This window comes from Ciconia boyciana, chromosome 4 (assembly GCF_034638445.1).
Source record: "Ciconia boyciana chromosome 4, ASM3463844v1, whole genome shotgun sequence".
Taxonomy (NCBI): Eukaryota; Metazoa; Chordata; class Aves; order Ciconiiformes; family Ciconiidae; genus Ciconia; species Ciconia boyciana.
The window spans coordinates 63,411,235-63,555,413 of NC_132937.1; the positions used below are offsets into that span (position 1 = coordinate 63,411,235).

The 144,179-nt window shown below is 39.4% G+C and overlaps 1 protein-coding gene across 1 annotated transcript; it reads left to right on the forward strand.

The window, feature by feature from the left end:
* Window positions 1-23,704: 23,704 nt before the first annotated feature.
* Window positions 23,705-91,961, forward strand: LRRC2 (leucine rich repeat containing 2). The gene is made up of 9 exons (XM_072859476.1): window positions 23,705-23,818; window positions 33,737-33,882; window positions 44,043-44,253; window positions 52,027-52,183; window positions 64,172-64,308; window positions 85,137-85,282; window positions 87,460-87,615; window positions 89,450-89,586; window positions 91,057-91,961. Exons 2-9 carry the CDS (start codon window positions 33,758-33,760, stop codon window positions 91,104-91,106), a joined length of 1,119 nt encoding a protein of 372 aa, XP_072715577.1. The 5' UTR covers window positions 23,705-23,818; window positions 33,737-33,757; the 3' UTR covers window positions 91,107-91,961.
* Window positions 91,962-144,179: the final 52,218 nt, after the last annotated feature.

The following is a 144,179-nucleotide window of genomic DNA, read 5'->3' on the forward strand; positions in this document are numbered from 1 at the left end:
CCCTGCAGAAAAGGCAGCGCATCTTGTCTGTGCTCCCCAGGGCTGTTCGCCCTCCTCTTCCACAGGAGCCCTTCTGCAGCCAAGCTGGCCACGCAAGATGAGGGGAGGGACAGAAGGCGGCTGCTGGATTTGGCACCGAGAGCTGCTGCTGGGCCCCAGTGAAAGACCCAGGTCCCAATGCCACAGGTGATCCTGCCTGCCTCAAGCACACAGCAGGAACCCGGGGAGAAGCGGAGCGTGGCGAGGCTCTGTGGGCAGGCAGGCAGGCAGAAAGCAGTGAGAGCGGGCCAGGCTCCACCGCTCTGGGGCTGCACAGAGGGCCAGAGGTCTGCCCTGCGAGGAGAACCCAGCTGAAAGACCCAGGCTCTCTCTGGAGACCACGTGATGCAAGAAGTTCAGACTTGATGTTAGGAAACTTTTCTTTACCAAGAGGGTGGTCAAACACTGTAACAGGCTTCCTAGAGAGGTGGTGGATGCCCCATGCCTGTCAGTGCCTTAAAAAAAGGTATTTGGACAATGCCCTTAATACCATGCTTTAACTTTTGGTCAGCCCTGAAGTGGTCAGGCAGTTGGACTAAGTGATTGTTGTAGGACCCTTGCAACTGGAGCTATTCTAATTCAGTTCTGTTCTGTTCTGCACACGTCCCTCCCTGAGACTGGTTCTGCTCAGAGATTGTCTCATTCATTCAAAACCCAATACTCCCACAGATCTCTTATGAGGCCTTGATCCATAAATGGTTTAATCCTAATGATCACAACTGATGGAAATATAGAATGAACGATTTTTTCAGTCCCTGGGACATACTGACATAAAAGTACTAGTAGAAGTAGATGTTTAAGAGTTGATCTCATTTTTTGGAATGGGGACTTTGGCCCTCAACCTCTCCCTATTCAAACTTTTTAGTCTTGTTATGACCAGAACAAAATAAAATGTGGATGAGCAATAAGACTACTAATAAGGTTTCACACAACATTTTGTCCAGTCTAACAGCAGCTGAGGTAATCCTGGCAAGTTGAAGAGTTCTTTCTGTATTTGTTGTGGTTTAAACCCAGTCAGCAACTAAGCACTACACAGCCGCTTGCTCACCCCCCTGCCCCCACCAGTGGGATGGGGGAAAGAATTGGAAAAAAAGTAAAACTTGTGAGTTGAGATAAAGACAGTTTAATAGGACAGCAGAGGAAGAGATAAGAATAACAACAACAACAATAATAATAAAAAATAATAATAATGATAAAAGAATGTACAAAACAAGTGATGCACAATGCAATTGATCACCACCCACTGATTGATGCCCAGGCAGTCCCTGAGCAGCAATTGCTGCTCCCCAGCCAACTCCCCCCAGTTTCTATACTGAGCATGACATGATATGGTATGGAATAGCCCTTTGGTCAGTTTGGGTCAGCTGTCCTGGCTGTGCCCCCTCCCAGCTTCTTGTGCACCTGACAGGGCATGGGAAGCTGAAAAGTCCTTGACCAGTGTAAGCACTGCTTGGCAACAACTAAAACATCAGTGTGTTATCACATTATTCTCATACTAAATCCAAAACACAGCACTAAACCAGCTACTAGGAAGAAAATTTACTCTTTCCCAGCTGAAACCAGGACAGTATTGAAATCTGGCACCCAGTCTGGGGCAAGTGAAGTAGCATAAAACATAAGTCAATTTGACTTGCTCTTTAATTCTGTGTAAGTTTTTTAGCTGAGGCACAGAATAGGTGCATTTACCTTCCCCTTCCTCTCAAACCTAAGGTGTGTGGAAGATCTTAGGGAAAAGAATAATGCACCTTACATCAACCTCAATGAGAGGGGTATAGCATCTCCACACTTGGGATGCTACTGCATGGGATAATGCCTGGTGAATCCTAATTTCATTATACATAACTTCCCAAGAGAAGCCTGCAGTTCTTGAGGAAATCTTCCGACAGAGAAGAAATATGTGAGATATCTCAGCAAGATAATTTTAACTGGCCTAAACTTTTAAGTGTTTTCTTGTTACAATCACTTTGGTGAGGGGTGTGATTTCCTGATATAAATCCTTATGCGAATGTGCACTTATACTGCAGTAAAGATACTTTACACTATAGAATTGCTCAGGAATAATTATAAACCTTTTTTTACTGCTGTAACTTGATCTGCTTTAAGTCATTGGTACTGCTTAAGCCTACCAGACTAGGTAACACATAAACATTAACTATGTAGTTAATATGGCACCTCTTTCAAAACTGGATGATAAACGATAATGACTCTCATAAGAAGGATTGCTTTTTTGGAACGCCTAAACCAATCCATAATGAGGTATTTAGAGTGATATAACTTACAAAACGTCAGCATATATCCCTTTTTCTCATTCGGGAGCAAAGGGTGAATGGGAGGGGAAGTCTTCTCTCTACTTACAAAATAAATACTTTGCTATGAGCTTAAAAAAATGTAAGACTTTCAGTCTTAAAAAGGTCAAGCAAACAATTTATGTTAAGTCTTTACACCAGCAGCAGCAGTTCAAGATGATCACTCAGTCTCTTCAAAGAGGCAATCAACTCCTAAGATGGATGATATTGTCTGTAGGATGATTTTGGAAAAAGGTGCCACTCATTAACAAAAAAAAAAGTAACTGTTTATTAGGAAGAAAGGAAAATAAACCCACGGAGACAATAAATTATTACATCAGCATGTCATTCAGTTACAATGAAAAATTTAAAATTATGAAGCCAGTTGCCAAGGTTTTGCAGGGAGGGGGTTAAGTTTAAACATATGGGAAAAAACAGACCTTGTCACAAACTATCCTGTGAGCTTGCAGCCTGGCACCAGCTCCCGCTGTGCACAGCAGGCATTTCCCCTCCAAACTAGAGCATATACTCACAAGACTCTAAAGAGGATCAGAATTTCTCCTGATCCCTCCTTGAGGAACACATATTAACTCTGCTTTGTCAAGAGAATATAGATCCATCCTGAAATAGGATTGAAAAAAGCCAACAAAAACAACAAAAATGCAGGCATAGATTCAGTGTTAAAGATTCTGTTCCTGACTTTTGCTAGCAAAAAACCTCACCCCAAAACCCAAGTGAGCACACCAAAACCAATCAAAGCACTGTAAAGTTGTTTTCCTCTCTTTCTGTCTTTCTTTCTCTCTTTCTCTCCATGTAAAAGTTCTACTGGTATAGAGACTTTTCCTAGAAACGTGGAAAAGAGAAAAATCTACTGTAGGTATAATCACACCAGCAAAATACTCCTTTTTTTCCCCTTGAGGGTCAGCAAAATCCATACTTGTATTTTCAGCTACCTCAGTAGAGAGAGAAAGCAATACACGATCCATGGTGTGGTCAGAGTTGCAGTGGAAAAGTTCATAGATACTGCTGAAAGTAATTTTGTACAGGCAGCAAAACACATAAGTCAGAATGAGAAGTGTCCAAAAGAGTTTCTTCCACTAGACCTGTAGTACCAAAATCCCTTTAAGATCAGCATTGTGCTCCTGTTGGATGTCGTTGCAGTCACTTATTCATGCTTATAGTGGCAGTGGTGGTGTTTTTTTCTTGCTGCTTCTAGGTGTTTGTTGATATTATCTGTCTCCATGACACTTTTTGGAGAAGCACAAAGAGAAGAGGTGGGCTTTGGCCCAGATTTTGGCTTTAAGCCATTTTTGTCCTGTTCAAGTTTGGGACTCACAAAGGTTAGAGGTTGGTGTGGTGTTGGGTACCACACCAACACCAAAGGTTGGTGTGAGGTATTAGTTGAGGTTCCTCCAAGTTTTTTGCTAGTTTATCACAACCTAATGAAGACTCTTATGAGGTGCATCATAGCCAGAACTTCCTGCTACAGCTATGTGTCCTGGAAGGAATTGCTGAAGGAAGGCTTAACATTGTCCTGTCCCTGGAAGCTGCTTTGTTTTGGTTTAGACCAGGGATACTCTTAATAATTGGGTCATTTCAGATGAGGCTCTCACATACCTCAGTATTTGGTGCAAGGCTGCCTGGATAATAGTGCTGCTGTTTTCCTCTTCCACCTACTACCATTCAACATCTGGAAGCTGAGTCTGAACCTACAGTGGTATCTGAGTGCCTTTGTGTCAGTGCCTTTGTGTCTGCTCCTTTTTCAGGGGTGTCCACTGCACAAAAGGTCTATCTAGGAATCACAGGGGATGCAAAACACCTTTTTATTTCACATTTTTTGGCCTACTGTATTCTTTGACGTAATTTGTGGGGTCATCCAAAGGCATTCACATGTCCTACTTTTCCTCCTGAACTGAAGGGGGACCAATGCCTCATCACCAAAGAGAATCTGGACCTAATTAACAATGTGATGCACAGACAGGTTGTTAAACTTTTCAGTTCACCTGCTGAAAAGATTATGTCTGGCATTAATTAATTAGCGGTGGTCACTTCTATTTAATATACCTCTGCTTGAATACTTGTTTTTCTGTTAGAAACACTTGAACAGCAAGAAACCCCCATTGTTTGTTGCGTGCAAGGTGAGATAATTGAACAGCTCAGAAAAGGGCCACAAAGCATGACCCTGTATCCAGTCCGTCCCACTGGGTAAAGGTGCTTAGACCTAACATTTTAATTCAGGCCCCATCTTTAATTTAAAGCTTCACTTGACTGCTTTAAACAGAAGACTGATTGCCTAGACAGATTTTCAGTGCTCCACAGCAGCAGTCTATTAACCTATTTAGATGCTATCTACAGTAATAATGAGATTAGAAACTAGAAAGGAAACTGGGAGAGAAAGAGAAGTCAAGAAACTCAAAAGCAGATTAAAATGTTGGTACTTTTTTGATGAAAGCACCAGAAATAAGGGTCATTTTGTCCCACAAGTGAGTATGGCCAGCTGTTACGAGGTAATCCTTTAAAGACAGTCATGTATAGCTAGATTCTGAATGAAGCTAATGTGTAGGTAATACAAAATAATTAGAAGATGTTATGCATTTCTCCTCAGTGAAACCTCCTCACAGACTAACTGTAGCTCTTGGGAGCACTGTGTTTGCAATAAAATTAGTTTTGCTGGATTACAAAGACCTGAAAGCTGTACTTTCCAAACTTTCACTGATGACATTAAGAGGAAGCTTGCTTCAGCCATTAAATTTCCATTAAGCTCCTAATTTGGCAGCCACTGCTCTAGGGCAGAGGTGCTGTTCTGGGCCTCAGAAAATCTAGTGCTGCTTTCTCCAAAAGTACCTTTTGTTCCAGAGCTACTTTGTCTCTGGATCTCAGTTTTACAGCTTTAAAACAATGAAGAATTTTAATTTATCTCTAATTTGTCTGTTTTGCCTGACATAAGTTGTCATCTTCCCAATGGTAGGATCTGTTTCTCCCTCTCTTTATATTGGACCTATCTTCGTGAGATCTTCATGTTGCTTGTAGGCCAAATAAATGTTATTATAAAGCATATATGTAAAATCTGTAGTTGCTAATTTGCAGGGAATCCCTTCAATCAGCAGTTTAGGACCTTATTGGAAGCTGGGGATCAGAGGGCTTCCACAATAGGTCTTTGTAGATATATTTTGCCATTGCTTTGATTGAAACAAAGACTGGCCATCCTACAGTCCTGCACCAGGAGGGAATTTGTTTTTCATGGAAAACCACAGCCTATTAGCAGTTGTGAGCACAAGCTATTGCCCATTACAGCCATTCTTAGAAGACACTGCCTGGGTACACACATGGAAAAGTCTGATTCACCGGGCTATGCAAATAGGGAAATGGCCACACTGAGATTGAAATCAGCTGTATTTAAAAGTCTGCAGCTCAGCAAAAAGTCCAGCAAGTGTTATGCTGTAAAAATGCGTTTATATAGAAGATATTCTTAAAGCATAAGGTAGGTATCAACTACAGGCAAATGTGAAGTTTGAAAATTGTAAACAGTTCAAGGATTAACAGAGGAAACATAAGACTCTAAGGCTGCTAAGCCTTTTTTTTACTAAAACTGTAAGCTTCTGATAAGAGGTAAATTATTTAAGGGAGGCTCTGGGAAAATATAGGCTTTGTTTGTTTTGCCATAGTTGAAGTACAGAAATTGAGGTAGCTAAAATAGCAGGTTATAACACAATTAGATTTGTAATTCTTCCATCGCATTTGCACATGCATGGCAGGAACACTTCTGACCACAGAACGAGACACACAGGAAAGTCTAAAGTAAGGCTAAGTGGTATTCAAATTAAACTTCTTGATGAGATAGGAAAAGGAAAACTTCCAAGGTGTGAGGAATAGTCACCTCAGTTATCTGAAAAACAGTCATAAGAAAAGTCACCTAGTTGCTTAGGAAAAGTTTTAATAAGTAGCTGTGTGAACTATTTAAGTAGGTACTGCATTATTTAAGTTGCCTTTTTAACTTTCATATCAGTCACTGAAACTAATATATTATACCCCTAGAGTCTTTCCTAAAGAAAATATATTATCTTTCTTTTACCTTGCAGTACTTGGGGGAAAAAAACCACTACTTAAAAAATTCCATTCCTCTCAAGCAAGGAAGATAATTTGGGGAATTAGACACATAACTAATAGACTTGTCTAGATGTCCATGAAAGACCTACTGATATTTAAGGGAACAATTATCTTCTCTATACATTTGTAGAAAATTACATCCTGCGTCAAAATCTCTATTTGTGAACCTGCCCCCCACCCCGCCTTTTTTTTCCTTTCACAAACGAGTGTGAAGATCCCTGGATAGTGACTTGAGGTCTACTGACAGTCGGCTTGATTTCTCTGTTACATCTTGCACGGTGGTAGAAGTAGATCCCTGCAGGGACAGAAAGCCACAGCTTTAGAAGAAATATCTCCTTCCATTTCTCAGGACTGTTAAAACAGCCGGGAGAAGCTGATATTGCTAGTTAGGTTCTACAAAAAAATTTGTTAAAAAACAAATCCCAACTCTGAAATCTCACTTGTAAGCCCAAAGACAAGTGGAAATTTTCTGGCCTGCTTCCATACTGTAAGGCAGAGTACAAGCAGTGTGAAAAAAACACAGACGTTTTCTACTGGCAACACTCTGGGAAAGTATTTTGAGAATCTCCTCTTCATCCTCACTTTCCTCTGCAAACGTAAATCAAAAGGAGGAATTTTTTCAGCACTGAACATGCACATTTTCTCCTTCGATTCAAAAAAACTTTTTGAGCCATTGGAATGCATTTCTGGCGGGCACTCAGGAGCACAGGAAATTTGAAAGGAGCTGTGAATAGCTGCTAACAGTCGCATTCAGAAGAGAGAAGATAGTGGAAGCTAGAAAAGCTAGAGCAGCAGTTTGTTCTTTACCTAGCAGGCAAAAGTCAGATTCTTGGACCTCTAGGTAGCTTAGTAAAATAGTCTTTTTATAAACCTAGATTTTCCCTTTTTCGTTGTTTTATTAGCACACACCTTTGGTTTAGCATTTTTCCTCTCAACTACCCAGAGAGTTGTCTTGTGGTATCAGATTTCTCTGAGATGCTTTTTGACATGTTTGATGTCCCAGTTGTAATGTCGCAGCCTTCTGCAACCTAACAGTTTAGGATCCTGCTTAGCGAGAAAATGCATGCTACGTATCTGCTGTCTCAGCCTCTGAAGCTAATTTACTTACTGCAGTCATCTTTAAATATGTGCTATGCTATGCAGAGTCCTACAAACACACTTGTGTAAAGAAGAGTCAGTTCTTTTCTACCATGGATAACGACATCACAGTCTCTGTTAAACACAGAAAAATACAGTGCTTTTAAAATGAGCCTATTGGTAAACCAGTAGAATATAGACTGCTTTTAAAAGTTTCCTTCACTTTTTTTGTTCATCAGTCACAGTATCAGCCACAGAAGTGTTTAGGACATTCACAAAAAACCGCCCAAGATACAAGTTCTTCATTTTTGCAGCAAAGTTCAACAAATTTAACAACTTGCCTGTGAAATTTTGTTAAAAGCAGTGTTACACTCCTAAATCCTACCTTCACATGTGCATGTGTTTTTACACCTGCCAACATCTGAGAGTTATAAATAGTGATGTTCCTTCAACTGTATTGAAATACAATGAACTAGGAAAAAAAAAGATATTTTAAAACAAAGAAATATTGGAAATGTCTGTTGTACAAGGACTATATTGCTTTTGGGTATTCTTCATCCTGTCCTGGACCACAGGGCAGGACAATAAAATGACCTCTTGATGTCTTGCCTCCCCTATTTTTTGTGGCTCTGTAATTGCTTGATATTCTTTCAGCAGAAGCTGAGAAACAAGATTGTCCTTCAGTACTAAATTTTCCTCATGTTATTGCCTAACACAGATTGAAGTCAGGGTGAAAGGAGGAAATGGCTCTGTAAAACCATTTTTAGTAAAAAATCATCCCAGTCTGCAGTGGTCAGGGAGCTGTATTAATTTATTGCCAGCATCACTTTGGCAAGGATACAGAGAAAGCTCGTGAGTCTTTTTTCAAGTAAGAGTGCACCTAAAAAAAATATTTTGAGAGAATAAATTTGGGATATTGCCAAAGTTTTAAAAAATTATCATGAAAAGGCTAAGTTAGTTCCCTCACCCATTACTGGCCTTTCCCTGTCAAGACCAAGTCTCTTCTAATGCAGAAAAAGTTATTTTCAAAGCACAGCATGTATAGTTCATTTTCCACACGACTTCCCCTTTTTAAAAAATATTTGCTTCAAGTGATTGCAAAATAGGTTCTTTGAAACAGCAAGGCTTCCAGCGTGAAAGACTTTTAACAGCTTCAAGTAGAGGTTGGTGACTACATAGCAAGGTTACACATTTGAATTGTCATAACTGGTGGTCTTCCTTTATTTTAAGTTTTCTAAAGTGAGAAAACTTACTAGCAGCAGAAATACTTTCCTACAAGAATGATCCCAGAAATCCTGAGCATTTATGTTAGAATGATTTTAAAGTAAGAGCAAGTCATCTAAACTAAGGACTAGAAACATGCAGAGTAAGTATGGTGGTCAAACAAAACTTTAGAAATTAAATACAGATGGAGAGCTTAGTTGTTTATTAGCTAGTTGAAGAGGAACGAAATCTGCTCACAGACAATTAGCAAAAGAAGAGGGAGAGGCAAAAGACACTAATGTAGTTAGTGTGAATTATTCAGCCATGTTGCCACAATTCCTATGGCAGAAAGGTTGCTCCAGGGCATATTTCTTAATTATAGGATAGCACAGGAACTTACTGTCTGTGAGGCCAAGGACAGGCAGCTGAGGATATAACTTTGAAAATATATTTGTTCCATTAATTGACTCTAGGGAGAATCCAAAATTTCTCAGGTGCAGTTGTGTCCTAAAGCAACTGTCTCTGTCCAGTTCTGTGGTGCTCTTAATTGTAAAAAGTGAAAATATATTATAAGAAAAAAAAAGGGAAATATTTTCAAATCTTCCCTAGCATACTGACAATGAAAAGGCTCTTACCAGTTACCAGTCCCAGCTTCACTGTGTCAGAGAACAGAAGCAGAATCCAAACGAATCTAAGACACAAAAGGGGACTCAGCAGAGGCATGAAGGACAAGTCTAAGTTACAGCATAGGTGGAAAAGGTGGAGGAATCCCTCAAAGTAGGTATATATATGAGCTAAAAAAAATTAGTTAGCAAAAGTTTATGTTAACTAAATTCAACCCACTGGAAAAACAGATAAATCTTTTCCCTTCAGTTAGTAAAAAATCAGTCAAGAACACTGACAGAGCTGTAAAGAGGATCTTGACCTTTCTAGCCTTGTAGGGAGGCTCTTACTCATTATCCTTCCCTAGCCTTTCAAAACCAAGGAAGACATAACAATGTATTCTGTCGAGTCCTTCTAGCCATTGCTTACCATCATCTATTTCAAGAACAAATCACTGTGAGAACTTGAAGCAGAATTGCAAGTTGTGTCCTGTAAGACTTAAAAGCTGCTACCTCTGCTTTCCTGCCTAGCAAGTCAGTCAATAAACAATTGAAAGGCAATTATCACCTGTCTACCCCCCACTCCCAGTATGGATATCTCCGCTACAGCTCACCTGAGTGAACATATGTCACAGCAGATACAGGCTGCCTATGCCTCTTTCTGGCACGTGCTGCCCCAGTACGGCACACATTGTGCAGCAGGTGTCAGAGGCAGATGTGGTTTCACTGATATACGTGGGATGAAGATTTATTTATACCTATGCAAGCATAATTGCCCCAGGAACATTTTGGAAAGCCAGCAGGTAGTGCAGAAAGATTTTTGTGAATTAAAAAAAACCATCTGTAACACATTCAAGGAAATATCTACTTAAAAACTGAAACACTGCAGCAATGCATTGAATGATTTCTCACCTTTAAAAGAAATCCTAATTACATTAAGTCTAGGATGTGTAAATAGGCTTGAGTTATGCAGTAGCATACAATTTTGAAAGTTGATCCAATCCCTTCCTTCCCAAACAGGGGCCCTGGCCATTACTTAGACATGGAACCGAAAGCTGCTACAAACTGGTGAGTCTTTAGTCCTGTCAAAGCCTCATGAAATCACAGTATCTCTAGGTAGGCTTAAGCCAATACAAACCAGAAAGCCTTGTATGCGAATCTTGGCTTGTATGCAGATGGATGCCTGCCTCAAGGTAATTTGCACCTCCAAAGTTTAAATTTGAACAAATCATCAGGTGAATGTCAGGCAGGTGGTCAAGGCTCTTTAAGGCTAACACAAGTCATCAGAGCTTTGTGGGCATTGTAAATTATACACAAATTGCCATATCAAAGGGTCCAGCCCTTTGGGAGAAATAGTATGACAATATGGATTTATGTACTCATTTTGCAACACAAAGGCACAACACAAGGTCAAGGCAATAGAGAATAAAGGGCTAGAAGCCATACCTCCATTAAGGAAATATTAATGTTATTTCATATGGGGGCTAATAATCAGCCAATTCCACTACTGTTGAAATTAGTGGTAGCCCCTTGGGTAACCACTGTTGGTGTTTTGAGTACGCCATCATCTGCAGGTACTTGGGATGGATCTCACAGAATTTGTGCAGTTTCCTGAGTGCACAACAGAATGACTGTACTGCAGTCTTTGGAAAAACAAGCATCTCTTTTTCTCATGTGCAAAGCTACGTGAGCAAAATGAGAAATGACTTGCTAAGTAACTTGGGGAAATGGAACTTTAAAGGCCAACTATAAATAAGTGATTACTAAAATTTTACTCTGGGATACCAACATTCCTTAGATGCTTATGCATTTCCCTGGTTTTCATATAAAGCAAAATGAGAAATCTACAGGAAGGGAGCAGCAATGTCTCTTCCAGGATGTACTGAGAAATATGTTCAAGTCATAGACTCCCTTGTAGCACTTGCATAGTTTTTTCCTTACCTTCTTCTTTTGCTAGCTTCAGCTTCTTAGTGTTAAATTGAGCTGGCAGTGTTACAGGCCATTTTAAATCGATGCTTGCAGAACTGCAAGAAGTGTGAAGCTGCCAATGAAGAGTCAATGAGGAAGAAGTGATAGCAGTTATCAGCTCCTCCAGACAAATGTCCCAAGTTTTCCAGCCATGCGAACCTTTCCAAGTTTGATTAAAAAGGGATTAATGTTCTTTTTTTAATATGGATATGTATATATAGAAGAACCAGTTTGTATCGGTTTGCAAGTTATAACCCTTCAGACAGGTTTACATTTGAATGAACCCAATTTTCCCATGGTGAACTGTGATTTCAAACAGCTAAGTCAGTTTTGGACTGGACATATTCATACTATCTTGCATGTGGTTCACATCATTTCACTGCTGTGCCAGCACTGGAAGAGGCTATGCTTCAACACGATCCTTCATATCATGCTGAAAATACAGAAGGTCCCTGGTGTACGAGTGAGGGCAGAGATTTTTTTCTTCCCTTTGTATTCCTTGCTATTAATGTGATGCAGTTCTTTCTGGATTAGGCAGGGCACATCATGCTGTTTAATAGGGAATATATGAGCTGCTCCTGTCCAGCGAACTGCTTCTAGTCACTGGCTGATCACTTTCTCCCATCCCTTCAGACAGAAAACACATTGAACAACAAGAAAAAGTGTCTTTTTCTTTCTTTGGCCTGTGACTTGAATTGGCTCAACTGATACCAGATTGGATGTTTCTTGGTCAAAAGCAGGATAGGTGGGAAGGGGATTTGGAAAAAGAAGGACTGGGACAACATGGCTTCTGTTGCTGTCAGCAAGCTCTGTCAGCTCACCACCAGCTCAGCAATCCCACTAAAATTCAACTTGGGCATAGAGCTGGCTAAATATGTAAATATGAAATATTGGATCCTAAAAACTGTGTCAGAAACATCACGGCCTTTCTCATCTACAATGCGATGATAATCCACAATTATTAAGACCTCCCAGTGAGTACGCTGGGACAAGGACTGGCCAGCAGGCCAACAACATTTTTTTATATGGTTCATATCTGTAAAGATATATTACCATTTTACATTCAACTGATAAGCATTAAAAAATGGATACGTGCTGAAGTCAGTGGAACTACGTAAGTTAAGTTCCCAGTTATGTAAACTGGAATATAATAAACTATGTTTTTCTCTGCATGTTTTCTGTATTCTTCAGGAAACAGTTTAGACAGGGTGCCATGAATGTATCAAACATGTTTAGTAACTTAGAGATCCTGCAATTCTATGTCTTCTCTTAGCCACAGTTGTATTTTCAATTGCCAGGATATAAATCCAGGCAAAATAATCTGTGTCAGTAAACGTACTGTGAGTTTTTCTCTTGTGTAATTGTAAGTACATTTAAATCCCAGGGGATGATTTGGACATGGAGTGTTAAATAATGCTGAGTTAGATCGTGAAGTAACATGACTCCAGAGGAGAAAGTGAATGCCATCTCTTCCAAAAATGTAACAAGCATTTATGACTTAAGACAAAACCAATAGTGCTATGACATTCTTTTTCACCTCCTACCCTGTTCCCTTTTTTTTAAAACTAGTTTCACATCCTGCTGAACTGAATATAAAAACTTGCTGCCACTGATGGGGGAAATCTCCCTCTGCCTTTCTGCTTTTTTTCTTCCTACTCCCACCTGAGCAGCCCAGTTGTGCTGGTACGTGTTAGATCCAGAAACCGTATACTAAACTCATTTGCCTCTCAGAAAGCTACTGATATATTTTGCTGGAAGAGTTTTCTTCTGAGTGAATAAGAAACTGACAGAGAGGAACTGGTGATTGCCAGAGCTGGACAAGGTAAATGGTGGGAGTATCCAGCTGGGAGCAGGGAAGGAATTAGGACTTAAAAAGAGACTTCAAGACCTCTCCCTTTTAATGAAATTGAGCTTCAGGTCAGTTCACCCTGTCTCATGAAATCATGCCTTAAACCCTACATTCAGAGTTGGACTACATGCTGTTATAGAGAAATAAGGCCTGCAGACACCTGTATATGCTACTCAGACCCTAGGTCTGCAGGCAGCAACTGCTATGGTGTGTGTTGTTCTCTTCCAAAACAGATCATTGAAGACATAGGGAAAACTTTGAATTTGGCTCCCAAATATTATACCATCGAGTTTGTATGGACCACGCACAAACAGGGAAATAATGGTTCCTAAGAAATGCTATGGATACATTGGTCAGAAATCACTTAGAGCAAAGCAAAGGTCTGATGCTTTCATTGCCTGGCATTTAGCTGATGGTCACTGCAGAGGACAAGCACAGCACTGCAGGTGATTCTCACTGGTCTTTACTGGAACTTGTCATCCATGTTTGAGCCTAACCTAACAATATTTATAGTTAACAGTCAATATTGAGAATATAAAATTTCAAATACCTATGCACAATCTTTTGATAGAGGCCAGAAAGGTCTTTGAGGTCCCTGGAGCTTTTCAGAGACCCTTAAGTCTCTTTTAAAATCTGGTCAGTAGTAGTAAGGTCATTAGCTCTCTTGTCAGCAGTCCAAAAGAGTTGTAGTTGTTTGTCTTAGACTGTGCTGAGACTTCAGTTCCCCAAAATCTGAGCTAAGTTGGCTTTGCCATGGTCCTTCTTACATAGAGCTGTGCTTGTGTGGAATACCTCCTTTCTGTTGCTGCTGGTGCTCACCTAAGACTGAGGTTTGCCAGGTGGGAAGTTAACCAGACAGAAACTAACACTGCAAAAAGAGATGCATTTTTTGCCCAGGTGCTTTAGCTCCCCAAACTTGCTGTCTCTGGAATAATGCAAGTACCAGTTCCAGCAGAAGAGAAGGGCGGAGGTACAAGTCCAGGGCAGAGAAAAAGGTAAGAAGACTGAAGCAGGGCTGGTAGGGTTTCTTCTTTTTCTGGCAGGTTTTATCCCACCTTCTTCTTCTTCTGCCTCCTGTCAGGGGACACAGCGCTACAGCCCTCCACCAGTGAAAAACCAGGCTCTCTAAAAACCGGGCTCTCTAAACTTCAATCAGTCACAAAGTGTCTTTTCACCTTTTTAAAAACATTTATCTTATTTTCCATGCTCCTTCATTACTTGCTTGTAATGCAGATCTCAAATCTCTGAAATACAGTCTTCCAGTTAGCCTTATCAGAGCTAATAAAAAACTACTTAAAACACAAACTACTTGAGAATCAATGACAGTCAGAAAACAGCCTACTGTCTCCCTTTCTTTTTAGCACCCATTGCTTGTGGATAGCGAGTAAAGTGCTGCTTAAATCCTTTTTTCTTCTTACGCACAGAGAAGCGTAGGTTTTAATTGCTCTGTTTTCCACACAGTATGTGTTTTTCCTAGTTCTTTTACTCCTGGCATCCGGTCTTGTTTGGTAATTATTGCAGAGTCAAGGAATGTGAGAGAGGTATCTTTATTCAGCTCCTATGCTGTTGTGGGTCAGTGCTGTGCAAGCCTATGCGCAGCCCAGCATTCTGTCCCAGCACCGGCTGGCTTTGAGTAATTACAGGTCGAACAGAAGGAGAGGGCTCCTCACCTCCAATCAAATGAGATGCAGGAAACTCTTTTTCGATAGCACTGGTGGAGTGTGATCAGCTGGTGGAAAACACTGTCTGACTGGTGCCTGCAGTAGTAGGTGTCCAAATTCAAAAGACCCTGGAGTTGAAAGAACCTTCTTAAAAGATGTTTTCACCACAGTGGCTATCTATACAATGCTACTTGAATAATGCCTCTTCTTTTTGGAGTATTTTGTTATTTCCATTGTAGTACCTAAGCACTTCATATGCTTTTTTGAATATCTGTGTTAGAAGCCTGTAGTTTTGTTGCTGCAGATCATAATGTCTTACAGTCCTAGTATAAATGTGCATTTATCTGTTGTTGGAAATAGTTAAAAACATAGCAAAATATTTCCTTTAAAATTATTACCAATCTCTCTGATTTTAAACTTTCTGAGAAATTATTGCCAGCTCTACTTACGAGTTCATTGTATTAGGATCTTTTCCACATGAGACATTCATCTATAAATCTGTAATACAGTTATTAAACCTGGGCTAAAGGTTGGGCTTATTAAAACTTCCCTTCCAAATCAAAATGATGAATTTGGGTCTTAATGGGATAGTTCATTTAAACAAATTAAACACCATTTAAACTGTTTTTAAAAATCATTACATTCTACTAGGTTAATTATTTTAAAGTTATTGTTTAATCTGTATGAAGTGCCCAGACAGAATAAAGGTCCTTCATCCTTTCTTGCAATTCATCATCTGCTGTGATAAACTGTTTTGTCTCCACCTGTAATTACCTTCTGTAATTGCCACTGCCCCCTCTTGTAATGTTTGCTTGACAGACTGAAAGGCAATATATATTTAATGGTTGTAGCACCTTTAATATCTGCTGTTGTTGAGAATACAAAGCTCAGCTGCTTAAAGCTGTACTGGTAATGGATAATGCTGTCATTAGTGTGCTGCTAGCACAGAATTGGCTAGTGTGGAGCTTTTCATCTGCATGGCTGGCAAGATCTTCAAGTGTGTCTTCCATCTGGAGACTATGGCACACAACCGGTGGTGGGTCCGTGTGGGCACAGAAATAATTAATACGTCTGACTGGAGGGGGGGGACCCAGAAAGGGCTGCTAAGACCACTGTCAGTAGTCATTCTCAAACCAAAGCACCTGCCAAACCCAGTCCTGGCTCTTCTGCAGCTGAGTGGTGGGACTCCTGGAACTGGGTGTCACCTCCACCCTGTGTACTATTCCCAGACCTCCCCAGGCCCTCAGCTTTCCATGGCATGGGGATATGTATCTTGTGGCTTTTGGCCATATGAAGATTTATAGGCTGCGGGGTCAGCAAACTTGGTGACTCTGCACTTGCAGAATAGAGTCTCTTTTGCCAGAGACTGTACTCTGTTCCTGCTAAGTATTCGATTCAGTGGCATCCACCTTCTGTTAACTAGGCCCATGAGTCATGTGTAGGGGAGATGCCTGACTGTTTCTGGGTGAATTACCTTATCAATATTAATGTGTGCTAAGAATGTTCATAAAATTAAAACTCCTCCTTATCCACCTCCAGGACTCCATTCTTATTCTTGGTCTTTGTATTTCTCTCCTTTTAAGTTAAAAGCCAGTACTCTATATGAATGGAAACCATTAACAACCCATCAGACTGGCACAATTAAGTTATTTCTCTTCCTTTCAGGGCTCTTCTTGAAGTCTTTACAACCACAGTGTTAAAATGGTGTCTTTTGAGGCTGAACTTTCATTCAGTGTAATTTCTTTCAGCTCTGTCTGCAGTATAGAGCAGGAAATAAAGCATGGAAAGAAGCACTGCAAAATTAACTTAACTCTGATAGCACAAGAGCTACAGTGACCACAAACTTTTCATTAGTACCCTAGATCAAGCTTTATTGCCTTAGTTTGAACTAGCTTCTTATGTGTCACTTTGAAACTAGAAATTATCTTTGTCTGATGGCCCTCTCATCTGGGCTGCAAGCATAGGAAATTCCCCTGAACTGTTGTTGTCATATTTATTAGGTCATGCCAGTGTGATCTAAATTTAATCTATAATCGGTAGCATGACACTGAGTTGAGAAGTCCCTCAGCAATTTTTTTGCTGTGCTTATCTGAAAGTTGCTTCTTTTGAAGAAGATCATGCCCAGATTTCCACTTCCTCTGCTCATAGTTTGTAGGTATGGATTAAAACTCCTTTTCCCCATGGCTCTATCTTACCTTATAAAGTTATAATAAGAATTTGGCAAAAGCTCAAAAATATTGTGCAGGTAGAGGCAGAAGAGGTCGCTGGCTACACATGAGCAAGAAACAAGTTTTAAAAATTCTCATGGCAAATTTTGTATTTAAGCCACCTGTGTTACATCTTTATTGTAATTAACTCTTTCTTCTGGCTCATGTGTAGTCCACGAGGTGGCTCCTGAGTCAGCAAAACATTAAAACTACCTGGCGTTTTTAGATAAATTGAAACTGGTGCCACCGAACCTCAGAATGTTGTCTGCAGACATGCTTCAGAGCCCCTTCAATGGTCTGCTCTTACCTCAGCACAGTTGGGGGGGAGTAGGCAATGGGTGACGTAAGCGTGTTTGCTATCATGGTGGGCGATCCTTGGTCATGAGTCAGAATCCCAAAGTTCACTGTGAACCTTCAGTTCAGTTTCCTTTGATTATCCATGTGTCAGAATGGCAATATGAGGTCAGATTACACCTGTTCCCCTCTAAAGGCACCTAGCACTCCAGGGCAAATTTGTTTTCTGATGTCACAGTTTTTCCTCACTTGCTGACCTGACCCATGTGACAGCCTCATGAGTTCTCATGAGGAAGCTACAAAGATCTTTTGTCTGTTTTTTTTTAATTCTTTGGTGTCTCTATTCCTTTATTTAATCAAATTCAAGTTCATTGCCCTTGGATTTGGGGCTCTGCAAAGGCCGGTTCTATTTCCTTACTTGCTTTTGTGTCTTCTTGTGACAATTAATTCCAAGCATGAGGTATTTAAGGAATGCTTACAAGGCATGCAGGCTACAAAAAAAGGTTAAATATCAAAGGTTGCTTATCGGAGAACTTTTTAGCTTACTAGCAGCAGGTCAGGAATTAAAAATAAAAACATGTTTCTGGATTAGAAGACAGAGACATCTTCTTTCTCTCTTTCTTTTCTGTCTGTAGCTAGTACTCATACATGCTGTTCCTCCAGGAAAATTACTGCCTGTAGCCTAGTAATAGAGACATAGACCCCTGTGTACTGAATATTGTATATGGGACTACAGTAGGGCTAGTGGGACAAGGCTGTCATGCCAGAGCATTACATGTTCTAGTAACATATTCTTTAATGTATTCTGCCAAATAGACTGCCAAAGCAGATTTATCTCTGAGGCTCCATGTGATACACAGAAATAAAGGAAAAAGATGTTTGTATTCATCTCTTTGTAGCAGTATTGTTGAAGGCAGAAAAACCTCAGGGTTCAATGCTATAGGGGAAACGAGCTAGGTGTCCCTGTCATTTGGACAGTAGATGGCACCATTTGTTTCATTCTTAAAAACATCCTGTTCTGCTGTGGTTTTGTAAAGCAGCAGATCTGCAGGAGGGGGGTGACAACAGTGTGTGTGCTGTTTCATAGCTGGCTCAAGGTAGGAACATTTCTTTGATTTTCTTTAGTATACCACAGCGGAGTGCAATGGGGCATGAGCCATAAATCTGTGGGGATCTATGGTGTGATGTGGTTTTCGCAGGGCCAGCGAGTCGCCTTGTCCTTTCAGACATGTTACCTGAATAGGCTGCTACAGCAGGGTGTTGCATTTGATAGCCCAGTGGCCTGTTTGCTCCTGTGCTCCTGGTGGACAAAGGTGACTACAAAGGGAACTGAGTTTTCCTGTGTTCCCCTTCTTCTTCCAGGTTTAATTGTCCTTGGAAAACAATGAGTTTGTATCCCTTGATAGTGCCCTATTACAGCTCAATGAAGATATCGATATGGAAATCGATATGGAAAGAGCTCGTGCTGCTTCACTGACTTGGTCAGGGTGGATGGATAGCTACGGTTCGCTCTCTTTAATGACACTCTAATGAGGCAGTCTACTGAGCCTGGCTCCTACCAAAAAGCCCCCTGTTCTCAGCAATTACTGGTCAATCAAATGTAACATACATCTCATTTCTATTCCTTCACACCAGCGAGCTCCTGTGCCTTTAATTTGTTGCACAATTAAATGTAATAAGAGAGAGATCAATAGATAACATGACCATTATTTTGCTCAGAAAATGCTTCTTAAATGAGGTGATTCAGTTCAAATCAGGTACAAGTGTAAGTAACTCTAAAAGGAGCCTGAGGTTGAGTAAAGCTGTGCTTCCACTTACATCTTTGTGCATCTTCCACATGGAGGGCTGATCATCAGATGCTAATGCTAATATTAGTACTGACATGGTTTCATCCTGGGATCCCTTATAACCTTGTTAACAACCTCCTTGGAAGAACTCAACCAGTCACAGCCTTGTTGTCTACTCAAAGAGACTGGCAAAGTCTGTGCTGTCTTGTACAACTCTTGATTTTAAGTGCTATATTTCTTCCTCACAGTGCCTGCAAAATCCTTCAGGAACTCTTAGACATTCTTTCTGTCATGATTTTAAGGTCCTTGCACATTTACTGGAGGGTGCTTTACCTCTGGACAAACAGCCTCGATGAGCTGAAATTATTTTAAAGACATTTATGAAATACTGGGGACAACTCTATAGGTATCTTGTGGTTCTTTGAGAGTTGCTTATTCCCAGATTACTTGGGAGCTGTGACTCTTGAGGACTTACCTACTATGTCAATAGGGTCCCTGATGAATTCCCTAGACAGCAGCAGAGGAAGGGTTTGTTTTCAGCAGAGCTATGCAACCTCACCAAAAAACCATAAGCTGAGCCATAAGCCAAGCCTGCTGAAGCACCTGTGTGATAGCAGAGGTAAGTCTGCACAAAAGGCTTCATAGCACAGGTAGGATAGCAACATGGTGTGACTCACAGCCTAGAATTACAAACATTGCCTGGGACTTTGCCCATCACACTAATGCTCCAGGCACATTTCAGAACAGCCATCTCTGGGCTGTAGCTCTGTCAGGAGTTATAAATTGGATCTTTCCCTTGGTGCATACTGAGATTGTATCAGAAAGGGCTGACCTCTCAAAACTGAAAGGTCACAGATATAAGAATCTGCCCTGCTGAAGTGATTTGTAATGTGACTTATGGATTCTGCAGTATTATTACAGCTATTCTGCAGCTCTGACAGCTCTAGACTGAAGGCCACATGGATAGTGTGAAAACAAAGCAACAAACAAAAATATTTTGTTTTGCTGAACAGTTCTGTTCAGCACATGATAAATTAGGATAGCAAGTCCTATCCCCTCTTCAGCCTGACTTTGTGTAAGTCTTCTCATAGATTTTGCTTTGTTGTATGTTTATGGGAAATGTGTCCCTAAAAAGCTGTTGTCATGTGTTTACTTCCAGTAGGTGTTCTGATGACAGCTATGTTAGAAGCACTTCTCTTGTCAGTCTTTTTTGTCTGAAGTGTTAGTGTGAAGGTGTGTTGTCTACACTGTGTGTGTGTGTGTAGTCTACACTAAATGCTCTTCCCACTTGTACCCATGCTCAGTCTTGGCTGGAGCCTGTGTTACCCAGCTTGTAACCTGAATGTCCAAAGTCTTCTACTGACCTTAATTTAATCACATATTATTAGAATAGTGGAACGAACAAGGAAGAAAGACCAGAAAAATAAGCATTATCTATTGCAATTTATTATGTCTAGCAATCATTTATATAGTAGACTGTGTTCTTAGTATCTTTGTCACCTTTACTTTGTAAGTTTTCTATAAAGCAGCACATCAGAAGAGATTGTTTAAGTAGAGGAACTGAGCTCCAGCGACAGCAGAAGTGGAAAAAAGAAATATCCCTTGGTTTGTTTGTTAATAGTCAACTCTCAGTTACCCCAGCTGGATTATCTGAGCTGTGGATTTATCAGTGTCATGGGTAGAGGATCTACTATCTTAGGATAGTAACAGGGTTAGATGAGTACAGTGATTCATGACCAAGGCCGTATTGCTTTGAAGGCGAGCTCATCACTGGAAGCCATATAAGCTGCTGTCTCATGGAGCAGCTGGCTTCACACTGCAACAGCTTGGGCATTTTTGCATGTTGTTCCCAAGACTGGGATGCCAGGGGTTTCAGTGCAGGCTCCATCTCCATTGGCGATAGCTCCAGTTCGGTGAGGCTGATGAGCTCCAGCAGCCAAAATGGACCTGCCTCTTTATGAAACGACTGCTTTGGTACCACTTCCCAGGCAGTGCTCCTTGTCCAGGAAGATGATTCAGTAGACTGCAGTGGCACATGAGTACCTAGACCCTGGTTGGTCTACCGGACCAGCTGGATGAGGAGCACTTCACAGGGGAGCACTGTGGCAGGCATGTGGTGCCATGTATGAGACTCTGCTGAGGCCAGTTTGGCTCTGGCAGACTAACACTGCCGCTGCTGCACTGGGGTGCAGTATGCATTATGCAGAGAATACCTTTGCGGGAACCAGCCTCTCTCAACTAAGCATGCCTTAAATTGGTTCAAGCCTGCCAATAGGTTTGGTTAGATGCAAACAAGCCTTCTGCCTGTTCACTGGTCTGTGCTGTCTACTACTCCCTTGTTTGTGGTGTTATCCATATCACCCAAGCTTTTCCTACTATTTGCTCGTATAGCTGCTCCCTTGTTAGCTCCAAGAATGAGCTATGTTTTGGCTGGATTTGTGCAACCTTAGATGCAAGATACTCTTTGAATGTAGCTGTTTTTGGAAACACATGTAGGTACTGACTTAACTTACAGTTTTCCTTTTCCTTAATCTTTTTTTGTAAATTACACTGAGATCCACCACTAAACAATATTATATATTTCTCCCTTTCTCCATCTGTTTGGTCACTTTTTATACCTCCTCTAAATCTTGCATGCCCTTCCTCAGTTGTTCGTCCATCATTAGTGTCTTCTCCTTCATAGGATAGCCTTTTTTTTTTTTTTAATTAGGTGATGTGTATTTCACCAGCTGATCTTTTTTTCTCATTCCCTTCCCAGCACACATCCCTAGTCTCTCCTTCTCATGGATGGGCTATGATTGTAATTTGAAGAATGGCTGATCTATGACTCCTTGGCTAGGGCCAGGGAAGTAACTGCAAGGTCAGCTGTCTGTTGCTGAGACATATGTCAGTATTTCAACATTTGAAGAGCACAAGACCTCTTACCTTCCTTAGCCAAAATCAACACCTCTATAGCAACTGGTGGATCCTGAAAAAGTGAGATGGAGATGATGTTTCTTAATAAAATTGCTAATCAAGAATTATTTCATGTTATTGTGTTCTGAACAAAAATATAGGAACATGTTTTCCTAGGCAGTGTACAAGAAAGCAGAAATATGGAGTGCGCTTTTAATCATAAAAGGGATGCACTTTCTCTGCTCCAAGGTATTGCCTCCCTCACTGATTGCTTCGTCAGCTCTTGCAGCTGAAGTCTGATATGCATCACTGCTACAGGAAACCCAAGCAGCTATTTGGCAAAAATGTGCATGTTGGTGGGCAGATGTATCAGAAGATAAAAATATCTTAGGCAACTCAGGAGTGGTAGCACTGATCAATACTCTTTTTATCACCGACATTTGTGAAGAATCAGATGACTGAACAGTAAGGACTTGTGATGCAGATCCTTCAAGCATCTCACCACACCTCAAAACACACTGCATCGAAAAAGATCAAAGTGAATCTTGATATTATCTCCTTCAGTCTTGAAGACAAAATTGAATGTTTAAATCCTCAGTTCATGGTTTTCCCTGATTTTCCCCTTCCATTGGTACCAATGTGGTGTCATTTCAGCGAGGACACTGAAAACACAGCAATGTAAAACTAGTGTCTGAAGTTTCAGCCAAGCCCAGCTGCTGTAATTAATGCTTATTATTACTGGCAGTGATGAATAATGAACAGAGATGGTTGAAAAATGCCAGTTCTTTTTTTATCAGGGGATTAAATAATATTTTAATTGAAAAGCTGAATATAAAAGGAAATTAAATCAAAAGCAGTTTTTGGAAATGTTTCTGATGAAAAACTTTATTTTTTGAAAACACCAGACCCAAAACCTTGCACTAAAAGTGCTTGCTTTCTTTTTCTGGTTAGGTGTAAATCAGTTATTTTTTGACTAAGAAAGATTTTCTAATTAGGAATGAATAGGCTTATTTCATCAAATGTGCAATCAGAAAATTTCAACCATTCATGCTGAATGGCCCTGACGAGCTCCCCTGTCCCTGCCTGCACCTTCCCCCCTCTTCCCCCTGCCCTGCCCCGACTCCAGGGCCTTCCCCATCTGCCCACCGCCCAGAAACCCACGTCAGCCCCCCTGAGGCCATCAGCCCCTGCCCCAGCGATGCCAATGCCACAGCAGGGATAGTCTCCAGCTCCCCACAGCCCTGCCCTGCCAGGCCATGGGGCAACACTAACAGTAAGCAGGAATACTGCCATCAATACCAAGTGGCAGGCATTAAAAAAGTGAGTCACCATCAGCAAGCAAAAGCCGAATTTCTGTAAATCAATCACTCATGGCAACTGCACGGTGCCTATCTGCGTGCATGTGTGTCTATTTATCTCTCTCACTTGCATGGACGTGGGGTGGAAGAGATACTCTGTACCAGAGGAATGCAGACTATGTTTATCTTTTTTGACTCTTCTTGCCCTTTTCCAAGGAAAATACATAAGCATGAGTAACATTGACTCTGTCACACTTTCCTTGGTGCAAATGAGATACTGCCCTAGTGCTGTTGTTTCTCGTCCTGTGTTGAGTCATGCAGTGTAGATACTTTATCCCGCCCGTGTCTGCTGTAAGACCACATATCATGTTATCACTTTACAAATATAGCATATTAGTCCATCTGGAAGGCTAGTCACGCTGTGGGGTTCAAACAGGTCTGGCTGGCCATGAGCTATGCTGCTGCTATAAACAACTTCAGTGTCCCAAACTGAATAACCGCAGAGCACACTCGGGAGCTCTGGACACTTGTGTTCTCTAGTAGTAGGTAAGTGACAGCTTTACTCATTATTGTGTTTCTTCAGATGTGTGGGGTCAAAGTGGGAAATGGCAGGGAAAGTGAGAAGTTGTTATTGGGTCTTCATTGCTGCTACTATGCCATGGATTTTTAAATGCTAATGTATATGGGAAAAATAGCTGAAACACGGAGCATTAGTCCAAAGTGGTGTGTTTGCTGGATACCTTTAAAGATAGTAAGATTCACCCCATATATAGTTCCTCTAAGTAGATTTACATCTGTGACAAATCCAAACTTTATAATTTAGGAAAGCTTTCAAGACTCACTCCATGAATCAGTTGTAATAAACCCTTACTATTACATCTCAAGGACATATGCTGGTGTGAGAATGATTTTCAATTAAAAAATGGTTGGAGACGTTGGTCATTTATCTTTGTTGTCTGTCAAAATTTAGAGCCGAATTTAAAAAGAGTTATAGAACTTCAGTTTCTGAAGGCCACTTACAGCTAATCTAACTGGTATAGGAAATCTAGCCTCCTAAATCTTTTGTGAACAAAGCCTATCATCTAGAGTCAAATATTGTCATTATTGTTGTTGTTGCTACCATAAGTATTTATGTGCTAACACTGTCATGTTACATTCTGTAGGCTAAAAGGTACTGACTAGCTCTCTTCCTCTCAATAGTAGTTAACTGAACACCATTTCAAGGATCAGTGATGGATGATAATGCCCATTAGCCAAAGAGGTAGATCCTACCAAAGAGTTTAATCCACTTTGCTCTTCTCAGACAGAAGGTGAAGGTGGAGAATTATTCCAAGGAGGATGTCCAGCTGTCCATGCCACCTGTGTCTCCTGTCCACAGGCATGGGAAGGTTTTGTGGGAAAGGCTAAAGACACAGCTGTGGTGAGGGAAGAGAGCTGATAAAATACAGGTGCTACCTCATGACCGTGTGGTGGTGTTTGGACCATTTGAGCTAAAATAACTTGGCTGCTAGAGCAGTTGAAAGCAGCATCTTCTCTTGTTTACCTAAATTGTTTCCTGCATCTTCTTAAATCACAGAATCTGACTGCTTAGGAACTGGCTATGAGCATTTTACTCACGATATCTAATACTGGAAGTATGACTAAGAGGCTTGATACCATAGGTCAGATGTAGATTTTTGCTCTCCTTCTGCAGTAGAGGAAGACACAAGTGATAGGATTGGATTCTTTGATCAATGCATGGAAAATGGAGCCCTGGGAGCAAAAGGAAATGATAACAATTTTGAGGGTCTTTGGCTAGTTTAAATTAGGACTGGGAGCCTAAAATAACATTTATGATGCAGTCATCCACATAGATAACTCCAGAGACTGGACCCTGTACATGAAAGGTAACAGTAGTAGCCTCACTTCCTGCGGACCGTCCAGGTCCATTAACCTTAACACAAATGAGAATACGTCAATGAAAAGTTGTGCTAAAAAATCTGATGGCGTAAAACAGGTCTGAGAAACCTGAGACTATGATTTTATGCTTAATTAAGATAATCTAATTGTATATGAAAGCCTCCATGTTTTGTTCAATGGCACTGAGTGCAATTTTATTTGCCATGGGTCTTTGTATGAGTAATTAAGTGAGGTCTCTCTAATCAATTCTTAGCACATGCTCTACTTTTCCCAGGACTCTGTTGTCTACTACCTAAGACAAAAGTCACCTGCTGACTACAGCTACATTCGTAGATTCAACCACCTTTAAAAATATGTAACACACTTCTGAGCTTACTATTTTTCCTTTGACAAGAAACAGCCTTAAAATACATGCCCATTTCAAATACATCAGCCCTCTCTCAATCTTATGAGAATCAGACCTCTCTTCAGCAATGCCCAGTGAGAAAAAAAAGAATGGATTTATGTCACAGACGTCAGTCCAGTGTTTCATTAGCTTCATTGTCAGTGGAAGAATCACTTTGAATAATTAGTCAGCTCACTGAAGTGCTAGGGGAATACATCTGTAATAAATCCCCTTGCATATGTAACATCTATCATGCTTGATGGCAAACATATTAGTGCTACAAGAGTTGAGGAAGTATAAGGAATATTGTAATTCAGCTACTAATTAATCCATAATTAAAGACCTAATTAATGAATAACCCTGTGAAAAATTGTCTAAAAATCAAGATGTGAAGACTGCAGTGATAAAGAGGAATCTTGTTTGTGAGACTGGTTAATTTACATCTAGAATAGGAACTGATTAATGAAAACTGTCAGTAAGACATTGTGCTGCAGCACTGGACAAAGAGAAACATGCACATAAAAATGTGTGGAAATGCAGCTCAGCCTTTGCATATCTATATTCACATATCTTTTTAATTTTATGATGTTCATAGTTATTTCTACCTGAAGTATAAGGAGCAGATTAAGAAAAGACATATTTGCTCTCTTAGCAATGTAAACAATGTAAAAGTTATTTATTTGTGTGTGAAAGAGGCTAACGTCAGATTCTGTTCTTAAATGCCTCTTTTATGAAATAGCTAAAGCAGAAAACTCAAAAAGAACTTGATTCATCAGAGCATTCAGGATTAAGCCCTGTGATATGCAAAGACACTAATTTCTGAAATTAACTTCAGTGAAAGCTGGACTAATTAATAGCTTGAAAGTGTCACTGTCTGTCTGTGTTTGTTTATCTAGGAGCCGGCTGGCTGAGACTGTGCTCTTGAGAGAGCAGGAGGGAACATTTCAAACTCCCAAAACATCTGGGCTCACATCCAGGTGTCAGGACTGCTTTCTCCAACCCTGGAGCAGCTTGTCCCTTTCCTCTTCTATTTATTCCATGGTGCAGCTGCATTTGCTGGATCTCTGAGGACCCAGGCCTTCGGGGGGCACCTGCTGTGATCCATAGCATTGCCCTGCCCACGTGTTCCCCACGACCCAGCCATCACACGCCTGTATGATCTGAAGCACAATCTAACTTGAATCCCCGACCCGAAACTCTGACTGTCAAATCTGCACATTCGGCAAGTCTAGTGACAGATAAACCAGCCAGACTAGCAGGGAGGATAATTCCCTGCTGGTGTAGAACAACAAGAGATTGTTACTGGCAGCAAGACTAGGTAGGGAAGAGCAGCTTCCCGCTTTGCAGTCCTCTCCCACTCCCCAAGTGGCACCAGGAAGCACTACCCCACTTACAAGCTGTGCACAGTTAGCACAATATAGTTGTATACTATGAACTTTGTCACCATTTCTATTGCTCTTTCAATCACAGCATGTTTCTGTAATTTAATCTTTCCTTGATAACACAAAAAATGTGTTCAGTTGCTATCCAAATGTCAGGTTGCCTTTGAATTATTTAAAGACTTGTGAGATAAATGACTTGATCATTCTGAAGCACAGTGTGAGCGAGCTTATTTCCTAAGGAATTATTTGCAGGATTGGTAGGAAATATGTTCACCCACATTTTCCCCTATGTAATCCTGCCAGTAATATTCATAAGATTGCAGCAGATCTCCCACAGTGATTATCTGAAAGAAAAAGGACACAAGTGAACAAGGCTGTTAAACAAATTGAAGAAACCAAACCATTAATAATTTGGTAACTCATGTAAAGCAGCAAAGTAAAGTATACACAGTGCTGTTATGGAGAGCAACCAGGCCCCATACGAACTCAGGAGGGCTGTAACAGAGACTAATATCGGCTGTATCTGTAGTATCAAAACTATGTTGGACATCTTCCAGACTCAAGAGAAGACACAGGCCTTGTTCTACAGAATACACTGTGCACAGGCAAGTTGGCCAGCATTAACATGGATGCCAGCTATGTTCAGACAAGGCTAGACTGTAGTATAATAAAGCCAATATAATTTTGGCTTATGACTGGTTATATTCAATACACTCCAGACAAGACAAAGATAACACTGGTAAACAGGGAGGAGCCATAGAAGAGTTGGTACAGTTAGTCCTGGAAGGCCACACCGCCATCATATCTACGAACACTTTTCCCCTGTGCTCCACTATCTTCCTTTCCAAAGAAGAGCTTGCCTTGTCCTTAATTTTTTGTAGCATGCTCCTCAGTGCATCTATACATTGACATCTCTCAGATGCTGACATGAGTGCAGAAAGGCTGCAAACTGTTCGTTCAATGAAGCTGCTGATTTGAAGAGCACTTCTCTGTGGAAGGCCTTCTGTCTGGAATTCAGTGTTACTTTAAGCTTATGTATCCTTAAACAGTTTGTGTCTTGAAGATCAGGCAGACCATGGCATCTTGTGATGCAAGCACAGGTAACTGAGATGAATCTCCTTCAGCATTGAACACCAGGAGCTGTCAAAAGGCAGTCCCTTTTTAAAACCCAGTTGCCTGAGTGTCCCTCCATAACCCAGGTTGCTTACACTTCCAGAGGCATTGCAAGTCATCATTTCCCCCCTTTAATAAAAAGTCAAATGCCTGCTCTGGGTTCAGAGGCCAAGTGGGGAACAAATACAAGTGGTCATGAGATCACTGGCTGCTGTCAAAGATGGCTGTGGAAACATCTGGCAGGTCTGTGGCAGAGCTGTAAACAAGGCGTGGAGGTATCAGTAGCTGAAGGGAGCAAGGACATTTAAGGGGTAGCATACTAAATCTCTCCAGTTTTACTGGTGGGTTGACATGGGCTTCATGTGTGCTTCAGCACACATATCTTTGTAGCAACAACATGAATAAAAATAAATAGAAAATAATAAAGATTATAGACATTACAAGGCAGATCTCTTCTTTTTCATTCTGTAGTTTTTCAACACCTTACTGAATAGATTCTGGTCCTGAACACTCTTACTATTTAAAGAAGAAAGTCTGAAGTAGATGCTAGAGAACTGTCTGCGTACCTTTAGGTGAATTTATACAATACAGTAAAATAAATGATAACATAAATGATAAAATAAAAATAATCCCTGCAGTTACTTAAGCAGATGCTTTTACTAGCAATAACATTTGGCATTAATGTTGTATCATTTAAATGAAAACATATGATGAGTATCATCACTAAGATTTTGCTTTTTTGCCACCTAATCCTCCAAATGCTTAAGAGTGTCACTATACTTATACACATAAGAACTGTGTTTGATTTTAATAGGCCTGTTTATGTATACAGTTAAATGAACAAAATTTTTGCAAGGTTGTAAAGGAATGGTCTTGTCTTCTTTTTAAGACCAGAAATCTCACAGAAGTGTCTGTAAAGGCATTTGTTCTGTTCCACGCATGCAGGGATAGCTCATGGCAATCAGAGACCTAAACCCAAATATTGATAGCACAAGAGTGCTCTTACGTGAGCAAGCACTTCGTCTCATCTCAGCTGGCCCAGAGAGGTGGTGGATTATTAAATTCACCTGGAAAGAAGTGAAGATGGGTTTCAGTGTTGAGATGGGGTCTGCAGTAGGGCAAGGCTGAGAGAGTTGCTGAGGTGTTCCAATGAAGGCACAGGGCTCTGGAATGGTGAAACTGAGAAAAGTTTGTAGGTCATGGTATCTGGGACTGCAAGTACAGCCCTGAGAGGAGAAATATGAATTTTTGGTTTAGAATGTAGGGAGGGGATTTTTGTGAGTCCCTTACTGATGAAAATTGGGACAAGGTTGCAGATGACCTAGCCTGCTAGTTGAGGAAGAGAAGATGTTGCAAAGGCCATGATGTTCAAAGGGACTTTTTTCTTCTCCCTCTTCTTAAGAAAGGTATAGAGAGAGGGAAGGAGTGAAGCAAAGGGAAACTCCTTTCCTCTGCCATTAGTACAAGTTTCCCTGGTTAGAAACTTTAGTATCACTTTGCCAAATAATGCAAATGCTTATCATCAAAAAAGCTCTTTTTTTAAATTTTAAAATTAATTACTTAAAATATATGTTACTTAAAAATATTGCCTTAAATGTAATGTGTAGCTTCTTATGAGGGAAAAATCTTGTAATCATTAAAAAAAGAAATGTATCCTGAATGGCCAGCTCTGTTTCTGAGCTAATCATTATGAGAAAGATAAGAAATCAGACTGACTTCCCCGTATGTTGCCTTTTAAGGATATTGATTAAGGCCTTGCAGATTACTTCTTGGGAGGTGTAAATGGCTAGGGATAAGATTATTTGCTTCCATAGACACACACAGATATCTATTTTCTCCACAAATGATTCTCTTGTAAATGACATCTTTGCCTTCTCTTTATGTTCCTGAATCGCTTTTCCCCTGGAAAGCGCTGTGCTTTCATTATCATACATTACTGAAGAGCCTTGCTTTTGTGATCTGTCTCACTAATAAATCATAAGACTGAATGAATGTTATAACCATGCATCATCTAAGAAAGGTGTGCTGATGATCTACAGCATAATTTAGATGTAGGTGTTACCCAAGGAAGATGGCATTAAGCTGCAAACTCAGTGTAGTTATGAAGTAAGGCCTTGCAGATGCAGGTGATGGTTGCTTTTGTGGCCAGGACTTGTCCTTAATGAAAGCAAGGTTGCCTGTTTTTTGGGTGAGAAATAACTTGAGTATGGTTTTTGTTTTTCATTTACTGCCATATTAGTGGGTTGAGTAATCCTCACTAGTATGACCAAAGCTTGTCCCTAAGGAGCATGTGTAAGATTAGGGTGTGAAAGGAGCAATGCTGAATTACAAAAGGATAAGGAAATTGGAAGAGGAAGGGGGCTGAAGAATGTGTAGATTTGGGTGAATAACCATGTGACTGCTTTGAGCAGGGCAGTTGGACTAAGTGACCTCCAGAGGCCCTTTCCAACCTCTCTGGCTCTGTGATTTCTGACAACAGGTAAAATGCTAACAGTGATTACCTGTGAAGAGTCTAAGTATGGAGGGAACACAGGTGTGGAATGCCAGTTGAAGGGAAGAAGTTAGAAAGAAGTCTACAGTGAAGCATTGCTCTACCCATATGTAACTTCCCACCTGTGACTAATAGATTATAGTTTTGGGTTTTCTTCTACAGGCCTAACCTGATGATTGGAAGAAAACACCTACTGTGTGTGAACTTGAAGAGGTACAACCCTAAGTATTTCTAGAAATGGAAATTACTATTGGTAGTTGCTGCTTCTGTTGCAAATTCTTGCCATGCGTGAGTGAGCACCGTGAAGAACCTACACTTAGGATCAGATAAGTGTGGTTTCTGCCAGCTTGCCAGGCTCTCTTTTCTGGGCAACATCTCATCATCAGGAAAATGGTGGCATCTGAACTTTGGGAAACATACATTCTGCCATCACGCTTGATACTTCGTGCCCATTTTTGGGACTAGGATATGGGGTAAAGCAACAGCCCTTGTAGATAGCAACAAAATTTCATGTTTGTCCTGATGAATATTTCTAAAGCCTTAGCCACCCTGTGATCTGATCGGGATTTGTGGCTTTGCTCCTTCTGAAGGCATTAGTCCTGAGGAGTTATGATGGACAACTCTTACCTCCCACCCACATTCTTCCTCTGCTTGGTTTTACTATTGAAGAAAAACCCTGAAGCACTGCAGCCAAATCCAATATGAGGATAAAAGCTGTATGAACTTTTCCGACCTGAGCGTCTAATAAATCAGTGTCTCAATAAAGAACAGATGACTTAACCTGGGAGACAGGAAGGTGGGGAACAAGTCAAGGAAATAGAGTACTTTCACAGTTTATTCAGACTTTGTGTTGATTAAGGCCATCTAGTTCCAACAGAGGTCAAGTGTCCAGCTGCCACTCCACTGTCTCTTGGCAATTCAGCTCCTGCAATACCCCTGCTACCAAAACACACTGATATGAATTGGTCTATTAAAATGAATTAGATCCTACAGAATGACTGCTGGTCTGCAGCTACTGTGAGGGGGAAGTCCTTGTCACTGGGTTTCTTGATTTGGGCAGCAGAGGAGAATGTTTTATTTTATGTGGTAAACAGTTTCCTGTAAATTATTAGTGAGTACATTTTAGAAGGGTGCAGCTGATTATAGATAAAGCTTTCCACTGAGGATAAGGTCACCATTCTCATTACACTGCTATTAATGGGGTTTTGACTTGGCTGTTGTCAGCAGTCAGTTCCAGATAGGTTGGAAGCTATTTTTGCCTCATTGTTAGTGCTCGTAAAGATAAACAAACAATGGGAGCAGCTTTATGAACAGCAAAGATAGCAGTTTATATAAATATCCTAAGATACAGAAGACTCTGTCATTGGTGTCTGACCAGTCTCTGTGCCAGTACTTGGAGGTATTTGTAAGGGTGTTTTTTACTGAGATGACAAATAAGGTGGACAGGTAGGAACCTTTCCTCTTGGTGTACCTATGCATAATCCTTTTTAGTCCATGCTGTGCATTTTCCAGAGGACATGAGGGTGTTTTGCTGGCTCAGAAGAAATTATTCCTTTATGTGTTATGTATTACAGAGAGATATATAGGTGAAAAGGGGTGAAAGAGAAAGGGACAGTTATGAAGTTACAAGGGGAAAAATGCAGAAGGGAAAATAATTTCCCCTTCCTCCTCAGTATTATAACAGAAGGACAGATAATAAATAGCCCCAGATGAAGGATGTAGAGCTTGGAAAAAATGATCACAGTAAGGTCTGAGGAAAATGTAATAGATACAAGCTTGAAAACACCCAGTAAAGGAAGGGGCAGATTGCTTTTTAAATGATCAGTAGATGGTCCAGCAGGGTTTTCTTCTTTCCTTTATTTCTTTTTTTTTTTTTTTTAAGGCTATGAATGGTATAATAAATGTGGTATGTAATGAAACCTCAAACAAAGTTTAAATAACTGATTTTCCTTTTCTCTGCTTTTATCTTGTAAAAGCAATTATTTTTAAAAGGCTTCAAACTTCTTTTATGACTTGTTTGCAGTGGTTCAGCAAACCATTTTATAATGAAGCAATCATGACAGAAGTCCTCTGTAGACAATCTAGCTGCATTTCTTGAAAACCAGTGTATTGTGATGATTGTACCCTTGCCAGTGACTCCAAGCAAGAGAGTACATTTTTACCTATTTTATCTGTGCTTGCATTAGTGATTTAGTAGGTGATTTGTTTCCTTTGTTGATACTGAACCATTACTACAGTTTAGTAGGGAACACCATGTTGCCAGTCACACTATGTTTCACAAGATGTAAATCCGAGGTCTTTGTCTCTTGTGGTTGTTAGAGACACTACAGTGTGTTTTTATCCTCGAGTAAAAAGAAGGTAGCATTCATATTGGGTCAAGCTCAAGCATCATGCCTGCTAAAGGGAATGAGAGCTTTGTCACGGACTTCAGTAGGGGGAAGGTTCCTGCAAGAAGTTACTGTGGTTATAACTGAATATGGAAAGCTTGGCGAGTTAGGGTCTAGTTCATCTCAGTTCTTAACTGCACAGGACCTAATACATTGATACCAAGCCTTCGATTGTTGGACAGTAATTCTACCCATATAAATGGGAACTATGTGTTCACAAACCCTTCACCTTATCTCTGCCTTTAGGTAAGTTTTCTTTGTATGTTACAGGGCTGGTCTTTCAATGGCTTTCACAGATAAGCACCTACTTATGCAAACACTGGAAATTCCCAAATTCCACTGGAACAGGATAGCTTAGGTGCATAAAGATCAATGCATGAGAACCCAAGATGAAGTGCTTTTGCATGATTTACAATGAATAAATTCTTTACGAGCTCTTGTTTTAATATTAGTTACAGAGTTAAAAATACAAAGACTTTAAAGTTATTTTCATCAGTGTTACTTAATCAAATTAGTAGTTCTTTGCAACTGTGTCTTCATCTTTGAAAGGGAGAAGTGCAAGGAATACAAAAAAATTCAACATTTGGCTGTTGCCATAGATTTTATGTAGAAGTCGATTGTATGCTACATTGATTACTGCCAGCGCAAAACCCTAGACAAATTAGGTAAGATGGAAAGCATACTAAGTTAATATTTCTTATGACTTCAGCTTTTTTCCCAGATAATTTTAATGAAGCATGATCAATTAGTTCCTTATTTTTCTCATTATTTCTTTCCTGAAGTGTTCATGATGGCTTGTTCTTGCAGGAGAAACTTAATGTCAACAGTATGGGGCATCAGGTGATAATATTTGACTTTTCTCTCATAAGAGGACTGTGGGAAACTCGAGTTAAGAAGAATAAAGAACGTCAGAGGAAAGAGAAAGAAAGATTAGAAAAAAGCTCACTGGAAAAGTAAGCCAACTTTTCTACTGTTCATTTTAACCAAATCCACTAACATTGCCATATACTAAGCATTATGAGATGATTCAAATCTTATTTTTTGGGGTTTGATTTCAATGATTTCTTGCCTCCTTTCCTCAGATAATTGTAAGAAAAATGCAGCACATACTGTGCTTGTATTTCATTAGTCCCTGCTCTTTCCTATGTGATTTACTAATGGTCTATTTTATTGCCTAATATGTAGATTTAATTTGAAGAGAAAAATAACACATTTTGTACCCTTCTATTGCTTATATGTTATATAAAAGTATGGCTTTTATTACAGAATTCATGAAAATATGCTCATAAAATTCAGTACTAAGAAATACTTTAATTCTTTTTGTTGACTTGACAGGCGAAACAAAAGGAATTAAATAAATGGACACATACAACTGCTTCTGAATAGGAGAAAGAGGATAGAATAAAAGAATTATCAGAGGATTTATTTCTTGTTCAAATATTAAAGAGATATTGATTATAATCCTTACATTCACTAATCATGTTATTGTTTTTATTATATTTAATTTATGGTTTCTTTAAGCAATATTTTGGTTTCTTTATGTTCATTACCATTAGAGACAGTGAAATATTATACCATGCTGGCAATGTTGGAAACATATGACATTATTTTTCCCCTCTGAAAAGAGAACAAAGCAATAAAAATAACTTTCTACTTTAAAAATAAAATGCACAGGCTTAAACAGTGTCCTTGTTTAAAAGCATCATTGCATTGAACCTTCGTGTGGTGTTTCGGCCATCTCAGGAGACGCCCCACTCACAGATTCTCACTGCCAGTGCAGCTACACTGACAACAGAGCAGCTGGGCTAAGAGGAGACCAGGGTAATACAAAGTCTGACTGCCCTTTCTGCAATACCTTTCTCTTCAAAACATACATAGTCGCAGTCTTGGTTCTCCCGTCTCTACCCAAGGCCTACATTAAAAACCATAATCCTAACCAAAAAAAAAAAAAAAAAGAAAAATGAAGCTTGTCCTTCAGATTAAACTCTCTAGCAAGGATAAGCTTTCTTTTTGGTAAGAGCTGAGGGTCAGAAAAAGTTTGCTGTTGTGGGTGTTACCCTTATGGTGGAAAAGAGAAGTGAAACATTTTGGGATCAAACTCGATAAAACCTTATTTCTGTCCTGGGTGCTACATTAAGAAGTGACTTTATGCAATTCTAATGGAGATAAAGCAGATGACTCTACTTTACTGCCATCAATGTCAGCTAGTGGCTCTTGGAATGCCACTGCAGACTTATTCATAAAAAGAATATTATGACTAGGAATCCACACCTGTAGCTTCTAACAGTGCATGCAGTCATCTTCAGAACTGATGAAAGGTCAGTCCCAATGTGGACCTAAATGTCAACATCCCCCTGCCATGTTTTGTATGGTTTTTGGTTTTCTGTGGCGCAGAAGGTAAATTCTGAGTTCACTAGTACAAAAGCAAACCAGAAGTGCCAGGCATGGGGAACTTCTGTATGGAAGAGGGAAAGAGGGTAAACTTATGTGCTCTGAGGTAGCTAATTCCAGCTCCCGTGTTTTTTTGTCAGGAGCATACATGAAGCCTCATTTCTTACTGTGACTTGTGTTTTCCATAAAAACAATACATTCTCCCTGCCATTTCTGCCTGTGGTTATTTGTCTGTAGCCACCCCTCCAGCTGAAAGAGTGGAGCTTGACTGCCTGTTCTGCTCTTTTCCACTAATGAGGTTCAAAGTCATTCTGTTATCTTCCTGCACCAACTGGAGATGGGGAATTAGGGATATGATGCAGAGAAGTAAAAGATTCCAAATGCACTTCCAGCATTCACAAAAGATTTTTGTTTTCTTCCATTAGCTTGCAATTTGCATACAGTACTTTGTCTTGTTGCACATCTTCATGCAATCAGATTGCTTTCCAATTAGTCCTACTTCTTTTAGAGCTCCTAGAAAAAAAGGAAGAATTACATCAGACTTTGTTTCTTGAAAGTGAGTGATCAGTATTTCACCCACTGAAATTAACGACAAAGCTAATGTTCATTCTTATGATGCAGGCCTCATAGAATGGATAAAGCTGGTAGGATAGTGGTCAAAGTCATAAAAATATTGCTAATAAAATGCAAAATTCAGTTAAAAGGAAAATCCTCTTTGTTTTATGAGGTGTGCAGTGGCCACTGGCCTTTAAGTCCTAGAGGTCAGATCCCAAGTTATTTTGTAGATGTTTTTCAGTGCTTCCAAAGGTTGAGACAAAAATAGGACAAGATTTTGCTTGTTCTTAGCTCAAAAGTAGAGGTAAAATTGTAATTATAATTAAATTCTTAATAGCAATAATGTTTCCCTGTAGAAATACGTTTCATTATTTTAGGGAGTTCCTTGCGTGACCAAATTCTGGTATTGTACTCAGAGATTAAAATTTTACCACTGTCAGGTAAGTCCACTGAAATCAATGCTAGTACTTACTGTCAAGTCACAGTAAGAAAGTATTTTGGAATGGATTGTGACCCAAAATAATAATTCCAAAAAGACATTCAAAGAAGGCAGTTTCCTGAATTGAGGACTGCATTCTAGCATTTAAGATTCTAGATATTTACTTTTGCCAGCAGCCAGAGTGAATTCCCAAGTAAGGCTGAAATTAATAGAGTTTCTCTGCAAATATACTCGTGTAACAGATGAGTTTGGAATCTGGCCTGCTGAGGCTGCTTTGCCTTTTTAATTTTTTTTTAAACAAACCCCCGTTTTTCTCAGAGGTTACGATTCACTAATGCCCTTGAGATTGTGCAGTTTCTTATCAGCTGTGTTGCTATGTAAAATGAGCTCACAATATGTAGTGAAATGTAGTATGTATTATTTGAGGAAAAACTCCCAATTAACCTCTAGGGAACTTTGCTTGCCTTGGGGCAAGGTAATTTAGTTCATGCAGGGTCAGCAAGCAGTCACATGTAAGATATTTCTCTTTTTTGACTGAAGATTTTCTAAGAGGAAAACCTCACAAATAAATGCAAAGCTTGAACTGTGTTTGCATTAATGGTGAGGTCTTGTAAAGATTTTGGGAATTTACAGGTCTAGAACAGATGTTTAAGCAGCTGGCCAGTGAAAGCTGATTCCGGAGAACAGTCTACTGAGAATATTGTGAGAGGCTCATATCTGGCTCTCTGAGATACTGGTATCAGATCACTTTGGGTGGAGTTAATTCAGTCCTCTGCTTGCCCTTTGGTTTTGTGGGACTGTGGAAGTATGGCAGTTTAAGGAACCCTACTTCTGGGGAGCACATATAAACCAGCAGCTGAGTATAAAAGAAAATAAAACAGTACAATGTTGTGCAGGAATAATTTCGTTTTACTTCATGTCCTTAATTCCATCAGACAAGCCCATTCTAAATCTCCCATAGGATATGAAACATGAACTGTTACAAAAACTGTGCACTGTTCTGTGGTTATCTACATGTTTATGAAAGTCCGTATTATGGAAAGAAGTTTGTGTTTATGGCACTGTTTTATATTCAATCTTCTCGATTCTGGTAGTAGTGAACAATCTTATATTGCACCTTGAAATCCTGAATGCTGTCAGACTAACTTGATGTGGTATGATGATTTTCCTCATTAATTTTTCCATTTTACTTGTCATTTTTTTGGGAAGGGAATGAGAGTGAAAGTTAGATATTTTTTTGAAGGATTGCAACACATTTGACTTTTGTGTGAAAAGCAGGTAAGGTTAAAATTGAAGGCTGACAAATTAAGCATTCAAGTGAGGAAATGCCAGAGCTGTTTGCCAAGATTAGCTGTTTAAGCCTTTGCTGTGAAATGGCACAGCCTCCCCTGTCCACCAACCAAACATGTGGCAAAGATAACAGTTTGTTCAGCCACCTCTTCCAGTGTGTCTCTTCTCCAAAAATTTCCTCTCAAGGTCTGGCTAGCTAAATATGCACATATTACTTTTCTGAGCTCTGCGCTTCCCGAATCTTAAAAGTCAAAAGCAAACTTTCACTCTATGGGCAGACAGTGACTTTTTTCCCTGAGAGGTTATGTGTTTGTTTAAGAAAATAGATTTGTCTCTGTCTCTCTGCCAAACTTCAGTGTTATAACTCTATTTGTACCTGAACTAAGATTTTATTTGTGATGTTTATCTTTATTCTCCCACTCAATACCCAATTCAGAAATTTTTCTAAGCAAGACTAAAACTCAAGCTGGGAGTCCTTAGCCCCAAACACAAATTATAGGCAACAAGTTGGGAGTAGATCTGCAGCACTAATAACCACCTAAGATATTTGCCTTTGTTCTCAGTCAGTTGTGCAAACAGACCTTGCATCTAATATAATGCATGCAAATGGGTTGAAAGATAAAAGCTGCTGTTCAGCCACAATCCTTTACAACCCATGGAAGAGTCTGGCAGAGGGACTGAAATTAAATCAATCCAATTGAATTTGAAGCAAATGTTACTCGTCCATCAGGAATATTAGTCTGGGCTGAGCTCCAGTTTAACTGTACTGCTCTTATAAAAATTCCATAGGATTATTTAATGATCCTGTGCGGCTAGTGATTTTGATTTAAACATCACCCAGGAGTACTAAACTGGTGTCACCATGTAGTGTCCTGGCTAGTTCTTCCATACTGATTTAGAGGAAACAGTGCCATCTAATGAAACTTCCTTTCTTTACCTAAGAACCATAGATTTTCCTCAAGACCTCCTAATCAGACATTGCGCAGGGGGTAACTGCAGAAGGAAGAACCATTCAAATAAACCCAGCTACTTCTCATTTAATGGGATGGCTCTGAAATACTTCCTAATACAAACTTCTTGTTTTCCAAGCTGGTCGCTTCTTTAAAGAGTCTAATAATTTAATTTATTCTACTCATATGTTCTATTAATTGAATTTATTGAAAGTAATTCTTTGCATCAGGTTGATTAGTTTCATGGTTTTGTTGGAGAATCTAAAATACCAAGCAAGGAACTCCCATATCCTCGGAAGGAAATATTTATAATAAAAAATTTTAATTATATGTATCTTTGCTGCAGATATAATCCAATAGTGAAGTAATGTCTGGGGAATGATTACCTGAAGACAAGTTCAGCACTAACCAAAATGGAAATACTTGAATATTCCATTTCCCTGCTGATCCTGTTTCATACCTATAGTGTATTGTCCTGAAAGCTTACTGAAAAACAGCAATGTATTGGGAAATATCTTGCCAGAATTAACATTTGCTCTATACCAATTACAGCGTGTTTTAGTGACAGGTGTGCTTTTGTGTTACAGACATAAAGGTATGAAAAATAACTTTTTTTTGGACAAACATAAGCAGCCTGTAATCAGTCTTTTTTTAAATTAGTTAGGCTATTTGCATGATTGAAGTGGAAATACTGGAGTAGTTAACTGAGTTGGAACCTTAGATCTCATCTGGGTCCTATGTCCAGAAAAAATATTTTTTGTGTTCATACTCACACCTAAATTAGGCTTGACTTGACTAACACCCACTTTTTGAACACTGAAAATGGTGGTTGTTTCTTTAATCTGTCTGCAACTCTTTGATCAAGCTCTAGAGGAAGATCAAAGTATTTTATTGCTGAATAGTAATAAAAAGACATAAACTTCAGGAGGGCTGTGATTTTGTAACCAACTCATTCATTTGTCCTATGTGAAAATGTGTTCCTGGAATATCAGGAGCCTTTAAAGTGCCAAGACCAGAAATTTGATTTCTCTAAAAGCATATTAGTGTATTTAAAGGCTGATTTTATTTGTGTGGATATTTTTTTTTTTCTGTTTGCCACACTGTTTTAGATGCCTTTCCTATCTTTCCTGAAGATTCATGCAATATCCTCCAGATACAACAAATGTGGTGATAATTCTGTTTTATTTGAGGATTGTCACCAAAGGAAGACTTAAAGTGGTCTGTATTTTCATAAAGACCCTTTAAGAAGTACCATCATCTCAATTTTTTCACAACGACAGAGCTGAGTGACAACCAAGTAGCTGAACAGATCTGTTTGGTCTGATCCAACTGTAACCTGCCAATTACAGCTGTGTAATCTTTGCTTAATGATACATACCATCTTGATGTAAGTCACACCTCCAGGCCAGGAAGCCTCATATTGATTCATTTGGTTAGTGTGTACCCCAAGGGTACAAGCAGGGGTTGTAAATTGTTAGACCCTCTGCCCTTGGGATATATCATGTTTTCATTCTGAGATGTACTGTACAAAATTATGCATGTTGGTTGCTCCATTATTAATTCACTTTCTATCTGTTCAAAATGTGCTTGTACATAGAACTTAGCCTGGTGACCATAAGTGGGCACTTTTTAAAAGCTTAACAGAGCATGTTGCCATCATTTAATGTATGAGTAAAGAAGAAATTTGACAGAGGATTTCCACATCAGTGCATGATATCCATGTTGAATTCCTAACCAAGTTTAATTTTTAATTCCTGTCTTTCTTCTGATGTCAATATTTTGCTGACTGATTTGGTTAACAGTGGTTTTTGTTACGTGCATTTTATTTTATTTGGCTAACAGTGTGTCATGATCTCCTGAGATTCATGTTTTGTACATGTTATCAGTAAAGTGTCAGAGGGCAGTTTATTCTTTCATCTTTAATGTAGCTCCCTTCTTGTCATTTTCTATATTCCTTGTTGTGGGAGAGTAAAATTTTAGATCTGAGCCCTCTGCTCTTGTGTTCCTGGGGTCTACCTGACAGAGCCAGCACTGAAGTGTAGTAGAACAGCTCAGTGCCTTACTTTTTATCGAGAGTTAGACTTTTTAATGTCTTCTTTCTGTTTGTTAAGTTTCTAATGCTCTTAGAATTTATACTGCGAGGAATGAGTCTGTCATTTTTGTGCAGGAGTGAAGAGCAATGAATACAAAAAAAGCATCTTGGGGGCAAGCTTTTTCAGTGCATTGAATTATGCACTGAGATCAAATGTTTACAGCTTTGGTAGAAAATGAAGGAATTCCATGGAAATGAAAGGGCAGTAATGCAGAGTTAAGCTTCACAGAGGGACAGAAAAGCTGTGTGTGGAGGACTGGAGGAGGATGTGAGAAAGAGCAATGGTAAGTAAAGCTAGGATTATTTAGAATATTTTAGAAAAAAAGAATGCCAGAGTTTTGGTCCTTTTCAGTTCCTGCCTTTAAATGGTTCAGATCCTTTTGTTGTCCTCTTCCTTGGGGATTCAATTCACTTCCCCCCCCCCCCCCAACCCGTTTCACCTCCCACCCACCTCCCACAGTAATACAGAGCTTTTATAGCTAATTAGCTATACTTACTAGTAGATGAGTTTTGGAAAAAAGATGAGTAGGTGGTTTGGGTCTGTTTATTTTTCTTATAGTATATGAAAATGTTATTTTCTAGCTTTTCCTAGTGATCTCTTGCTATTGCATTGTCTGTCCTCTGTCGTGCTGGTGGTCTCTGGGGTTCAAATGACAGACTGAATAAGCAAGACCAATACTAAAAATTGAATTGGCTCATGTGCCAAAGCATCTGAAAGAGGTGTTTCAACTTTCATGTCTGCTGGTATGGAAAATTCTGTCATCTGAGCAATTCCAGACTGCAGGTGGAGGGGATAACCTTTGGTAGGGCTGCCTAGTGCAATCAGGTACTTGGGTGTCTCTCCCTCTGTAACCAGAAGTATCAGATGCAGCATGTTGAAGGATGACAAAATGGGCTAAGGAGCTGTGTCTGCTCTCACCTGTTTTCTTGTCTTTGTTATATCAAGTAGTTTCAGAAAAGATTTTGAGATGTTGTGGGTTGGTGGTGGACTCTTCCTTGACTGTACTAGCAGTTTCAGTACTGCTCCAGGATCTCCCTGAGCTGAACGTGTTGCTGGACATGTTTTCTGTCTGTCCAGTCTTTTTATTCCTAACTCATTTACATATCACAGCTCGCTGTGTTATGAAGCAGTCCACAATTAGACACTGAGAGAAACTGGGAGATTTACTTCAAATATATATCTTTTTTATTCTGAAGCCTCCTTTATTGGCTCTTTAAATATCAGAAAGTCCTCCAGATGCCTACTTGTAAAGAGCATACTCATCTCTCTAATGAAAACTGAAGCCAAGGATGAGTAACTTTTCTGCAGCTCTCAGTAACTTCTTTAACTATTCCTTCACGGCTCCTCTCATACCTTGATAAGTTATTGCTGCCACTGTCTCTCTGAGAGGCTTTCTGCTTCTGATATGCTAGAAATCCTTTTTCTGTTAATTTGTATACCTGCAGTAAATGACTTCACTTGCTGTTTTGTGTTTTTACCTTTAATTTTTCAGAGCTTATACTGCCTTCTCATTTCTCAATTTGAACATAAACACCATTTTATATTTTTTTATTTTTTTTATTTTTGGAAATGAGGGGAGAAAGAGATCCTTACAGTGGCTTTGTTAGAATGTACTTGCTCTGAGGTCGTGCTGTCTTCATGCAGTCTGCCAGCACTTTACCCAGTGAGCTGCACTTTTAACTGACTTCACTGTTACATTTGGCTCATCTTCTGAAGTATTCGTAGAAGATGGTTTTCCTTATTTTCTCTTTATAAAGATGTTACATGGGAATACACTGTGGTCATTATTACAGAAAGGGCTTTCTGTAGCTGTCTGATGACCCACGTACAGTGTGCTGCTCCTTGAAACTAAATCAGGTCCTCTTGTGGTGTCTCAGGCTAGCTGCTCTGATAAACAGTCATACATAGTTTCCAAAAATGTATATTGTCTTCACTGTGTCAATGTGCTGTGTGTATGCCGATAGCGGAAGTCTCCTGCTGTTGCTGTGCTCTCTGCTTTCAAGTCTCTCTAATGTCCCCTAAGGTTTCAGTAAAAGCCATATTTTTTTCTGAGCAGTTTACAGCTGTCTCAGTAATACCTTTCCTATTTAGGCATGTGGTTTTGATCCCTAAAGATTTATTTTGATAGCGTTGAGTCAAATATGACTTTTAATCTATGTTATCTTATTCCTATAAATATATTCTGCCCTGCAGTTTCTATGTCATACCTTGCTATGAGTGTCCAAAAATTACTTATTCTCACCAAGTTTGGAAGATGCTTCCTGTACCTAAGTTTGTAACTGATTTCTGGCACGTGACTTAAAACCAGACATTCTGTTTCATGTGCCATTGTTTTAACATCTTAGCATTTTAGAGAAAATCCCATGCTTAGCTGGGAATATGTGTATAGGTTTTGTTACTTCCTACTTGAACTTTACAAACTTGCATCTGATTGTCTTTCTAGGACATGTCATTTTTGACTTTCTCTAGGGGGCACATTATCCTGAACTTTGTGTCCTTCTTCACCTGTCAGTTTTCTTCAAGTCTTTAGCTTAAAATTTCTGCAAAAGGATGGAGATCACATAAATGAATCTCATGTACCACAAGAATCTAACATTCAAAGCATGAGATAAGATTTATGATGCAAAGGGCTCTGCAGAGTCTTATTTTGGTGTAAGGAAGGCTTGCTTCAGTTAATCAACTTGTTCCTTAATAGACTAAGTGGAAATATGTCTCTTTTAAATTAAAGCACATGCTTTTGGCAATGCTTAATTATATCAGATTGAATTTACACCTGAAGTTATGTAGGTAAAACTTTGCCCTGGAGATGAGCCTAAAGTTACCCTGAAATTGAATCTGAAATTAGTTGGCATGTGAAAACTTTGACCTTTATCTCCACCTTCTAAGATGATATTGGAAGATAATGTGTAAAAAATGAAAATAGATCATTATACTTGAACAAGAAAGGGCAGGGAAAAGGGAATATTTCTAACCTCTTACTTTCTAAAATTACTTTTTTCCAACTGAAAAATTTTTCATATATCACTAGGTCCTTGTTTTTGTTTATACATATAACTTGTTCTGTGAGAATGTATTTCCTACCCTATTGAAATAAAGGGCATCATTCGTGCTGTTTTCTGTGACAGTGCACTCAGTCTCCACTTTTCTGTTATTCCCTGGGTGTCACTGTTTTATAGTCGGTAAATGAAATGCTGCTTGTCTGAAATCTATATGTAAGTCTAGAAAATCCAAGCAAGACTCCAGGAATGCCTTTTTTTTTTTTTTTTAAATAGTCAATACATTAGGTGCATGATTATATTTTGTTAAGTACTTGTGCAAACAAAGATCAAGCTTTAAGACTTATTTGTCATATTGTTTCAGCTGATTCACATAAACCCTTTTTGGCACTATTTCAGGATAAAGCAGGAATGGAATTTCATACTAGAGTGCCGGAAGAAAGGCATTCCTCAATCAAAATACCTCAAGAATGGCTTTGTACAAACTGATGAGAAGATCTTGGACACTTATGGAAAGAATCCTCAGCTCCAGAAGAGGCATGCTTTGTCAAATGAAGCAAATAAGGAAAGAAACAAGTTCATTTTTCAGCTTTCTGGAGAACAGTGGACGGTAAATATAATGGAAAATATATTTCTATTGTTAAAGAGTTTGGGTAGCTTAGCACAGTAACTTTTAATCCTCCAAACCTTTTTTTTTTGCCAATGCATGTGAAATTGATGCTTTTTCACAGTGTTAGAAGTGACAAAAGCATTTCTTATCTTACCCTGAACTAGTCGTTTAGTTTTCAAATATGCTTATTTTGAATTCTCTACTGATACATGTAATTTAGCCCTCTCAAAAATTTTGGTATAAGCAATCATATTGCAATAAGGTATCTTTCTCTGAAATTCCCCAATGGATGGAAAGAGGTGAAAATAATATTCAGTTTTGTTGGCTTGTGGATGTCTTCTACTACTCAGAGATCTGTCTTCTTGCTCTAATGGTGTGATAACATTTTTCTCAAGCTCTGTTCAAATCAAAACTAATATTAGCATCAATCCACAATGGTCTTGCTGAAAAAAGCACTTTTTACTTGCAGTTGTGTTTGATGTGAAATAGCAGTTTGGAGGTAAGCTCTGAATTAATGCTGTTTTGAAATTCAGCAAAAGGTGGATTAGAGTTGGTCTGAAGTTTTCTAGAGTTGTTAAAGCTTTGACTGAAATGTATTTTGAATATACACTACTTTATTAATAAGAAAGTGGAACTAGAATTTTTACTTTTGTGTAGTTTATAATTTTGAAATATATTTTTCAGATTTTCATTACAAAAACTGTAAGTTAAAAGTCAATCGATAAAGTGGTCAAATTTTACTAAAAAAATTCTTTTGATTGACCTGAAACGTAACATTGTCCAAGATTTGATCTTGAATATGAAGGTGTGTTCTTTTTAAACTTTCATTTTTTTCTGGCTTTAGTTCTTTTCTGAATAAACATAAAATAGATAAAATTTCTGGAAAATAAAAAACCCTGGTTCCCATCCAGTTCTAGTAAGGAGACTATTTATTCAGCTGATTCCAGTCATTAACGTGGTAGGATTGGTTGCTGGAGAGTTGTCTCATCTCATCTTTCAAGAACCTTGGATATTGAAAATTATGTTAAAGCTGTGTAGTCTTCTACTGCATACTTTCCTGTGTTGTAAACTTTGTAGGTAAGTTAAGAGAAAAAAAAGAGATATTACAGCTCCTTAGACACTGATATAGTAGCAACTGCAAATATTTTCAGTGCATCAGGGAGCAGAGAGCTGCGTAACTAAACTCTTCTGTTACTTATTCTCTTTTACCAAACCATTAACATTTTGCTTTGTCACCATAAACAAGGCTCTACATTAGGAGACCAAATCAAACACACATAATTTGCTCTGTTTTCCAGAGCATTTAATTTCAATTTGACAGGTTGAAAGATCACATTCAAGAGATATTGGTGTATTGTTATGTACATTATGCCACCTTGAGCAGTACACTCCTAACCACCAAGTGCTTTGATTCCTTCTCCTTATCATATGCTCACTGTGGCCATATCACACAACCACTGTGCCTCATTGTCCAGCTCTAGCCTGGTTAAAGTGGGTTTCCTGTTTCAACAAGATACTGTGACATAGTTCAGGGTGTCTGCAGACAAAGATAATATCAAAGCTGCTTTATTTAGAGAAGTCCAATGCTCCCTCAAAATCAAAGAACATTGGCAGTCTCTAACAGTTGAAAACTATTTTAAAAATGTGAAAATACACTTGACAAAGTTCTGAAAGAATTGTATTTCCCCTTATTGCAGAAATTTTGTAAAAACTATGTTGGTTACACAAAGCAAACAACTTAGTTTGCTTTTTAAAATTTCAACTGCTGCTTCTAAACCAAAGACAGAATCAGACATGACACTCTTTTCCTCTATTACTCTCTCACAAAAAAGTGCACTTAGGCAAAATGAATTTGCAGACTATACAACCAATGCTGCACGGGCTGGCAATTTGCATGTGAAAAGATCTGTGGATGTGTGACACTTTTCTGAGAGAAGAAATGTATGTTATGTAGCTGGGAGCTGTGGTATCAATTGTGGTTTAGTTTTTGTAATGTCTTTTGCACACAAATACATCTATAAGTTGAAAATTTGGAAGATTAGGCACTCAGACACTAGGAAAAGTCAGAGGTGGGATTGCCTGTGCAGTTTTACAGGCACATAACCAGCTTGGTTTGCTGTTGGCTGGCCGCTTACCATTGGCAACAGCAAACAGCACAGCCCTGTGAAGTGTCCATTTGGGAACTAGCTGCTGAATCCTCTATCTCACTTGCTTTTAGCTGATAAGTATTTCTATTATGTTTCCCCTTTCCTCTCATCAATGAAGCAGTAATGTATCCTCTAGACAGTTGATAGCTAAAGCTGAGTAGGTTGCTGGTATAACTTACAGATTTAATTTTGAGAAATGGGCTTGCTTCTGGGCTGTACCAGTTCTCTTTCTGGATGCTGTGAAGTTAAGTCTCACAGAGGAGTAATCCCCAGCATAGGGATCTTTCAAGATCAAAGCAAGTGGCTTTACCACATCCTTCCCATAGGTCTCAATGTAAGGGCTCTCAGCAGCAAATGAGCTGAGTCCACAAATCAACTAATGCTGTTATTTGCAATGTTGCAGCCAATTAGAATGGTAGCTTGTATTTGGCACTAATCAGTGCCCAGGCTGTCTAGATGGTAAAAAGGTAGACATGTTACAAAGATGCTATTGTCTCATGCTCCATATCCATACAGCATAACAGTGAATCTGGCCCACTGATTCCGCATTGTTGAGTACAAGGTTAAAAATAGGTTTTGTAAAACACTCCATCATATACTGGGATAGCTTGGACAATTATTTTGAAAATCAGCTGGATAGTGCTCTTTTGAAAATCTTCTCGGATCTCCTTCTGAGAACCTTTGTAAGGGAGAAAATCAGAGCAGATCACACATTTTGAATTCCTAATAGGAATTCCTTCCTTCAGGACTTCTGTGCCACTTTCTTCCCACCTCTCAAATGTAATTGAAATGATAATGTATTTTCTTTAGGTGGAGACCCACTGTTCCTTATACTTGTAAAGTAATTATTTTAACATATCTGAGGAAAGATAAAGCTCATACAACTAATATTAGGTTAGACGAATAGGCATAGAGTATTAACTAAAGAGAGTAGGGCTTGATTTTACAGTATATGAATGCTGAGGGATTGTATTCTGTTTATGCAGATCCATAATTCCTTGTGGGTCATTAATTCTTACTAGTTACCATTCACTTTTAGGGTAATATTTTGAGAGATGCAGTCTGAGCCTCTAGACATCTCAGGTCACAATGGTTTTCTAACAGCATGGTCACACTAACTGAATGGAAATCTTCTGAACTACAGTGCTGTAGTAGGATCAGTATCAAGCCTTTATGCTTGAAGAACACAAACTCAGTGAGTCCCTCTGAATCTGAAAGCCCTCCTGTAACTTGAGTACTTGTTTGGCCATGCCTGTCCAGTGGTTAGCTTCTGGCTGTGGACAGTGATTGGTAACTGCAGTGATGAGATAGTTTTACTTTTGTCTGTCAGAGCTCCACCTGGAAGAGGCTGTGTGACAACATCCTTAAGGTTCAGTGGTCCTTGCCTCCTCTTTTACATAACAACCAAATATTTATGACTCAAGTGTCTGCATCCCTGTGCGGTGCATTTCTGCCAGCTGGGAACAGTAATGAATTAATATTTGTATTTAGGAAAAAAGAGCTCCTATAATAACAAATGGGCTAGTCTCATAATCTGATGTTGTGAATGAAATCAAGACAGGCTTTTCTCTTCTCTTTATAAAAAATGGGCAGAACCCAGTTGTATTGCCTCAGCAGCGAGCCTCCTGAATCCTCCTATGTTTGCCCTTGGGACTTGCAAAGCCCTTGGGACTTGACAGCATGAGAATGGTGTACTGTGCCACAAGTAATTTGAGGTTCCCAAGGTATGTTTCAGAAAAACTTTTTATTTATCTGAGAGTTTTCCAGGCAATCCACCATGAAAAGGAACTGTCTAAGGACTTTGGACTCTTGAATTGTGTGTTTGAATCAGTTGCCTAGGAGACAATGATGGAGAGTTGATGAAACACTTAATTGAGATCCTTTGTATGTGTAAACATATATCTACTGAATTAAATTAGTTCTTCAGAAACATAGCACTGCTATTAGAGCAGAATGAAAACTGTGGCAAAATAATGCCATGAATATTCATATGAATTTTTCAATGAATTCACTTCAACTCTGTTTTTCCCCTCTGAGTATTTACTTTCTGCTCCTAACTAATGAATGTTTATTTGCTGGTGGGTAAGTGAATTTTAAATGATTTTCAGAAAATATTTAGGAAAAACAAATTTTTGAATTTGTGATATCAATATTGGCAAAGGAAAGGTGACGATGTTCACTCAAATACAGAGCAGGACTGTTCTTGGCTGTGCTGCTTTACCTAAGCAGAGGATCTGGATGCATACCTACTTTAAACAACTTTAATGTCAAATGTGTACAACAAGTAAATGAATGAGTGATGGTAAAATTCTTTACTTGTAAATAATGAACTTTTTGCATATCATTTCTTCACAGAAAAAGGCAGCAAATTAATTACTACATTTGTATTTATTCTCCCAGTTTTATTGTCTAACATGCTGTTTATTTTCACAGAGAACAGAGAATTTCCATTTGTTATTCCCAACTGTTAGTGACAGTGAGGTATTTATTTGCCACAAACGGTCAAGTAGAATTGCTGCATTGAATGGACTCTCTCTTGTGCTTATTTCTAAAATAAATTTGTGTTAAAATCTCTCTTGTGCTTATTTAACTTTCAGAGATATTTTTCCCCAAAAAAGTGTAAAATTCCTGACCCAGTCAGGTAATACAGGGGGCCCTGAGACACACTAGTTTTGGAACTAGCTCCAAGCTTTCTCAAAGATGAGGGAGATTTGGATTCAAGGTTTTGGTTTGGCCCATGACAGATAAAACTACAGAGCTGGAGACAAAACAGAATTGAAACTTCTCAGAGCTTTGATCATAGTTTTAGTTCAGGCTTATGTCTAGCAGGTAAATTATCTCCTAATTAGAAATAGTATAATCAGCAATGGTTGTAGGTTTGCTATTTATTTCCTTTTAATACTTTTTTTCCCCTCCCAAAAATCAAGTATTGTTTTGTTGTTAAAGGCAAAAGACTGGCTATCCTCCAAGTGTCAGTCTTCATAGAGCAATTTATCAGCAGGCTGCCAGCTTTAGCGTGGCAGCAGCAGATTACAAAAGAACACAAGGGAATCAGAGAGTAAAGCAAACGTAAAGCTTGTGCAAATTTCAGTTCCCATCCCTATCTAATTTGTAAATGAAGTAAAATATCACATCAATTTATGTTTCAGCAACACAAATAAAAGGTATTGTAAGATGGAGAATGCTAAAAAACCCACATTATAGCAAAGTATTTGTAAACTTATGTTTGCAAATTGTAAATATGATTATAAGATATAAAGAAATAATCTCAAGAAAGAAAAGTAAGTCAGGGCAATTGGTAGAAGAATGGAACCTCCTTCCATTCTTTTGAAGTCATGTCTGAATTTATTTCAGTTGCTGCACAAGAATATCTTGGTGCTTTAAACTACCCTTAATACAGAAGTAAAGATTTTAAAAAATATTTTCTCATTAATAAAAAATAATTTTTAAAATGTTTTGGCTTAATTTTTCTAAAATTATGAAGGAGTTTGATCTTAATCTGAGAGAGTGCTTTGTGTGTTGCACTGTTTGCAATGTATCAAGGAAAAGTTTGTGGGGGACCCCCTTCAGTCTGGGAGAACAGCAAGGCTGTTGGCTTCACAAGCGTTCCCCTTTGCTCCCTGCTGTATCTGTCAGCAAGGAACTGGAGATGGTCTGTTGCGACAACAAGGTGCAAAAAACCAGCAGGTCAGTAGAAAGACAGACAGACCTGAACTGTGGAGAAATAGAGTGGCAAATGGTATCTGTTACCCAGACATCTTTTTCCCTCCAGTATGACTATTCTGCATCGGCTTTCTTTGTGAATCAGGGTTCTTCCCTACTGTGGAATCTGTGACACTCCAGCTAAATACTATCCCCTGTGTGCTGCATTTTGAATTCTATACAGGTGGGAAAGACAATACTAATTGAATTTTCAGTTGGTATTTATTCTTTTATTTTGCTGCAGAAAAATGTGCAGCACTAAAGGTGGAGGAGTGGAAACCCACTCTAGAAAGTTGGAGAGATTTCTCATTACCAGCCCTGAGGCATTTCAGGCATTTTATTTTTTAACTGCCATAAACTGACAAATATAGAAGATGGATCACAATGCAATATACACCTAGTGGGAAAATGAAGCAAGAAATGAAATGATCCATATCAAATATGGAAGGGCAGGTAGCAAGGCAGAAGTACATATATAGGCTAAATGTCTCCATGTGTAAATTTGAAACAGAACTGAAATTAGAGGCAGCAACTACCAAACAAAGAACAGTTTATGATCAACAGTCCAGTATATCTTTAATTACAATTAGATGTTTGAATTTAGCTAAGTGTTAAGTACCACTATTCCTACTTCAGAAGTTCAGAATGAATAAAAAACAATTAAAATGCATCACTCTTGTTAATGTCTTGGGGGAATCTATGAAATCTAGAAGGAAAGAAAAAATGGGCAATGTCCTCTGTATAAAAACAGTAATTCCTACTTTGTTGTATTCTTCACGCACAGGAAACAAATTTGGAAGTTATAAAGGAATTAAAGGCTGAAACACTTACATCTCTTTTTATGGAGCAAAGTTAGTGATAGCACCTCATCCAGATTATTTATGCCAGATGTAACCAATACAGAGTGATATAAAGCCAGGACAGACTGGTAAATTATGTGCTGCTTTAGAAAGTGGAGTTTAAATGATCTGAACTTCAACTTTATGAATTGATTTTTGTCTGTTTCAAGTTCAAGGAATTTGATGACATAATTCAAAGAAAGATGTGTACATCTGAAATGAATACCATTTATCTAAAGCAATGTTGTAAGAATTAAAAGGCTTTAAAACTTTTACTTTCAGTAAGTGTTATACATTGGAGATCTTGAACAAATGGAATAGTCTCAAAATTACTCAGAAGCAAATTTATTTGCTGTGTATTTGGAACAATACTAGAATTCTTAAAGAAAAAGATTCTGCATGACTAAAGCAAGAATTAATTGCAATTGTGGACTGATTTAAAAATTGAGTATTTTTATTCTTCCTAAAGAAATTTAGTAAAAATTTTCAAACATTGCTGAAATAACTTAGAAAGTTAAGTCACTTATTTGAAAAAAAGACTTTCAAAAGGTGATATGCGTGCATCCTATCCGAAATGTTTCTGTTCCTTGGACTGTGTTGCATCTTGACAAACAAATTTTGAAACCTTGGCAGGTATTAAGAATGTAGTCACACTTTTTTTTTATCTGTTGTGGCAAACCCTATTTAGATATTCTCCATACACCCACTTTTCTGTTTTGTGTTGTATTTTACTACATCTTGATATGTGAATTAAAACACTGAAATGTGTTTTTAAAAAATCCTCCAGCTGGAAAAAGGAGATAATAAGGGAGATACCAAACAGGTTGGGTGCTTCAGATGTTTCTGTTTTAGAGCAAAATGATTGCATTAGCAGTTAAAAAATGAATATGTGGTGACAGACAGCTGCAATGCTCTTCAAAAACAAACAGGTCTTATGAGGGTTTGGCAAACTGCTGTTCTACATCAAGATAATTAAGGCAAACTGTTGAGGTTTGGCTGTGGAATTTTCCCCCTGTATTTAGAAACATGGTAGAACAAAGTTCTAACTTGATGTTTTCTATTTACCTGTTCTTATTTCATTACAGGAATTCCCAGATTCTCTGAAAGAACAGATCTATCTGAAAGAATGGCACGTGTACAATACGTTGATACAAACCATTCCAGCTTACATTGCATTATTTCAAGATCTGAGAGTACTGGAGTTGTCAAAAAATCAAATCAACCATCTCCCAGTGGAAATTGGTAAGTTGGTTCAAGATATTCAGCTATTTATACTTATGCCATTTAACTATATTACAGGGAAATGAGCATCTGTGGATATTCTTATTAATTTACTGATAATTGTCTTCTCATGAACAGTCCTCTCTAAATTTTTAGAGCTCCCTGGCTGTATTTGTACTTGCTGAATTGTATGCAATACCATGTGTGTAGTATGTCTCAAACATGGGAAAAAACTGACACTTTTTTTTTTAATCTGCCTATAAGGCAGTTATTGCTTGTATTCAAGTAGATGGAGAGTTCTTCCTGAGAACAGGTGGTGTTTCATGTTCCTTAGAGGTTAAGAAAAACAGAAGTATTACAGAATTGTAAACCTCAAACAAGATGAATTGAAATGTAAGATTGTAGTGAAAAGGAATAAAAAATATAATGTTGCATAAAATCCATCTTTTGAATTTTATAATGAGTTCAGTAATGATCCCTATTTAATAAAGTGGTATATCCAACATGACATCAGGGTTTTTAGAGAAACAAATTCTTAACACTTACTTACTTTGGCCTTTGCTATTTTAAGCTACATAATAACACGGATTTTAATGTTTGGCTCTCCTGTGTTTTCTGATCTTACAATATAAAAAGCTTTTTTGAAAGACTGTAATGCTTTGAGAGGGATTTGCTGCTCTTAGAAGGAAGAGTGTTGGTGTAACCAGTGGTATCTTTGAGAGCTGAAGAAATTGGGTCCCCTGTGAGGCCCCTGTAGTTGAATCCATGCTCCCAGGTGTACTAGTGCTTCTGCCTTTGTTTTTAAATGTAGTAGTCCCAAGCTTTTCCAATGACTGGTATTCCTTATGTACACTAAGAGCTAGCAACTTTCAAAAAAAAGATAAGGACTGAAAACTCCACTTCTGTAGTTATCATAGGCTTGACTGAGAAAAACAGGCAGAGAGAGAGCATCCTGAAACACAGAAATCAGTGTTAGACTTTTCTACTCTTTTCTACTCTATGTCTAGTCTATTAGTAGAGTAAAACTAATGCTTTTGATTTATTTACTAACATTATATTTTACACAGAAAATTTCCCACGGACATCAAGTTATATTTTATAGTTTCAACCTGGCAGCTAAATACATTAACAAATCATAAACAAGACACAAGCAGGAAACAATGGACATAAAATAAACACTAACTGTTTTGTCAGCACTTTGACCATGGAACTCAGATGGGTCAGTGAGTTTAATGGGCAAAGACCTTCTACCAGGTGGTATTGAAGAAAGGGGAAAGGACATAGTTCCCTTCCTGAGGCTACCGTAAACCATTAAACATAAGGTTTTAAAGGGTTGCTGCTTAACAGTCGAGGCAGCTAGAGGCTAAGAAAGTTTTTTCTTTCTTCTTGTAATATTGTGCATTGTTAATGAAAATGATCCCCAAGAAAAAGTGATTATGAATGCTAATGAAGTCTATTTCCAGAATAAAGGTACAAAATCAGACTATTCTAGCATAACCAATTCTCTGTAGAGGGTAATGTAAAGGCCAAATCAGACCTTTCTTGGGAAACAAGGAGAAAGTTTTACATGCTTCTAGTAGCAATCACTGTTCTTCCAATTGTGTTTAAATGATGTGATTTCTGCTCATCAGAAGCTTTCATGTTATTCTCACTTATTCGCCTTCCTTCCAATATGCTCATCCCTCTAGCTTATACCCAAGGTGTTGCTTTCTTCCTTTCAATGTTTTTATTGCTGATTTTTAATGTAAATGTTTGATTGGAAGGGCCAGGGAATATTAGAAAACTGTTTGCTGTAGGTCCTGCTTCAGACACAATGTTCTAGCACTCATCATCCTCCTCTTAACAGTGAACTCTTGTTCAGAAATTTTTTTTTCAAGATTCATTGAATGAGAGAGGGCATGACTGTACTAAACACTCATCTGGAGAAATGTAGATTTGAACCTTTCCTTTTGAGACACTGTATAACCAAATTAACAAATTTGGTTAGCTGTAGATGCTATTTATACAATAATTTTACATCACAGCAGTAATTCTAGCCTATCCAGACAAAGATACAGATTCACGGATGTAGTTTAAAAAGAAATAATACAAAAAAGCCACGCCAGGACTGTGCAACTGAACTGTTCAGCACTTTTTTGCCAAAACTGCCTGATGATTTTCAGTCTTAGTGAATGTCCTGTGTTGATACACCACCTATTAGTAATGCAATGAAGCTGCCTTTGTTGTTATGGCATAAATTACAGAGAAGTTTTTATCTCAATTTGTACAATGCTCTCTTTGTTGACATGTAAAGTGGTATGCTTGCAAATGGCTATGCTTTTATTTCATGTACTATATATGCACACAGACATAGACACTAATATGTACTGGAAATGTTCATTATTTTAATAAGACATTATTATGAAAGGTCTTGGATATTTTGAAGTTTTTGGATGCTGCTTCAAAATGAAACCTTTCATAGTTTAGTCATCTAGCTGCTAAATTATCACAGGGAAAATAATCGATGTAGGTTTGGTTTGGGAGCTCTGTCTAAGCAAGGAATGAGGACTGTGCTAAATCAGAAGGTAAGGTGTCTGGAAAGGTTAAGTGCTAGAGCATTCATCATTTTGTGTTCTGTTTACAAAACAGCAGCAAGTAGGTAAATATCACAGCTAAAACATACTTGAGAGTAATGACAGATGGTTGAAGTTGGCAGTGACGTGCATGCTGTTGAGTCTTTAATCTTCAGACAGAATTGAAGCCAAGCTTAGACCAACAAAACGTCCAGCAGAAGCTAAACTGATGAGCCATGTTAGGACTACTTTTGATTCTCACAAGAGGGCTTTAAAGGTGTGAGAGAACAGAAGATGATAATATTTTCAGTGAAAACAACTATTGCTGCAGTAGCAGTCTCTGGACTAAAGTATCTTCAGGAACTGAAGTTCATATTCCTGTTTTACCTTATTTAGAAGGGAATGCTCTACTCTGAATCAGAGAGAAGAAAGACTTGAATCCATTCTCAGATATTTCAAATCACACTCTTAGCTATAATCATCTATGCACTTGAACAGATAAAATTTGGATCAGAAGACAGATGAGAATACTTTTGATTTTATTCTTTTTGTGGAATAGCAAATATTTTATTGGGAAGCAAGTAAACAAAAATGGAGAAAACTGCAAAATGGAGTTGTTGTCTGTCTCAAAGTTGTCAGGTCTGGTTTTCCCAGGAATAACAGAAAAATACATGAGCAGGGGTGTAGCCAGGGGATTTACTTTGGCAGTGGCTTCTGGGTGAGTTTGCAGTTCTGTCTCTGACTGCATGGCTGCAGTGCAGTCACTGTATATCAGTTAGTGCTAGTACATTGGTAATTGCTATACCTGAAAATATCCAATAGAATACATTCCCATATTCACACAGGAAGTAGTGAACTGCATTTTCATGTGATCCCGAAGCTTTTGTGCTGGGATGGGATAATGAGGTTATATCAGGACTTTTTGTCCCACAAATTATTCATGAAACATCTCAAGGAGCTGTTAATAAAATCTTTGTACCTCATTATGTTATCTCACATTTTTGGTATAACAAATATTTAAGAGACGTGCTTTTGAGACATATTTTAATAAGAAATCACAGAGATTTTTTTGGTCTCCTCCCTACCTCACAGTATAAAATTTCATTTGTGCATACCATTAATCCAAATTCCTAGAACTCAGAGGGGAAAACTATAAGTAATACAGTTTTAGATGACTTCTAGATACCTAAAACAGCTTTTTCTATTAATAAGATTCCCAGTGTGCTGATGTGTGAGATTCCAAGAAGAAAATACATATTCTCAATTTAAATGCAGTTCTGAGGAGTTGCAGATTCATCTCTTACCCCTGCCATTTATTCAGTATTGAATATTATCTGTCCAACAGCTCAGTCTTGTATACAACTGAGGAAAATTTTGTTTATATTCCCCATTTGAAGGGGAAGTATTAAACACCTCTGTTGCAAGTTGACTGTTTTTAGGAGGATGCCAGTTGCTTTAAGGCTAGCTGCTCAAATGATGGTTTGCTTGTACTGGAACAGCTGGTAAGCTCCTCAAAATTTAACCCTTGGTTAGTGCATCACAAAAGTACAAAACTGTACTTTTTATTGGACCAACTAGAGAGGAAATAATTTTTTTCATTTATCTGCTTAAGCTATCAAAAAAGGGAATATTGTACTAAAATTTAATACAAACATACTGCTTTAACAAATTTCAACATCATTGGATCTTGCAAAGGCCAGTACTTTATTAAGCTGAATTTCTTGAAAGGATTTTAAATAGTGCCATTGAGTACTGAGCTCAGACTGTAAACAATGCCATGGAAACTACTCATTACATAAAATATTTTTGTCAAAAGATTCCTATCTATTGACTTTGTCATATTGCTTTATGTAACTCCATTATATATAACAATGTTAGAACACACTCTTTCTACACAGAGCAGATTGGTATGAGCAAACTCGCTAGTTTATTTCTCAGTCTTCACTTGGGTCACAGTGGGAATGTTGGAGGCTGTGCACACCATTCTGGTTATGATGGAAAAGTTTTATCCAAAAAGAAGCTTTTTCTGTTTCCAAGGTAATCAAAATGTATTGCTCTACCCTTCCCAACAGTTTACTCCATGTTTATTTCTGATGCTCAGAAAGTGTTTTCCAGCCTGGAGACTGAGCTCATACTCTACTTTGCCCTTGGGAGATACACCCTTTTTTGGGGATCCCCCGGGAGATCAGAATCCATGTTTCAGCTTATCTGTTGACAAGAAAAAAGGAAGTCACATACTTTTCTACAGAATTTCTAATCTATCAAAATATCTTCAGTTCAGCTTATTGCATTTTTGTTTTCATTAATTTCCTTTTCAGCCCGTTCAGTAGACCCTCACCCTACATGTTTTCCTGCGAAGGTATCTGTCTCTACCATTCAGGCCACAAGAACTTCTTCATGTTTTTCTACCTCTATTTTGCTACAAGGAAACCTTCCCCCCCGCCCTCCCCTTACATTGTACTAATACTCTTCTGTCCACAGACCGAGATCCCAAGCTTTATCCTTTTAATTTTTTGTTTGTAGTAGTCATTTGCAATTTCTCTCAGCATGTTTAAACTTCTTTAATTAAACACATGAAGGTTGATTAAAGAATGAAATTTTACTAGCACAAGGCCAATTTGTTACTGTGCTACAGCTTTTATAAGACCTAGTGGCAAAAAAAGGTTTTGCAACTTTGTTATGCAAAAGGAGTTCAGGAAGTCTTCATCCCTCCTTTGCTTGGATGCTTTAAGTAGAAGTAAAAAATAAATAGATTGATATTTTAACTGTTACCTGTAAGCTTGAACATCAATATCCCCTTTCAGATAAATCAAAGGCAATGTCATTGATTCAGCAGAGAATCAATAGGAGATAGGAGACTATTTGTCTTGGCCCATAGGAAGCTGCTATCAGATTATTGCAGATCAATGCAAAAACTTGCTTTGCGTTCTACTCCAGTTTATACAAGTGGATCTACATTTGCATTGAATGGGATCCTTAGATAATAAAAGGTCTCTATAACCTCATCTGTATTTTGTCTCTGACACCTTGTTAAGAGCACTAATGTAGGCTTGTCTAAACAGTGAAGTTGCATTACTATTATTACTATGCTGCATTGCCCATCAGAAATTATAGAGTTTAATTACTGGTTTAATTTTTTAAAATAATGAATTAAAAATTTAAACTGGGAATAAATGTTATCTTGGGCAACAGCTATGGCATTGCAGCTCCCACTTAAAAATAAAATATTCTTAATTGTGAAACTGCCAGGGAAGCCATGGATTTCATTACTGCTTTTACTGCCTCTCCTCAGAAAACACAGAGATGTTAGCTGTTTAACTCCCTAATTTGCATTTTTTATAGAATTGAAAATTCAGTGCCATTAAGCATAGTTAACAACAGTGGTGTAGCAGCAACGATTTTACTATTACTACTTTTAATTGAGAAGTTGTGCTTGAGTATTATTTGAATGTATAGGTGGCAGGTGTGGTGGTCAAAACCTGCTCTACAGTTGTGCAGCTGTGAAGGGGGTGTCACTTCCTCTGTCCTCTCCTAAGGCTGCTTCAATGGCTGTATTGCATGCTCATTAAGCCTGGTGGTGGCTGGGCACCATACCTAAGAGTGGAGAACTTCTGCAATAAGAAGGTGTAAATAAGCCCCTAAATACAGACTGCAGGGCAGTGAAAGTCATTCATACTGCCTTACCACCCCCTTCACCCCCTCCAATCCCCCAGCGGTTATTGCAATAAACTCCAAAAGTGGGTGAGAATGGCTGGAATCTTGCTGACAATGCCTATAACATTTGAAGGTTATTTAGGGATTCATTGCTCCCCAATTTTGTAGTCCTTCAGCCAAGATACCTGGCTTTGAGAATCCTGAGTTGTCATAAATGTTGTCTTACGGTTGTATGTTTGTGCTCTTTCTCTGACAAAAATAGCCTAGGAGCCTTGTTTAACAGGTCTAGGGGAAAAGGAGAGTGACAGTCTTACTCCTTTTGTCTGAGAAAGGAAAAGATCTCTGCCTGTAACCTGGATTACCAGTCAGGAAACTCATATAACCTAATTCTATCCCTGTGTAGACTGTTGCTTGTAAGAATTTTAAACAGTTTTTTAGAGGAGGGAGTAATTAGAGATGTGGAGCTGAACGGAAAGTAGGTTGAAATTAAAAATTTATAAAGGAAAAGCAAGTTGTGCCCAACTCATTTGGTTTCTGTCTTTCTTTTGAGAAGATGATTGAGCTTCAAGTGTAATCTTGTCTATCTGGCATCCCATAAAGTATTTGATACAGTGGACTATGAAAAATGAATTTTTGAATCTAAGACAAGGGACTTTGATTCAACAATTGTAAAAATGAGTGAAGGACTTGCTAAAGCAAAGGAAGCAAGGCACTCATTTGGAAAAAGAAGCTATCAGTCAGGAGGAAGATCACTTTTGGAGTTTCTCAAGGATCAGCCTTGAGTTTATTTCTTAATTATTTGGAGGAACTGGGCCACTGAAATTTTCTGCTGACACAGTTTGGGTGTTATTGTCACTGCACAAACAGGAGGAAATAAGAAAAGCTGGATGAGCAGGTAGGCTTCCAAAAAAGTAGAGAGATTAAATTCATGATTGCAGAGTTCAAGGTCATGTACTCAGGAGCTAATAATTTGTGCAGCAAGTCATGAGGTCATTGAATGCAAACAACTGAATAAATGAAATTCCTAATCTAACAGTCACAGAAGGACAATCCTATATGATATATACATAAAGTTGTGGTCACTCAGATTCAAGAAAAGTTATTTCAGATGGGAACAGATGCAAAAGAAGTCTAATAGGACCATATGAGGAGGGGAATTTTTATTTTGTGAGAGGAGATTAGAAGAATTGGCTAATTCAGGCTAGTAAAATAAATTCTGATATGTCTGCTACCTATGCAAACATCGGAGAAGTAAACATTAGGGAAGGAAAAGAGCTATTTAAAGATGAAATTGGCAAAAGAATTAATAGTTATAGAACTTCTATGAATAAATTTAGACTGGCAAGCTGAAGACCATTCCAAATCATGAAAAGGATGAAACTCTGTTAACTTTGTTTTTCTATAAAAGCAGTGGATGTAAAAAAACAAACTCTCTTTAAGATGGAATCTGTTAAATCAAAAAATGGGAATACGTGAAGTGGTGGTGTAAGGGTTTTATCCAGGAGGTCCTGAGAAGTCCTATGTATGTCTTATGGTCCTAGAGGGAGCGTTAATGCTTGACTACTGCTCAGTTATCAGGTGGAATAACTTAATCCACTGGAGAGACCAGAGGTGAAAAAACAGCTGTTACACAGAACTGCAAGAGATTGCTCCCCGCACGCAGATCTTGGTGAACTGTATCCCACTCATCTATGTTGTCCTGAGTTTGTTATCACAATTAAATTCAGTTGTAAGACTCATGGCTTTTTCCAGTAATTTTCATAATCTTAGCCACAGCAATTACGGGCAGTTGACTGTAGATTCTGTAGTGCACTTCTGTCAGATTAGAGAGAGATTATATATGACAAGAAAAAATGTGATGCATCTTCTACTTACTTGCTTTCTCATACCTACAAACCATATTGTGAACATTGACATATATATTAGAAACTGTGAAAGGAGAAAAAAGCTTGAAAAGCCATGGTTTCAGAAGGCAGGAAAGTCAGAAAGGGAAGCTGTGCTTGTCTCCATCACTCTGCCCAGAAAGGCTGTTAAATTTTTGTGATTTTCTTTTGGTAAGCAGTTCTGCTCCATGTCTCCTAGTTATGCACTGGAGATGCATCATTTGAGCAGAGTTAGACAAGAGGGTGACTAGGAAGTTGGAGATACTAGATGCCTTGTCTACATTAGTTCTCCAGCTACTAATGGAACTGAGAGGTAGAAATTTCAGTGGCTGAAAAGTTAGCAAATACATCTGTTGTGGGTTAACACTCATAGGCAGCTAAGTCTCACACAGCTTTCTCAGCCTCCCACAGCTGCTTGTTCAGTCTCCCACAGCAGGATGGGGAGAGAATGGGAAGGGTGAAAGTGAGAAAACTCGTATGTCAGGATGAGGACAGTTTAAAAAGTGAAGAAAAATGAACAAACAAGTGATGCAAAAGCAATCACTCACCACTAGCTGACCAATGCCCAAGCCAGTCCCTGAGCAATAGCAACCTTGGAAAACTCCCTGTCAACTCCCCTGCTCCCAGCTTTTACTGCTGAACATGATGTTATATGCTATAGTATATTCCTTTGATCAGCTGGGGTCCAGCGTCTTGGCCCTGTCCCCTCCTAGCCTCCTGCCCACCCCAGCTGACTCACTGGGGCAGCGGAGTGAGAAACAAGAGAAGGCCTTCATGCTGTGTAAGCACTGTTTAGGAATAGCGAAAACATTGGTGTGTTATCACCACTGCTTGGTCACAAGTCTAAAACATAGCATCATACAGGCTGATATGAAGAAAATTAACTTAATTCCAGACAGACCCAGTACAATGTCCCATTGCTAAAAGAAATGACAAAACATTCCAGTGCTAATGAGCAAGTAGTTCCTTTTTCTTTCCAATGGGATTTGCATTTCTTCACTGAGGGATTAATTGGATGAGGAATTAATTTGTGATTCTCTGATTGTCTATTTTATTTTAAGGCATTTCTGCTTCAGTGATTATTTTATTGCAATGAGGTGGTAAGTTGATGTTTATACCACTTAGCATGTGATGTTTAAATCATGATACTAAAGTTGGTGAGGCTTCATCATGGGTAGGCTAAACTTTTATTACTTTTATGTGCTTAAAAATCTGGAAATAAGGTGGTTCACACATTTACACCATTAAATTGCTTCTATTACTCTCTTGCACCAGCCCCAATGACCCTTGTAGGACAGTAATGTACTGCTAAAACAATGCCTGTTGTAATCTTACAGAAAATTTTGCTTCTGGTATTTTAACTAAAACAGCACTTCACAGTGAATAGGAAAGACAAGGTTACCTTCCTAAAAGGACAGATGAATTTTGAAATACCATCTCAGTTTCTATTTCTGGCAGAGCTAAAACTAGGAGGAAGCTGAGTGGAAGCTTCTATATTTTTCTCTGTTGCAGCCTGTAGAGATTAAAATAATGGAGTTCTTACCAGATATGGCTTGTCTGCCACCTGTGAGAAAGATTTGGGTGGTCCAGTCATCATTTGAAGACAATGTTGTGTCCAAGGGAGACTCTGGGATTTATGTAAAATGCTGTGTGATTTGGTGGCTGCTAGGATTGGTCACCAAACTGCATGCCTCTGCCTCTGACAACAGCAATTTCTCAGGGAAAAAATGTGGGGCTTTCAATTCCCTGTGTTTCTTCTCTGTCTTTTTCTGTGGAAACACCATCTGGTCTCTCGTAAGAATTTCCACACATTGCAAAAGGTGGGCAGCTCTAAAACAACGTTTGCTGTGGAGGGAGTTTAACTAAGAGTTAGTGCCTTAAGGATAAGCTCACTGTTATGACGCTGTTTTGAACACTTGAGAAGTACCGTAGAGAAATTCTCTCCAGTGTCATCCAAATCCCTTGAAACAGCAGATTCTTTTTAAAAAATTGATTATAAATAGAAGACTGATATAATATAACATTGTGAGTCTTGTGTATGTCTTGTCTTGGTTTGCAAATATATAGTCTGCTTTGAGAACCTGTTGGCACAAGATGCTGTTCTCTCCCAATTTAGAGCTGCTGAATTGCATTTAAGTTTCTTACTGCTGCTTTTCCTTGTGAATGCTGTACTCTATCAGTGGTTAGAGGGGAATACCACAGGAATATCACTGATTAGAGGGGAATATTGCAGATGATACCAAGCTGAGTGGTACAGTTGATATGCTTGAAGGAAGGGATGCCATCCAGGGGGACCTTGACAAGCTTGAGGAGTAGGCCCATGTGAACCTCATGAAAGTCAACAAGGCCAAGTGCAAGATCCTGCACCTGGATTTGGGCAATTTCCAATATCAATAGAGACTGGGGGATGAATGGATAGAGAGCAGCCTCACAGGGAAGGACTTGGGGATACTGGTGCATGAGAAATTGGATATGAGCTGGCAATGTGCACTTGCAGCCCAGAAAGCCAGTTGGATCCTGGGTTGCATCAAAAGAAGCGTGGCCAGCAGGTCGAAGGAAGTGATTCTTCCCTTATACTCCACGTTTATGAGACCCCACCTGGAGTACTGCATCCAGTTCTAGGGTCCCCAGTACAAGACAGGCATGGACCTGTTAGAGTGGGTCCAGAGGAGGGCCACAAAAATGGTCAGAGGGCTGGAACACCTCTCCTATGAAGAAAGGCTGAGAGAGTCGGGGTTGTTCAGCCTGGAGAAGAGAAGGCTCTGTGGAGACCTTATTGCAGCCTTTCAACATATAAACTGGGCTTACGAGAAAGATGGAGAAAGACTTTTTACCAGAGCGTGTAGTAACAGCACAAGGGACAATGCTTTTAAACTGAAAGGGAGTAGATTTAGATTGGACATAAGGAAAAATTTTTTACTATGAGGGTAGTGAGACACTGGAACAAGTTTTCTAGAGAAGTAGTGGATACCTCATCATGGGAAGTGTTCAAAGTCAGGTTGGACAGGGCTTGGGACTAGATGATCTTTAAAGGTCCCTTCCAGCTGAAACCATTTTGTGACTGTGTGATTCTGTGATTTTATGATTGTCCATGTAATACAACAGCACAGCTGTCCATAAAATGTTTTCATTTAGTTATGCATGTATGTAAGGATTGCTTTGCTAACACAGCAGCTATTTGATACATTCAAATTCCTTACTTCCTTCCCCTTTGACTATATCACAGTATAATTTGCATTTTTTCAGTAGAATACATTTTGCATTTTAATGATGTTTCTAAACCTGTTTTTACTGAAGATTATGTAATGGTATAAATCCAAGAGACAGAAAGTACAATGTGACTAAATGCAGCCTAGAATATTATAAGGGCCTTAAAATTAAGCCGACAAGGATGATAAATTGCAATAAAGAAAATAATGAAAAAAATGCACACATCCATTATCTTTTATAATCAAAAGTATGCAATTCTGGATACCAAAGACAGAATTCTTGATGTAGTAAGTTTAGTAGGAGTGATTGTTCCCAATGAACAAGTTCTATAAAAAATGCTAAGACGTTTTTCAGTTAGCAGGCAAGTATTCTAAAGTGGCCAAATCAAAAGTCAACTTCTCTAGTTTAAACTGAGGTCAATAGGTGTCATCCCTGGTAGAATCAAGATCTTTGCAAGTCTTTGTTGCCTCCTTTCAAACTCTTGCCAAAACCATTGCTGATTAAGGGAAGTCCATAGAAGTGCAACACAGCACTATTGCCCCCTGTCCCCACCCCATGTTAGTGACCACTGCAGAAAATATGTATTAATCTCTTACTCATCATCACATTAAGGAATTTTTTCTTTGCTAAACTGAGTATGCTTCTTATTTTTACTTTCTCCCTTCATGTTTTTTTTTAATGCACTGATTTTAATTACCTTTCCCTCACAGGCTGCTTAAAAAACCTCAAAGTGCTCAATGTGAGTTTCAATAATTTGAAGTCAGTCCCTCCAGAACTGGGTGATTGTGAGAATCTGGAAAAACTGGATTTGTCTGGAAATATGGAAATAACAGAGCTCCCATTTGAAGTAAGATAACAAACTATGTTTCTTCCATCTTTTTTATTTGGCTTATAAGGTATTTTATCACAGTCTTAAAATCTATTCTTAACAGATTAAATCACATTCCTTGCAGTTTTTATTAATAATGTTTTAGTAGTAATATCACTGAAAACACCTTAGCAGCAGTTAAATGGGACCAAGCTTCTTTGTTTTGGTTTTCAAGTGACTAAATTTTGCTGGTATTTATTCTGATATATGAAGAAGGACGTGATCCCAAAGGGGATTTGGCCAGTGGTGATAAGGAGAAGGCTGCAAATAGCTATTTTCTGTGAAAGTGAAGTGCATCTTGACAGTGAAATTCACATATTAACCTTCATTTGTTCCCAGTGTCTGTTTTCCTTTAAAAAGAGTATGGAGAGTTCTATAAACAACACTGCATGTTGCTGTGAGCATAAATATCTGTCTGAAAGGGATATTACGTGGGAGGCATGGTATGAATATATAATAAAGACTGAGAAAAGGACTCCCAGGCATGCACAAACATTGTTTCTTGTGTTGGATGCATAACTGTTCCCTGCCACAGCTGCTCTGAGACTTATTGTTCATGGAGAAATGAAACCATTGGCTGGTACCTAACCACAGTTTCAGATGTCATCTGTATTTCTCAGGTTCTTAATATCCTGATTCCTGCAGGATGAGTGGGGGGACCTTTAGGGAGAAGTGTCTTTTTTTTTTTTTTTTCTTTTTAATTCCTTTACTGATTCCTACTTTTGCTCTAAACATCTGTTACTGGCAATTTACAGGCAATGTTGGAGTGGATTAAACTTATCTGAGATCTGGTTTGGCCATGCTTATGTTCTGTTCTGAGGAAATGCAAACAGTGATTAACTTTCTCCTCTGACTTTTCACTGTGAGGTAGTTTATCTGAAAAGAATTGTTAAAAAATGGTGTGAAGGAAACAGGAACAAAGGGTGAACATCAGCCTCACATCATAAGTGGACACTGCATAGAAATGCTAGCAACAGCACAAACAGTGCAGGTCTCCTTTCTCCTTCCTCTCCTACTCCTTCAGATAGCAAAGGTAGGGGACAAACCAGATAAAAATTAACTGGTAAAAAAGAACCATACTGGAATCAGAAAAATCATATATCCTGAACAGGCAAAGGAATTAAATATAAGCATCTAGGAAAAGTGAGTATATTCAAACCTGTGGACTAGAATGGTGAATTTAGCCCCAATCATTGGTGTGTTAAAATCAATGAGTACTTTCCCAGTTGCTTCTAAAGGCTTTGCAGTGCAAAGGCTTACCCGTGTCTATGCCTTATGGGTAGCCTTGACATGTAAACCCAACTGTGCATGTAAGTCTTTCCCGAGCTGAGTCCTAAGAGACCAGTGTTTCTCTTGGAAAGCTCAAAAATGTTCCCTTCTGGCAGTCTCCTATTCAAAGAGATTGAAAGCCACTAAAACTGAGTGCAGGCTACTGGGTAATGGTTCACTTACAATCTATGGAAAAAATTTGGAGCTGTGCAAATCACTTTATATAACAGCAAAAACTGGAAGCAACATCATGTCAGCATGGTCTAAAAGGTCAAGAAGAAAAATATTGGCGTTGTCTATTGTGTTTCTTTGTTTCTCTGGAGGCCAGTACTTAATTTATACTTGCAGTGACCTGGGAGGTAGGTGACACAAACTCTTCTGATTTAGTTTATAAAATTAGTTTCCCAGAATCAACATTTCAAGGGCAGCTTTGGAAGCCGAACATACAATTAAAGGAACACTTTTGTCAAATGATTTAAAATGCTGCAAAGTGTTGGCCTTTGGTGTACTCAGTATGGCTGATGTTATTCAGAGCAATTGCATCAGTATCCTTGCTAATGTAATAGGTGTCTGATGTTTGATTCTCAGATGGGCAAAAGGTGGTAGTCACTGGCAGGTAAATATTTAATGAATTAAAGTATTAAATTAGTCTGAACACTCTAAAAAGGCAAGCAAAAAGACACTGTGAAGTGTTGTGGTGGGCTAACCTTAGCTAATAGCCAAATGCTCACCTAGCTGCTCACTCCCTCCCCCTCCTCAGCATGATGTTGAGAGAAAATGGATAAGAAAGCTCATGGGTTGAGGTAAAAGACAGGGAGATTGTTTACCATTTACTATTGTGGGCAAAACAGACTGTATTTGGGGAAGATTAATTTGATATTTGCCAATATATATTTGGGTAGTGAGAAACAAAAACATTCAGACAACATCTTTCCTCCCCCCTCTCCCAAGGTCAGCTTCACTCCTTCAATCCAGATCCCTCTCCCAGCCCTGAGCAGTGCAGGGAGGCAGTGGGAGTTATAGCCAGTACACAGTGGTTTCTAGCTGCTTCTCCTTCCTCCTCACACTTTTCCTCTGCTCCAGCATGCGGTCTCCATGAGCTGCACTTTCTTCAGGAATATCCATCTGCAGCAGCGTGGGTCTTCCACAAGCTGTGGTGTGGAGATCTTCTTCACCATGGAGCACCTCTTCCTCCTCTTGCTTGGACCTTGGTGTTCCAACTGCTCTTTCTCAGTCTTTTTATTCTCTCCCCTTTTCTCTGGAGTTTTTCCCCTTTCTTAAATAAGTTTTTAGAGTGGCTCCACATATTTGGCTGAGGGGCTCGGCTGTGTCCTGTGGTGAGTCCATTAAAGCTGGCTGGAACTGTCTGTGTCCAGCGTGGGGAAACCCCTGGTCTCTTCCCACAGATGCCACCCTGCAGCCCCCACGCTGCCAGCACCTTGCCATGGACACCCAATACAAGTATCTATGACCCAAGTTAGACAGATTAGATCAATTATTACCTAATACAATTGTTGCTAACATCTATTAATCCAGTGAAATGCTCATGAGGGTTGGTCATCATTCCCTCCTGTGGTGTGAGTACTGGGAACTGGAGAGTGTAAATGAACAAGTACGTGCAAGTTCTGTTTTGGTAGGTGAATGGGTTCCCTTTACAACATTAAGAAAAAAGAGAAAACTTGGTAACTGATACACAAAATAAGGTAGAGAGTGGCTAAAAATGTTTCCTGTTTATGATCTTTTAGGAAGTTCACATTTTATTTGACTTTCAAATCCTTAAAAGTTTCTTCTGGGAAGGTTAAAGAAATGCATGAGAACAGGAACAGTATTCTTCAGTGTAAAACTTACCTGAAAGAAATAAAGGCAAACTTCAGCCCAGCAGGAATGATCACAGTCTAATTTTACCTTGGTTTTGTACATAGAATAATGGCCAGAGAGACACTGACAACATATACGAAAATGGATTCAAAGAGATTGATAACATGCCTGTAATTCAGTCAAGAATTTTTGACAGACCCATAAAGGTTTATGCGACCATCAGAACTCTGAGTCTGAATTACATCTTCAGTAATCAGTCTCCCTCTTCCCTTTCTATCAATTTTCTTTATGACAGGTGCAAAAAATAGAGAAGTCTTGAAGCTTTTAGTTTATTTGGTTATTTAGTTGTTTGCTTTCTTAGGAAAACAGTTCAGTTTTTTTTTTTTTTTTTAATAGACACAAAATATTACATGATGAGGTAATTTAGGCGGAGAAATCTCAATGAAATGGACCATATAACACGTGACTGTAGTTGCTACCCAGAAGTGGTAGAGGGTGAACGTAGGTTATTACACAAAACTGTAGTGTCACCAAATAACCATTTTGAATTAAAGTTCCTAATTTGTGAAGACAGCTGCCATATATGTGTATACATTTTTGCTGGCATACCTGTTGTTTCTGTACCTGAATTTGTCAGTCAGCCACATAAGAAATTCACAGACTGTTATGATGTCTGTTAAGTCTGTTAATTTATTTTGTAAACAGGGAAACTTCAGGAAAGACAAGATGCTAAGCACCTTTATCTTGTACTACTTTTCAGGTAAATGACAGTTGTTGAGGAGGTTTCCAGCATGTATACTGACTATACTTCTTGCCTTTTTAATCTACGAATTTCGTTTTCCAATGCAGCTGTTTTAAGCTGAGGTATGCTATGATTGACATGCTCTAGCACAACTGAAATCTTGTGGATCTTCATTCTCTGTTAATAGGTTCAATATCTGGTAGTCATACATCCACCTTTTTCAGTATGTGGGGTAAACCCCTCCCCTCCAAATCATAGCATTCTCCTTGGCCTAATGCAACTTGTTTCATAGAGTGGCTGTATCAGCCTACTAGGAACATGTATGTCCAGTACCTGGACTTTTGTCAGTATTTTGATTTTGGTGTGCTTTGGAGCCATGCCTTGAGTGACATGCCTTGTGCCATAGCATCAGGAGGCAAGCACACTGCCCACTTGTCTGTTCAGTTCTCGTAGAAAGCTCTTTCCCTGTTTTCAAAGTCCACTTCCAGCACTCTGTAAGTCATCTCACTGAATCTGAAAATGAGGTAATCTGATGCTCCATTAAAAAAAAATTGAGGGTGTGTGCTCTCATCTTTTACTTTCTCAAGCCTCCGGATTTCATACCATTCCATACTATGCCTAAGGAAGAGCAAACTGATTCAATGTCTACTTTTCAATTTATTTTTCTCTTTTCTACTATTGGATGTCTAACATTTTTAAATTTTAAAAAGTTCCATTTAACTTCAATATTAAATTAGTATTAGTTGCAAAGTGAGTCCTTTGGCAGAAAACGTTTATGGATCTGCAGTTGAATTCAAATCTGTTTTGACCACATTTATAAGTTAAGAATGCTCTTCTCTGCACATGAGATATAGATATATAAAAATATAAATTGAAATCAAATGTTAGAAAAGGCCACCTACATAGCATGACATTTATGCAGCCCGTTTGTAACAGATACTTCCAGACCTTGGTAACCAGGCTCAGCAGGGGAAGGTGCACTATGAAGTTTAGGGCACAATCTTCTCTGAGATGACACATAGCTGATAAGACTCCTCTGTGGAGGTGAATTTGTTCCTCTAGCTAAGCTGCTGAGGAGAGGCATGGCCTGTATGTTATCCAGTCCCTCTCCTAGCATAGTGGGATGATACTGGGTACCATACTCTGTAGCTGCAGGGAGAAGAGGAAGGATGGATGGATTTATTTCTAAATTTCTTGTACCTTTTATGTGTGAATTTAAGAATTAGCATGATGTTAGTATTTGTATTTTAACTGTTGGATAGAGTTCCTATTGCTATTTTCGTACATGTTATGCAACTATTTTTTTTTCTAGGAATAAAAAAACAGTATTATAAATAAAGTGTTTTCTGATATAGGTTTATAGAAAAACTGCTCTGACCTTGTTGTGAGGTGCGCTTCCTTCAGAAAGTATTGCTTTCTACAGTCATTTACTGAATTACCCAATTAATGTTTCCTGTGCATGGCAGAATACCTGCTTTGTGCTGATATTTCAGAGAAACAGCTTTGCTGTGTTGAAGGACCATTTCTTCTTCCATACTACAAAATCCTACTAATAGTCCTACAACAGCCAAGAGTATCTATAGATGTGACCTGAGGGAACTTTAATGAGAAGAGAGGGAAGATGAAGAAATTCTCATTTCCTCCATCTGTACCATCTGGTGTGGCACATGCTATCAGTCACAGCACAGGCAAGTCACTCCACACTACAAGCAGCAAGACAAAAATGCTTACAGATAGATGTTCTGATATTGAAAATAAATTAAAAAGGGGCTTTGCAAAATTATTCTGCTTTGAACAGTGTTCAATACCACATCTGAGCAGTCCCAGCAAGTGATCTGAAAAGTTTTCTGTATCCTTTGTGAGGTCTGGGTAGTGCAAAGTGAAGGAATGAGACAGAGATTGTTACAGCATATGAATACTTTGTCAAAGAAAGAGCATATGTATGTACGCCTGCATTTCCATGTCAATTCTGTATAAACTGATCTTTGAAGTTCAGAGAAATGGCAAAGTTATGCTTTCTGGCTGTTTTAGCACACGGTGTTTTCAACAGATCAAATAAAATCATGTTCTGTATTTCTGATGCATAGAAGGTTTCAGTTAAGTCTTGATATAAGCAAGTAGAGACTTGGGGAACTTTCAAAATCATAGAATCATAGAATAATTTGGGTTGGAAGAGACCTTTAAAGGTCATCTGGTCCAACTGTCCTGCAACGAGCAGGGACATCTTCAACTACATAAGGTTGCTCAGAGGGCCGTCCAACCTGACCTTGAATGTTTCCAGGGATGGGGCATCTACTACCTCTCTGGGCAACCTGTGCCAGTGTTTCACCACGCTCACCGTAAAAAATGTCTTCCTTATATCTGGTCTGAATCTACCCTCTTTTAGTTTAAAACAATTACCCCTTGTCCTATTGCAACAGGACCTACTAAGGACCTACTAAGTCTGTCCTCATCTTTCTTATAAGCCCCCTTTAAGTATCGAAAAGCTGCAATAAGGTCTCCCCAGAGCCTTCTCTTCTCCAGGCTGAACAACCCCAACTCTCTCAGCCTTTCTTCATAGGAGAGGTGTTCCATCCCTTTGATGATTTTTGTGGCCCTCCTCTGGACCCGCTTGAATGTCCATGTCTTTCCTGTGCTGAGGGCTCCAGAAATGGATGCAGTATTCCAGGTAGGGTCTCACCAGAGCAGAGTAGAGGGGCAGAATCACCTCCCTCCACCTGCTGTCCACACTTCTTTTGGTGCAGCCCAGGATATGGTTGGCTTTCTGGGCTGTGAGTGCACATTGCCAGCTCATGTCCAGTTTTTCATCCACCAGTACCCTCAAACATTTCTCCGCAGGGCTGCTCTCAATCCCTTCAAACCCCAGCCTGTATTGACACCAGGGATTGCCCCGATCCAGGTGCAGGACCTTGCAGTTGGCCCTGTTGAACCTCATGAGGTTCACATGGGCCCACTTCTCCAGCTTGTCCAGGTCCCTCTGGATGGCATCCCATCCCTCAGGCATGTCAACCATATCACTCAGCTTGGTGTCATCTGCAAATTTGCTGAGGGTGCACTCGATCCCACTGTCTATATGTCATTGATAAAGATATTTAAAAGTTCTGGTCCCAACATGGTCCCCTGAGGGACACCACTCATCACTGATGTCCATCTGGACATTGAGCCCTTGACCGCTACCATGTGATCATCCAGCCAATTCCTTATCCACCGAACAGTCCATCCATCAAATCCATATCTCTCCAGTTTAGAGAGAAGGATATTGTGGGGGATCATGTCAAAGGCCTTACAGAAATCCAGATGGATGACATCCGTAGCTCTTGCCTTGTCTACTGATGTAGTCACTCCGTCATAGAAGGCCATGAGGTTGGTCAGGCAACATTTGCCCTTGGTGAAGCCATGCTGGCTGTCTTGAATCACCTCCCTGTCCTGCATGTGCCATAGCATAGCTTCTAGGAGGATCTGTTCCATGATCTTCCCAGGCACAGAGGTGAGGCTGACAGGTCAGTAGTTTCCAGGGTCCTCCTGTCTACCCTTTTTAAAAATGGTTCCAATGTTTCCTGTTTTCCACTCACCGAGGACTTCACCTGACTGCCATGACTTTTCAAATATCATGGAGACTGGCTTGGCAGCTACATCAGCCAGTTCCCTCAAGACTCTGGGATGCGTCTCGTGAGGTCTCACAGATTTATGTACATTCATGTTCCTCAGGTAGTCACAAACCTGACCTTCTTTTACAGTGGGAGGGGCTTTGCTCCCCCAGTCCCTGCCTTGAGGTCCATCCACTCGAGAGGTGTGGGAAGAGAGGTTGCCAGTGAAGCCTGAGGCAAAAAGATTGTTGAGTACCTCAGCCTTCTCCTCGTCCATAGTTATCAATTTGCCAGTCGTGTTCATCGGGGGGATATACTTTCTTTGACTTTCCTTTTCTGGCTGACATACCTATAGAAACATTTCTTATTATTCTTTGCATACCTTGCCAAGTTCAGCCTTGGCCTTCCTGACCCCATCCCTACACAACTGGGCAGTGTCCCTATATTCTTCCCAGGATACCTCTCCCTGCTTCCACTGCCTGTGCATTTCCTTCTTGCCCTTTAGTTTGACCAGCAGGTCTCAACTCATCCATACCAGTCTCTTGCCTTCCTTCCCTAATTTCTTACACCTGGGGATTAAGAGCTCTTGTGCTCTATGGAAAGCGTCCTTAAAGATCTGCCAGCTCTGTTCTGCTCCCTTGTCCTTGAGGGCAGTTTCCCAGGGTGTCCTATTGTCTAACTCCTTGAAGAGCTGGAATTTTGCTTTCCTAAGATTCAGGTTCCTGACTTTACTCTTTGGCTGACCCATATCCCTCAGAACTGTGAACTCCACCAGTGCATGATCACTGCAGCCCAGGCTGTTTCCAATCTTGATGTCACCAATTAGCTCACTTGCATTGGTGACCAACAGGTCCAGTAATGCATCCCCTCTGGTAAGTCTGTCTAGAGTTACAGGAGTTATAACTGGTGCCATTTCTCTGCTTTATTTACTTGAAAAATATGATTATAATTAGTTGTCTTTTGCATCTTTCAACAATGCTGACATGTATGACCCTAAAAAAAAAAGCTGGTGTGATTAGATTCATTAAGCACTAACATTAGTCTCCTAAGGTTTTCAAACACAGCAGTATCCGTAACAGACATAAATAACTTTTTATACATCAATACAATTTTGAAAGATATTTTAAAACTGAGGTTTAACAGCTGGAAAGTTTTCAGTCTCTTTTGGTCTGGTTCTGTTTCTCTGACCAGTCCTATTCAGCAAAGGAAAACTTTTAGAAGGAAAAACACCAGCTGTATGCAAGTGTGGGGAAACTTCAAATAAGTCCCCACTGGACATTCCATGTAAGTTCTTGTCTTTGTGATCCGTGACTCACACCTCCCAAAGCCATACCCTGGTTATGCAAGTAGGACACCAGCAGTCTCAAAACAAATGTAAAAATGACAGGTGGTTTTACCAGCACATTATTCTTCAAAGCTGTAAACTTCCAAAACCATTTCTTTCCCTTGCCATTTTTTTAATGGGTGTGACAATTATACAATGAAAAACACAATCAGGGGGATGTATAGGACTTTAATTTCCCAGGGGTTTCACTATCCAGTCAGGCACCGGAGGAACTCGCCCTTAACTCCTTCCTCTCTCATTCAATGGGATTATAAAGGACCTGTAAAATCTTCACATTTGTAGAATTTTTAGAAAGTTACAAAGGAGTCATGTATTGGATTTGTTAAAAACTGAATTTTATTTGTGTGGGTTTTTTAGGACCACAAAGCATAGAGTGGTGTAATAAAGGGCTTAACTTGGTACTGGGAAGCCAACAGCATTAAGCCAACCTTTGGTGATATTCTTCATGTTAAATCACTGGCAAAAGTCCAGTTGACTTTAATTGGACCAGCATTTCTGTGCATACGTGTGGCAGCCTCAGAAATGTTTTTCCAATTGCTTGGCTTGGGTGCATTTCTGTTAGACAGGATTTCATCTTGCACTTCTTTGCTCAGTGCCTGTATTATCTTCAAAATTGCTTAATGCTCATGACGAGTTGCTTTCCGATACAGTTGGCCAAAGTGCTGTCAATCTATGCAAAGCGACAGCTGCTTTATGGAACTGGTATAAGATGTAACATCAAACATTAGCAGGAGGGGTGTGAAACCCAAAAGAGCAGGTGCAAAGGTGTTAGGTGTCAGAGGAGATCCATGGAGGCCTTACTGCCGCAGGAGCACTCATAAATGTTTTTAAAGACAAGGGGCTAAAGAAGGGCATGGGTCTATGTTAGGAAACAAGATTATGCAGTTAGGCACAGAAAGTGTGTCGGTTGATCCTGTTCCTGACACTGTGCTTCCAAAGTCTACTAATTAATATAGCATCACTTCAAAACCACTCCACTATCAGAGCAAGTCAGCAGCTAATAATAACAGCCCACTTCATTGGAGAACCAACCCATGCCTACCTCTATTCTGTGGTGCCAGTGACCTTTCCTTTACCTTTCACATTAGTTCAATAAAAGCAACATCACCTTTCATGGTCTGAAATTTTTTTATAGTAGGGAATGACAGAGAAGTAGTTTTACAGCGTAAGGGAAGACTTAACAATGAGCAAAGGGGCATAATGTGAACACTACAACATGGCTATGTTGTTACAAAAAGCATGAATCTAATTGTAAAATGATTCAGTGGTAGGAAAGAGTATTTAGTACTGTTCCAGCTCTGCTTTCTCTGAAAACAGTTCAAAATCTCAATGAGTCCAATAGCAAAATAGGCTTTCAAAATCCTGATTATGTATCCTCCATTCATCAGTGAGATGATCTGAGGCAGATTTTATATAACTACTGAATAGAAGCAGAGAGGAGAACAAATACATAGCACTATCACATTTGCATATTTTAACTTAAAGAAAAATGTCTCTGGTGTCCATATACATGGATTGGTGAGAGTCAGAAGGGAGTTGTAGGGAGAGAAAAGCATGTTATCTGTTATTCCATAAAGTGCAGCTAATGAGATGTATTATTTATTCTGTAAGAAGAATAAAGTTGGAGAGTCTAACTGAAGCTAATGCATTTAATTTATTACTGAATACATTCCTATGAGTTGTTAACTAATTATAGGTAGTTACATGATTGATCAACTCTTTACAGCTGTAAACAACACTTGGTTAGGCTGACTGTGATTTTTATTCATCATCACTGATCAGTGGGAAAGGGATAAAGACAAGAGCCAGCCCTATCAGTTGAAAGCAAATATCATCCTATTTTTTTGTCTCATATAGAGCTCAGTCAGGTAAGATCTCTGCTCTACTAGTGCTGGGCAAAAGAGTGTAGAATTATACCCAATGTGAAATGGAAGTCATGCTGAAGATGCAAGGGAATTCAATGGAGGACATGGCCCAGTGGTTCCTGCTTTTCTTATTGAAAAGATTCCAGCCCACAAACCTGGGCCTCTGTCATGCTTCTGAACTGCAGTGCAAAGCATGATGAGTTTCAGGTTAAGAAATTAATGGCTGGAAAACTCAGAACAAATGTAAAAAAAGAGGCGTTCCTTCACCTGCTGTTTAGACTATCCATCTAATTCACTATTGTGGCTTGTCATAGAGCTGGTTACTACTGATGGAGTTTAGAAGGAAGTGGGTAATTTCAAGAACAATGAAAACACAAGTTACAAAGGTTATGGTAAGGTTAAAGTAACTTTATGCTTTATGGTGTAAACACAGATTTGCAGGAATAAGTTTTCCCAGACCTCCCTTATCTTTTACTTTGCAAAATTGATCCTGGTAATTTTTTTCTTCCTATCTATTTTTTAATTGACGTGTTTTATTTGCTTCCCCATCACCTGCTTTACTCTAGCCACATCAGCCAATTGCTTTCTGGACTAATCTGAGGTGATACTGTTAATCCCAGTCTGCCAAATTCCTTGACCCAAAATTTGAGACTCCACATATCGGTTTACGTGGGCAGTGTGGATGCTGGGTATTTGTGGCCAATACTTGCTTGTATGTATAGTTTGTGTGAAGAATGTGTATGACTATTTGATAGAACTTCCTCTGACTGTGTCTGGTTATATGATACATGATTATATGGCTGTATGATTGGGGAGAGTATGCACCACTAGACTGCTGCTGAGGGCTATGACTCCTAGCTTCAATTCTGTCAGGTGGCGTACGCTGGCTGCCGAGCTGTCTTGAGGCTGCTGTTTTGTCTCATCTTGAAATACAGAGCCGGTCAGTTAAAAGTTGTGTCAGACCTGTGTGATCATGGTGGCAGAGGGGCTGCAATGAATTAGAAGATACACGTTAGGATCACAAGTGAGCATCACCATTTCATTATTTGCTGTTCTTCTTTTCTGCCTTTGTTGCTAGTGTTTGGGGTGCGTTTTTTTTTGTTGTTTTTGGTTGGTGTTTTTACTTTTTCAGTTAGGGAGATGTTAAGAAGAGGCCAGGCTACCCCAAACTGCTTTTAATATAGTTGAAATATTTTTCATTCTCAGAAGCTGGCTCCAAGTCTTCAGGTTACTAATACAAAATACTCTTTGAAATGCTGGTTAGAGGCAATAAAAAGGTTGACTAGACTCAATGATGCTTCAGAATTGTAGAATACTGGAGTACATTTTTTTTAAAAAAGGGAAGAAATGAGGAGATTATAAAAAATATAGAGCATCTTAAATCTCCACTAATTTCATTACCATAATCAAAGAAAGTCTTGATAGGTGCCTGGGATTTTTCATAATACATACTTGGAGTGGTCCTTAGTATCTCAAGACTAGAAATAGGGAAACCTGTGTTATACTTCCTCTGACCTATTTTTTGGCCTTGGTAAGTGACTTCTTGCCACTGTGTTTCCATTCGCTTTCTCCTATTTACTTGTCATGGCTATTAATGATATTGAAACTGCACAGCAGAGATCTCTCCACATGTGTTTTTACATCATAGTATCACAGAGCTTTATTTGCAATTCTACGTGCTCTGGTAATAATGATGCTAGTCTTATAATACACTGCTGAGTTGCAGATCTGCTTTCCAAAGAAGTCAACTTTCAGCAGTTTTCACCTTTGAAATCTCAATAAGCAAGCTGAATATAGAGTGTTCAGTATTATTCTGTAGAACATCAGTGAGGTGTTTGTGCCATATTCTGAGGTTGAAAAAATCTGAACTGTGCTTGTTTGAACTGTGACATAGAAATAGAGGTTTTCATTATTTGTGTAAATGTCAGCTTCCTCTGAATTCTGCAAAGTTCTTAAACTGAAAAACATGCTGCAAATCCTATAGCCTAATTGTATTTTAATTTTATTGGGAAATGCAATGCTTTTTGGTTATGTTGCTCTTGCACTGTGAAAGAAGAAGGCACCATGAATTTACCATTTCTTGCTCAACTGTTCCAATCTTTACAGTCTTTCCTAATCTTGATTTAGGTCTTTCAGAACTACTGCAAAACAAAAAATCAGCAAAAATAGTAAAGTCTTTCCATTCTGTTAATGACTGTTGCTCATCTCTGAATCCCATCTGTTGTATTTTTCTTTGAGAAAAACTGACAAGAAGTACGGTGTTTTGTATGTAGGTGTACAACGGTTTTATTTAGTGGCAAGTAATTTTGGGGTTAATTATTGTATATCACATTACATATCTATCCAACTATTTATTTGCTTTTTTGACCACTAGTGCATATCGAACACAAGACTTTCACTGAGTTATATACAGGTACCTTTTTCATCTTTCCATCTTTTCCCAGGTTTCAGTCAATTTAAGAAATGTGTGTAGTTCACTGTTCTTGTATTAGCTTGTATTTCTCCATATTAGATTTTATTTGCAGTTGAGAAAATCTTGACAGTTTTAGATGCATGCTGTTAATAATAAATGTTACTCCTTCTAAGTATATGTTCAATAGTCATAGTTTCCTTTGTTATATTCATGTTTTTATATGCTCAAAACATTACATAGGTATTTATAAAATGTCATGTTCACAGAAAATATTATCTGGCATTGCACATGATATACACAAATATGCAGAAGTTTTTTGTTGTTTACTATTAAAAAATTACTGGGGGAATATATATCTCCAGCACCGATATGTAGCTAAGCAAAGATAAGTTGCTTGGACACAATCTGAAGGGGACTGGGTAGTAAAACACTTGTTTGGAAGCTGCTTATTTTGATCTAGGACATAGAAGAAAAAGTGTAAAATGTATCTGAGCTTATACTGTTTCAGTACCATGAAACCTGATTCTACACAATTTATCTTCTGAATAACTATGCTGGGACAGGCCAGATGACTGATTTTATTAGACATCTTTTCCTTGCTGTTTAAGAGACACAGGATAAAATGTAGCAATCCAAGGAGCATTATGGTCCAAGCCTTCAGTTCTATTTGTGCCTACCTCTTCCTGAGGTACTCTGAGTTGATGGAAGAGCTCCTGACATAACTTAGACCAAGAAGCTTGCCTGAAATATAGGAACCTCTTGGCTACACTGGGGACCTGGCCAGATATTTTCTGCGCAGGCATTTTTTGTTTTGTTTTGGTTTTTTAAAAGACAATTTCAACAAGTCCTTCATTAGTTTATAAAGAAAAAAAAAGAAATAAAAGGACATTTAAAGAATTTCCAGTAAAAAATTATGAGGTTTGCAGGCTTGCTATGTTCTCATCCATGAGGCAGTACCAAAAATCATATGGCTGGGTGGTATTACTGGAGGGCTGCAATGTGTCCAGTGCCTGCGCCAGGTTTCTGTAAATTCCATGTCAAGGGAATTCTTCCTGTAAAATGAGTCTTGAAAGCCCAGATTCATTACAAGCTTTCATAATTAAGTATATTAATAAGTATTCAGTTATATTTTTATTAGCAGACACTTAATAATAATAATAATAATTTAATACCTTAAATTACTTGGACACACCCAGGTTACTTGGACACAGCTTGGATGGAATAGTGCCAAATAGCAATGAAGCACTAAAAACCTCAAGAAGTCATAGCCTCATGCTCTTAATTGCACCAACAAGTTCTTAGAAAGTAGCCAAACGTCTATTTGTGCAAAAAACCCCTGCCCACTGTGCATACAACTTATGTGCCATACCTCAGTTTTCTTGTCCAGGTCGGGAAAAGATCTCTCCCATATCTGAGTCTTTTTACTAATATTAGCTATATTTCCAATTTTTACGTGTTTGTGTCAGAGCAAGACATAAAGCCTCCTAGAAATATTGTCATAATATAGAGAGAAAATAAACCTTTGGGAAGAGGTGAACTCAAAATTTTTCCTGTTAGGTTTGTCACTACCTCAAAGAAAGTATATAAAAAATCCCTGCATGTATCCAACAGCACTATGAAAAAAGAAAGAAGAGAAGGGAGAGAAAATTTGCTAGCCTGGCAAGCCACAAAATCCTGGCAAGCCACAAAGCTGTGAACTGTTGTGTTCAGTTGTTGACATTGTTCTCAATTCTAGGTTTGTGTACTACCAGTGTCATGCACATGTAGACTGGCATTCAAAGAAAACTAATTTTGATGATAGACATTTTGCAACAGTTTGCTCAACTAGATAAGGTCTAATTCCAGACCAGATATGTCACAGGGTGCAAAACAGACTTGTCTCCATTGTGACTTTCCTGAATTTGGGGATTTTGTCTATGAAATTTCTGTTTCAAGAACAGATGAATCCAGTTCCAAGTTGCAGGGTTCTCGTGATTGGTAGCCAATTAGTGGTATTTGTCAAACTGCTCTGGTGCCCAGCACCACAGCAGGCAAGAATCTTGTGCATTTTAGTGAAGTTACTCTGTGCCAAGGCAAAAAGAAGTTCTACTATTTCTGTTTGTAAAGCAAAAAAACCATGGGCATGCTTATTCCTGGTATCATAGGAGGCAGCTCACAGATCACAAACCTTCTGACCTCTGCTGCTGAAGTCAGAATATCTTTTTCCCCTTAATATTCTGTCTTCCACTTACATTTATAAGCAAGCTGATTTCTGGCTGACATTCCATGAAAGTCTTGTTTCCAAGTTTATCAGGCTATATCTCTTCAATCTGGTGTTGAAAGCTGTTGTCATTGCCCAGCTCCAATATATATAAGGTGAAATGATTTCATCATCAGTCATCAAAATGGTGCTACCATAATAGGTTAGAGCCATAGGGCCACATTCTTAGTTTCACTCAAATGTTTTTCTCACATCATTTTTCTTATTATTTATTTTACTTCTGTCAATATTATGCGGTTACCTGCTTCTCTTCTACTGACATTTTCTCTTCAAATAACCTTGATATTTTTTCCTTTCAAGTGAGTGTTTACTATTTTATCAATGTAAAACACAACCATCAGCCAGTGTGTTATAATTCTTTATTTTTGCTGTCATCTTTGCTTATAATACCTTTTTTGAGTTGCTACAGAATAAAATTTCCTTTTCTTTTGGGTGTTTTCCCCTTGCCCCACTTTGGCAAATAGTGATTTACTCTGGGTTTCAGAATGAGGTCAAACAAACATACTCAGTTTTTAAAATCAGAAGAGTAACTTCACAGGCTACAGTGTATTGTCATGGCAGAACAGAATCGTTGTATAGGTTTAAATCATAATTAAGATGGCACCATTTGAATAGTAACTCTTCACTTGCTGTTGCTTCTTGGAGCAGAAATGAAAAAAGTTTTTTGCTTTGTCTCTATTCTGTTGTGAAAGTGAGTAATTTTGGTCATCTATTGGTGAAGGAACAGAATGTATCTTAAAAGAGTCTTTTCATATATTCAAAGGACACTTCCTATCCAAACATTCTGGAGAGGTCAGTTAATGTCCGTATGTTACTGACATTGCTGCTTTACCTCTTCTAATGGTTTTAATTGAAACATTTGAAGACTATGCACCCAAAATGAGCTACTGGATCCATTTAAGTTGATGAGAAACCTCTAACTGACTTTTGATGGAGCCTAGTTTTCCCTTCTAACATGTGTCCTTAATTTACAAGTTTTGGAGGTTTGAAGATGAAATGACTTTATGATGGCAAAGTGCAATAATATACGCAGACTGCATGTAGCTGAAGCAGTAATACTATGAAAATTTAATGTAACTAATCAACATAAATTTATTTTTTGAGACAGCAGACTTGTTTTGGCTTCAGCCCAGAAAATCATTAGTCAGGTACTTAATTTCATGCACGTGACTCATCTATTGGCTTGGAACAACTCCTATACTTAAATTTAAGCATGATCCACATTCTTAGGGATTTTAACTGTATGAAGATAGTCCTGCTCTTATTGCTATTTGATTCTTCAGTCACCTGTGAATGATCAATACCTGACATTTTTGTGAATATTGCATATGCAGCCAGCTTCCTCATTCTTTGCAGACCTGATGGAAGGTTTGTGTATACAAAAAACTGCTCTAAGAAAAAGCAAAGTCTCTTTCTATGAACTTTTTACACTTAGATCATTATAGCTACAATTACTCTATTAGACTTTAAACATTAGGTGTTTGAATGATCATAGACTCATAGAATGGTTTAGGTTGGAAAAGACCTTTAAGATCATCAAGTCCAACCTAGCACTGCTCCAAAAATGAAAGGGGAATAATGTTAAACTTCCAAGTAAACAGTTTGGCATCAGAATAACAGCATCTGTTTGTGAATTAACTCTGAAAAAGATTTAGGATTTTAGCATTGCAAAATCAGAATAATGCTATTTGGGTGGTGACTTGCTTCCACATACATTTCTTGGATTTAGCTTATCATGTCACCACCAAATGAACTGCTGTTTGAAGTCATGCATTTTTACACTTCAGAGGGTTTTGTCACAAAGTATGTGAAGAAGTACCCTGTTACTAAGGGGAGGAGTTGACTGTTAAATGCCTTTGCCTCCTCAAGTTTAAGAGTCCAGTTTGGAAGTCTGATGGTGGACTAAGCTGTAAATATACAAGTATGTCTTCATGAAAGATATATTCTGCCTCTAAAGATGCTTGTACCCTGTGTCTTTAATTGGTGCTTTTCTCCAGGAATGTCAATGAGATTATAGAAGAGATTACACTTACAGCTCTGTGAAAGAAAAGCTGGGGACTGGGGATTTGGTTTGAATGCATGAGATCTAAGTGGGCAACTGTGCAGTTTGCTCCTTTGTCATATATACCGTACTGCTTTCAGCACGCTAATGAGATGCTAAGTGCCAATCTATGCATTTTGGGAGACAATATATGTGAAAAATTGATCCTACTGAAGAGGTACAAATTTTCTTTGAATTCATTGAGTCTGAAATTTCTGGACAAAAGCACATTTTGTAATGCATTGATAGACATTGCCAGGTTAATCCTTTGTATGTCTTGTCATACATTGACTTTGATGGGATGTTCTTTCTGTCACAGAGTGTTTACATGTAATTGAAAAATACAGTATTTTTGTGGTAAGGCTTGACATGACTTTACACCTTTTCATTTGTTGGTGCTAAGTAGTAGGCAACTCATGATAAACTTGCATGAAACTTTATCAGTATATCCCTTCTATGGTAAGAAGCAGAACAGAAATAAAAACACACTCATTAATCAAATAACATGTTCAGCCCAGGACATGGTGTCCTTTTCTTTCAACCGAAGGTTTAACTGTCAGAGGGAAAGAGAAGCAGTGGAATTCTACAATGTTATCTGGATCGTTTCTATGAACAAAATTATTAAGATGAGCAAAATGGGGCAGTTTGTCAAATAAAAATGACAATAGTGATTAAACGTAAGGACAACAATAAGTAGGTCCAGGTAACCAGACTGTCAAATATAGCTATTTTTTAAAATGGAACTTGCATAAAGCCTATATACTGATTGATTCAAAGTCACGATAGAGGAAAATAACAAAAATCAACATCAAGCAAAAATAAACTATAACATAAAAATGATAAGGGAGCCATGCCTGTTTGAAAGCTAAGTGTTATAGTGTATAAGCAAAAATCCATCAGTCCTTCAAGAAGAAATAAAATACACAGGGTTTTCTTTAGAAAATATAATACATAGCTGCCATAATTTCCAATGCATCATATATCATACATGTTTGTTAACATATCAGAGACAGATTAAATAAAAACTCCATTAGGTTTCAACATACTATAGAAAGAGGATAGGTTTTGTTAAATATTACCCTAAAAGAACAAGTACTGAGGGCTTGCAGCTTACACAGTATAATCATGGCTCCATATATTCCGTGGCATGCTGAACCAAACTTCATATCAAGAGAGTCCATGGCCTTATATTTTGTTGGTACATTTTTATGGGAGTACAAACTCCTGAAAAATGTAGGTTTGCATCTAATCAAGTATTAAAATAATCCATTTTCAATACTATATGAAAAATGGCAGAAACATCTCTGTTCATTAAAAAAAATATTGCTATATTAATGTTACTTTTAATATTTAATGCAATAACACACTTTCAGGAATACATATAAAACTAGTTACTGCTGTTGAAGAAATATAATTTTACCACCTAGTGCTAATGTTACCAAGTTGTTTCAGCATGACAGGTGACAGCATGTGAAAGCGAAGTGTTTAGGAATGTGGGTGAACAGTGATGTCAGTTTATTTTAAAATAATCTGCTGAGAACTTTTTGGGTAGCATTTAAGCCTGTGGGACATTGTTTTAATTCTGTGCCTGCTAAATTCCTTTTTGGGAGAGTTTGTTGAAAGAAATGTATCAGGAGTTTTAGCAAATTGTTCTGAGTGAGAGAAACTTGAAATATTTGGTTGGGACTTGGAATTGTGACAATAATTTGGAACCACGAAGTAAATGCAGTGTAAAGACGGTGCCAATTATTTTCTCTGTTTTCTCATTGCTGTGATCTAGAAGAGTCACTCTGCTTTCCTTGTTCAAAGGGAGGTTCTGTTTTGTTCGAAAAAAGATTCAGTATCTGGAAAATTTACAGTATAAGAGTGAATGTTCATTGCCAGTAGACAGTCCTCAAAATGACAAAATGGTTTGGAAGTGAGAAGTGTCAGAATAAAATGTGTGCTTGGCTGTTCTGAATCAGGAGTGAGACATTTCCATGGCAATGTCTCACCAAGGCTGTTTTAATGCCATGGTGGGCAGATTTTGAAATTACATCTTTGACTTGAGAAACTCTGAACCTCTATTATGTTTTTGAAAGGTAAACTTAATCGTGTAGTCATTTGTAATACGATAACTTCAGTAAATCTCCCTGAAAAGAGTTACCCAGATTTTAAGGTCTGGCAGCAATATAAGGTTATATCTGGAAAAAAACAAAACAAAAAAACAACAAAACAAAACCCCCACACCCCACAAACAAAAAAAACACAGCCAAAAAATCCCAAACCAAACTGGCTCTGACAGAGCACCAAGCTATGAATGTAAGCATTTTAAATGGTAAGGGACAAATCAAGTCTGTCAGTATTGCTGTAAGAAGATTCTTAATAAATAATGATAAAAAAAATCCTTTTCAAGGATTCAGAATGTGTTTTATTACTTTCTAATTTTTTTCATAATTTATGCTGTTGCTTGCATTTTGTGCACTTTGGAAGTGGAAAATATATTTGGTTTGGGGTTGTTCCTAATTATTTTCTACATTCTAAGAAACCTTCAGGCAAAGACCAATTAAAGTTTTTTGCTACTTTCTCTTCCTTATGAGGATCTATACAGCTAGATTGTGATGGTGACATATGATTAGAAGCTCACAGACATAATCTCCATTCTAAAGTACTTTTTTTGGTTAACATTTATACTCCTTTGACATTCACTTTAGCTAGCTGCATGGTTTTATGAACACTGGTAGTGTGAATAATTGATTCAGCACACAGAGAGCTTTATTTAACACATTTATTTCTTTAACAGGTATATTTCACATTTGTAGTTAACCTTCATTGCACTAAAGGTTTATTACTTAAAAATGCAATTCCTTTGAAAAGTATTCAAATAAAAAGCTCTAGTGCACCTTATTATATATTTAGTTTGCAGTATGGAAGATGTGTTTTTAAAGATCTTTGAAAAATATTGGACCAGATTTTCTGTTGGATTAAATTGGCAGTTTCATTTTCTAAGAGTGTCCTACTGATACACTGTCAGTGCATAACAGAGTTATAGCAAAGGAAATCTATGTAGTTTTGATGGGAGTTATAAAATCTCTGATTTTGAGAATGGTAACCTGGCATCTATTAATTATCAAAACTGTGTTTTGTTACTTCAGAGCTTAGTTCATGTGTAACCTAGGAAGGAACCAAGTCATTTTCTGGTTCCAGCCTTGGTGTCATTTGAAACTATAGGGTTTTTTAGAATGAAAATTTAATCCAATACCATGACAGTGTTAGAAAGGTGATGAACACTTTGGAAGGTAGTTGTTTCTGAAATCCTTTTTCCTATAAAATGATGACTAAGGGAGAAGGCTGGCAAAAAGTTGAGTAAAAAAATAATGCAATTCTTATTTTTCTAAGTGCTTTGAGAGAAATAAGAATGTTTGATGAATGAAATGTCTTCTTGTATTTGCAAAATGTAACTAAAATAAAGCACCACTTCTTTCTAGCTAAGTAACCTGAAACAAGTCACAGTTGTGGACGTGTCAGCAAACAAGTTCCATTCTATTCCAATTTGTGTACTCCGGATGTCTAATTTGCAGTGGTTGGATATTAGCAGCAACAACCTGAAAGATCTCCCAGAAGACATAGACAGGTAGTTTATGTTTTAATTCATTGACAGGCTTGTGAACTATAAAGCAAATCTAGAAAGTAACAAGCTTCCAAGGGACACCATTAATGAAAAATCACATGAAAAAATCACATTCGGAAATGCATCAGATAGTTTTGCATGTAAGCTTTACCGTAATTGTTGATGGACTAGGTCGGAGAACAGAAACTACATTTTCTAGCTCATTGATGGCAGATTGCACAGTCAGTGCCTCTACTGTTCAGTTAACTAATTACATTTTGTGCTACATTCAAGATAATTTGTCATTATATCCAGGCATTGTTATTTGGGAAGTTCATGGGGCATACTCTGCCCCAGTTCCAGCAAAGGAGACTCACCATATGGAGTTGGCAGCAGCATCTCTCTGGAGGGTAAATGGGGTGGAGGGAAAGATGAACTACCACATACTTAAGTTACTGGAAAAACCTGATAAACTTTGGCAGTAAAGCAAAAAAATATTGGTAAGATTAAAACAAACACTGACAATCCTCCCCTCCTACTCTGAAGTATATACGCATGTGCACAGATATACTCACTCTCTCAATTTAGAGATCCACTAGAACTAGTTTTAAAAAAATCTTGCTGATCCCTTTAATGGGACTTACTAGCCTGAGAAAGCACTTTTTCTTATCCCTAGGCCTATTTATTCACTCTGGAGTCCTGTTGTAACTTGGTTTACAAAACTTTACATAGTCATAAGTAAATCAAAACACATATTAACTAAAGTTTATTAAAAAAAGTATGAATTGTTTACTGATCTGGGAATAGAGATCCCTGAGGCAGAAGAAACTTCACAGAAAACTCATTCAGCCTTAACTTTTGCAAGACTTTGTTGCTGGGCAAAAAGACTTTTCTAGGACATTGTGTAACCACAGATTTCTCTGACAGCAGGGCTGAAATCTTAATTTGTATTAGTAATCCACATGCTCTAGCCACAACAGCATAAACCTGCTATTTTTTTCCAGGGGATCTGAGCAGAGTTTTGATTAACTTCAAAGAACTTCTAGGAGGATATTTTTATTTTATGGAAGGATACCCACTCAACTTACGGGTCATTTTTTCCCTGTAACCTATATATATTTCTCTATCTCCAAAATATTCCTTTTCTACATTTCTTCTTCTCCATTTGTACTGAGTTGCCAGCCTTGATGCTAAAGCATCATAATCAGACACACAAAATAACGTTTTCTTTGTTTGTCTTTGGGTTTTGAATTTTGAGATCTCTTGGGCTCATGTGCATTCTGAAGACTAGAAAATGCCAGGATATGCCCCCTCCCCCTGGCCAGTAAACTGATACTCTTATTCAGACTCATGATTTCAATGCCTGCAGTGTTGAAGAACCTCAGTGAAGTCTGTGATTAAAAAAGATGAGTTGGCAGTAAACTGAAGCCTTACTTAATATCTTTCCCTTAATTCAAACAAACCATACGGGCCTGATAAGCAATAGCCTGCAACAGTGTTTTAGGAACAGACCCTTCTGGTCAAATGAGACAAACTTGTTTCATCAGTTTGCTATGCTTTTCGTCTTCTATCTACTCCAAGGAATAAATGCTCAGCCACAAATTACTATTGCATTAGGAAAAGCCAGGGGAAATAAAGCAAAAGCCCAATGCCTTCCTCCACAAAATATTGTCATTAAATTGATTTCAGTGGGACAACTTGCAACAGCCATATGACCAGGAGCTTGTCTTTCTCTTGCTCCCCACAGTACTAATTACTAGTGAAAAACAATAGATGGGAATATACTGTCTAGCACGGATGTATCTAGTTCATAGAAACCAGCATATGGGCAAGGGTGTGAGCTGATGACCCATATTTTTCATTAGTTCCAGTATACACATGGTGAGGCTTTATATCATATTCTGTCAACGTCTTCTGTATGAAAGCACAGTAATTTTTGTAACCTTTTATCTTGGGCATGCTTCTGTGTACTTGTCAGAGGTATGCTATTAATATCTATAAAGTTGAACCATGACTGGAAATTTCCGTTAAAGTTTAAGACAATTTGTGAAAGTGTAGTATGAGTAATTTTTGAGAAGCCAAGGATGGTGCATGTAATTGTTCTTCTTTTACACAAGATTAAGTCTGTATTGTTATTTTGGGTAGATGTTTCTGTCTGAAATAAATATTTTAAGTTATCTTTATCTTTTACATTTTTGCAGGTTAGATCAACTGCAGACGCTTCTCCTACAGAAAAACAAGTTGACTTATCTTCCGCGAGCTCTGGTCAATATGCCAAAGCTCCGTTTGCTAGTTGTCAGTGGTGATGACCTGGTTGAGATACCCACAGCCGTCTGTGAGTCAACCACAGGTTTAAAGTAAGTAAAAGTGAGAAAGAAAGGAATATGTTCTTAAGAAGATAGGGTAGACACACCCAGGAGAAATACTTTCACAAGCATCGGTTTCTATCATACTTGGTGCTCAGATTCTGACCCAATTTATATCAGAGCCCTTAAGGAGGCACTAGAGAGACTGGAAACTGCAGAGGAGCTGCAGCTTTCTGGTTTTCATCTGCCAGTTCCCCACATTGTGCACCTGTATGCCTAAACTGCTATTCCTGTGTAGACTTGGTCATAGCAGCTCAAGCTCTGGAGTTGCAAAGCCATGCCCCAGAGTGCGACCAGTAGTCTGGCAGTTAGCTGTTGATAAGCTCAGTGCTGTCAAAAGTATGCTGCTGGGAGTGGGAAGCATGGCTAGTTAAAAGACTATATAGTGTCACAAGTTTAGTAGTTCATGTATCTTTTGTTGTGAAACAGCACCTTGTTGCTGCATGCAGGATAAGACTAAAAGGCCTTTTAGCCTGCAATTACAATGACCGTGCATTTCTGCAGGTGATGCTTAGGTCTTTGATGTGAAACCATATTAGAGTCTATACTGGGTCTGGCTGAGATAGAGTTAACTTTCCCCATAGCAGCCCTTATAGTGCTGGGCTTTGTATTTGTAGCTAGAATGGTGTTGATAACACACCAAGGCTTTTGACTACTCCTGAGCAGTGCTCCCATAGCGTCAAGGCTGTCTCTCCAACCATCCCCCACAAAGGCCAGTAGGCTGAGGATGAGCAAGAGGTTGGGAGGGGACATAGCTGGGACAGCTGACTCAAACTGACAAAGGTGTATTCCATACCCTATGATGTCATGCTCAGCAATAAAAGCTAAAAGAAAGGAGAAGGAAGGCGAGTTATTTGTTACTAAGGCGTTTGTCTTCCAAAGCAACTGCTACACATACTGAGTTCATGCTTCCCAGGAAGTGGCTGGGTGTGGCCTGTTGATGAGAAGTAGAGAACAATTTTTTTTTTATTTTCTTCTGTGCATGGCTTTTGCTTTTCTTCATTAAGCTGTCTTTATCTCAACCTACGAGTTTTTCATCTTATATTCTCCCCCTTGTCCTGCTGAGGAGGGGGTGTGAGAGAGCTGCTTGGTGGGCACCTGGCCAGCCAAGGTCAACTGACCAGACACTCTCAGCAATTCATGAGATTTTAAAAAGCCATATGATTTGTTGGAATGCTTGTTCTTTTAAAGGACCAATTTTATTGATTGTTTTCCTTCTTGGAGCAGTAATATCATCAGAGCTTTTCAGAATGCTGTGCAGTTAATTTGCACATTATGTAAGTTGTTTATGTAACCATCTAGGTTTTTTTTCACCTGCATCGTGTAGCTTTAGGAAATTTTAAAATACGACATAATGCACGTCCAGTCATGCATTGTAAAAAGAGAAGTAATATAACAACAACCGAAAAATGGAGATGCATATTGTCAGCTAAGTGATATTGGAAAAATTTCAGATTGCTAGGCAATGTTATTAGGATGGAGTTCATACTGCTCATTAATAGATGTGAAATTACAGTATAGTCTGTCAGAAGTTCCATAATAAAGACATATACCTGTTATTGCAAAGAATGATTTATGTAGATAGGTGAAAAGAAAGAGATAAATCTGATCATTTTTATATGGAAAGTGGAGTACAGAGAAGGTGCCATTTGAAATCTTTATTTCTAATAATAGATGGATCCTAACAATGCCATAATGCAAAAATTGAGCAAATGTTCTTTACGTTTTCCCTTCTGGCTGTAGTAGCAACTTCTAAAATGTCATTCACATTGGCCAGTGATGTCAGAAGCCTGTTGCATATATTCTTGTGTTAATCTCTCTCTAGATTCATAAGTCTCAGGGACAGCCCAGTTGAAACTATTGTATGTGAAGACACTGAAGAAATTATAGAAAGTGAACGTGAAAGGGAGCAATTTGAGAAAGAGTTTATGAAAGCATACATTGAAGACCTAAAGGAAAGGGGTATGTGTTAACTTGCAGTAAGCTTCCTGCTATCTTCGGTATAAATGCAGATGTACCTTGGGAACATTAATTTTTAAGAGTACAAGCAATATACCCTTAATACCATAACAAACAATTACAGTTTAAATAAGACTAAATGTGAAAATGTCAAATGTGTTTTGTTAAAAGTTTGGGTCCTAACTAAAACACTTGGTATTGAACAAATGTATACAGAATTAATGATCTGTTTGTACATGCATTAACCTGAATTCAGTGATAATGTATGCAATGATTATCATGATTCTCCAGATTTACTTACCTTTCTTGGGATTAGCATTAGTGACTTTGAATTCCTGCAGAAGTGCTTCTCCTCCTCAAAAAGAAACACATTGTGTATATGAAATACTCTTTGCATTGATAGAACATTCTTTAACAGTGTATCTGTATCAATGTACTAATTATTTAACCACTGTAAAACTATTGTAGTAAAATCACTGCTTTTGTCTTTATTGCACAGCACCTGAAAGTTTACATATTACTTTATTTTGCTAGTCTGTCTTATATTTACCGTAATTAAGTAACTATCAATCTCTTGAGTCTTGTTTAGTAAAATATGTTAGGAAACAAAGGGAAAATTTCCTGTGAGCCAAAATACCCTATAAGCTCTATTTAAGTCTCTTTGAGAGTTTGTGTGCAGAAATTATTTTTTGTGGAATGAATCTTATGGTATCTTTTCATTCCTTGCATTTCATGTAAGTGGTCTGTATAGTGGTCCTACAAGACCTGGTAAAAGAGAAAAGCAAAGAAAGGCCACAGGAGGTGGCTGCAGAATACTTTTCATGTTCTGGTACTGGACTTTTGTTCCTTAATGTGCATAAGCTGCACACTTGAGTATTCAAGCCATCTACTTCTAAAGCGAAGTCTGCTATAAAAGGCCAGATTCTGATAATGGTAGCAACAGTGGTTAAAATGGAGAGAAAAAATAGAGGAAAAACAGATCGTAATTTGGCTTTAGAGGTACTCATGAAAAAAGTAGTGATGGAGTTGTATTTACATACTTGTGAAATGTGGAGTCTAAGATAATGTCTGCCAGGGTGCCCAAAACCTGCATTTGGCCCTGTCAATTACAGGCCAGCTTCATGCTCCTTTGGGGCAGAGCAGCTCAGGGATACACTTTTCTGCCTTCCCAGACAAAACTTATTTCCAGGCTTTTTATGATGAGGTTGGATCATGCATCAGTATTGGATTTCCTGCTTCTGAACTCTTGTGCTATAGATTATGCCAATACCTGCTTTTGAAAAGCAGATGGGAGAAGGAATAGCTTCTGCGTAATATAAGCCAGCAGAATTTCTGAAAGATAACACAGAGAACACTTGTAGACTACCTTTGAAATAAAACCAAACCTAGCTGTTTCTAGCTAAGGCCTCCATTTATTTGTGCTGGATTACATAGCTAAAGTCTGACATGTATTTCTTCTTTCTCTTGTCACAGATTCTGCTCCTTCCTACACTACAAAAGTATTACTTAGTCTTCAGCTCTGAAGATCAAAAATCTCTAAATCACTAGTAAATATCAGAATAACTCTATTTTTATCCACCTGAATAGAAGACACCGGAAACCACGGATGACCAGAAGCACTTCAAAATCATAATGAATTTTTTTATTTGTTACTGTAGTTGCTCCCAGTAACTACAGATAAAACAAAGAGCAGTAGAGCTCTCATAAGATGCTGTTTCACCTTTTAAATCAACATATTTATTTTCAGGTCCACAGTAACAGCCACTAATTTACATATAGACCTGCTGAAAGTAAATATGCACTATAATAAAGTATACACAGGGATGGATGCCCTCAAGATGAAGACATTGTACATTGTAGTTGAAACAGTGGAACATAAATGATAATCTTAAAAAGAGATTTGATTTTATAAGAGGGGAAGGATTAATTTAGAAAAAGAATGTGATCTGTTGTAGTCTTAAGACCAAATAACACATTTAACTCTTTACAATATTTAAAGTGCGAACTGATACATAGTTGTTTGCATTTACTTTCTGTTCTTCAAGGAAATGGTCCTTCTCTGGATTTTCAGTTTAGATAAGTTTCAACAACTTTATACATAGAAACTGTAGCAATTCTGCTGCTTTTTTCAAGCATATTATAAGCTTTTACCTGTTTGAAGATTCAAGTACCAACATGACTGAAACCTCTGTGCTAAGCAGTCTCATAATATAGCAGTGTACTAAATAAGATTTTAAGGACTGAGCAGTGTAAATAAATACTATCAGCAAAATGACGATAAAAGTCTTCTACTAATGGTTTCAGATTACAGGATTTTGTGGACATTTATTGGAATTTTCTAACTTGTATAAGAATAAGTTTGCTGGATAAAAAGTTATGTTGCTTGCTATTTAATAATGTTTATATATAATTATGTAAGTGTATATACTGTAGAGTTTCAGAAATCTAGTTTTACGTGTATTTTTTGTTTAATAAATCAATACTTTTTAAACTAAAAAACTTGAGACTTTGAGAATTTAGACTCAAATTAGACTCAAATTAGAGAATTTAAATAGTCCTAAACTTATGAGTGCAGTTAAGGGAAATGATATTTACATCTTGCTTTTTTATTATAGATGAGCTATGTCCAGTTTTGTGCAGTAGAATGCCACTTAAGTCAGTCATATTTAAAAAGCAAAGCAACAAAGGATGTGGTCTTCAAGACTTCCATATAAAAAATACTGCTTTTGATATTTTCTTTCCTTTTTAACTATTTAGCATTCATTCTTTTGAAAGAAGAGAATCTGTAAATAATAGTTGTGTTATTTATTCCAGTCACAATCTCCTGTGGTTATATTACTATCCAAAATGAAACCCTCTCAAGTTGATCTCTAGGTGTTAATGCTGATTTTAAGCAAGTCCTGGAACAAAGAGAAAGTTTCAAAAAACTCCAAGACAACTTGACATTGATCTGAAACAGAATAATGGAAGATCTGAAATGGTTTTTTTTATTATGAAGATATTGAAATATGATAAAATAGTGGCAATCAAAGTAGGCTTATAGAAATCAGGCTATCTGAAACCACCCGACAAAACTTTCTTTTAATGAAATTATAAACTTGGTTGATTAGGTATTAATATTCATGTAATAAACTTCTGTAAGACATCTGATTTGGAATTGCTTGAACTTCTATTTCTAGAGTTCTATTGTAGTCTAATATGATCCACTGAAAATCATAAGAATGGGAATCACAACTGCTGTGTATATAGAATGGAGATGTCCATTATGAGAGTTGTAACTTTAAGAAAAACTAGGACTGCAAACATAATTAACTAAACAAAAGTTCCCAGTGCAAATTCTAGTTTCAGAATTGTTGGATATATAAACAGAAGGTACTTGAATAGAGAAGTTGTATTAGTACTTATTTAGCATTGCTGCTAAGCTTGAAAGATTTTTGCTGTTCATAGATAAGAGTGATATGGATAAACTGAGGAACATTCATAAGAAAACCAATGGCATAAAGAGAAAACATGCATCTTTGAGTTAATTGAACAGTGAACAAGTCCATTTGCTTGTCAATGTTTATCAATGAAAAATCGCAATCTAGAAACAGGATTTTTTACTGCAGCAGACAAACATTAGGCAGAAGACTAAAACTTGAATTCACAGATTTGAACTAGAAACAAAAGGCCTGTTTTTCAGTAAGAGTAACCATGGGACAAGTCACAAAACACTGATAAATTCTCAGTCACTAACAATCTTTAAGTCCAGGTTAACATTTTCCTTAAAAAATTTCCCTAACAGTTAAGCCATGGAAAATGCAAAGTCAATGGTATACAGGGGATCAAACTAGTGTTCCCCAACTTGACTTTGGACCTCTGTGAATCTAATTTTCATAGAATCACAGAGTGGTTTCGGTTGGAAGGGACCTTCAAAGATCATCTAGCCCAATCCCTCTGCCACAGACAAAGACATCTTTCCTTAGATCAGGTTTTTCAAAACCCTGTCCAACCTGGCTTTGAATACTTCCCATGATGGTGCATCCACAACTTCTCTGGGCAACCTGTTCCAGTGTCTCACCACCCTCATCGTGAAGAATTTCTTCCTTAGATCCAATCTAAATCTACCCTCTTTCAGTTTAAAACTGTTACCCCTTGTCCTGTCACTACAGGCCCTAGGAAAAAATCTTTCTCCAACTTTCTCATAAGCACCCTCTATATATGGAAAAGCTGCAATAAGGTCTCCCTGGAGTCTTCTCTTCCCAAGGCTGAACAACCCCAAATCTTTCAGCCTTTCCTCATAGGAGAGGTGTGCAAGCCCTCTGATAATTTTTGTGGCCCTCCTCTGGATGTACTCAAACAGGTCCATGTCTGTCTTGTACTGGGGACCCCAGATCTGGATGCAGGACTCCAGGTGTAGTCTATGAGAGCAGAGTAGAGGGGGAGAATCACTTTCCTTGACCTGCTGGTCATGCTCCTCTTGATGCAGGATACTATCGGCTTTCTGGGCTGCAAGCGCACATTGCTAGCTCAGGTCCAATTTTTCATCCACCTGTATCCTGAAGTACTTCCCTGCAGGGCTGAGAGCTTTTATTCCTAGCTCTTGTAGAACACTGCTTCCTAAAATCTTATCCACAGAAAGAAAGGATTATTTTTGTCACAGAATTTGTCAAGTATGTCTGTTTAAGAGGAAGATGGTGTACATGTACAACTGTCTCCATTACACCTAGAAGTCCCCTGGGTAATGTCAGTTATAACTGAAAGTCCTAATTTCAGCAAAACTGCATTTGGGTTCTACTTCTATGTCCTGTACAGCAAAAATACTGTGAGAACATACTTTTCACATGCTGTCAAATATAATTTTATTAGTGTCATCCATTGCAGTACAAAATCTGTGTGTCAAAAGATACCTCATTTTGAATTTGGTCTAATCTTATTGGTTTTCTACCCAACTTGGTTTACTAGTAATTTTACTTTAAACTGTTATCTTTCACTAAAAAACACCACTTCCAGAGATGAGAATTCTCTTATAGGCATGTTGCATACTTTCTTTTTCAATTTTTGAAAGTCAATAATTTTATGAATGAAAGGAACTGTGTGTACTAATGGCAATTTATGCTATTTTCAAGCTTCTGATGTCAGGTACTTAGATACCTAAAGGCAAGCAATATGTTTTTTTCTTCTGAGCTGCAAAATCAACATGCATGTGTTGTGTACAGCATTTTCATTGTCTGTAACTAGCTGCCAAATGCTACGCTTCCTAAAACTTAGCACTTTCCTTCTGCTTCCCAAGTAGCCGCTATTCAAAAACAGCAAGACTGGGAGCAATTGAAATATGTGTTATGGAATACTCACTGGCTCAATGTGCAAAAGTAAATCAGATAATTACTTTTCATTATGTTCCTCTCCTTGTTCTGCATTGTTTTGGCCTTGTTTTTAAGGATAGCAAAGTATAAGCTAGGAAGATAAACTTATTAAAAAAGCAAATAACCTGACATTTAATTAATGAGTACCTAGGAATATCATAGTCTTGCATCAGATATTGATTTAAAATTTACAGATAACACTGGACAATATATTCTTTTTTTTTTTTTTTCCCCTTGAACATTTACACACCATCGGAACTGTTTTACTGTGTTTATTTTCTGCAAAAGAAGCACCGAGCAAAATGATAAACAGGAAATGCTCATTTCTTGATGATGTAACTTGATTTCAATAGCTGCTAGGTCCTGGTCTGTGGAGGATTTCCATACAGATTAGCTTCTGCTTCACAGAGGATGGGAGGCAATTGGAAAGTAGGTGTTTTTTTTTTTTCTTTTTTCTGATTTTGAGGCCTCATTTGAACTAGTCCTAATAAATAGAAGAACTGTAACTCAGCATAACTCTGGTTATGTACCTCTTGGGTAACTCTTCTATATGTTGAGCACTTCAGGAAGAGTCTCCTCTCTTTTCAATAGCTGAATCTGCTACTTGGCCTGATTCCAGCTGTGACTATATTCTATCCTACAGCTCGCTCCCTTCTTCACTTCACTGGCCCATTAACAGTTATGGGTGTTGCTTAGTGTAAATAGGGGATCTGCATGGTGTTTTCATTATGTGCTGACTGGCATTAATATGAAAGGATCATTACTATCTCTTACCTCTCCCTGGAACTTTCTGTTTTCTTGTTGCCAACTGCAACATAACTACTTGAGGTTCAGCAAAACTCTAGTAAAGATGCATTTTATATCTAAAAAGCAATTACATCTTAAACATATTGCCTCTGCTATGTTAAGAGCTTCTATTTTCCGCTAATGCTTCCAGCCTTTTCCTAAAATCAACAGTGACATTTATAAAGTAATTAAATTAGCTGTCAAAATGTGTTGAATAGATCTATAAGGAAGGATATCAGCTTAGAGAACTAAAAATCAGTTTTAGGTTATATAACAACAACGTTTGAATCCAGATTTACCTATAAAAATATTAAATTTTCTTTTCATTTGTTACAGAGGTTCAGACAAGTTGAGGCTGATTCAGCCTTTGGCTCTGTGTATCATGTAATGACATAAAATAATATGTTTAGAAAAAACAATGTGTTACCCTGTAGGGCCTTAAGCTGATAAATACACGTGGTGCTCCTGTGAGCTACTGAAGCTGCTGTCTGTGCCTGGGATGTGTCAGATTTTCTGTGTGTACACTAGTTGCAGTGTTTTGCACAGAGGGACACCACAGCATATTTCTTTCAGACTTTCTACAGGTTTAGGAATGGCATGAAAGGTTATTCAGTGTTTCATTCTTATTCTGTGTTTGTTGGTTTAAAAATTGCAATGATATGTCACCTCTAGTATCTGTATAACTTTCTGTCAAGATAAGTATTTGAAAATAAGTTGATCCCAAGTTTGTTGTGGTGCTGCCCTGGCCCCAGGGCAGTCAGCTGTCTGCTCTGAGTGCATTCAGAGAAGGTGAGTTCAGTGGCTAGACATTGGCAACTGCAGGAAGCACGAGCGGCAACACTTAATACAACCAGGTAGCTAAAGGAGATTGAGCTTTTCATTTTTTTAAAATGTAAACCTGGTTTTGTTTTTACATTTTAAAAAGGTCCACATCACCCGGGTTCCTTTCTCTATAGCTATGAGAGCTGTGCATCAAAGCACGTGTTAGCATTTTAAGGTAGCACATGATTTCAGGAATGAGGGTTTACAGAAAACAATCATACTTTAGTTGCAGTAAAGTGACTATTGACAATACTGTGATATGGCTGAAAATGATTAGGATATATCTGCTTTTATGCTGTAAGTAGGCTTTGCATATGTTGGAAGGTCTTGCTATAGGAAAGCTTCTGCCCAGATGTCCTGTAGTTCCTTTTCCACTTACTTTGGACTAGTGTAAGTTTATACTGTGTTAAGCCAAACTACCTAGAGCTTTGAGGCTCAGTGTAAATGGGGAAAGACTTCAAGACTCTTGAAGTTTCACCTGTCTTTTCCTTTCCTACTCTCTTTTTCTTTCACTCTCTTATTTATCTAACAAGTAAAAAAAATCAGAAGTTTATATTAGAAATCTCTCCTACAAATTAAAAAAAATTGGCATGTAATTTTCCAGAGCTTGTTGGCTACCTGGTACTGACAGTCATCTACTGAACTGGGTTGTCCTTGAATCAGTTGCAGTAATTAGCATTTGGCATGTGCTATGTGTATAACAGGTGTTGGCACGCTGGTTAGAAGTTCTTAACAGAGAATACTATATCCTGGCTGAGGGGATTCATTTATATCCCTTTTCTCTCCTGCCTGTCTGTCACTTAATGCTTTATGTTTGATACTAAATTAACACTCTGATATTTGCTACTTAACCATTCCTTGGTTTGTTAAAAACATGTTGCATGTTTCATCCCAGGGCACATCACAAACTAGCAGGAAGATTCCTGCTCCACCTGAAGCCTTGCATCTGTGGGACAGGTTTGCTGCCCTCAAAGCTGAGGAGGAGACGGGTGTGCTTTCAAGTGAAGCAACCAGGATGACTAACTCTGAACCACGCAGGATAACCTGGACAAAGTGGCGAGTGATAGCGGTGGGCTGCTTTCTGCTGCAGGGGATTGAGCCACTCACCTGCCAACCTGACCTGTTGTCCAAAGAACTTTGCTTCTTCCTGGGGGCGTGGATCCAGAATGTTGTGGAGATCCTGCTAAAGCTTGTCCCACCCTCTATTACTCCCTGCTCTTCTCCCAGGTGGGCATAAGTGATACTACCAGAGACAACCTCCAGAGTATCAAAAGTTAACTACAGAGTTCTGTGGGTGATAGGGTTATGGGACCCAGGTGGTGTTCCTCTCAATCCTGCTGGTGAGGGGAAAGGTTGATTACACGTTAACAATTGGTTGCAGAGCTGGCATTGCCAGCTGGGTTTGGTTTCTATGACCATGGGACCCTGTTTGAGGATAAACATCTGCTTGGGAGAGATGGGATCCACCTAACTAAGTGGTACAAAGGTGTCTTTGCCAGCAGGATGGTTGTCCTGGTAAGAAGAGCTTTAAACTGGGAACGATGGGAGAGGGAGAGAGTTACCAGCAGCCCTGTGAAGGAATGATGGACAGCGTTGACATACAAAGGACTGGAGCAATGTTAGTGAAAGGGAACAAAATCCACAAGACAGGGCTCAAGCATTTGCATATAAGTGAGGAAGTGCCTACAAGACACAATTATGGGGAAACGTTCCAGATCGTTTCTGAGAAATCAGCATGCTGGGGTGCCTCTCTGAAGTGCCTGCACACTAATGCACACAGTATGGGGAATAAACATGAGGAATTAGAGATCTGTGTACAGTTGCAGGGCTGTGATCTTGTTGGGATCACAGGGATGTGGTGGGATGGCTTGTGTGACTGGAGTGTTGCAATGGAAGGATTCAGTCTCTTTAGGAAGGACAGCCTGGAAAAATGAGGAGGTGGAGCTGCCCCTTATGTGAGAGAATAGCTGGAATGCATGAAGATCTCCCTGGGGATGGATGAGGAGCCAACAGAGAGTTTATGGGTAAGGTTTAACAAGTAGACCAGTAAGGGTGACACTGTAGTGGGTGTCTGCTATAGGCCACCTGATCAGGAAGAACAAGTGGATGAGGCCTTCTAAAGACAGCTAGAAGCAGCCTCACGTTAGCAGCCCTGGTCCTTGTGGAGGACTTCAGCCACCCCAATTTCTGCTGAATGGACAAGACATCAGGGCGTAAGCAATCCAGGAGTTTCCTGGAGAAAATAAATGAAAAATTCCTGATGGAAATGGTAGAGGAGCCAGCTAGGAGAGGTGTTCTGCTGGACCTCATACTCACAAACAAGCAAAGGCTTGCTGGGGATGTGAAGGTCGAAGGCAGCCTTGGCTGCAGTGACTATGAGATGGTGGAGTCTGGGATCCTGAGAGGGGAGAGAGGAGAGTAAAAAGCAAGATCACAAGTCTGGACTTCAGGAGAGCAGACTTCGGCCTCTTCAGGAATGTACTTGAAAGTGTCCCATGGGGTAAGGCCTTGGAAGAAATAAGGGGCCAAGAAAGCTGGTTGATCTCCAAGGATCACCTCCTCTAAGCTCAAGAGCAGTTCATGCCAGTGAGCAAGAAGTCAAGTAAAAATGCCAGGAGGCCTGTGTGGATGAACAATGAGCTCCTGGCAAAACTCAAAGAGAAAAAAGAAGTATACAGAAGGTGGAAGCAGGGTCAGGTAACCTGGGGGGAATAATGAGACACTGCCCAAGCATGCAGAAGAAAGCATGACTAGGAAAGCCAAAGCCACCTGGAGTTGAAACTGGTGGGGAATGTCAAGGGCAACAGGAAGGGCTTCTATAAATAGGTAAATGGCAAAGGAAAGACTAGGGAATATGTGGGCCCACTGCTGAATGGGGTGGGGACCTTTACACAGGACATGGAAAAGGCTGAGGTACTGAATGCCTTCTTTGCCTCAGTCTTTACTAGCAAGACCAGCTTTCAGGAATCCCAGGTCCCAGAAACCAGGGGGAAAGGCTGGAGTAAGGAAGATGCACCCTTGGTGGATAAGGATCAGGTCACGGAATACTTCAGCAAACTGGACATACCTAAGTACATGGGCACTGATGGGATGCACCCATGAGTGCTGAGGGATCTGGCTGATGTCATTGCAAGGCCACTCTCAATAATCTTTTATCAATCATGGTGACTGGGAGAAGTGCCTGAAGAATGGCAGAAAGCAAATGTCACTTTAATCTTCAAGAAGGGCAAGAAGGAGGACCCAGGGAACTACAGGTCAGTCAGCCTCACCTCAATCCCTCGAAAGGTGATGGAGTAGCTCACCCTGGAAACCATTCCTAGGCACATTAAGGACAAGAAAATCATCAGGAGCTGTCAGCATGGCTTCACCAAGAGGAAGTCATGCTTGACCAACTTGATAAACTTCTACATTTAAATGAGTGGCCTGGTAGATGATGGGAGGAGTGAATTTTGTCTACCTGAAGTTCAGTAAGGTCTTTAACATTGTCTCCTATAAGATACTCATAGGCAAGCTGTGTATGGGCTGGATGAACAGACCGGGAGGTGGATTGAAAATCAGTTGAATGGCCAGGCCCAGAGAGTGGTGATCAGAGGTGCAAAATCTAATTGGAGGCCAGTAACAAGCAATGTACCCCAGGGGTCATACTGGGTCTGACACTGTTTAACATATTCATTAATGATCTGGATGATGGGGCAAAGTGTACTCTCGGTAAGGTAGCTGATGACACAAAATTGTGAGCAGTGGCTGATACACTAGAGGGTTGTGCTGCCATCCAGAGGGACCTCAATGGGCTGGATAAACAGGCTGGAGAAATGGGCTGACAGGAACATCATGAAGTTCAACGAGGACAATTGTAAAGTTCTGTGCCTGTGGAGGAACAAACCCAGGCACCAGTACAGTCTGGGGGCTGCTGAGCTGGAAAAGAGCTTTGCAGAAACTGCCCTGGGGGTACTGGTAGACACCAACTTGAACATGAGTCTACAATGTGCCCTTGCCACAAGATGGCAATGGCTAATGGTATCCTGGGCTGCCAAGGACTCCTCCAAGAGGAGTCTTGCCAGCAGGTTGAGGGAGGTGATCCTTCGCGTCTCCTTGGCACTGGTGAGGTCAGACCTGCAGTACTGTGTCCAGGTCTGGGCTTCCCATTACAAGAGAGGTATGGACATGTTGGAAAGAGTCCAATGAAGGGCCATTAAAATGATTAAGTAATGGGAGCATCTCGCTTATGAGGAAAGGCTGAGAGAGCTGAGACTGTTTAGCCTGGAGAAGAGAAGGCTCAGGGGGATCTTATCAATGTATATAAATACTTGAAGAGAGGGTGAAAAGAAGGTAGAGCCAGGCTCTTCTCAGTGATGCCCAGTGGCAGGACAAGAAGCAGTGGGCACAAACTGAAATACAGGAGGTTCTTCCTGAACATCAGGAAACACTTTTTTGCTATGAGGGTTACTGAGCACTGGCACAGGTTGCCCAGGGAGGTGGTAGAGTCTCCACCCTTGGGAGATATGCAAAAGCTTTCTGGATGTAGTCCAGGGCCATCTACTCTAGATGAACCTGCTTGAGCACACGTGTTGGACCAGGTGATGCCAAGAGGTCCCTTCCATCTTCAACCATTTTGTGACCCAGGGACCGGACAAGTGTCCTGAAAGCTGCTTTGTTTCATGTGGTTAATTCCAGCTGAAATGTTTCATCGCTACTGAAAGTTTGTTTGTGTGGTCTGGGTACAGGTTCAGTATGGCAGATTTAATGGAAGAGTGCTATCTGCTGTGTTTGTCAACTCTGACACCCTGAGTGTAAATCCTGACTGAATATTTCTATAATGCAGTAGTGTTCAGGAGAACTAGACTGAAATAATATCTTAAGCTATGAGTGAATACTGCCTGACATTCATCATCATTTGCAGATATCACAAACTACTTCAATAAACAGAGCAATTTGCTCTGTGCTAGAACTGCTTCCCTCTATAGCTGCTGAAACCAGTATTGCTATACTGTGCATCAGATATTTGGATTAATATGTGAGTATTGTAAGGAAATTCAGCAGAAGTTTGCAATGATGCTGTCATTTTGCACTCTTGTGGGAATGTTTCAGGCCTCTGTTGTGTACCCCTTGGTGCTGCATGGTGAGAAGGCCTGTATAGCCCTAGATTTCCTGTTAAAGCATGACCTCTGGACTACATCTTATTTGCTATCAGCCTAGACTGGTGGAAACTGCACAGTAAATGGCCAAATGTCCTGTATTTTACAGTACTCTCTTCTTCCTCTTTAGTACTACAGGGCTTTCTGGTAAAGGTAGTGAACAAGTGTCTAAGTGGACAATGGGTTTGGTGTGCTCGGAAGCTACAGCTTTTGTTAGAGCTTGTTGCTTCTGGTGTTTAAAAAAAAAAAAAAGCAGCCTCTTGGCTGTGTTTAAAATCCAATCTGAAATATGAGGAGCACTGACAGGCTCAGGTCAATAGGTAAAGTAATTTTAAATATAAAAGACTAGGTGAAGGGGAGAACAGTTTTAGAGTAAATCTCTGAAGGCACTAATAAGATATCCTGGTCAGAGTTTGACAGTGATTTCTTTTCGTGGTGGTGTCAACATCGTTAGTTCTTCATATCACTTTCTGCCCCCTCAGGGAACTGATGTGGGTTAAGTTTTTTGTGGGTTATTTTTAATTCAAATCAGATCCTCGGTCTGTTTGACTATATCCACTATCACAAAGGGGCTTAGGAAAGCATTTCCTCTGAAAAGAAACTCCAGCATTACCTCTGAAATAAATGTTCACCAAACTAGAACCTTGCTGCATTAGCAACCAGGTTGTGAAGGAGTTGTAGGTTATCTAGTTAGACCTGGCTCCTGACGTTGTGTGATCTATTTAAAATCAATGTAGCAGATACACATGGGAAGTGCCACTGTGAACTATCAGAATAAGAATTGCAGTTGGCACCTCTGTAGTATGGGAATAGGAATGAATTCTGGAAAACAAAATGTCAGCCACATCTGTGGTACTTAAGTATTGTATTTTACACACAATCTTCTGGGAATGGTACTCCATCCCTCATGCTCTGTACAGTTCCTAATTTCAAGGGCTTTCATATCTGATTGATTGTTTTACTTCCTTTCCTCAAAAGCTCACAATGAATTCTTTACAACCTATTTAAAACCCATATTGACATAAAAATATGAGAAACAAAGAAAACTCAAGGCAGACTAACCACTGCCTGAGCAATGATAGTCTGAACTGAATTCACTGATCATTCCTATACTTGTTTCGGAGGGAGATAAACATTTCTGGAGCAGTTTTCCATTGGAACTTTTAATTTAAACAAAAGTATTTTTATAGCTTGTATGTGGGGAAAACTGATGAATATTCCTGTGTCCTCAACATTTTTTCTGATAAGCTCAAGGCTTTAATTTTGAGTAGAGCATCAAGGGTCAGCTGATTGGAAGGAAACCCTGATATGTATGCACTTCCAAATCGTGGTTCAATGTGTTACTCCAATCCAAAGTGCAAGGGTTACTTTTTTTAAGCTCTTTCAGTTTTATGGCATTTTTCTCCTGTTTTATTTTCTAAATCTCTAGGAGGCAATATGAGGTATTTGCAGGACAAATGATGTGATTGGAGGGGGAAGCTTGAAGCTTTAGGAAAGGGAAAGTCCAAAAAGGATGCAAAACTGAGGTGTTTGTCTTGGTGTTTCCGTATGAAATTAGTAGCCTTCTATTGTCGGAAGGCATGACTGTACACTTCAGTATTTTGGAAAGGTTTAAATTTATATGCATACATTATGTGGGTCTGAGGCTTCAAAGTTTTTGCTTGTTTTGTGGGCAGCTGTTGTTTTAGGTAGCTGTAAGTGTTAAGAGAAACAATTGATGCATGATACATGAGAGAGGAGTTTCGGAAAGTATCATCAGATATGTATGTCTTTACCCAGGACTGCCTTTTCATTTCAAAATGTGTTGCGACTTCTAGCAACTGTAGTTGGAACTGTTTCCTTTTTCAGTCTCTTTGGATATAATTTCCTGGGCAAGTGGGAAAAATGGTCCATGCTTTATTTTGATACAAGAGTGGAAGTTTTTGCTAGGATCTGTTCCTTGAAAAATGCTGGAAGGCTGTTGAACCTATGACTTGCTGTTCATATTAATGTTGCAATACATAAACAGGTGTGTTCTTCCAAGTCCAAAGGGTTCTCAGCCTGCACTGGAATACCTCAAAAAGCTTTTTAATTTAAAACACACACTGGAATTTGCGTGAGAGTTATGCACTTCTTGCCTCCCTATAATTGCTCTGGCTAAGTTGCCAAACTTCTATTTAGAAATGAATTATTTTTGTAGCTCTCTAGCTTCATGTCTTGTGTAGGTCTTTCCAAATGTGAGCACAATTTTTATTTTTCTAACCTACTAACAGAGGTAGTTTTTTATGAAAACTAAACCCAACAATAATAGAACCAAAGCAACAGCTTAATGAAGGCTAGATGACCTACTGTATTTTGAAGCTGTGTTGGCTATTTCTGTCAAGGTTAGTCCTTATTAAACACCTTTATCAGATATGTTTTTTCCTTGTTTTACCTTTTTTGGCATGCTTCACCCTACATTGCACCCTTACTATTTTATTCTTTGTGTATTATGTAGCTTTAAAAAACACCTGAATTTAAGAAAAAAAAAATTTTTTTGAGTTGCTTAATGTTTTTCATCTCTAACTTGCAACATTAGCTACATTTCAAAAACAAAACCTGAGATAAAACTATTTGTTCAACAACTCCCTGGACAAAAGTTTTGTGTGATTCTGACCAAAAGGAGCATCCTGGAAGCCTATGTCCAGATGCAGCAACAACTGTGGCAAAATGTAATGTGCAGCCGGCTAATTACAATTTGGTTTTATCTGGCTATTTCTGTAGGTAAAATTTCAGCATCAGTTGGTAAATAACAAGGACTGACTAGCTACCAGAAGCGCTGTAGTGCAGGGACAATAAAGGCTGTAGGACCTGTGTAGTTTTGAGAAGGATGCTGGACAAGGTTCAAAGTCACATAGGTTGTCTCTTTCTTGCAAAAGAGTCTGTCTGCCATCTACTCTAGGCATGGTAGCTTAAACTGTGCATTTAGCACAAAAGACTTTTATTAACTTACCATTTACCAGTGGTCTATAAAAAAAAAAAAAGGCATGCCTTCAAACTTGTATGAGCTTTGCCTTCCGTGGTTTCAGACAGATTTTTAGCTGGGAAGACTGAGCTACTCCTTCTCATTTGTGTCACTACAAGATACAAATTAGCCAGCTATCTTTCAACAAATCTTTGTACCAAGGAGTAGTACAGTCTGGGCAGCAGGAAGGAAATTTATCCTCAATCTCTGTGGTCCCACCTTTGTGGGAAAGAGATTTCCATTTTAATTTTACAGCAGGCTGTACTTGTGCATAGAAAGTGTGGCAGCTACTCCTGTTGGTAAAATTTCCATGGCTTCATACAGTTCTGTCTTTTGTAATGTGAATAGGACATTTACTACAGTAGCCGTGTCACACATAGATGCAGTGAGGAGTGCTAAGAGTGAGCGCAGGACTGCTTCCAGCTCAGCCAGAGGCAGACTGCTCCTGGTTTGTAGAAGACACGGAGGGACCATAAAGGCTGACTGTAAGGGCAGGTACTGAGAGAAGCGGTTTATCTGGATGACTTCTGTGGTGACAAGAAAACTAGCTGCTCTATTGTCTTCTGCCTGACAGCGGAGCGCTAAGGAAATGACAGCTGAGTGCAGGGGAGACTTGCTTTCTGGTCTGGTTCAGAGATTCCTAAACGTGACATATTTAGGCACCACAAGCAGTGTGAACAAAGAAGAGGCTTGAGGAGCCAGAGCTGACAGATACCGCCATGTGTAGGAGCCAGGTAGCAGCCTCCAGCCCTTTTTCCCCACTCCTACTCTATACCTTGCTCTGTCTCCTTCCCTGCCATGGGAGGCTGGCTAACTGTCCCTAGCCACCTCCCCACATTCACAAAGCAGAGCTCCAGCCCATTCAGTAATCCTAAAATCTCTTATTTTGTCCTGCTTGTTGTGCTCTGCAACATGAATTGGCAGTAGCGCAGGCTGGAGGGAGCAGGTTGTCAGCAGCTTAGTTCGTTGGCATTTCATGTCCTTTCCTTGCCTGGCTGGAGAAAAGATGTATGCCCAGGACTAGCATGCAGCTGCTGAAAGTGGCTTGTGCAGCACAAATGCTAGGTGTATTGCTGTCTGCCTTATCCTTGGGATTTGTGTTATGACCTAGAGGTATACAAATATGTATTGCATACTTTTATTATTCCTTATTTCACAACTACTTGAGAGAGACTTTGATCAAATTTTTAGGAATCACGTTTAATAAGTACACTGTAGAACATAGAGATTTTCCTCCCCGGTATTACTGCTACTGAAGATTACTGTAATATCTAGCACTTTAATTTAAAGCCTTGTCATACTCTAGATATAGAAAGGCTTATTAGAAGGGAAACTATCCAGCATTGGGGTGATTACTCTGATTCCATATAGTTCATGCCTTGGAAATCAGTGGCACTTTGCCAATGGAGAAGAGTTCCCAAGATCTACTTTGATTTCTGAAGTTATAGTAGAAATTTTCAGGAGATTACATACACTCGTACACATTAATTTCTTTTGCATTAACAAGCCCTAGGCTAGACACATGTCTGCATTTTAATGTCTGTCCAGATTAGTTTAGTTAAAGAAAATAGCACAAATTTTATGTTCACATAAATTTTTTTTTAATCAGGTGTTTGTAGGAGAACTGTTGAAGGAAGAAGACTAAAGTAGTGAGAACACTGTAGCAATGAAATTGATTGAAAGGGATTATTTGGCAACATAAATAAGTTTAAGGTATATGAAACATTCATCACTGTGGAACAGACTATCAAATGCACTGTGTGGGTGGAATAAGTAGGGCTTTTCTTTTCCCGCAGAATTTTTATATAAAATGACAAAATTAAAAAGTAAGTGTAAATTCACAGTATCATGGTTACATTGCATGCAACTGATCAGATGATTTTGAACAGTTCTGGAGCTGGACAAATATTTCACTTTCCCTCTAGCTTGCGCATTTGCTAGTACTGTCTCCTTCAGGTCTATGGGGCAATGTCTTTAGATTCATAAGTTATGAATATCCAGCAGACTTTAGGTTCTACCTAGGTTCATAGTGACTGTAACTCCCAATGTAAGTACCCTGTGACTGATTTCTAGCCAAACTGTCTTACAGACCCCACTGCCCCACAAATGGGTGTCCTCTGTTTTCTCTTGCTTGTGTGAAGTGTCTCGCACTGTTGAAGCCGCATTTTGTTAGAATACTGGAAGTACCCGTATTGGTGACTTTCCTTCCATGAGATTTTTGAAGCTTACTGATTTAACTTCAAAGCTGAGACTTGTTTTTAAAAATGTGAGCAACCCTCTATTCCCCCTTCCCCCTGCCCCAGTTATGTGGAAAGTTTTGCAGAAATTATAGCATGATAGCAAAAAGGCGGGGGAGTACAGTGTGCTAGTTACCGTAGCTTTAATATAATATAGTATGTAGCCTGACATATATCATGGGTGTATAAATTTCACAAGGTTATCATATTGCTTTTCTTGGCAGTTTTAAAAAATTTAGATTAAGATTTTCTTTGTTTTAACCATGCCTTTTAGATCAGATGTATTTTCATTTTTTGCTAAGTTTACAGATGTTTTCCGCGTATTTTTAGCTGTTTTAGAAATCTATTATTTTTTCTTGCCATTTGTGATATTGAAAATGTAGTTCTTCCTCAAAGAAGAAATTATAATTTGATATTATTAATATTTAGTCAGTATATTAATATATTTGGTGAAGAGTCCTGCAGATATCAAGAGAAAGCAGTCAGAGAATTAGATGGGTGCATAGTGGCAGAAAAAGTGCTCTATTTATCTGAAGTCAAAAGGTGTTGTTTTCTATTTTGGCTGGCTATTGGAAGAGTTTTTCTTTTCAGTGGTTTTGTAAACCAGCATAAGTGGTAATGTGAAATGCCAAATTACTTTTTTTTTTTAAATTTTTTTAAATCCTCTGAGATGTCATCCCAAACTTACAAGTCATTCAGAGAATGTACTGATGAAGCTTGAACTTGATTCTCCACATTCTTTGTTGTATTTCTAGACTTGATTGCTTGGTCTTAACTGAGTGTTGAATAAGTTGACTGCTCATTGAGCATTTTGAAAGATTTGCCATTCATGGCATCTTTAACACTTTACAAGTTGCACTTGAAATACTTATAAAATTGCCCAGCTTTATAGTTTTTATATTATATAATTATGTTATGCTAACATATCAGCATACATATTTCTTAATAACATTTTGTTGTTGTTGTGAGAAGACTAATATGTTTCATTGTAAAAATTGCTTTGTCAGCCTTCCTTCTGATGGATATAACTTTTTTCAAATCAGTGAATGCATGTTTTCCTTGGCCAAGCAGGATGTGAAATACCGTAACATCTTGGTGCATTCATACAATTCAACAGACACAAAATCTATGTTTTTAATGTTCTTCTCTCTCCTTCTGCAGTCTTTGACAAATGTTTTCAGGTTTATTCTTTTAATGTTTACCTGCTGTGCTACTTATTACTACAATGGCAGATTTTTTCTTTCAGCTGGAACCAATATGTGATTTAAAGCATCTCCTGGTCACACTGTAGTGTATTTTCTTAGTAAAGGTTTCTTTTTTACTGCACATGTTAACTTTCTAAAATAACTGAGACTGTGCTGTTCTGTACAAGGCCAGGTGCATAGAATTTAACTTTGACAATAACTTGCAGTGCATATTTCAGATGATGAATATCCATCATTTTTGTATTCATTTGTAATTACAGAGGAAGATTTCAGAAGTAAAATGTTTGTTTTCCTTTTCTCCAAGAAACAGCAAGCTGTTTTAAAAGTTGTGAAGTGCATCTCATCTTGTCACATTTGTTATTTCCAGAAGACCTTTATAGTTCTTATGCTACAGGCAGTGTGGTGTTTTGACATGTAGGACCGGAAGGCATATCCTTCAAGTCCAGGCCTACTTCGCTCATAACTGATGCTAATAACACTCTTGCAAAACCAGCATGTTCCAGCTGAAAATTGCAGAAGCTCTTTTCCTTGCCCTTTTTCTGAGTTCATGTGTTATCAGTGCTCTCAAATGTTGTTGTTAAGACTTGTCTTCTGACAATTAGAAACTTCCTTCTCCTGCTTGTTTTTGACCAGTCAGTATTTGTTTGGTCTTGTAGCAAGGTTGGCCCTAAACAGGCTTTTTTCCTGTCCTTGTACGTGATTTTCTAATGCATACTGGCAGCAACATTTTTCCTTCTTAACCACTCTCATTTTCTCTGATGAGATCTGTTGCTCTCCCTTCATGGTATTTGCACTGATCCTAGGAGCTTTACTCTGTATGATTGTTTTGAATAACCCTTTTTCTTTTTTTTGTCATCAGTGACTAAAGTGGCATGTTGAATTACATATATGTTTCAGCACTGCTGTGTGCAGCAACATTAATGTTTTGCCAGGTACCCAGGAAAATGTGCTGTTTTTCTATGGCTGTCCTGGAATGGTGATATCATCCTGCTATTGCGTACTGGCAAATCTGGATTCTTCTCATCACGTTGCAAATGATTGAAGAGAAGCCACGTGACTCCCATTTTAACCAATTCCTTACCTCGCAGAACTTGTGCTAGTCTCCATCTTCTTCATTTCAGCTTTCCACAAGTACTTCATCTATTCATTTGCAATGAAGCAAAATAAACGTGCTTAATTTTAAAGGAGCTCTTTTTGCTTTAGGAAAAGTTTTATGAGAAAAGAAGGGATACTATTGCAATGACTCTTAAAATATTGTTCATGTTTAACATGTTCTCCTCATGAAATATTCCACCTTACAAACAGATGATATTGTTAAAAAGTTTTGAATTATGGTCAAAGGTAAGTCCTTGTGCTTGTTTATAATACTGTAAAGAGCTTATATGGATACTTTTAAATGTTTCTCAAACCTTAAACATATGTCTTCTCTCACCCTCAAAGGTCAAAATGAAACTTCTGATAATTCTGTTTAAGAATCTCTATTTATTTTGTGTGTGGTCAAAGATACACATAGTTGTTTCATTCCCCTCATTGAATTATCCTGTATTTTTAAAATTTTCAAACACACTTTTCCCCAGGGAAATAAAAAGGAGAAGGAAAGGAAAAAAGTTTTTTCAAGATTTTCTGAGAATATTTTAATCAAACAAAATAAACAATGGAGAGGAGATATTGAAGTAAATGGACAGTCAAAAAATCATGTTAAGTCACAGAATGAGTGTGGTGGGTTGACCCCAGCCAGCAGTCAAACACCCACCCAGCTTCTCACTCACTCTTGCAGGATGGGGAGAAAATAGAAGGAAGGTGAGAAGACTCACAGATAGAGACAATTACAGTTCAATAAGAAAAGCAAAAGCTGCATGTGCAAGGAAAGCAAAACGAGGAATTAATGCACCACTGGCAGATGCCACTCCCTGGGAAGCAGGGCCTCAGCAAGGGCAATGGTTGCTTGGAAAGACAAATGCCAGAACCACAAACGTCCCTCCTTCCTCCTCTCCCTGAGCTTTTATTGCCGAGCAAGACATCATATAGTATGAGATAATGCCTTGGCCAGTTCAGGTCAGCTGTCTTGGCTATGTGCCCTCCTAGTTTCTTTCTCACCCCCAGCCTACTCACAGGGGGAGAAGGGAGAAGAGAGAAAGCCTTAATGCTATGCAAGCACCCACTGTTCAGCAATAGCCAAAACACAGGCCTGTTACCAGCACTGTTCTAGCCATGAATGCAGAGCACGGCACCCTAAGGGCTGCTATGTAGAAAGTTAATTTCATCCTGGCCAGACCCAGTAAAATAGTAAATACAAATACCATTTAGAAATGTTATTTTTATGGACTCTCAACGTTTCAAAATGAATTTTGTTAGTCAGTCGAATATTAGATTTTTTTTTTTCCTTTCCAAATAAAAAATAACAAGGACATCCAGTGCAGTTTTCCACTTCTTAGAAATTCATCAGTTTGTTACAGCAATGCATTTTGGAACAAGATAATCAAGTGTTCTGTTAAGATCAGTTTCCTTATTTTGCTGGGAGTTGTTATCAAAAAGGAAATGGAAATTTTTCTTTCAACATGCAACATCTAAATGTTGGTCATGTAGTACAGGGATCTCAGTTAATGTAGGCAAATCCATTACTGTAGCCTCACATTTGTCTTCCTCTGTCTTTTGCATTTTCTTGTAACTCAGGTTTACAATATTCATGTACTCTGTCCTCATACCAGTGCTGTGCTGAAGACCTGATATTTTTTCTCCTCCTTCTGTCTCTTTCCATGTGCTAACACACCTCTTTTCTCAGTTCCTTCCTGCCTGCCCTTTTGGCGACAGGCAGTTATATTTTGGTGATCTTCAGTGTCTGTGCCTGTACAGAGAATGCTTTACGGTACATTGCAACTAAGTTTTCTTCTTCATCTAATGAAGGATAAAGCTATTTTTGCTTTAAGTCCAAAGGCCGAAGGCTTTTACTTTTATTTTACCACCACTGGAATTTTCTGTAACTCTTCTTCCTCAGTTATCAGATGAGTTTGTGTTCTGTACAGGTGACCTATTTATATAAATTTAATAAACAGAAGGTGTGTCCTAGGTGTACAACAACTACATGGTGACCATCATGATTATGATGAACATCTTATAAATGTGCTAATGATCTTGAGTTAACAGTTGATAAAAATAGCTCAAGTTGGGAAAGATCTGAGGGATCTTATATCCCTCTGCTTTCACCAAAAGAAAGCTTATCCTATTTCAGCCACCACTGAAATGCTCCTTGTAGGCTGGAGACCCACAAGTCATCCCTAACGCACACATGTGGAGCTGAGGACTGCACTTGTGAAACTGGCTCTGGCTCTCTACCTCACATTACATTGTGATGTTTGATGTAGTTTGCCTTGCCTTCATTTGTACAAGGTCTAGTGTTTATTTTCTCAACCTGAAGAAACTTTCCTAATTACTGAAGCAAGGCCTGCAAATTTGTACTTAAAGTTATACTTTTGTCAGCCAATGCACTGCAGGTGCCAAATGTTAGTTCAGAGGATATTAGCTAAGTAAAATTGTATTTTCTAGTATTTATTGTTCGTATAGTCAGGCCCATTTTGAACCAACTGCTTTACAGAAGTAGACTTAGGACTGGTGTGCTCAACCTCGGTAGAATGCTTTCTAGAGAAAGTTTCCTACTGATAAAAAGAGACACTTACAATCTGGCTGCTTGTCCAAACAGCCTTGAATTTGTACAAACAGTAACTACTGCAGAATATTAGCAGGTGGAAAACTGAGAGGTGGTGTGTTAGATTTCAGACACTGATTGTGCAGATACTTCTGCTTGTCTGTTAAAAACGTGACATTCTGTCTCCAGAGATTGTCTTAATACCTTTAAGTGCTTTTAATAATGTGCTCTTAAATCTTACCTTTTATTGCTACAGTGTGGGTTCTTAATTCAGCTTATAACACTGCCTGTTTTGAATAACACATAAACATATTGAAACATAGTAAAACCCAATCACTCACACACATCTCTCATCTTTAAAACTTTAGCTAGGAAGCCACTGCGAAGTCAAAAAGTAGCTTGCCCTTTTCATGTAAAAACTTAAACATGTGACTTAAGGTCCCTTCGTTAGGATTAGTACCCCGCACTTGCACTGTCTCTGCCATACGTTACTATCACGGTCTGGATTGCTACTAATATTGGAGCTGTGGAGGTTTTCTCTTCCTTTTGTCCAGCAGCTTGGTACTGCCATTGATGCCGTGTACTTACTAAGGAGGTGTGCAAAATCTGCTGCAATATCAAAAGCAAGAGGAGAAGAATGTTTACAGCTTTTAATTAGCATAGCAGCTAAGTCATGTTGTTATGTTGCCATTGTTAGTGTGGATATGTGAACTGCAGGGTTCCTAAGCCACTGCGTGCAAGTTGTAGGACTAAGAAGAAGGGGGATTTTTTTGATTCAGTTCTTGATTTTATTTTTTTTCAAAACCAACTTGAATGAAAGGAAAACAAGGCCCAGTGTTTTATACCAGCTTTTAGATGAGTGTGAAAGTAGATTTTAGTGCGTCTGATAAATTTACTACAGCAAATTTCCACTTAGTAGGAGTAATTGGTATAATGAAAACATGAGTTGGAAAATGCTGGTATGAGGCCAGTGGGAAAAGAAGGTACTGTGACAGAACTGAATAACATGCATCAAAATATCTTTCTTGTATTTAAATTCTTCCTTCTATTAAAAAAAAAGCTGTTTCAATTGAAAAAAACAAATATTTTCCTTTCAAAATCAGTGCTGATATAAAGTAGAGCTTATTTGGCGTATGGTGTATGGTCCACATTCTCTGTTTTAATCTGGCACTTTCTACCATTCCTTTGTTTTATATTTGCTATATTTTCTGAGCCTGCCTTACAGATGTATTTTGATATAGTGTATTTGTATCATTACCAATAGTTTATAATTGTGAAGTGTGTTTCATATATTGACAAATGAGAGCATTCACACATTTTGGTTGAATGGTTTAACAAATATAGTTTTGGTGATGCTTTTGTGTTGTGTGTTTTTAATTGCTAGTGGAATAACAGTGTATTGGAGGAGAAACTGCACAGAGCAAAAGAAAGACTTTCAAAAAGATTTCTTGTAAGCCAACAGGTAGGAAACAGCCTTCATAGAGTAAATAAACAAGATTAACCTGACACTACATTGTTAATTGACATGATAATGTTATTTCAGTTGCCCTTAGACATATTTCAGCTACATAAACAGACATCATCCTGTGGGTTTATTTAGGCTTTTGCAAAACAAACAAACAAGCAAGCAAGCAAACAAACAAACAGATGAACGAAAGCACAGACCTCTTTATTGGCTAAGTACACTCAAGAAATTTCAACAGAAAAGTAAAAAGTGCTAATGGTAAGGACAAAGCCACTTTTCTCATGCTGGGAATCCCTATATCTTCAGTGATATAACGTATGAGGTGCCAACAAAGGTTAATTGTCATCTTTCACTCAGGGAAATCTTTCCCTATCCCGCCAGCTCCCTATCCCAAAGAACACATACAGAGTCTGGGTGTGTTTTTTAAAATCTTATTTATATCTTGAGTTTGGTATGCTTTTCTTTCTTTTTACTAGATGGTTTAAGAAGTGTCTGTAAAATCTGACATGTTTACATGACTTCATTAGTTCCCTTTTCCTGCTTGAGATTCAAGGGTAGCATCAATTCCGGCATGAACAGCAAAAGAGACATGGAAACAATGTTTGGCAAGAAACAAAATAATTTAGAAAGTAGGATATTTGAGCTGGAAAACCTTAATGAAGATCTTGCTGGAAGAAAAGACAAATCTGAATGTCATGAACAGGAATTGAGGTCCAAACTTTCAGGGTCTGAAGAGGTATATAGATGATCATACAATCCTTTAGTAGTTAGTTGAAAATTAGCTCATACAGTGTTGTGGGTACCAAGAGACCCCCTGTACCAAGGGGTGCTTTAGTCTCTTAAAAATTTAAAATAATGTTGGGACAAGTGTGGCAGCTCTATTGTATTTTTCCCACTTTCTTTTCTTTTAATGAAAGGATACTGTGATGCAGGTAAAAATAATATTTATCTTTCAAACTTTCTTTTTATGTATTTGTGAAACTTAAAATCAAACTAAATGTGCCAGGCACTTACTTGTTATAGCTGGAGAAAGACTATACCAGAAGGGATTACTAAATTATTTAATCCTGTCTTCTGAAGGCAAGAAAGTTTTGCCCAAACATCTGCCACTAAGCCCAAACCATACAAGTCCTGTGGATGCTGGTATGTAGTACAAGCAGAGAACTGGGGAGACCAGGATGCTGCCAGCGCTTGCAGCTTCAATACTGGTAGGGAATAGATCAGGTCTCCATGACATCAGAGGTAATCCCAATTCCAAACTGCATTTCGTGCTGCAGGGAAAGCTGAAAAAAAATTCTGTAATTCTCTAAGAATTTTTTTCCTTGGTTCCATGTCCTTATCTTCTTGATTGCACAGCACACTGACTTATTCTACCAGTGCTCTGTTTCTAGCTATAGAAATTGGTATAGCTCCATTTCAGTCAGTGAAACTGTGCAGGCCTTCAGCAGCTGAGGATTGGTACTTTATTCTGATGCGTAGAATGAAATTTTTTATAGGATTTATATTTCTTTAGACTTAGGCTTAGCATGCTGCATCTATTCCCTTCAATTACTCCACATTTTCAGTTCAAATGCAGTTGATACTGAAATGTTTCCTCTCAAGTACCTCTATGCTGTGCCACTACTGACCCATAATTGTATGTTTATTTCTCAATTATGCAAATCCCTGCACTCTGACTGAGGAAGGTTTGATTTGCATAATTATTAGATAGTTATTTCCGACTAACCCTGAAGTGTCTATCAGATATTTCCACATTAACTGGCTACAACCATCAGACTGTCTTTCCCCTGAAGCCATGCCAGAACTTTTTGTTTCCATGCCTACTATGTCTTTCTTTGCCTCAGAAACTTAAATGCAACTTGTCTTCAAGAAGAAATCACTATGTCAGAAGAGGAAGAAGAAATAAAGACTTTAGAGTAATCTAATCAATTAAGACTGATTGGCTGATGCGTTGGTGCTTCCTTCTCTCTCTTCCCTTCCTTTCCTCTCTCCTTCCCTTCAGCCCTCTGGTCTAGAGGACCATGTTGTGCATTTGAAGAAATGCAGCTGCTTTGTATATCAAAAGCGTTGAACAAAACAAAAAAACCTGTTCCTGAAGAGGTAATAAGAGGTAATAAGAATAAAAGGTAATTGCTATCAAGTCAAGTTTAGGACAACAAGTTTTGTATATATAGAATTAGAGTTAAATAATCAATATGAAAAGTGGATTCTGTTAAACCAACAAATTACAAGTTGGATGCTAGCTGGCTATGAGTTGTAATAATAAAATCCTTTTATGGAAGTTAAAGTCTTCAATTTTGATGTGATTAGAAGTCTGAATGTTAGAAACCATTAAATAGATAAAAAGGTTTTGATCACATTGTGAAAACTGATGGGAAAATCTAATAAAAAATGCTGTATAAATGGTTTATTCTTTTTCACAATCCATCTAACTATGGTTAAACCCATCGTTTTTCACAGCCCATCTAACACTGATTAAAATCAATTTATGATCATATTTGTCAATTGTTTTGTGAATGGGATAGTGTCTTTGTAGCTTAACAAAAAACAATTTTTTTTTCTATTAAAAATACAATTATGTAGGTTTTAAATTAGTTGAAACCTGTTTAAACAGATAAAGATCTTCAGCTTTTTCTAAAACCTGTATTACCAGGCTTAAAAAAATTACAATGAACATCAAGGAAAAAAATATTGAGATCCCTGGGCCTAATGGCATAGGATACATGATCACACTAGTCAGCTAACCAGACACTGAGGAATGAGATGTCCATTGATGGTGTCCATTAATTTTGTAACAAGTACCATTTCAGACCATTCTAACTGACAGGAACTGAGATCTTTTGTTGGGAAATGAATTGCCTAGGTTTGCAAAATAGGCTGAAAATTTTGATATAGGTACTGATGTTCTGAATAATCAAAAACATTATATTATTTGTGGCAGAATTACAGCTATTTTTGCTAGCCAGTCAGCAAGAGTAGCAATAAAGTTTGGTGCCAGAGTCTCATGAGCAGCCCTTTTGAATTATGTGTCTTTTAATCATAGAGCTCATGATATTTGATATAGTCTGATGTGACTCAAAATTTGTAGTTCTTTCCTACTGTGTTGGAGTCATGAATGCATGAAGCTTAGAAATCTGACGTTGTTGCAATTGGATCTTGGGCCTTATATGTTGGGAGAAGTCTATTGCAAAGACTAGGAAACTAAGGCTTGTGCAATAAGGTTGTCCTTATTTGCTAAACTTTTCATCTACAGTCACAAACTTATTTTCTGGGGTCCTGTCAGGTACTGATTCTCTGCTTGCATGAGGCTTCTTGAGGGATTGTATTTTTTACCTGTTATTTCATTCAATTCTTTTAATTTGGTGCTATTACATATCATTAGCAGCAGTAGTAGATTTCCATTACAGTGAATTGAACAGGATGTTACCACTGTCTTTTTTATGCATGCCATATGTACAATTATTCCACCTAGTTTAAATTTTAATTGAGCAGAGAGAGAGACCTTTTTGCAATTAGTAAGAGGATTTTTTTTCTCCTGCCTCTTTCCACTTTCAACAAGTGCTTATGTGTACTAGGAGCCAGACTAACCAAAGCCACACGACAGAACAGTCTACATTTATTCTGAGCTGACACAAAAGAAATGTTTCCTGCTTTTATGGTTACTTTATTAGCAGAATTCATCCATAAAATGAGTTGGTTATTCTGTTGGTCGCCCTTTTTTTAGAAAAGATTTCCATATTTTAACTTGGTAAAAAAGAAAATAAACAAGGAAACTGATGTTTTCAAGCATTAATTATAGTCACAGGTTAACTTAGCTATCTTTTGTGTTTGTGTTTGGTTAGGTTTTCTGTTTTCTTTTTTTTTTTGTTTTCCAAATGTTCTTCAAACTCTTCTACGGAATTTTCTCCATCATGCATCCAACTCCTGTGGTCTCCATCAATGCGATGATGAGACTGGTACTTTATCAGTGTGACAATTTGCCTTATTTTGTGCAGGATTCTATGTGTACCAGTTTCACATTCGTGCAAGGGTGTTTGTGACTTCTGAGGTCAGGGAGAATTACTACCTAAAACATAACTGTTTCAGTTTATAAAGAGATTAAAAGATTAACACATACTCAATTTCAGATAAATGAAAATTGACTTTAGCATATGCTTTGCTTTAAGCAGTGGCTTTCAGATGCTAAGTATGAGAACCTCATATGTTCCAGGGAAGCTTTATAGGTAATAAGTCTGTTTATTGTTGTAAACTGACACCTTGTATAGCCCCTGTTTAGGCTCTACTTAGGAGGTATAATACATGTACCAAAAAACTTATGGTCTAAATGTAGTTACAAAGTCATAGAGCTGAAGCATCCCATGCTTCTTTCTGGCATTGTGGCTGAAAGTAAGAAGCATTTTTATAAAGTTTCCACTGAACCAGACAAAGGTTAATGGGTTATGGGAAAATTCAAGTTAGATAATAGTGTAACACAGAAACTTGAAAAGGTTCATTCTTTGCATAAAGAAGACCAAAATGTCTTCTGTTTAGTTCTCTCCCCCCTCATTTTCTGAATGCTTTCAACTGTACTCATCAAAGAGAATTTGTTTTGTTGTTGATTCTAACATGCATTTTCACTATTTCTCTACTGTCTCCTGCTGTGTCTTCATTTAATAGGAATATCAGAAGGTTAAACAAGAAGTATTTCTCTTCAGAGAAAAAAATTTACTCATGACATGAAAAAGAGGAACTACTGAATCAACACAGGATGCATATTACTGCCCTGGAACAAGAAGTGAAAGATAAAAAGCCAACAATGTTAAGGGCCACAGATGTCTATGAAATTGCCCAAGAGCACAAGGCTGCAACTTATTTCAAGACCATGAGGCAGCAACTTGCTTTCTCAAGTCTTAAAATTAAATGGTGAACTGTAAATTCCTGAAGCTTTTTAAAAAACTCAGTGTTGAAGGGAAACTAGTTTTGAAAAGTCGTGATATCTAAACACTTACTTAGTTGATCAGCAGTTCTGTCAAATATGAAATACACATATATTTCTGGAAATGTTGTTTCATGAATACTGACAATTATCAAATTCTAAAGGCAAACATTAATTATAAAAATGTAGCAGTGTTTGATTTCCCTTCTTCTATTGAAAGTTACAAGAAATCTGAAATAATTCTTTTCCCCATTTCTCTTTTAATACAAAATCCTTGCACAGATTACAACCTGCTGTAGGACCTTGACTCTGTCACAGAGAATCGAGCTCTGGAGGTGACCATCTTTCATCACTGCCCAGCGACCTTTCTCAAGCTGCAACAAAGGTACACATTTCAGTTATGGTACCCAAAAGGGGTATTCTGTACTGGGCACTGACTGAATTGTCAGGAAACTACCTGTACAGCCTGTGTGCTTTTAATATAAGCATTACTTTCTTGCAGCTTTTCCAGGCTTGCTGCTGACTTGGATTTTGCAAGCTAAAAAATTACCTAGGAGCTAAATGCTGTATGTCCTATTGCTGATTACCCAAGCTTTCAGTCCCCAGTAGTGCTAAATTTCAGGATTAGTTTATATTTCCATTTCCCTGCCATTAGTCCAAAGTTTGCTTTCAGAACAGATTGGAAGAATCTCCTGGGAGCCAGTAAAAAGAACAACCCCAAACTGGAAAGCCTGAAGAAACTGTCAAACCTATTTCCAGACAATTTCTGGAAGTAGGGTGCTTTGTAAGTATCATTAATGAAGCAAGTCTGTAGTTCACTGTGTTCCTGCTTTATAGGCTGAAAGCTCCAAGGAGAGATGAAACATTTAATGGGAAGATTAAGCTAGGAGATATAGTGCAACTGCAACAAGAAAAAAAATGTTGGGAGAAAATGAGGAAGCTCTACAAAACAGAATTTTACTAGTAGCAGGCTATTTAGCAAAAAGAGGACATCCAGTCATGTCAATATGTGTACCTACAGCAAATTTAGAAGAATAGGGCTACAGAAACAAAGCTGAGCTATGGTGTTCCGACTCCTGTGGCAGTTTCAAGGGAAGGCATGTTTCAATTCTAGTTGAAATCTTTCCTCTTCCTGGTTAAGATCGTATGCTAGAGATGTCCTACATCTTTTGCATAAGGGAGGCAGAGGAAAGGAAGACAACAAAATGATCCCTTGTTTGTACTTCTTCTTCCTTTGGAAAAGATACAAGGAAACTCTTGCCAAGACTCTTGTGAAGACTAAGTTGTCAAATTCATTAATTGGCTGTAAAATTACTTTTCATAGGCTTTAAAATTGCCTGATACAAGCCAAACAACAGATCAAAGGGATCTTTGTTTTGCTGTAAACTAAGCTGCAAATAAAATGACTTCTTGTTTTTAAAGCTGGTTTTATAATGTATTTCTATGTGTGCATGTCTAATCCAGACAAATTCTACTTTGTGTTTAAATGTATGGCGAAGAGAAGAGAAGAGAAGAGAAGAGAAGAGAAGAGAAGAGAAGAGAAGAGAAGAGAAGAGAAGAGAAGAGAAGAGAAGAGAAGAGAAGAGAAGAGAAGAGAAGAGAAGAGAAGAGAGAAGAGAGAAGAGAGAATCCAAGCCAAGGCTCGGCTGCCGGGAGGCCTTATAGCAGCCTTCCAATACTTAAAGGGGACCTACAGAAAAGATCGGGAGGGACTCTTTATCAGGGAGTCTAGTGATAGGATGAGGGGCAATGGTTTTAAACTGAATGAGGGTAGATTTAGATTAGATATTAGGAAGAAATTCTCTGCTGTGAGGGTGGTGAGGCAGTGGAACAGGTTGCCCAGAGTGGTTGTGGATGCCCCTTACACGGAAGTGTTCAAGGCCAGGTTGGATGGGGCTTTGAGCAACCTGATCTAGTGAAAGATGTCCCTGCCCATGGCAGGGGGATTGGAACTAGAAGATCTTTAAGGTCCCTTCTAACCCCAAACCATTCCGTGATTCTATGATTCTGTGATTCTATGATTCTATGATTCTATGATTCTTATTCAGACTTACTGACCTGTATGTGACGTGGCACAGATCAAGACTAGGCACAAAACTCTTTTAGTTCTATGTTGTAGCAGAGTTGTTGTTTAACAAAAAAACAACCAACAAACCAGGAATAAAAAAGTAATGAGGAATATCTTTGCTATTTCTACACCATGACAGCTGGGGAAATCTAGAGCAATCATTTAAAACAGAGATAATTTTATTTGTCATCTTATACTAGTTGTTTGACCTTATTGTAGGTTTCAGTTACTGTGCAGTGATTCCTGGAATTTTATTTAGTTGACTTTTTCAGTCAAACTGCATTCATCTATGGTATCTATAAAAAAAAAAGCCTCATGTACATGATGCTATTACAATTTTATGTATGTTGTGTTCAAAAGCACTTGACTACTCTTGGCTTTTTGGAAGTACGTTTGCTGGACCATAACCACAGTTCTAGTTATTTTCCGGTAGACAAGGTCAGCTTAGCCAGTCATAACTCCTCAAACAATGCATTAATCCAATCATGTTATACTGTTCTCTTTTTGTAATATGCAAAAGGTACAGTGTACTTTCAGTCAGGAATTGACAGAACAATCAGGAATCCAGTTACATTTTCAGCAGAGCTGGAGTCAATTTTCATTTAATTTTTCCTTTAGTAATTTCCTGCATAAATAAGCAAATGAAAGAAAATGAAATTGTGTGGGTGCATGGGATATTTGGCCATACTGAAGTGCTGTGTGCTGGCAACACAGCTAATTTAGCAGCAGTGCAGTCTAGTCTAGTGAGTATTTGCGCTCTGTGATGCTGAACCGTGGAACAGGCAAAAACTCTGTATGCACACAGATACAACACTAGGAGATGCTTTGGGTACTAATGAAAACTAAACAAGGCTCCCAAGTCTTCAGTTTGTCTGTGAATGGGTTACGGTGCAGACTGTAGGAGACACAAGATCTAGCTGAGCCACCTTGGATACTGGAATCAGTCGTTTTGAAGTCTGGTTTACCTTTATAGGCTGGTTTACCCTGCTTATCGTATGAAGCTCTGTGCAATCACTGCTAGATGTTTCTGGTGAAAACTCACTTATTTAGATACAATTTATGTACCTGTACTGCTGTCTGAAGTACATTCATCTCAGGTGCTGAGCCTCTGGCTCCACAAGGGTTAGTATTGCCTTAGTCCAGAGCCATGATAAAGCTGCCTTGGAAGCTTTTTTGAAAATGTGACTATACTTTATTTCTTCAATTTAGAATATTTTAGAGGGTTGTGAAAGGTTTTTTTCAAATCTGAGGGAAATTTCTGAAACAGATAATTTGACCGATCAAACCTGAGTATATTTCTAAACCTTGTTTCAAAAGATATAAAAAATAATTTACCTATCCTTGTTTTCATTCAGTTGTCTTCAAATCAGTTGCCAGTTCAGCACCAGAATTTACCCTTACCTCTTTCCTTGTCCTTAAAAACTGTAGAACTCAGGACAAAGGTTTCCAGAAAGGTGGCCATTCTTCGTAAACATCCGAAAAACAGAGAGTATCAGCAGCACAGAAAATTTAACATGCCCTCCTTATGCTGTCTCTTCTTCATGTTTTATCACTTTCAAATCAGCAGGAAAAGAGAGAGCAATTCTATCTAGCATACTTTGGCTCAAAATGCTAATAAAAATGAAAGAAAAAAAGGTAAATAAAATAGTCAGTGGAGAAACATTAAATGAAATTTGTGATTGTGTGATGCTTTCTAAATTATACCAACACAGTAGGGGATTTTATGCCTCCAAATGATTGTTGTTTTGAAGGAAAAAGCTTTTGTTTGGGAGTCCTAAGGTGTATAGCAGATGGTACTGAACTGAAGCTGTGGGTGATATTCACAGCAGAAAGAAAAAGGTCTTAAGATGATACTGACAGGTTGTACAGAAGTGAAAATGCATCCCAGTAGCTCAGTGAAAGATGAAGGAATATAGCAAGAGGCTGAGGTATTATGAAAAAAACTAGACTAGAAGGGCACATTGATGTACAGTTATTAACTAGTGTTTCATTAATTTTGAGCCCATCCGGAATATATCTTCTAAGAAATGTGAGAAGCAGGGCGATTGCTGTGCTTATTAATTATAGGACTGGCTACCCTTAATCTTTCCATCCTACTGATGAGGCATGAATAGGCACTTTGTGGCTATTAAAATCAATGGGTTTTTTTTGTTTGGTGTGATTTATGGCTATGAATTGAAAAAAAAAGAAATTAAAGGTAAATGAACTACTTAGCTTTTAGTTTATCTATGTTCAACTTGAACTGTAGCAACTAAAAAAAATAATATAGGTAATACCCTTGTTCTTAAATGTTCTTAAAAATTAAATACGCAACAGCCAGATTGTGTCCAGCAGTGCTGCAGCTGTGCAAAATAGGTTGTCTAATAGTAATATATTTAACCTCCTGATCTCTCTTGAACATATCAGGCCAGTCTTAAACTTGACTTCCATAGGCTTTCCCTCACCAGCTACTGCTATAATGCTCTGTTAATTCAATTCAAAAGTACTAATGCAGAGATCATTCTTTTTGCAAATATCATTGTCTGATTTGTGATAAACTGCTTTGAAAGCTTTTGTTTTTCCTAGTTTCTCCTTTTTTTAAAAAGTCTCTCCTCTCTCAAAATTGCTGATGGTCATTCACATGAGACTACGAAGGATTTGCATCAAAGGACTAGGTATTTACTGAGCAAGTTTCTTGGCAGCAGTTCCAGGACCAAAACTGCTGTCTATGATCACCCATACTTATTGATATTCTATCACTAGAAAAGCAATGTCACCCTTTCAGGGCCAACAAACTGACTCTGCAGCTCTGAAGCCAAGGAAATTGGTCAGCTTTCCACAGGCACACTAGGAGTTGCACCAGTTAGGTATATTTTTACAAAACTTAAATGAATATCATTTCACTTCTGTTCTTTTTTTCTAAAGATTTCCATGTTATAATTGGTCAGTTTCTCCACTGATGAAACTAAAGTATAGTTACTATATGAGGCTGGGCATTTCTTAAGTGGGATCATGACTGTCAAAATGTCTTCAGAGAAATCATCTGGATAAAACTTTTTATGCTCTTCTGATGACAGGCACAGCTGTACCACTCAATTATCTTTTATCTGTATTTTTTATGGTTGGCAAGAATTTGCACTGCTAGACATTAAGCTACAGGGCACTAAATGGGTTAAGAAGTTTTGCAGAATGTATTCTAAGATGCTACTGGAATTGAGAGTGAGTCTATAAACATTTTTATAGGTCATGTAAATATTTATGAGGCGAGTATGATGATCATCCTTGGTAAATGTGGCCAAGGTTAGCAGGGAGTGCAGATGTTCAGTAAAAGATTCTACTTCTGTGTAAGATTTTCTATCAGCAGTGAAATTTTTCATGAAACTAGAGGACTACAGATTTTAATTTCCCTGCAGACACCTTTTGTATGTTTATTGAAGGTGTAATACTTGTCTCTTATGATACATTTAGGCCTTCCATGATGTAATACTGGGATAAAGATGTGCTGCTCTGCCTTGTAGAAGAAGAAGCTGTCTAGAACTTTAGTCAGTCTCTTCCTTTTCCTTAACCCCAGCCCCCCAACGAAAATGTTGTTAAAAGTAGGCTGTCCAAGTGACCCATGTTTGTTTCCTGTGGCAGACTGAGTTTGTTGGGTTGCTTGTATTGAACCTTGCTCAGTGGGAAGCCAATTACCAGCTGCCACTCCTCCAAGTGGCGCAAGTGCCATGTGGTGCCTGCACAGATGAGACAGCAGTTCCTCCCAGGCCTGAAGGAATGAAAAGAAATACATTTGCTGAAGGATGTGGAGGAGTCTTTGCAAGCCTAGGAAATCTAGGCAAAATGTGCCTGTGCTTTGGGCACAGGCCAGAATTTGCTCTATTCCATATTTGCTATATGCCCTGACCTGTTTGGACCAGGTTTACACTTTTTTTTTCCCTAATCTGACAAATTTCATATTGGAGAGAAGAGAAAAAGGAAGAGAAAACTTGGAATAGGATGGATTTCTGCAGTTTCCCTAACTGACTGGCAAATCACAGAATCACAGAATCGTATAGGTTGGAAAAGACCTTTAAGATCATCGACTCCAACCATAAACATAACACTACCAAGACCACCACTATACTGTGTCCCTAAGCACCTCATCCAAACGTCTTTTAAATACTTCCAGGGATGGCAACTCAACCACTTCCCTGGGCAGCCTGTTCCAATGCTTGATAACCCTTTCAGTCAAGTAAAATTTCCTAATATCCAGTCTAAACCTCCCCTAGTGCAACTTGAGGCCATTTCCTCTTGTCCTATCACTTGTTACCTGGGAGAAGAGACCGACCCCCACCTCTCTACAACCTCCTTTCAGGTAGCTGTAGAGAGCGATAAGGTCTCCCCTCAGCCTCTTTTCTCCAGGCTAAACAATCCCAGTTCCCTCAGCCGCTCCTCATCAGACTTGTGCTCCAGACCCTTCACCAGCTTCATTGCCCTTCTCTGGACACGCTCCAGCACCTCAATGTCTCTCTTGTAGTGAGGGGCCCAAAACCGAACACAGTATTCAAGGTGCGGCCTCACCAGTGCTGAGTACAGGGCACGATCACTACTCTACTCCTGCTGGCCACTCTGTTTTTGATACAAGCCAGGATGCCATTGGCTTTCTTGGCCACCTGGGCACACTGCTGGCTCAAATTCAGGCGCCTGTCAACCAACACCCCCAGGTCCTTCTCTGCTGGGCAGCTTTCCAGCCACTCCTCCCCAAGCCTGTAGCGTTGCATGGGGTTGCTGTGGCCCAAGTGCAGGACCTCGCACTTAGCCTTGTTAAACCTCCTACAATTGGCCCCACCCCATTGATCCAGCCTGTCCAGGTCCCTCTGCAGAGCCTTCCTACCCTCAAGCAGATCAACACTCCCGCACAACTTGGTGTCATCTGCAAACTTACTGAGGGTGCACTCGATCCCTTTGTCCAGATCTTTGATAAAGATATTAAACAGAACTGGCCCCAACACAGAGCCCTGGGGAACAGCCCTTGTGACCGGCCGCCAACTGGAGTAAACTCCATTCACCACCACTCTTTGGGCCCGGCCATCCAGCCAGTTTTTTACCCAGCGAAAAGTACACCCGTCCAAGCCATGAGCAGCCAGTTTCTCCAGGAGGATGCTGTGGGAAACTGTGTCAAAGGCTTTACTGAAGTCTAGACAGACAACATCCACAGCCTTTCCCTCATCCACTAGGCGGGTCACCTTGTCGTAGAATGAGATCAGGTTGGTCAAGCAGGACCTGCCTTTCCTAAACCCATGCTGGCTGGGCTTGATCCCTTGGTTATCCTCTACATGCCGTGTGATGGCACTCAGGATGATCTGCTCCATCACCTTCCCTGGTACCAAGGTCAGGCTGACAGGCCTGTAGTTCCCTGGGTCCTCCTTCCAGCCCTTCTTGTAGATGGGTGTCACATTTGCAAAACTATTTACAAAATTATTTATGTAAGAGTTTTTGAACTTCAAATCTCTTTCTCAGGGGTCTGCTTTTGTAGAAACACAGAATCACAGAATGGTTTGAGTTGGAAGGGACCTTCAAAGATCACCTAGTCCAACCCCCGTGCCACAGGCACGAACACCTTTCACTGGATAAGGTTGCTCAAAGTCCTGTCCAGCCTGACCTTGAATACTTTCAGTGATGGGGCATCTACAGCTTCTTCAGGCAACTTATTCCAGTGTGTAGCCACCATCACTGTAAAAAAATTTTTTGTCATAGCCAGTCTAAATCTATTGTCTTTCAGTTTGAAAATGTTGCCCCTCGTCCTGTCACTACAGACCCTGGTAAAAAATCTGTCTCTGTCTTTCTCATAGGCCCCCTTTATATATTGAAAAGCTGCAATAAGGTCTCCCCAGAGCCTTCTCTTATCCAGGCCGAACATCCCCAACTCTCTCAGCCTCTCTTCATTGGAGAGGTGTTCCAGCCCTCTGATAATTTTCATGGCCCTCCTCTGGACCTGCTCCAACAGGTCCATGTCTATTTTGTGCTGGGGACTCCAGACCTGGATGCAGTATTCCAGATGAGGTTCTCATGAAAGCAGAGGGGAAGAATAAACTCTTTGGACCTGCTGGCCATGCTCCTTTTGATGCAGCCCAGGATACAGTTGGCTTTCTGGGCTGCAAATGCACATTTTTGGATCACATCTATTTTTTCATCTCCAGATATCCCCCTGTCCTTCTCTGCAGGGCTGCTCTCAATCCATTCACACCCAGTCTGTACTGATATTGCAGATTGCCCCAATCTAGGTGCAGGATCTTGCACTTGGCCTTATTGAACTTCATTGAGTTTCACATGGTCCCGTCCCACTCTTCAAGCCTGTCAAGGTCCCCCTGGATGACATCCCTTCCCACTCGTGTTTCCTAATTCTCAAAACTGAAGACAAAAAATGCTATCTTGGAGAGGGAAAAGAAGATTGGAAAGTGAGCTGGTGTGCTGTTGGAAGAAGGAGCTGTATTTTAGTTCTGGGTTTTCCTGTAAAAGAGTTTCCATATACTAGTACTGCAGGTATTTATAAAGGTAAATCAGCCTTATGAAGGGACCAGTCTGTGACAGTATTTATATTTCTGATGTACACTGCACTGGGACACATGAAGTTCAGCCCTGCAGGAAGGGATGTGGGGGTGGTGGTTGACAGCAGGCTCCATGTGAGCCAGCAGTGTGCCATGGCAGCCAGGAGGGCAAACCGCACCCTGGGGTGCATCAAACACAGCGTTACCAGCTGGTCAGAAGAGGTGCTTATCCCTCTGTATTTAGCAATGGTGTGGCCTCACCTTGAGTACTGTGTGCAGTTCTGGGCCACACAATTGAAGAAGGATGTGAAGGTCCTTGAATGCATCCAGAGGAGGGCAACAAAGCTGGTGGGAGGGCTGGAAGACATGTCCTGTGAGGAGCGGCTGAGGCCTCTGCGCTTGTCTAGTTTGGAGAGAAGGAGGCTGAGGGGCGACCTCATTGCTCTGTACAGCTTCCTGAGGAGGGGAGGTGGAGAGGGAGGTGCTGATCTGTTGTCCCTGGGATCCAGCGACAGGACACGTGGGAATGGTTCAAAGCTGTGTCAGGAGAGGTTCAGACTTGACATGAGGAAGCATCTCTTTACCGAGAGGGTGGTCAGACACTGGAACAGGCTTCCTAGAGAGGTGGTGGATGCCCCATGCCTGTCAGTATTTTAAAAAGAGGTATGTGGACAGTGCCCTTAATACTATGCTTTAACTTTTGGTCAGCCCTGAAGCAGGCAGGCAGGCAGGCAGTTGGACTAGGTGATTGTCGTAGGTCCCTTCCAACTGGAATTATGCTCTTCTATCCTAAATAAATGTTTGTGAAAGCTGCTGAACCGAATGAAAGCAGAGAGTGGTTTTCTGACACTGCAGCTTCTGGAAGCTTGTTGCACCTTTGGAAACCTCTGCTACATTTCCCACTGGCAATGCTTTCTCTTCTGGGACTTCAGAGGGCATCCCTTCACAGGCCCGTGACAGTCGTCCTCTGTGTTGTGGCCACTCAGGTCTTGAAGACCTCCAGGCTCAGGGATCCCACAACCTGTCTGGGCAATCCGCTCCAGTGCTTACTGATCCTCACCGGGATTTTGTTTTTGATTCCTTATCTCCAGCCTGAACGCCTCTAGTTTCAGGAGATGCCACCATCTCTCCCGCTCCCACCAGGCAGTGCTGGGAAGAGCCTGTCCCCATCCCCTTGATGCCTTCCCCATAGGCAATGGGGTGTGCTGTGAGGTGCCCCAACACCTTCCCTGCTGCGTGCTGAAGCAGCCCCAGCTCCACAGACCCTCCTTGCCTCCCCTGAGCCCCTCTGGTTCGTCGACCTGTCTCCTGCTGGGGACCCCAAAGAGGACGTAGCGCTCGGATGAGGCCTGATGGGTGCTGAGCAGAGGGGAACACCCTTATGCCTTCTAGCTAGGGCAGAAAGATAGGAGAAAACCCGCAAAAGCGAGCAAAGTGCTTCCTTTGACCCCACAAGGGAGGAAGCAGGGAGACCAGAGGGCTGGCCAGCAGTGCTGGAGTGTGGGGAGGGCCTGTGGGACTTTGCCCTGCAGCCTGCAAGGGAGATACAAGGCGTTACCGGGTGAACCCTCTGGTCGTGTGTGCCTGGAGATGTGTGCCACAGCCAGAGTGACGTGACAGGGCCCTGGGAAGACACGGCCGAGGCCTCAGTGACTGGTGTGGAACACCAATACTGAGCACAGGACCAGAGATGGGGGGACGGAGTGGGCAGTGGCCTTGTGGTAGCCCCAGACACGGTGTACTGGGGCCACAGTGCTGCCGGGGCGAGCGCAGTGGGCAAGGACGACCCATTCCCATTGTGACGTCCCCGAGCGACGGATTGTGGCTGTGCCAAGTGATGGGCTCTGTTGTCAACCAAGGGAGGGACTGAGACATCTCCAAGCGACGGACTGTGATGTCACCTAGCGATGGATTGTGACCGGGTGTCCCTCACTGCTTATATCCGGGCGCGGAGTCTCACCCAGCCGGCTCGTGCCTGCACTCCAGCTGAGCAGTCTGCGAGGTTGGAGTGTTGAGTGAGGCCTTGGTGCTGGTGTCGTGCTCGGGGAGTCGTTCCTTGCAGCTCTCAGTGCCTGACCCCGGAGCCACTGAAGGATTTTCCCCGGCCCTGCCAGGTTCAGGCAGCCGGGGCACCCAGGAGGCGCGCTCGCAGCAGCAGAAGTGAGCTGGGAGGGGACACCTCACCCTGGGGAGCTGGGAGGGTTTCCTTCTTGAGGGACCTGGGCACTTCTGTCACCCTTCCCCAGGCCAGCCAATGACCGTGGCCTCTCTTCCTTTTCTAGCACGACACCCGCTGCTGCAGCGCCGGTGAGAGGGAGCGGCTCATCATCACCAGCTCCCCCCAGCCCACCGCAGCACGGGGAGAGCATGGCCACAGAGCTGGGGGACCGCTGTCCAATATGTCTGGACAGGTGGGAGGAGGCCAGCTTTGTGATGCCATGCCTCCACCAGTTCTGTTACCCGTGCATCCTGCAGTGGGCTGAGAGCAAGCCCGAGTGCCCCCTCTGCAAGAGGAGGATCATCTCCCTCTTGCACTCGGTGCGGGCAGACGATGACTACAGGGAGCATGTCATCACGCCGTCCATGCCATCATCAGTTGTCGTCCGCCAGGCGGGAGGAGCTCCCAGCCGCCCAGCCGCCCACAACCTCCATCACCCTGGAGCACCCCAACGGTGGGCTGCAGAAAGGGTGCCCAGGCGTCCTGTGGGCAGCCTCCAGCCCCCAAACTGGATGCACCTTTTCAGGAACCACCCAACGCTCCTCCAGACCCTGCAGTCCTGGGTCCATCAGGAGCTGGAGGAGACCTTTGGTGCCAGGGTGTTGGAGGCAGCCGTGGTGGAGGACACCGTCGCGGGCATCCTGACCAACCATAGGATGGACACAGAGCTGCCGGGCCGGATGCTGGGGGTGTCCCTTCAAAACCGCACGGCGACATTCGTGCAACAGCGTGCACGTGTCGCTGTGCAGCGGCGCAGCAGAGAGGTCCACTGTCTGCTGCGCCGGCAGGACGCCCGTGCTGCCAGGGAGCGGGAGGGCAGCCCCGTGGGTGCCCCTGGCCCCACTGCCTCCCAAGAAGGGTCTCCTGCCCCTGGCCCAGCCCCCTCTAGCAACCGTGCCAGCTCCAGTGCAGACGAGCTCCCCAGCACCTCATCTGCTGCTGTTGGTGGGGGTCCCAGCAGCCACCCCTCTGCTCCCGTTGCCATCCCTGTGGAGCAGGAAGAGCCCCAGGAGGAGCCAGGGGAGGCTGTGCATGGGCCCTCCACTTCCAGCCGGGGCAGTGGACACTCCCCTCGAGGGCCACAGCGACCCCCGAAGAGGAGGACCAGCAGCCCCCAGGCCTCTCCAGCCATGAAGAGGCCAGCACCACGTCAGTGACCCTGGACGGTGCCTCAGGGGATGGCCAAACCAGGACTGGACCATCACACCAGGCCTGTCCTCCTTCTCACCGCACCCTCCTCCCCCATGTCCTGGGGCTCTGCTCTCCTACCAGCCCGCACTGCCTGGCGCAGCCTCGCTACAGCAGCGCCCAAATCCCTCCTCCTGCGTGGAGTCACGCCTTGGTGCTGCTCTCTGCGTCAACGAGGGGTCGTACCCTGCCAAGGCAGGAGCCCCAAGAAGTTCAACAAGGGGAAGTGCAAAGTCCTGCACCTGGGGAGGGACAACGCCAGGCAGGAGCACATGCAGCATGCTGCCCGGGCTGGAAAGCAGCCAGGGAAAGGTGAGCATGCTGCTGCCATTGAGCACAGTCTTTCTTCCTGCTCTTCCAGATCCAGCCTTGGTACTGGCATTTCTTCTCCTCCACTTGGAAAGGACCCCTCTTTGGCAGATGAGCGCCATCAGTTCCCCAGTGTCCCTCCCCACCGCTCCCACCACCCCTCCCCACTGCATGCTCTCTGCAGGACTCCCCCCAGCACAGCTCCTCTCTGCTGCAAGTGAACCCTGCAGAAAAGGCAGCGCATCTTGTCTGTGCTCCCCAGGGCTGTTCGCCCTCCTCTTCCACAGGAGCCCTTCTGCAGCCAAGCTGGCCACGCAAGATGAGGGGAGGGACAGAAGGCGGCTGCTGGGTTTGGCACCAAGAGCTGCTGCTGGGCCCCAGTGAAAGACCCAGGTCCCAATGCCACAGGTGATCCTGCCTGCCTCAAGCACGCAGCAGGAACCCGGGGAGAAGCGGAGCGTGGCGAGGCTCTGTGGGCAGGCAGGCAGGCAGAAAGCAGTGAGAGCGGGCCAGGCTCCACCGCTCTGGGGCTGCGCAGAGGGCCAGAGGTCTGCCCTGCGAGGAGAACCCAGCTGAAAGACCCAGGCTCTCTCTGGAGACCACATGATGCGTGAGAGCAGCTGCCTTCAGGGGGGACTCATAGGGTCTCACTGCACTCCCCAGGCTCAGGAAGAATTCGTATTCGCTCTCATGCAATCTGCTTCAGCAGTCTGACACAAATCAATGACTTCGTCTTGAGGGGCTTTTCTCCGCTTTCATTTCCCTCTGGCTTTTGGGTTTCTGCACCCTCCCTGCCCCGCCGTTCCCTTCTCAGTTCTGGGGGAAAGATCATGTTAACACCAAGCAACTATTAAATGATAGCAAAATTCAACCTGAATTGCTTTTGTGACTTTCACCACTTTCCCTGTGTCAGAGCTAAGCGTTCCACCAAACATGCATGTTTTGGCTGCAGAAACTTGTTTTGAAAGCAAAACAAACAAATAGTCAACTTCCTCCTCCCCCCCTCATATTTTGAAAAAGAGTCTCTTGAAAGGCTTTTAAAAATTATTTAATAGCAAAAGGAAGTCTGAGGAAAATATTGGACTGATATCGGATGAAGATGGTCACCTGGCAAACAGGGATGCTGAAAAAGCGGAGGCATTCAGTGCTGTTTTTCCCTCAGTCTTTACTAATACTGATAGACCTTGGCCTGCCCATTCCTCTGAGTTGGAGGACCATGACTGTAGCAACAGTGACTTTCCATTTGTGGACCCTGAAATTGTAAGGGATCAGTTGTGCCAGCTGAATGTTCCTAAGTCCATGGGGCCTGGTGGCCCAGAATACTGAAGGGGCTAGCAGATGTTATAACAGGACCGCTCTTGATCATCTACCAAAGGTCTTGGGAGTCTGGGGAGGTCCCTGCTGACTGGAAGCTAGCCAATGTTGTTCCAATTTACAAGAAGGGTGTGAGGGAAGATCCAGGAGTCTACAGACATGTTAGTCTAGCCTCAGTACCTGGAAAAATGATGGAGAAGATCATACTAGGTGCTGTTGAAAGGCGTTTCAAGGACAGTGCAATCATCAGGCACAGTGAGCATGGGTTCACAGAGGGAAAGTCCTGCCTAACTAACCTGATACTCTTCTGCGATAAGGTCACTCGCCTAGTGGATGGTGGTGGATGTAGTTCTTCTTGATTTTAGTAAGGCTTTTGATACTGTCCCTCACAGCATCCTTCTGGGCAAGTTGTCCAGCTGTGAGATGAGCAGGTACATGGTGCGCTGGGTGAAGAACTGGCTGAAGGGCAGGGCTCACAGGGTTATCGAGAATGGGGCTGCATCTGGCTGGTGACCAGGCACTAGTGGTGTTCCTCAGGGCTCAGTTCCAGGGCCAGTTCTGTTCAACAGGTTTATCAATGATCTGGGTGCAGGAGTGAATGCATCCTTAGTAAATTTGTGGACAATACTAAACTGGGAGGTGCTGTTGACTCCCTTGAGGGATAAGAGGCCTTGCAGAGGGATCTAGATAGATTGGAGCATTGGGCAATGATCAATGGCATGAAATTTAACAAGAACAAGTGTCAGATTCTGCACCTGAGATGGAGTAACGCTGGGCACAGGTATAACCTGGGAGAGGAGTGGCTGGAGAGGGATCCCTGCAGGAAGGGATGTGGGGGTGGTGGTTGACAGCAGGCTCCATGTGAGCCAGCAGTGTGCCCTGGCAGCCAGGAGGGCAAACCGCACCCTGGGGTGCATCAAACACAGCGTTACCAGCCGGTCAGAAGAGGTGCTTATCCCGCTGTATTTAGCAATGGTGTGGCCTCACCTTGAGTACTGTGTGCAGTTCTGGGCCACACAATTGAAGAAGGATGTGAAGGTCCTTGAATGCATCCAGAGGACGGCAACAAAGCTGGTGGAAGGGCTGGAAGGCATGTCCTGTGAGGAGCGGCTGGGGACCCTGGCTTTGTCTAGTTTGGAGAGAAGGAGGCTGAGGGGCGACCTCATTGCTCTGTACAGCTTCCTGAGGAGGGGAGGTGGAGAGGAAGGTGCTGATCTGTTGTCCCTGGGATCCAGCGACAGGACACGTGGGAATGGTTCAAAGCTGCATCAGGAGAGGTTCAGACTTGACATGAGGAAGCATCTCTTTACCAAGAGGGTGGTCAGACACTGGAACAGGCTTCCTAGAGAGGAGGTGGATGCCCCATGGCTGTCAGTACTTTAAAAAGAGGTATGTGGACAACGCCCTTAATACTATGCTTTAACTTTTGGTCAGCCCTGAAGTGGTGAGGCAGTTGGACTAGATAATTATTGTAGGTCCATTCCAACTGGAGGTTTCTCTCCTCTCCTCTCCTCTCCTCTCCTCTCCTCTCCTCTCCTCTCCTCTCCTCTCCTCTCCTCTCCTCTCCTCTCCTCTTCTCTTCTCCTCTTCTCTTCTCTCCTCTCCTCTTCTCTCCTCTTCTCTCTTCTCTTCTCTTCTCTTCTCTTCTCTTCTCTTCTCTTCTCTTCTCTTCTCTTCTCTTCTCTTCTCTTCTCTTCTCTTCTCTTCTCTTCTCTTCTCTTCTCTTCTCTTCTCTTCTCTTCTCTTCTCTTCTCTTCTCTTCTCTTCTCTTCTCTTCTCTTCTCTTCTCTTCTCTTCTCTTCTCTTCTCTTCTCTTTTCTCTTCGATTTCAGACAGGAGAAAACCTGAGAATAATTTACAGGGAATTGTGGATGGGTGTTTTGTCAGGAATTTGACAGAAAGCTCAAATCATAATTGAAGTTAAAAAAAAGACAACCCCCAACACCTATTTTCAGTGATTTCTGTGCATGTGTGTGTGAGAGATTGTATACACACACACACACACACATACATGTATATGTATACATACAAGCAAAAACCCTTCCGTTATATATGTCAGAAATGTGTGTACACATATATACACGACCCCCACATGCAGAAGTATATATTTATTTTTAAAAATGAGATCTATTCAAGCTTTGAGATTTTTGACTACAACTGGAAAGAAAGTGGCTTATATTGTAAATAAATTTCGGATATGTTATTTCAGAAAACCTTGTAAGCAGTTAAAGCTCTAGCCTATCCAGCTGTTCAACCTGACGTATTATACTTCCTATAAAAAATCAAAGCTGTCATATTCACTTTAGAAAAGGCTGGCAAGACTAACATTGATATTTACAGCTCCATAAGGTGAAGCACTATCTAACTCTTCATAATGCCAAACTTGCCAGACTAGCTTTGCTGTCTGAGGCTTTGCTGACTAATAAAATTGTAGTTGGCACATTTGATAATGAAATGTCAAACTCTCAAAAATGGTTGAGAGCAAGACTGGAGAAACTGGTTAGGAAGGAGCATTTGCATTCTTTCCCCTTGTCTCCACCACTCCAAAGACTACAAAAGTATTTCATTGGCAAATTTGATACCCAAATACCTGTCATTTATCTGCTCTGGACATGATGTAAAGTCACCAGAGGCTCCCTCTGTAAACACTTATTATGAGTCTAATTTTGTGGCCTAAAGTTAAACAGCAGTGCTCTGAAATAGCTGTCTAGAGCAAATGTCAGGCTGATTCACAAGTGGGCTCTGTCTGCTGCTGCTGCAGTCGTATCTGTTCTGAAGGTCAAGCTTTTTGTCCTCCATGTTAAAAATACGTAGTGGAAAAGATAGTCTCTAACCTAAAGAACTTGCAGTACAAATTGAGTTTCTGTCAGCAACAAGTATTAGCTGTAAGCCAAATGTAACCAATAAATTAAGCTGGATTTATTGCACTGTTACATCACTGAAATAGCTCAGCGCAGCCCAGTCACAAGTGCCATTCTTTTAATATCTTAACAGGCATTGAAATCAATGTTGAGAGGGTACAGATGCCTCTTTCTTACCCTGCTCCAGGACATCTGAACTCTTTTGCATGAAACTAAAAACAACATGATGGCCAAGGCCTCATTTTTTCATTCCCAGGATTTTACAGTAGTCTGTGACTTGGAACGATATTTCTGGCAACAGTGGGCTCATATGCTTGTGGCTGAGTAGAAAGTGTTGTGATTTACATTACAAATTGATGTTCCTAATGCTAAACTTTGTGTAAAAGGGAGAAAAGCCACTTCACACTGAAGTATGATGACAAAACCACCTGTTGTGACTTATATGAATGCAAATGTGTGTTTGGCCAGCTTTCAATGTGTCTGCTGTCTTGGAGACATCAATGGGAAGGGTCTGTTTTGTCAGTCTCAGAGGATCTACTCCTCACTAACAAAACAGAAGATCTTCTAATAACATGCCTGAGCAGATCTTCTGGTGCCTGTGGAATCTGTCTCTTAAAATCAAATACTCATGAGCTTGGGCAAGATTTTTTAGGCTTGTGTTTCTGAAGGTGAGGGAACTATATTTGCTATAAGGTCCTCTGTGCGTCTGACATTTAATCTCCTAGAGGAATATTTTTGAAACAATTATCTTCAGGAGTTTGTTATTGTCACCAATGGAGTTGACTGGCTTCTCTTTTTCTGTATTTTTCTTCCTGAAGTTCTTAGAAATTTGCTTCTAACACAATGAATGGCTGTATCCCAAGTTTGAATGTATCACGCTTTATCCAAAATGTTAGTTTGGATAAAGTTTTTGATATGTTGTTCTGTATAGACCTTGTTTGTTCAAGCAGCTTGAACTATTACAATTCTTTCAAGTTCTTTCAAGTTCTTTTACCTAATAAGTCCCAAGTTAACTATCCCAGGTGTGATTCTTCCTGCTCAGTTTCAAACTGTCTGGAGCCTTGCTGGGCTGCAGGCAGTCATCAGTATATTGTCTGCTTCAGAAACCATTTAAATCCCCAAATCTGTAAGATTTTAAAGATAGCAGCTGCTTCTATATCTTGAAGAAATTATTTTAAAACTTCTGACATCAATGAGTCATTGCCTTTGAGGGGAAGGGGTAAAAGTAACACAGAAATCTTCTAATCCAAAGTCTTGGAAATGGGGATTTCACAACTGGTTTCAGCAAGCAGGGTGTTCTGGTTAACATCTTTTGCTGCTCAGACAAGTTATTTAACTGACCCTGTTCTTTCTGGTGAGGGGAGGTCATCTGAAGAGATCTTATTTTATGAGAGGACTATTATGATATGCCTTAAGAAGTGAGGTCTTGTTGAGGGAAATTTGTGACAAGCTTATGAATTATATGATTGTTACAATCCTATGAATGGTAGGATTGATATACCTGACCTTGAAATTATTTTTAACTATTTTAAAGGGAAATTCAACTTAGAGCCACACCCTGGAAAAAGTTGTGTGGGAACTATTAGCAACACTACCAGTGTGGGTGTTTTTTTTTTTTTTTTTTTTTTTTTTGGGGGGGGGGGAGGTGTTTGGGTTTTTTTAAGTCTGTCTTTCATAACTGGGGGCAAAGTGTGACAAGTCTTAGTGTTAGGGTGGTTGAAGGAGAACCATTTTTTGAGAGAATTTTAAAAAGGATACTTGTGTTCTTACGTTCTTACATTTATTTTGGTTCAGTTAAAAACCCAAGTTTCTACAGTGTATCTTACATTTCCTGTGTAGAATATAAAAAAGTGGAAAAGAGCACACCACATAATTTTAAACAATAAAAGGCCTGTGTGTGGCTTTGGTGAGTTTTTTGGCTGTTGAGTAAAAATGTTTTTTTCTGATTTAGTATTCCTAAAACTCCTACTAAAATATGTTTTAAAGCATCTCTATGCAAAAGATATTTAAGAAGATTTGGCTTTGATCTCTTATTTTTGGATAATTTTTTTGTTTATATCTGTGGTTTCCACTTCACAGTGATTTTTCTTCTATTTCTTTGATACTTCAGCCGATTATCTCTGCTTCTATCTCTAATTATCCTGAAGGCTCAACCCCTTTGCAAATTAATATTCTGTCTGCAATCACCAGGGCTACAAGGTATGCAGCTTCATACATAAATGTTATTTTTTTAATTGTGAGTCTAGTCAGCACTATTCTCTGCTTCTGTAAGTTATCATTGCCTATTAACAGCTTTATTCCCCATATTGATTTATCAGTTGATACATACATTCATATGTATGTCAACACATGAAACATATGCCAGTAATGGACAGTATTAGGCATGTCTATTACTGCCAGACTGCCTAATGTCCATGTTGACAGAATGTACTGCTTGGAAATGGTCAGTATTCATACCTAATGTTTTTCTGCTTATTAAGTTTTCTTCCCTCCATAAATGTGGGATGCCTCCCAATTTATTGTAAATGCTTTAAAAGTTTTTTGCTGTATTATGTAGGTTGGCTGAACTCTAAGAACTGGATACTTGTTTAATACAGATAGCTTTTTCCCTGAGCCACTCTGGGAATTTAGAAAGGATCCAATTTATATGTTGCTCTGGGAAAGCCTTATTTATACTTAAAGTATAATTTGTAAAACCATGCAACCAGTTAAATTCATGTCGTTCCTTTCTCTGCCTTCCTGAAAGTTGCTCATTAATACATCTCTGCTGGAGTTATTTCTACAGATACAACAGCCCCCCGAATTCCTTTTAAGTTTGTTTGTTTGTTTTTTTTTTTCCTTTCTTTCTAACATAGAAGAACTTCTGTAAAGAATGATCTCTAAAAGTTACTGTTAGCTTCTAGCATCACCAGAAATTATCAGTCCTAGTTTGATGCTGAACAGAACTTGCTCTAGAGTGGCTTTTATCTCATGTTGCATGGTTGATCAGTGTTAGAAATGTTTGCACTGAAAAGCTAGGATCTGACTTTTTCTAGTGCTAGTGATGTTTGTTTCTGGCCTTTGTTGTGATGTACTGGACCACTTTGTTTCCTTTATGACAAAAGATTTTATTTTAACAGTTCTAATATATCAATATTTATCTGATCACTTTTCAATTCATAGATTTGAAATATTACTAGATTACATAGATTTGAAAAAAGCTCTGCATAGCTGGAACATATGAGCATTAGTACTACTGGCATTTATTAACTAAACTTTTCCAAAACACAGCCTAAGCAAACAAAACATGTGATCAGGCATCTATTAATTTCATACTTCTATTGATGTTTGTGTGAGATGCATAGAATTTTCTCTTGCCTTTACCACACACAAATAATTTAATAATCCCAAACTTTTCCCCACTGATATCTTCATTTTACTAAGTCATTAAGTTAGATTTACTATTTACGTAATTTATTTACTTTTAGTCTATTAAAGATAATGAGCCGTGTGCTGTAATGCAGCCAGAGGGTTAGGCAGTAGAAACCATATTAATATAAATTTTTTGTTATTGCAAATTGGCTACTTCAGATGTACTCTGACACAGGCAATTTGTCTTGTTGAAGTGAAGAACACAGACTAGCGCGTCTGATCCTCATGCCACTAAATCCAATAAGAGTTTTGTTATGGATTTTTGTTATGGGAGCAGCTTCTACCCTCAAGCCCCAAATCATTATTATTCCCTGCAGCAGTTTCCCCAGGTAATATTTAAAATTACACAAATGCTGTTTTGAACTATAAAATCTCAGCTGAATCTGGGAAGAGTATATGTTGGTATAGAGTTGCAAGTTTTGAAATGATACAGAAATTGGTTTAGAGAATGCAGTAAACAAATGCTATTTTGAACTATAAAATCTCAGCTGAATCTGGGAAGAGTATATGTTGGTACAGCAATGCAAGTTTTGAAATGATACAGACATTGGTTTAGAGAATGCAGTATCTTTGGTTTTGCTTTTCACATTATGTAGGAAAACTTCAGCTCATCAGTCAATACCTCTAGCACTCCAGCTGGCAACTAAGCCCCACACAGCTGCTCACTCACTCACAGTGGGATGGGGGAGAGAATCAGAAGAATAGAAGTGAGAAAACTAGTAGGTTGAGATAAAGGCAGTTTAATAGGCAAAGCAAAAGCTGCACACACAAGCAAAGCAAAACAGGGAATTCATTCACTGCTTCCCATGGGCAGGCAGGTGTTCAGCCATCTCCAGGAAAGCAGGGCTCCATCACATGTAATAGTTACTTGGAAAGACAAATGCCATCACTCCGAATGTCTCCCCTTCCTTCTTCTTCCCCCAGCTTTATATACTGAGCATGACGCCATATGGTACGGAACGCCAAACATACGGTTTGGTCAGCTGGAGTCAGCTGTCCCAGCTGTGTCCCCTCCCAGCTTCTTGTTCATGCCCAGCCTACTCGCTGGTGGAGTGGGGTGAGAAGCAGAAAAGGCCTTGACTCTGTGTAAGCACCGCTCAGCAATAACAAAAACCTCCCTGTATTATCAACACTGTTTCCAGCACAAATCCAAAACATACATACATACAAGCTACTATGGAAAAAATTAACTCAATCCCAGTCAAAACCAGCACAGAGACAAAAGCCTTCACTGCCAACCCCCAGTCCCTTAGTGTCTTCTCATTCAAAGCGTGTGAGCAAGTTACGTTTTATTTGCTGTTGATTTGTAAATCACCTAATTAACATACTTAGAGGGAGGGTGCATAGTATCTTTTTAATACTTCGGTGAAAAAAAAGCTTTTTTCCCTTCCTGCAGAGATTAAAAACTTTATTGCCAATATGAAATTGTGATTCTTTTTTATTTGCTTCAGGAAGTCCTGCATTGACTGTCAGTCAGTGCTTTCTGGATTTTGTCATTTTTGAGCCAGAAAACACTCCAAATGGCACAGCTGCCTTTTTGCTCCAATTATGAATTCTTAAGGTTTCCCACTGAGAATTTTCCTGAACAACTCTGTCCATACCTCTTATTATAGATTAACAGGCTAAACTAATCCAATTTTTTGTGCCCCTAGTGATTTCTATTATTCTCCTGGCTGGTTTGATTTCTGAGGCATTTTTAAGCTGAACTGATATTTCTCAAAGCTTTTGAAGTCTGCCTCCTCCCTCTCCTCCACCCTTGCTTCCCACTCATACCACCCAGCTTCTGCCCTCAAAATCAAGCCCAAGAAGCACCAGGGCTGCTGTAGAAAACCACCTCCTGGTGACAAATGTCCTCTTCCTTGGTTAGAGAACATAGGCACAGTGAGGGAGTGGTGAGAGCACGGCTGCTCAGAGGGGTCGAGCTGGGGGACCCTGTGTGGGCAACCAGCCATCCACCCATCCAACAAGCCTGCTGTCCATGTCTTTGGCCACGTAAAGAGGGGTTAATAGCCCTACCATGGTGGAGGAGCAAGAAAAGTCTTGTGGATGAGAGTGGCAGCTGGAGTATTTTAAACCCTGCGTTATGCTCTGCCTCTATTCTAGCCGAAAATGCCTTGTGGGGTTTCAAAATGCTGTCACATTTCTCTGGCATATGCCTGAGGTTCGAGGAGAGTGAGACATTAAGGGAAGCCGAGGGTGTGAGAGGCGTTGTTTAAAAAAACACAACTTGGAAAACAAGAGAATGTAATTTAGATTTTTTTTCCTTTTGTACCACAGTATGGAGAAAAAAAAAAATTCCATCTAAATCCTCAATTGCTCACTCCATCAGAGCTTGCATAGTAGGAACCTTTAGAGCAACAGGTTTGGTTTTACCACCAAATGTCACAGCTCATTAAACTCAAGGAACAGTGACATCTCTTGCAGAAAATGTTATGGTGTACATAAGGTAACAACTTGATTCTTCTTGTGTGTGTTCTCAAGACACTAGAGATGAAGGCTGGGATTTTTCAAGAGTACTTGGTGTTGGCCAAGCTCTGCTGTGTTGAGGTTAGTGGGAGATTTAATACTGTCTTCAATAGGAACATGTGAGGCAAGTGGTACTTTTTGTAGTGAAACATCGGTTTCTTTTTCTTTTTATTTGAAGGAAAGAAAGGAAATATATGTATTTAAATATAAACAAATTTTGTCACTACTACGGATACTGAATTTGTAGCATAGTAAAGCATTGACAAGAGTGGCAGTCTTCTAGGCTGCACAGGCTGGGGATATTTGAGCTGCCTCTGAATGTGCTGGTTGATCCCTACGGCACAGTGCAGCACTTTATAGAGGCACTCAGTGAGGTATCAGAAGATATGGTGCACCATCCCAGCAAATCATCATTTCTTTCCCGTGTGCCAGAATGAATCAGTTCGTTGGAATATGACATTGTACTGTAGTTTGTGAGGAAGCCATCTCAAAACCCGTGTAGATACCTGTCTGACCCTGTAGGGGAAATCTGCAGAATTGAAAAGCAACTCTTCCAGCAGAGAAGGGAATGTGCTAGGTATGGTTTCCTGAGATTTTGTCTCATAATGTCACACTTCAGTGTGAGTCTCCAAATGAGAAACATTGGTGCATACACAGATTTCTAAATATAAATGGTTAGAAACAGTATTTTGAAAGCCATGGGAAAAGTTTTCAGCCATTATCAAGAAAAACAAACATTTTAATAAAATATTTGAGAAAATCATGTTCTGTTCTGAATTGTTTACCTGTTTCCTCTCTGGAGATTGCTGCTGTCTTTCCCTCTTGAATAATATTCCCCCCTAATATTTTGATGTTGCAGCACCCCAATTGATAAAGATATTAAATATTTGGAGAAGGATGGAAATGTACCTTGGAGACAACTAAACCTTTTGACTAGCAAGTGCTGTTAAAATGATCTAATACAGTTAACCTGGGCGGGAGGTTACTTGCTGATCAAGGGAATGAGCAACTCCTGAGCAGTCTATAATGTAAAGCTTAACACAGAAAAGTCAGTTGGCATGCTTAGAGTAGTATTAAGTCTTATTTTCATGTCACAGTAGTAACCCATTTTTCCATATTTGCTGGGAACAAGAAGTCATTATGGTTGCAAACTTGAAAGGAATACTGAGACGAGTTCAGATTTTTGTTTGCACTATTGCTTTATTTGTGATAGTAACAAACTCAGTAAAAAAAATTTCTAGAGGCAGAACTGGATTGAAAAATGTTTTCTGAACTCCTTAATATCGTGTGAAAAGGGCTAGAGAGTGCATTTTGACATTCAGATCCTGACCCCATCCTGTTCTTGAACATTTTTATGTTTTTCTGTGTTAGCTTGCTGTAAGGTTGCTCACTTCTATTGTTGGCAAGCCTGTTACACTATCAGGAAAAAATACAGTTAGAGGTCCCTGTCTAGCTGAAACCTTAATTTTTTAAAAACTTAATTTCTTTAAAGTTCTTGGCATTAATTTTGTCTTTAAAGCTGCACATCTGTTTAAACAATGAGTGGATTCAGGGCCAGAATGGTGCTATACAAGAACAGGATGCTCTTGCTATATTTTGGTCTTCAACAAATGGGCTTGTTTAAATAATATGCTTAATGTCTGTTTTTTAAAAAATGCATGGATTGCTAGGAAAGTTTTCATATATTATTAAAGTATTATCAAGACCTGTATTATCCAAGCAAAGAAATGCACCTGTGAAGTCTGCTTTCCAGTGCCATGGCCTAATTTCTATGTTTCAAGCTTTAATCTAAAATGGTTGCATAAAGAAAGACTTTAAATTTGTTCAAAGAAGCAGTGGTCAATATCTATTAATTGTAAAATATCTGATGGAAAAAAAAAATCTTGAGTGTGACTTTATGAACTATGTGAAAGGTTATTTCCCTCCTGATCAAATCCAAGTTCATTGAAACTACTGAAACTGCTCAAGAGATAAAATTGATTATTGAAATAATCCAATTAATTTCTAGATCTGTATTTATTTTGGAATTTAAGAAAATAATGTAAAATTAGGAGAAAACTGTGAGTTGACTTTACAAATATATATCTGCATACATGCTGTGGATGAATTAAATATTTTTTGTGTTCTTTTGATGCTTAAAGCCATGTGTACCTGTAAAAGATTGCAAACTATGTTAGTTTGTCAGACCAGATGCTTTTTCAACCATGCTTTAAAGTTTGTGTGTGAGGATAAGTCACACTGTAAAATAATAAAAGGAAGGCGCTTTTTTAAAAAACTTTAACTAGAAAATTAAAGCAGAAATGTTTCAGATAAAATTAAATATTTATTAAGTGAAATACTGGTGATTTTTTTGATAACTGTTGTCTCTGTGGACACAACTAGTCTCTGACAATCTGTTTGCAAAATCAGTTTTAATTGTGTTGCACATTTAACAAAACTTCAAAACACACCTTATATGAGCTGTTCATGAGTAATTACATTCAAATAGATTTTTTTTTTTTTATAATGATGCTTCCTGGTAAGAGACACAAGAGTTACAATTATAAAATACTGAGCTTGGATATATATCTAAGATTTATCCTTTAAACTTTTGTCTGTTACATTTCAAGTGTGACTCTGAATATGAAAACTGGTTTGCTCAGCATCTCAAGACTAGTTGTAATTTTGTTAGGGTGGTGCAAATCAAGAGTGTAAAATGTTCCACCTTCTTTTTTTTTTAACTTTTAGCCATAGTCAGTAGTTTTTGTGAAAATCACTTGATGGAATGAAGCTTTTAAAATGACTGAGATGCCAGCAGAGGAATTAGCCTTTGTTTGGATCAGGGTCTCAGCATCTTTTTTCTCTCTTTCTCCCTCATGTTGATAAATTTTTTCCCTCATCACTTTCTCTGTTTCTGCCTTCCTCCCTCTCTCCCTCTGTTCCAAGTCCTGACTCCTAATACTGTACCACTTCTTGAGAAACAGAAACATCTGCACAACTTCTTCCAATTTTTTTTCCAAACACATCTAACATGAACTTTGATCAATAAATGTTTGCAGTTGTGATAGAAAATTTAATTAACATTTAACATTGTAGTAGTTGTGATATATGTTAATTTCTACTTTCATGTTATATGTAATTCTTGGGAGACATTACAGGGAGACAAATTTCATACCCTACTGTAATCTAATAGGTCCTAATTTACAACAGTTGTCAAACAAATATTGAAACAAACAGCAGAACTCCACGTATTACATTTTCTGTCAGCATTAAAGATATGTGTATATATGTATATATATATTCCTATCTGTCTGTCCATAGATATGTATTTCCTGAGCTCTGCATTTTTCTTTTTTTTTAAATTATTTTTATTATTTTTCTTGCAGCATCTGGTTTTCCCATGAATCCTCATTTCTGTCCATGCTGCACTTGGCTTTTTTTTTCTGGAACTTGCAACTGCAGTGCTTGTGTCTGGGGCCAGTTTTCATGCTTGTGCTTCTTTGGGTGTATTATTTTACAGAATAGCATTTCACATGCTTTCAGGAATGCTAGGAACGTATAATCTGTACTCAATGCCTGACCTGTACTTAGCATTTCAATGCATTGCCAGTATTTTACAAAATGAGGATTCTTTTTGTTTTGTACCAGTTGTACTTGAACTTTCTTTATATAATAAATGAAATATTTGAACTTGGGTAAGTTTTGTTTTATTAAAGGCTAAAGAAGTAGAAGCTGTTTTGCAA

Excerpts from the sequence above, each read along its gene's own strand:
- LRRC2 (XM_072859476.1), top strand. The coding sequence starts at position 33,758 with ATGGGGCATCAGGTGATAATATTTGACTTTTCTCTCATAAGAGGACTG. Across the intron at positions 33,883-44,042 it reads GAAAAAAGCTCACTGGAAAA|GATAAAGCAGGAATGGAATT; the intron begins GTAAGCCAACTT and ends GCACTATTTCAG. Across the intron at positions 87,616-89,449 it reads GAGTCAACCACAGGTTTAAA|ATTCATAAGTCTCAGGGACA; the intron begins GTAAGTAAAAGT and ends ATCTCTCTCTAG.